Source organism: Muntiacus reevesi, chromosome 1, assembly GCF_963930625.1.
Source record: "Muntiacus reevesi chromosome 1, mMunRee1.1, whole genome shotgun sequence".
NCBI lineage: Eukaryota > Metazoa > Chordata > Mammalia > Artiodactyla > Cervidae > Muntiacus > Muntiacus reevesi.
The window spans coordinates 175061844-175206022 of NC_089249.1; the positions used below are offsets into that span (position 1 = coordinate 175061844).

Consider the following 144179-nt stretch of genomic DNA (forward strand, 5'->3'; position numbering starts at 1 on the left):
CCAACACTCACGCTCCTGTTTATTTCCCCACGTGTACTTCCTGCAGATCATTAACCTCAGAACCAAGGAGACTCAAAAGTGCTAAAGTCGCAGTTTCCTTCAGTGGGCCTGATGAATAAAAATCATGATATCCAAAATGTCTGGCATTAAAGATTTACAAATATATCCCTCAAAATTAGAAGAGAAAGGAACCCTAGCAATATCTTAAGCAGGTAGGTCACTAAGACTCTCCAGCTTTAGAGTCTCAAGATTTTTCCATCATTCAGGACTCACCCACATTTTCTTGATCTTCAATGTACCCAGGGAATGGATTAGACTGATGAAAAGGTACATACACCTGCACACATCAAGAAATCTGTTTTGTTCAGTCCACATCCATGGCAACATGCCAACAAAGAGACATGGGTCGAAACAACATGTGTTGAAACATCCAATTGACCAATGGATGATGCTTCCCAATGTCCATCTTATTCTGTCTCCTCCAGTTCACATCAGATGTGTACACATTTAGGATCCACATTGCAAGTTGTGAGGATAAATAGCTACACCACATCAAGACCATGCAAGGGAGAAATAGTTTTAACCAGCTTAAACCATACTCAGAGAGTAGTGGCAGCTCTGGATACAACACTGTGTGTGTGTGTGTGTGTGTGTGTGTGTGTACGTGTGTGCTCAGGCTCAGCCAAGCAGTGGACTCTAGACTGGAGAACTTGCTAAGCCCCACTTTTCTAGAAACTTCTTTCCTGTTATCCATATAGTCAACCTTATCAGGACTGGATAAGTAGGCCCCTGACCCAAACTGGACAGTTAGGCCAGCTCATCTTTCCCTAGAAGTTGAAGTGGGAGAGTTGGGTAGCAGAAGGGTGATGCTCTCCAATGCTAGGGAAGTGAGGGTTGTGTCAGGAGCTCCTGCGAGGTGATGAGGAAGAAATGGATTGGCTATAGGGTCTTATGATGGCTAAATGATGTCACCATAAAACAGTCTTTCATAACAATGATGATGACTTTTTAATGAAAACACACAATATGTCAAGTAGGGTACTGGTCACTTTACTTTCAAGAATTGTAGGAAGAAGATATTATAAATATCGTAGGTTATACATTTTAAAGCTGGCTCTGAGCTGTCAAACTAACCCAAGTGTTGTAGCGTTCTGCTTCTGTTGTAACAAATATACAACAGCAATAACTTAAATCAATACAAAAATTTTTATTGCACAGTTTTGTAAGCCAGAAGTCTGAAATGGATCTTACTGGGTGAAAATTGAGGTGTGAACAGGACTGGATTCCTTCCTGGGGGCTCAAGGAGAGAGTCCTTTTTCTTGCTTTCTCCTTCTTTAGAGGCTGCTAGCATTTCTTGGAGCTTCGCTGGTGGCTCAGATGGTAAAGAATCCATCTGCAATGTGGGAGACCTGGGTTCAATCCCCAGTTTGGGAAGATCCCCTGGAGAAGGGCATGGCAACCCACTCCAGTATTCTTGCCCGGAGAATCTCGTGGACAGAGGAGCCTGGCGGGCTACAGTCCTTGGGTTCAGAAAGAGTTGGACCCGACTGAGGTCTAAGCACAGCACAGCATTTCTTGGCTCAGGGCCGCTTCCTCCACCATCAAAGGCAGCCACCCGGGATCTCTCTGACCTTGTTTCCGTTTTCATGTCTCACTCTCTGATTCTGATCTCTGCCCTGCCTCTTCCACTTTTCAGTACTCTTGTGTATAAACTGGGCCCATCTGGAAAATCCTAAGAACTTCCCAGATGGCTCAGTCGTAAAGAATCTGCTTGCCAGTGCAAGAGATGCAGGAGACTCAGGTTTGACCTCTGGGTCTGTAATATTCCCTGGAGAAGGAAATGGCAACTCACTCCAGTATTTTTGCCTGGAAAATTCCATGGACAGAGGAGCCTGGTGGGCTACAGTCCATGGGGTCACATAGTGTCAGACATCACTGAGCAACTGAGCACGGATAATCCAAAATAATCCCCTGTCTGCTGTTTAGCAAACTTAGTCCCATCTGCAAACTCAACTCCCCTCTGCCATGTAATGCAACATAACCACAGGTTCCAGGCATGGGGACGTGGCCACATTTGGGGGTCCACCCTTCTATCTGAATCAAGGTGCAGAGCTAACAAGTAGCAGAGTTTGCATGCAGATAACATAACTCACAACCATAATTGTCACATTCTCCCGCCTCTCTTCTGATTACCCTGCTGCTTCTTTTGCCCCTGGAATGATTTCTTGGGACACTTCAAGCCTGCATCCCAAACCTCTTCATTCTTCAAAGCTCAGTGTGACTTTCATCTCCGCCGGGAAGCATTTCCTGAGTAAAGTTCTCCAAGGGAGCATCAAAGCCCTGGTCAAACTCCCGTCTGTAATCTTCCCTTCCAAGTGTTTGCAGAGTCTGGAAGAACTGGAACCCAGCCTTATGCAGCCCACTTCATCTTCCACCATCTACCCATCTGGTTTGAAATCTTAGGACTGAAAAGAACTCTTCTACAGAAAACCTTCTCACATGTGCAGGAAATAACCAATGACCTGTCACCCCGCATCTTCCATTTGCCTCCTGGAAGACCTCTGCTTCCATCAAGCATCCTCACAGTCAGGGACTGTTGCCACCTCCACACCTCTCCTGCACACACACGCTTCCCAACGGGCTTCTTATGGAACAGCAGTTCGTTTGGTGGGGTCTCACCAGACCTCTACCTAGACACCATATTTCTGTAAACTCATGTGAAATCAAACAAGCTTTTCAATGGATATTTAACAGTGTTTATTCATATTTGACTGTGCGCCTGTGAAGTCACTTCAGTCATGTTGGACTCTTCGTGACCCCATGGGTCATAGCCCACCCAGTTCCTCTGTCCATGGGATTTTCCAGGCAAGAATACTGGAGTGGGTTGCCATGCCCTCCTCCAGGGAATCTTCCTGAACCAGGGATCAAACCCACATATCTTAAATCTCCTGCATCAGCAGGCAGGTTCTTAACCACTAGCACTACCTGGGAAGCTTATGTTTAACTGATATTAACACTTACTAGAGTCATTCAGATACTTGCAACATGCTACTGTGCTTACTAAGTCGATTCAGTCATGTCCAACTGTTTGCAACTGCAACCTACCAGGCTCCCCTCTCCTTGGGATTCTCCAAGCAAGAATACTGGAGTGGGTTGCCATGCCCTCCTCCAGGGGAATCTTCCTGACCCAGAGATCTAACCAGTGTCTCTGACATCTCCTATATTGGCAGGCAGTTTCTTTACCACTAGCACCAGCTGGAAGTCCCTACTATTAAGCTATTATTTCTTTACCCTATATTGGAAGGTAGTTCATTTCCAGGGTTTGGGTGAGCCGATCCAAACAGAAGTATTCACATTTATGCCTATTTTGGGAGAAGGCAATGGCAACCTACTCCAGTACTCTTCCTGGAAAATCCTATGGACGGAAGAGTCTGGTAGGCTGCAGTCCCTGGGGTCGCTAGGAGCTGGACACTACTGAGCGACTTCACTTTCACATTTACTTTCATGCGTTGGAGAAGGAAATAGCAACCCACTCCAGTGTTCTTGTCTGGAGAATCCCAGGGATGGGGGAGCCTGGTGGGCTGCCGTCTATGGGGTTGCACGGAGTCGGACACGACTAAAGTAACTTAGCAGCAGCAGCAAGTGAATTTTTACACCTATGGCTGATTCATGTTGATATTTGACAGAAACCAACAAAATTATGTAAAGCAATTATCCTTCAATTAAAAAATAAATAAATTTTTTACAAAATGGATTTTTACAGACTCAGTTTAGTTCAGTTCAGTCGCTCAGTCATGTCTGACTCTGCGACTCCATGAACTGCAGCACGCCAGGCCTCCCTGTCCATCACCAACTCCCGGAGCTCACCCAAACTCATGTCCATTGTGTCAGTGATGCCATCCATCTCATCCTCTGTCATCCCCTTCTCCTCCTGCCTTCAATCTTTCCCACCATCAGGGTCTTTTCAAATGAGTCAGCTCTTCCCATCAGGTGGCCAAAATATTGGAGTTTCAGCTTCAACATCAGTCCTTCCAATGAACACCCAGGACTGATCTCCTTTAGGATGGACTGGTTGGATCTCCTTGCAGTCCAAGGGACTCTCAAGAGTCTTCTCCAGCACCACAGTTCAAAAGCATCAATGCTTCGGCACTCAGCTTTCTTCACAGTCCAACTCTCACATCCATACATGACTACTAGAAAAACCATAGCCTTGACTAGACGGACGTTTGTTGACAAAGTAATGTCTCTGCTTTTTAATTTACAGACTCAGCCCCCTTCAATCAACTTCTCATCAGTCCCCCTCCCAGTGCATTGCAGGCGGATTCTTTACCAACTGAGCTATCAAGGAAGCCCTTCATGCTATCTATAAATTCAAGAATAGTGAGCTCTGTGTTTCTGTTCATGGCCCTGATAAAAATGCTGAACAGTCTAGAATCAGAGAACTCTACAACACCAAGACCAAAAACCTTTAGGTGACTGAGTCAACAATCCCTTTGGAGACTGATAACCAGCTGGTAATTCGTCTCAGCATCCCAGGCTCGACCTCATATTTCTCCAGCATGTCCACGAGGAGATCTTAAAAAGATGGTCAAATGTCTTGATGAGGAAGAGATGATTCCCTGTGCTGACCGCATTTCCCAGCTACACTCTGGTGAAAGAGAGAATTGACAGCTGGGCAGTGGCAGCGGTACTGCTAGTCGTTACTTTCCCCAGATCTTCCGTGAACAAAATGCAGTGTAGGAATGTTTTCAAACCAGGCACCCTACATAAAATGACAAACATCTTCTTTAACACCATGTAAGCGATAGAATCAAAGAAGAGGGTCATGGAGACAGGTCTCCCTCTGATGCCTTTGGACACGTCAGTGTTCCAATGAGATGAACACAGGGTCTGCTCTGCCTGTCTCTCAGGGCTATGGCAAGTAACAGTTTAGCTGAAATGATGAACTTATGCTTTGAAAGCCACAGCAACATGCATTTAATGTGATCTTGGGGGGGGGGGGTTAGTCTCTAAGTTGTATCCGACTCTGTGACCCCATGGACTGTAGCCTGCCAGGCTTCTCTATCCAAGGATTTCCCAGGCAAGAATACTGGAGTGGATTGCCATTTCCTCCTCCAGGGGATCTTCCTGACCCAGGTATTGAATCTGCATCTCCTGCATTGCAGGCAGTCTCCTGAATGGCAGGCAGATTCATTACCTTCTGAGCCACCAGGGAATCCCAGGGTGATCTTGACATCATCCAAGAACACCTTTCATGGCCCTACCTAGATATCATCAAGCAGCTCAGGAATGCCTACATATGGGTACAAACCTCAGGCGAGTTGTAGCATCAAGAGGTTCCTTAAAAATGCACCTTCTATGTTAGGACAGTTTGGGATTGAAGAGCCACTCATATAATTAAAAATAAAATATATGAATTGTTCTTAAGTTCCAAACTACTCATACCTAGTAGGTGCATTTGGGGGCTTCCCTGGTGAAAGGGTATTATAGAATCCACCTGCCAGTCCAGCAGACACAAGAGATGTGAGTTCAATCCCTGGGTCAGGAAGATCCCCTGGAGCAGGGAATGGCAACCCACTCCAGTATTATTGCCTGGGAAATCCCATGGACAGAGGAACCTGGCGGACTACAGTCCACAGATAGTGGAACACGACTGAGCGACGGAGCATAGCAGAGCGCAGGTGCATTTTTAAGGAGCTTATTGAAACTGGAACTACTGCATACAAAATAGATAAACACGGACCTACTGCATTCTCTGTAAGCACAGAGAACTATACTCAGTACTCTGCAATAACCTAGATGGAAAAGAATCTGCAAAAAGAGGAAATATATAAAATATTATATGCATAACTGAATCACTTTGCTGTATACTTGAAACTAACCCAACGTTGTAGATTAACTATGTGTACTTAGACTCTCAGTTGTGTCCATCTCTTCGAAACTCCATAGTCTGCCAGGCTCCTCTGTCCATGGTTTTCTCCAGGCAAGAATACTGGAATGGGTTGCCATGTTCTCCTCCAGGAATCTGCCCAACCCAGGGATTGAACCCAGGTCTACCGCATTGCCGACAGATCCTTTATACTTCAATTCATTTAGTTGGAAACTTTAATAGTACCAATACCAAGAGAAAGGCAATCCTGCTTTGTTTTAATAGAACACGTTTCATATGAAAGTGCTTCATTTTTATCATGTGGCATCTTTGGGATGACTTGTCCAAAGAGAAGAGTTGACCAACCACATTGAAAGGATACCTTTCAGGCACATGTGGTCATACCTGCTGCTTGTGCGTGCAAAGTCACTTCAGTCATGTCTGATTCTTTGTGACCCCATGGACTGTAGCCCGCCAGGCTCCTCTGTCCATGGGATTCTCTAGGTAAGAATACTGCAGTGGGTTGCCATGCCCTCCTCCAGGGGATCTTCCTGACCCAGGAATCAAGCCCATGTCTTTTACATCTCCTGTATTGGCAGGCAGTTCTTCACCACGCACACCACTCGGGAAGCCCACACCTGCTAGCTGATGCCATGCAATAACCCGAGAGATGACCAACAGGAGGGATGAGGATGCATTTTCTCCAACTCTCATTCAAACACACAGAGCAGCAAGCGGGAAGTGTGCGAGGAAACAAATGCAACAGACAAAAGACCAGCCCACCTCGTTCACCAAGTGTGTGACCTTGACCCGGCCCCACTCCAAGTCTCAGAACTTAGTTTCCTCGTCTGTAAAGTGCGGTCCCCTTCTCCACCTTTGTGTCTCCTTTGCAGAACTGTTGGGAGGGTTAAGTGCAATAATGTATATGACACTGCCCGCTTCAAAGCCAGGCTGGACCACAGGACTGTCCGTGACTAACATAGCAACAGATGTTTGCCTTGAGATGAATCATGGCTAATTCACACAAGACTAGCTGCCATGGGTGACTGAACTTTGCCTTTGATCTCAAACTTAACATTCATTATGATGCCAGAGCTTTCAGTCAGTACACCGCAATCCTCAGCAAACCCACTTTGGGTGAAAATAAAAGCTTATATAATGTATGAGCACTTCCGAATAAACTGAACTTGTCTGCCTTTGCGATAACAAAAGCCCAAACTTAAGAATCTTTTAAAAGTAGGGGATGGTAAGACCATTCACTCTTAACTGAGATATAAAATAACAGAAACGCAAATGCGGTTTTAACAGTAATGATTACAATACCTTGTTTAGTTTTTAATTTTTTTTTAATTGGAGCATAGTTGATTTACAATATTGTGTTAGTTTTAGGTGTAAAGCAATTGAATCAGTTTTACAGGCTTCCCAAGGGGCACAGTGGTAAAGAATTTGCCTGCCAGTGCAGGGGACACACGGATGCAGGTTCGATCCCTAGGGCAAGAAGATCCCCTGGAGTAGGAAATGGAAACACACTCCAGTATTCTTGCCTAGAAAATTCCATGGACAGAAGAGTGTGTCAGGCTACAGTCGATGGGGTCGCACAGAGTTGGACATGACTGAGCACGCACATTCTTTATCCATATAGGCCATTACAGAATGTTAAGTAAAGTTCCCTGTGCTATACATGTGTGCATTCTAAGTCGCTTCAGTTGTTCAACTCTCTGCAGTCCTATGAACTGTATCTCTCTCCTCTGTCCATGGAATTTTCTAGGCAAGAATACTGCAGTGGGTTGCCATTCCCTTCTCCAGGGGATCCTTCCTGACCCAGGAGTCGAACCAATGTCTCTTGCATCTCCTGCATTAGCAGGCACATTCTTTACCATGGTGCTCCCTGGGAAACCCTGATTATGAGGGGCCACATGAATAGCATCACAGACTCAATGGACACGAGTTTGAGCAAACTCCAGGAGATAGGGAAGGACAGGGAAGCTTGGCATGCTGCAGTCTAGGGAGCTGCAAACAGTCAGACATGACTTAGAGACTGAACGACAACAGCATGTATAATACCTTTTGATAATAAAGAAAAGAGTGTTTGTAGCAGAAAGAAAGTGAAAGTCGCTCAGGCATGTCTGTCTTTGTGACTCCATGGACTATAGAGTCCTTGAAATTCTCCAGGTCAGAATACTGGAGTGGGTAGCCTTTCCCTTCTCCAGGGGATCTTCCCAACCCAGGGATCGAACCAGGGTCTCCTGCATTGCAGGCAGATTCTTTACCAATGGAGCTATCAGGGAAGCCCTGTAGTAGAATAGTTAAAACTAAAAATGTAAAACAAAAAATATATATTGAACTGTGCACATACATTAGGAATCTTCCACAGACATTAGCTCAGTGAACCACTTTGCAGACGAGAAAACTGAAGCTTAGAGTGATTAGGAAGCTTCCTCTGCCTACACAGATGTTCTGGGCCCAAGTGGAGATTCAAGTCCAATCTGTTCCACTCCACAGTGTGTGCCTTTTTTGCCTGACTACAGACTCTTTCCAGTAAAACAAGCTGCCTCCAAGTTCTTAGTTCACCTCCTGCCACTTTCTTCCCAATTATCTGAGAAAAGATACACAGGATGCTCAATATGTTTACATACTGAGGTCCAAGGAAGTCATTCTGGCTTATACATGAGATAACTTGAATTTTATGCTGACCAAAGGAGCCTATCAAACACACATTGTGCATCTTCTTTAATTATTTTTTTTAAAAGAGGCACATTGATCAGAAGTAAAAGAATAAATGCCTCCTATCATGGGACACTGATGCTGGTCCTCCTTCAATGCTAAGAGTTCCTTCCCAGGTGCCAAGGCTGTGTGCATGGAACATGTACGTGCTGAGTCACCGTGTACATGCTAATCTGGTCTTGTTTTGCAACCTTAAAGAAACACGTCCACAACTTGTTTAGCTTTTTTCCCTATATTTTCATGTTCTTTTCCCTTCTAGTTTATCACAGGACATTGAATATAGTCTCTGTGCTATATAGTAGGACCTTGTCGTTTATTCATTTTATATAAAATAGTTTGCATCTGCTAATCCCAAACTCCCAATCGATCCCTCCCCTGTACCTCCCCAGCTTGGCAACTGCCGGTCTGTTCCCTAAGTCTGTGAGCCTGTTTCTGTTTTGTGTATAAGTTCATTTGTGTCATATTTTGGGCCCCACATAAATAAGTGACATCATATGATATTTGTCTTTCTCTGTCTGACTTACCTCACTTAGTATGATCATCTCTAGGTCAGTCCATGTTGCTGCAAATGGCATTATTTTGTTCTTTTTATAGCTGAGTAATATTCCATTGTGTATGTACATATATATATATATCACATCTTCTTTACCCACCCTGCTGTTGATGGACATCTAGGTTGTTTCTAGATCTTGTTTGATGTTCTTTGTTCTGACAAGATATAAAGCTGTGCTGAAAGCCCTGCTTCCCCAGAGGATTTCCTCAGAAAAATCAGAGGGACTGGCTTCTGGACTATAGTCCTTGGCTTGTCTCAAATAACATGCTGTTCAATTCCCATTATAGATTATTTCTTGATGATTTTCACCAACATTCTGGAACTGCCTTCCTGAGCTCACCCCACTGGTACTTCCCTTTCTGGTTATGGTCAAGGGAAATCGGGCACAAAACATGCTGGAGATGAGGGTCTGAGTCAAACAGGCTTTGAATTAGGGAGGATGGGACATGGCTGGAGGAAGTCAGGACCCCCATGACTTGTGTCCAAGGGGGAACAACCATTCAGGCGAACCCAAGTGGATGAGGACACTGGGAAACAGCCATGAGGTTGGTCCACATGTGAATCAGGAGGATCTGGAGTTTCCGTATACCTGGCTCAGTTCATCTGCACACAGGGACTGGAGCGGAGGATCCAAGACCCAGCACTCCCAGAGGGAGCAGAAGTCAATCAGGAGTCAAGACCGCAGCCAAGACTGGGGTGGATCCCGAGCCTCAAAGATAAAACAGTGTTTGCTGCAAACTGAGTGAAGAGGAGTGTGGCTGAAGGCCACAGGAGGCTCTGCTGTGCAGAGGCGCATAGGCACCACATAGGCACTGTAACCCTTTTTTGTTTTTTGCTTTAACCCAGCAGCTTGAGGCACACGGAATGGCACAAGGAGCAGCATTATTTCCTTCTCTCAGGATGCATCGTTGTTATAAGACTGGAGATCTTAGTTCTTCCTAGGGTACTGACCTCTGTAACTGGGAATATTCCAGAGTCGTGGTAACACACACAAAAAATGCAGTCAGGCCAACAGGGACACTAGTGGGAAATTGCATATCCTTCTTCACATCACTGTTCTTAGAGTCATGTATATTAACTTCAGAAGAAAGAGCACCATCTCTTAGTCACTGGCTAAGAGAATTTGACATAGCCTATAGGCCAACCATTTAACAGCACAAGCCAACAGTTCTGATTTTCACTGCTGCTCATTTTGAGTCCCTGACTCTCAGACCATGGTCCGGGAGCCAGTGTAGAGCCTCATCTCTTGCCATTTCTCCCGTCTGGTCACCACAAAAGGAGTAAATGTGAGAAGGTGGCGCCTAACACCTTCTAACCACCAGCTGCTGGTGGTTACTTCCCTCCCTGTTAGGATGACTTCATGCAAGGTAGATAAGATAAAGGCTCAGAGCTCTCCCTTTAGGGAGTTTTCCCTTCTCTGCTGAAGACCCTGAGTAGGGTCTTAACTCAGCATCAGTCCACTGTCACGTGGCCCTGACTCTTCTTGCAGAAACATCTGCACATCTTGTTCCATTTTTCTTCTCCATGAACTGTTACTGACGCAGGCTGAAGAGGTGGTGGTGCTGTGACAGAAGTAGGAATGCGAGCTACTTGCTCAGGCCAGGTTCTGGGGTCTGTGGACCCTGCTCACACTGACCTGGATCTTCCACCAAATGATGGATTGATGCTTAGTACACCTGACTAGGTGGGCGGCTGGTGAGTCGGGTTCCATCTGGTTCATGATTGGGAACCTAGGTGGCACCATCACGCTGCACTTACCACTATGACAGGAGCTATTTCCAAAGGAGAGTCTTTACATTGTCGAGAGCGCATGGACGGCTCCAAACTCCATGAGAACTCTGCGGTGATTCCATCCACTGGGGGGCTCATCCTGGCTCCTCACAACTCCCTCATGTCCAAGGACAATTTGGGGAAGACCGACTGTTGAATCACAGCTGGTCCCTGTATGCTGGTTCCCTGTTGTCTGTCTTATGATAAACTGAAAAGCCTTCAAACAAAATAAGCGAATAGCAGTAAAAATAAATTTAGATGTTCCAAGGCCTGAAGTTCACAAAGTTTAATTTTGAAAGAAATGAGAAGCATAAGTAAACAACCTAAGAAGTTTTCACATTCGAAAAGGAAAAATGAAGCCGCATAAACTGAGGTCCTGAACACCCAAGAAGCTATTAAAGAGGATTAAAAGATGACATAAAGTTTTAAAATGATTCAAGAGGAAGAAAGTAAAAAACAATAGAAAGACAAATGACTAGGGAATAAAGTTCAAAAGGGCAGAAAGACAGTGCTGAAATAAGATGGCAGTTTGAATTCCAATGCTTCACTTGACAAAGGTGAAAGGACCCTTCAAGTGGTCTTCGTGGACCCCCTGCCTCTGTTTGGAGGGGAGACCAGGCAAGGCCATCAAATTGGCATCCAAACAAATATGTGGCTCCCTGCCTTATTCAAGCAAGGATTTCGGAGCTGGATGCCTTGGTGGCTGAGGCCACTTTGCCCTCAGTAGGACGTTGGCACATGGCCACGGGTGTCCCAAGAGATGTCCTAACAGCCTGCACTGCCAAGAGGCCAACATCCACACATTCACTCTCCATTCCAGGCAGATGCGTTGAGTAAGAGGTCCTGTGGGTCATGAGGGATGCGCACATAAACTAATCCAGACTCTGGCTGCTGAAGACTCATGGAATACTTAGGAACAAAAGCTATCCACAAAAATTACTGAGACCCAAATGTCTGTTTCCTTTGCCCTGTGACCTTCAGTTTTGATCTTTTCCCATCTGCATGGTATGACTTTGCCTTGGGTCCACAACCAAGGCAAAACCAAATTTGAATTAATGTCCCTTTTTGGTGGCTCAGACAGTAAAGAATCTGCCTGCAATGCAGGAGATCAGGGTTCGATCCTTGGGTCGGGAAGATCCCCTAGAGAAGGGAACGGCTACCCACTCTAGTGGTCTTGCCTGGGAAATCCCATGGTGGGATCCAGTAATCCTGGTGGGCTACAGGCCATGGGGTCGCAAAGAGTCAGACACGACTGAGCAACTAACACTAACCAACATTCAAACGTCTGGGACTCATAGGAGACAATATATTACAGATAGAGCGTTTCACTGAGAAATTCAGACACCGCTCACCAGGTCTCCAACAGGACCCAGCCACTGGGTACCTCCTACGGCCACAGGTCAGGGGCAGCAGACCAGCACCTGCGATGGAGATTCGGGTGCAGAAAGGTTATTTATTGGGACATGTCTTGGGGACCAACTCTGCCATCTCTGAGAATGGTCACACTTCTTGTGATGGAGGAGAAGGCAATGAAGACAGTGATAAGGAGGTGGGTCGATGACAGCAAACCAATGGGAGGCAGGAGTTTTCACGGGGCCGGGGTCGGGGTGTGGGGCAGTAACGGCTCCGGGAGGTGATGATGGAAGCAATATGGCACACCCACCCTCCGGCACCAGCACTGATGGGGTTCAAAGCAAAACCCTCGAAAGGGCGGAGGCAGACAGCATTCCCCGCGGTGGAAAGCTAGTTTTCAAGCAAGGCAAATAGGAGGGGAAAAGAATCACCCCGAAAAATTTCTTTATGATATAACGGGAGTTTCCTGATGGTAGCAGTGATTCAGAAGGTTCAGGGGCAAGGTTTGGGAAGCAGGGAAGAAGCAAAGGGTGAAGAATCTTAGTTAGATGATGCAAAGAGCGTGTGGGAGGTGATGGAGGGCTGTGCTGAATGATAAAGCACTCTCATGTACCAGCCAGTGAGGAGCTTCTGCAGAAGGGCTTCTGGGCGGCTTATGAAACTTACAAGCAGCCTAAGTCAATACTCCTCACCCTGCATGTTTCAACCAAATAAGGCACTCCTCCAGACCCTACCAGAAGGAAAAGAAACCAAAACTCTGGGGGTCAGAATCAAGGAACAGAAGATGAACGAGGCACCAGTGGCCACTTCTCCCGTGCCCTGCCTGAAGGAAAGAGGGAGGTGAGCAGCTGGCCTGGGCATCTGGCCAGGAGGGGGCAAGGCCGGGACCTGGTGCCACGTGATGCTATAGCAGTACTGCTGTTGTGCGCCCGTTTGCAGAGGCCTCTCTTTATTCCTGTGCAGGCCACTTAGAGCTGGGGTCGGCCACCTGCTTCTTGTGCCCAAGGCTGACCTGAGAAGCTGAGAAACCTGAGGCCTCCGTTCACGATCGCTGAGGTTTCCCTGGCTACAGAGCCTTGGTGAGCCGCCTCTCACCTTCAGCAAGGGATACCCATGATGTCTGTGCCACCGCCTGGCATCCCAGGGCCAGTCACTCTTAAGCCCCTGACTGCCTGAGTGAATGAGTGAGTGAAAGTCGCTCAGTCGTGTCCGACTCTTTGCAACCTCGTGGACTGTACAGTCCATGTAATTCTCTAGGCCAGAATACTGGAGTGGTCAGTCTTTCCCTTCTCCAGGGGATCTTCCCAACCCAGGGATCAAACCCAGGTCTCCCGCATTGCAGGTGGATTCTTACCAGCTGAGCCACAAGGGAAGCCCCAAAAAAGTGTAAGTCACGTAGGACTCTTTATGACCCCATGGGCTATACAGTCTGGAATTCTCCAGGCCAGAGTACTGGAGGCAGTAGCCATTCCCTTCTCCAGGGGAACTTCCCAACCCAAGGATCGAACCTAGGTCTCCTGACTGCCTAGGGGCTATCAAAGCTCACTTCTGTTGATTAACAGCTGACCTGGGGATTTCGCCCTTTGCTGGTTTCTTGAGTAAGACATGACTTCTGACACTGTCGGGGGGAGGTCAGGATTCAGGGCAGTTGTCAGAGAAGGGGCCCAGGGCCTGGGCAGATGGTCAAGCTGCATCTCCCATGCCATTTTTCAACCTGGAGATAGAGATCAAATTTGGAAGGCTGGTAGCAGAGAAAAAGTTTATGAGGGGGGAAAAAAAAATAGATATGAGTTCTCAGTCATGTCCCACTCTTTGCGACTGCATGGACTGTAGCCCACCAGGCTCCTCTGTCCATGGGATTCCGCAGGCAAGACCACTGGACTGGATTGCCATTTCCTTCTCCAAGGATCATCCCAACCAGCAGGTCACCTGCAGGTCACCTGCATTGCAGGTTGATTCTTTACCATCTGAGCCACCAGGGAAGCAGATATGAGTTCAGAAAAATGTAAGGTCGTGTAAACAAAAGGAAAATGGTAAGCACTTTAAAAATGTACAATATTTGTGAAAATTATTTACTAAGCAAACTTTCAAGCAGAACAATAAATAGGCCAAAAGGAAAACAGACAACGTCAAGACAGACGTTCAGGCCATGTTGAATTCAAAGGCCAATTTCTCCACCAGCAGCTATGTGGCTCAAAACTTCTCTGAGCCTCCACTGCCCTGCCTACAAAATAAGACTTGCTAATAGACACCTTTCCAACCTCACTGTTCCCCTTGACTTAAGCCCAACAGTTCATAACGACAGACAGTGGGAGGAGATTGTCCAGCTGTGCTGAGATACAATTGTGCCCTTCACCTGCTAATATCTTTTAGTCAATGTCCCTCTGACTTCAAGATATTAAACACAACCCTTTTGCATGACAAGCAAGGCCCTTGAAGACCTGTGGGCTGGCTTTCATTCCAGCCTCATCTCTACCATCTCAGGCAGGCCCAGCAGTAACAAAATTCACATCCCCTGAACACTTGCTTCTCTCAAAAACCACCAAGCCATCGTGCTCAGGGACACCCCTCATTCTCACTTCCACTGGAACAAATATCCTGTGTTTCGTTGTCTGTACATTGGCCTCTAAATGCTGTTTAAGAGGCGGGGCCAACACTTTTCACTTTTTTCATCCCTATGGGCTTTCACAGGCTCCTTTGGCAGAGGTGTCTCTGCCTTGGGCATCCCTCTGTCAAAGCTCTTGCTGTATCGCTCTGCAATTTTTAAAACCAGTTTTCTTGGGGTACAGTTGATTTGCAATGTTGTGTTAGTTTCAGGTGTACGGCAAAGTGGATCAGTTATACCTGTTGTTGTTTGGTTGCTAAGTTATATCTTTCTCTTTCATGACTTCATGGTCTGTAGCTCACCAGGCTCCTCTGTCTATGGGACTTTTCAGGCAAGAATGCTGGAGTGGATTGCCATTTCCTTCTCCAGAGGATTTTCCCAACCCAGAGATTGAACCCGTGTTTCCTGCATTGCAGAGAGGTTCTTTACCACTGAGTGACCAACCCCTCTATTTTAGATTCTTTTCCCATTTAGCCATTACAGAGTGTTGAGTGGAGCAGAACTATCTGTATTAGTTATCTAATTTATATGTAGTAGTGTGTATATATGTCTGTCCCAATCTCCCAATTTATACCTCCCCTTCACTTTCCTCGGAGAAGGCAATGGCACCCCACTCCAGTACTCTTGCCCGGAAAATCCCATGGACGGAGGAGCCTGGTAGGCTGCAGTCCATGGGGTCGCTAAGAGTCAGACACGACTGAGCGACTTCACTTTCATTTTTCTCTTTTATGCATTGGAGAGGGAAATGGCAACCCACTCCAGTGTTCTTGCCTGGAGAATCCCAGGGATGGGGTTGCACAGAGTTGGACACGACTGAAGTGACTTAGCAGCAGCAGTTCACTTCCCTGCCCCTGTAACCGTAGGTTTGATTTCTGCATCTGTGATTCTGTTTCTGTTTTGTAGACAAGTTCATTTGCCCTGCGATTATTGTGTGCATGTCTGTCTCCCCTACTCGAGCAGACAGAGGACAACTCCACCGTTTCCCCAGCTATTAACACAGAGTCCATCTGGGTGGGGCACACGCAGCCCCCGGCCCGCAGCATCTGGTACCGCACATCAAAAGAGTTATCAGGCTCACATACACCCCCAGGCAGGCCAGCATGACTGTCCTTAACGCGGCCTGGATTTTGTCATTACCAGATACGACAGTGCCCAGAAAGGGCCAAATCCCCGAGGCTGGACTGAGAAGAAGGAGTTGGTCTGAGCTTCTCTTCCAGAAGCTTCTTCCTCCAGGCACTTCATTTATGATAACATCTTGAGTGTTTGGCTCACATGACAGGTCAGCCTCCTCTTTCCTCGTGACCCTGAGTGCCCAGCACATTCAGGACACCCCCTGCACTGTGTCACAGATTCTGTTTACTCTTCCTGGAAACAACCTTGCTGGACATAATGGATCTTCAGACAACCCTGGCAACTCTCCCAGTCAGGCACGTATCTACCATCAGACCTGCAGACCTTGTCATTTGCCCCAGTCTTCTGTTGGGGGTCATATCCAGTGATTCTAAGGTCAGGCTGGGTTTTCCTTCCAGACCACAGCTCAGAGTCCTGCATCGTCGCAGACCAGACACAGCAACAGTGAATTTCCATGCAGTACCTCTAAACCCGAGACTGCAAACTGGTGGACCGGGGGCCAGGTGTGCCTGGGGGACGTTGACTAAGCCTGAATGCCCACATGATGGACCTCTCCCCACGCGGTGCCACAAGCCCTTAGCAGTCCCTTCCCCAGCCTTGCTCATCTAGGAAACCTGCCAGGCCCTTGAAAGTTTTGGGTCCGAGAGGCCAGCCACCCCACATACTGTATGAACTCCAAACAGACTCAGGATCTGAGACAGGGGGCGGGTCGCTGATGCATCAGGGATGCTGCTCTGGGTGCTAACACCGTTCCTCTGCACTCTCCCATTCTGTCCACTCTGAAGGGTGGGCACCCCCAGGCCCAAAAGCCTAGGAAAGCGTGAGCCTGGATGTCAGGGTGATCACAAGAGGGCCTGGCCTGAAAGCCCTGGGGTGGTGGGGCTCCTCTCTGAAAGCAAAAGTTAATTTGGGGTGGAGCTGGAGTCGCAACTTCTGCCAAACAAGGGAAGCACAGAGTCCCAGCGAGACACAGCAGACGGTGCCTAAATTTTCACAGCAGATGAGAGCGGCCGTGGTGGGGAAGACTGCTGCACCCTGCCTGCTATTTTTAGCCTCCTCTCTGCCACGCTGGCGAGGCTCTGCTGTGAAAACGGCAGGCAATGGGATCCGGGTGTGCAGACTGGCCCGCTCCCAGCAGCTGCGCGTTTCCTTAAAAGGCAGGAGAATGTCCAATTCGACGGCTCCGGGGACCAGAGCGTGGACCCCAAGCGGCCGGCGAATTTCTCTAGTGGGCTCTTGAGGGACAAGGAAACTGACAAGAGCCTGCGTGTGAGCATCATTTCAGTGAAAATCAGCTTTTATTTTGAAACTCAAATAAAGGCAAGGATTTGAGCTGATATACGTTACATTCTGGTCATCGGAGGAAAGACTATCCCAGTGTGATTCATTTGTGGCAAGACTAGAGAGCCACTCATATAAATTCCCTTCAGACATTTACTTTACAAACCAAAGCTGTTTGGCCATTTGGTTCAAGTTTGATGCTAAACAGACCCAGACTCACTCCAATCTTTCCCAGGGTGATCCCACAGAAGGAAATGGTTTTCTGAATATATCTTAGCATAGAATAAAATGAACAAAGTAAAAAAAAAAAAAAATGAACAGAGTAGAATAGAATGGAACAGAATTAGATTGTATTCTAATTTGACACCTTTACTCTAAATAGTAGAAAGCATGCACAGGTTTTTGCTTGTGGAAATGGTTAACCCTTATTTTTTTTATTCCGAAGTTGTGTCTTCTCACAAGTAGCCTAAATTCCCTTGACAGAGTGGGAAATTCGACAAGCTATTATATGTAAACAAGGGTCAAGCATGCGAACATTTATTGCAACTCTTTTGCTCATGAAAGTACAAAATAAAAAGGTGGACAAATTTTCAAAGTCTTTTTTTCACCTGCTGTTTTCTAAGCACTACGATGGATTACAAGCATCATGGCTGGCCCTGGGATGAGTAAAGGAAACCAGAAAAATCAAGAAGGTGGGGACTTAGGCAAGGGCGGGAGTGTCAGGCAAGGGCCTCCATCATCCAGATTGAGATGTAACAGAGCAGGTGCCTTGCTGATGCAGTTGAATTGGCATCTTGGCTTTTCCTGGCCCACAGCGAGGGGCCACTGCGAGGGGCCACAATAGACAGGAAATGTCAGTAAGACCCGTGGGTTTTAACAAAAACTATAAAGTTTTGCTTCTGCTGTTGGTTTTTTTCCTTTGAAGAAATATCAAGAGTTGATATTTCAGAATAAATATCAAGAGTTGATATTTCAGAATAAAGCTTACACCCCTGGGGGAAGGACACACCATTTATTAAATGGCATGTGTCACCATGTCAAGGACACACACATACACAAACCTATGCACATACGCAATGGATACAGTCAGCTCCCAGCTCCCTGACCAGAATCCCACTGACCTTCTCGCCCCGGGTCCAAATGGAGGTGGGCTCGTTTGTCTAAGAGTTATCACGCCAGTGTTCAGATTAGGAAAGGCCGTGCACGCTCAGTCGCTATGTCATGTCCGACTCGAGACCCCCCTGCCCTCATCTCAGCAGCACTCAACATAGCCGAACACGCTCTTTTCTTGAAAGAGTTTCCTTCCACTCTCTCCAAGATACCCTTGTGTGCTGGTTGTCTTCTAACTGCTCCAGCTGCTCCTTCTCAGCCTCTTTGGCTGGCTCCATCTCCTTTGCTCAACCCCTAACCTCGAAGCGTGCTGAGAAGTCTGTTCTAACCTGCTTTTCCTTCCCTGTCCACACTCACAAACTGGCGCATCTCGTCTGGACCGTGGCTTAACGTGTCATGTGCTCAGTCGCTCAGTCGTGTCCGGCTCTGCGACCCCACGGACTGTAGCTCCCCAGGCTCCCCTGTCCACGGGATTTTGCAGGAAAGAATACTGGAGTTGGCTGCTGTATTCTCCTCCAGGGGAGTTTCCCGACTCAGGGATCAAACCTACGTCTCCTGTGTCTCCTGCACTGTTGGCAGATTACTGCTGATCCCTCCGGGAAGCCTGCACCATTTTACATGGCTACTTTTAAAAGTTATGTCTTATACTTTGACTTTTGGTAGTTTTACTCTGATGTGTCTAGAGTGTCTAGAAAATCTGTGGCTTTCTTTGTATCATATATTCCCCCAAAGTGCCCAATCCATGTCTCTGGTCCCAGACACTGCCCTGAACTTCAGTTACCCTCCTGATATTGTTGACTTGAAGATTCAACAGGCATCCCACATGAGAAAGCACATGAGGGAATCCTTGATTTCACCGCTCATTTGTAAAAAGAAGCAAATGGCACAGCAAGAGCACCATTTACCCCTCATTTGCTTCTCATCTCACTAAAAGGCGTCAACCATTTAACCCCCTTTCCTTAGCCCTGTGTCTGATTCCTAAGCAAGTCTTTTTGACTCTGCTTATTGACTTATTGATTCAAAGAAGTCCAAGCGTACCCTCTTTTCTCCACGTCCTCGCTCTTCTCCAGAGCTGCTTTCCTAACCACCCCCTCCCCCATGTGCTCCAGCCCCACTAGCCATCTTTCTCTTTCTCCAACATGCCAGACTCAGCATGTCAGGCTCAGCACAGCCCTTGACCCAGCTCTCCTCCCAACCCGGAGTCCTCCTCCTTCAGGTCTCTCTGTGCCTGGCTCCCTCTTGCCTTTGGGATTTAACTTATAAATCAACTCCTCAGAAAGACTTGCCTTAACCACCCAAAAGCTCATCAGGTGCCCTCCGCCTGTGGGGGCATCCTCATTCATTGTGAGATCTGCCAATCTCCCCTGCCACATAAGATCCATGCAAGTGGGGTATGTGTTTTTTTCACCCCGTATCCCAATGCCTCGTACAAAACCTGGCCTGCTAGGTGCTCAACAAACATTTGTGAAACATGTGATTGAATGATGGGATGTGTACCAGTCTAGGTTCTAGGTGGTGATAGAAATTTCTCTGGTTAACACCTGCAGAAAATTATTTTCTTGGGAGGATGCTGAGTAGCTGATAGACACAAAGGGAAGAATGGAAAACCAGGTCTGGTTCCCAAAATGGACAGGACCCAGGGAGCTAAGAAACTAGAGGCACAGCCAAAATTCACACCAGAGCAGGTTGCGGGCGCCACGCCTCTCTCTGGAGCTGCAGACCGCTGGACACAGGCCGGTCCTTTACCAAAGCGGGTTGCCAGTCCCTGTCTGCTGGGCATACAGTGGGCTTATGGTAGGAGCTTAGACTATCTGCTGAGTCAGTGAATCTCCTCCGCTCTCCCCATTGGAGTAACCAGATGTGCAGTGTCTGTCTTTGTCCTCTCCAGACAGCGCTCTCTCAGCAGCTGGGTTTTATGTCCGCACCTCTGTTCCTTGGATTCACGTCCAAATGGGCAGGTAGCTGTGTTATTTACGCCACCCTCCGCAGCCCATCTCTGAGCGCACAGGCAGCGACACGGTGTTTGCAGGCACACTGACCGCTCTCTGCTTCCACGACTCCCGGGATCTCGGGCTGAGAACTGTTTCTAACAGTGTGGGCAGGCAGCCTGGAACAGCTGGGCCTTAACAACCCCCCTCCCCACCCCACAGGAGCCCCGCAAAAAGGGAGGGGTGCCAGGAGATAAGCACCAGCTCCCCTTCTCCATCATCTTCTCCCCACCTCCTGCCCGGACCCCAGTGGGCTGCAGCCCTACCATCCACCCCCACTGCAACCACAGCAGTGACCTGCTCAGATTGACACACTTTTGTTCAACTTTTCTGTCTTGCTTCTCAAGGCCCCCATCCGTGTTTATCACCTACCTTCCCATATAAGCGACTTGCAGCCAAAACTTAGGGTCTGCTTTTAGACAAACCCACACCAGGACTGTTCCACAAATGACCTGACAAGTCCGTAAGCCAGAGTTGCGATCCAGCTCAGCTTCTCTAATTTGAATCTTTAAACAGAGGTGGTTTTTTTTTTTTTTTCCTCACGGATATAGAGGTTCCCCAACTTTTCGGCCTTGTTTCTAACATCTAATTTCTGTTTCTAACATCTCCTGGAAAATCCATGTGGACGCTGGAACTTTAGAATTCCTCTGGAATTCAAACATACTTGGCTGGTTCTCCCTGCAGCTACCCAAATCCTTTCCACTAGATGACTTTTTGTACCAGTGGCCTGAAGGTTTTCACAGACACCTCTGACTTCAGGCAGGAAAATCCTATCTATTTTCCAGGTTGAGTCTTACTTGGCCAGGGTCCCCCTTATGCACAGAGGCACTTTCTTCTTTGTTTGTTTCCCATCACCAGCTACCAAGTGTCTCTGGGCTGTCATGACTGGGTTTTAAAATATTCTTTCTCCAGTGTTTCACTCTTGGGCAATTGCATGCCCACTCTACGGGTTTCAGAGTCAGGAATAGCATGGAAAAGGATCTCTGAACTGGTTTCAGGCTGGGCTGCAGGATCTCTGAAGGATGGTCCAAATCTGAAGCTGGGATTGCTAACAAACAGGAAGACCCCCCCCCCCCCCACCTCCTCGGAAATCTGATGACGTGAAGGACAGTGCTTCAGTTTCAGGGGGAGGCAGAAGGCACGGGCAGCATCAAAGACCAGAGGCCTGAACTTAAACTGGAGCAGGCGTGGACCCCTGGACACCCTGGACCCGGGCCCCATGGCTCGGCACCATCAGCAGCACCCATCTCCTCCGGAAGCCACGCCCGGATGGCTGGACTCAGAGAATCTGACACCTGACTGACAGCCAGGTCCAGCTAGGAATCTGACAACAAGGGAAATTTGGCAGCAAAATCTGAACCATTCCCTGAAACTGAATCACTGGAGGGGAGAATTTCACATTGATCTTGAGGGTTTGGGGTCTTGGCTTCCTACAGAAAGACTGGCACCCATTCATACTCTTTGTAATTTTTTTTAAACTACATAGACAGTTCTAAAGGTGGTGGGGGAGGCACGTATATTCACAAATGCAGTCAAGTTGATGAAATGATTGAAATGTGCTAATAGTACCATCCAAACAGATGTCCCCATGACCTGGCCCCAGAGAACCAAGAACAAGCCCAGAATGTCCAGCTTCTCTGAGTCCTTCTTGAGCCAGAGCAGCTCTGGATAATGGAAAAAAATGATGGGAAAACTGTCATTAAAAGAAAAGGAAAGGATAGAGAGAATTTCTTTCCAATGAGAGTTACAGAAGGTCTTGAAAAGTGTGCTGAGAAGGGCAAGCTTTGTGCTGGAAGAAGATATGGAGTCAGAACTTGGACCAACTTCCTGCCAAAGAGCCCCTGGAGAATGAGAGTGAAGATACTCTGGGAACCAGCACATCTTTGGAACTCAGGGAGAGCTTCTGGGTCACAAAGACTTTCTCAGATGCAGCCTCTGTTAGGTCATAGCTGGGTGACCTGGACCACTCTGACCTTCTGTTTCATCATCTGGACAGCTAGCATGATGACCGCTACCAGACAACATGGCCTGAGATAATGTGTGTGAAGCCTGACACATAACTGCTACTGGACAGAAGTGAATTGTGTTCATTAAGACTATACTATCTTCTAGAACAGCCTAAACCTCAGCACACTACCCCAGTGGAAGTTTACTTCTTGCTCACAAAATTCTAAGTAGGTGCTCTTTCCTGGCAAGCCACCTCCATCCAGACAGCCAGGCTGGAGGCTGTCTGCAGCTGCCCCAGAAAGCTTTAGGTGATGCTCAAATCAGGGGCATGCCACAGCTCAGGGGTGAGGATGTGGAGTCCATGGTATAGTCTGGCAAAGAACGGTTTTCAGAAAGAGGTCCGCAGCTGTCTCCGGGCAGAAGTCCTGCAGCTGGGACCACACTTTGCTGAACCAAAGTTAGGACGGATGATCTAACAGGGGGGCTGGTTGTAGTTCCATGTTACTATCAATTCTTGCGTATTTTAGATCACAGTGTCCCTGGAGTCTCACCTTCATCGTCTCTGCGGTTGCTCTCGTCCTTGTCACCACCGCCTCTCATGTGAATTTCTGCCGCAGCCTCACCACGATGTTACTACCCCATCGCTGGTGTCAGCCCCTCATTGCTCTCGTGTCTCGTCCACACACGGCAACTGGTGGATCCTGCAGAGGTCAAGAACCGTGCTGTCAGTCCCTGGATGGAGCTGCTGAACAATGGCTCCATGTCACTAGTTGGGTGATCTGGGCTCCCCAGGGTCCCCCAGGCCCCCTCCTCTCATGCAACACAGCCCAGCTCACGGCTTTTCTCCTCCATCTGATGAACACCCTTTGCTCTCGGGGCCCTGCCTGCCCCAAACTCTCTCCTCAGTTACCCCCTTGGCTGCCTCCCTCACCATCTTCAGGTGTTTTTCTGTCTCCTTCTCAATGAAACCCATGGTGTTCCCACTCCTGGAACATGCATGGCAGCCACCCCAGCACAACACCGCCTGCCTGCTGCCCCCGAGCTTGCTCACATCCTGCAAAAACAAGTGCATCTTTGGCTTCTTTTTAAAAAAAATCTTCATTGGAATACAAAGTAAAAGTGAAGTTGCTCAGTCATGTCCGACTCTTTGTGAGTCCATGGACTATAGCCTACCAGGCTCCTCCGTCTATGGGATTTTCCAGGCAAGGATATTGGAGTGGGTTGCCATTTCCTTCTCCAGGAGATCTTCCCGACCCAGGGATTGAACCCGGGTCTCCCGCATTTGCGTTGTTTTCTGCTGTACAGTAAAGTGAATCAGTTACACATACATTCACTTTTTTAGATTCTTTTCCCATTGAGTAGAGTCTGGTGTGCTATAGAGTACATCTTTATTAGTTACCTATTTTATATACATTCATGTGTATATGTCAATACCAATCTCCCAGCCCATCCCCCATTCACTCTCTGGTAACCAGATGGTTTTTACATATGTGACTCTATGTCTGTTTTGTAGATAAGTTCACTTGTATCATTTTTTTAGATGAGGAAAGCTGAGCACCGGAAGAACTGATACCTGTGAACTGTGGCATTGGAGAAAACTCTTGCGAGTCTTTTGGACTGCAAGGAGATCTAACCAGTCCATCTGAGACAGTCAGTTCCTAGGCAGGTTGATAAGAAGTACAGGGGTCCCCAAGGAGAGAGGGGTCTGTAATTCTCAAGGAGGAGGAAAAGACACACTTTTTTTTCCCTCTACATTCCTTAGTCTTAGTCACATAAAAGGTTTTTATCTTTAAGCCTGGAACTGACGATTACACAACAAACAGCTCAGTTTAAACTCTGTACTAAGGATTATGTAACAGCAATGTGTGCTGCCTGACGACAGTTTCTTCTTCCTGAAAACCTTCTGGCTCATCCTGTTATCTTAAAATGCAAATTATGGGAGTGGGTCTAGTAAGGTCTTTACAACCTCCAGACAGTCTTTTGATTCACTGTAATAACTAATTAAAAGGTGCATAACTCCATTGCTAACACTAGCGAGGGGGTAGTCTTTCTGCCCCCTTCTGACGTCTCTGTCAGAAGCTTTCTCTATCCCCTTTATACTTTAATAAAACTTCACTACACAAAAGCTCTGAGCGATCAAGCCTCACCTCAGGCCCCAGATTGAATACTTCTCTTCTAAAGGCCAAGAATCCCAGCGTCTTTCCTGGTTCGGCAACAACCTTTCACATCCTAAAGGAGATCAGTCCTGAATATTCATTGGAAGGACTGATGCTGAAGCTGAAACTCCAATACTTTGGCCACCTGATGTGAAGAACTGACTCATTTGAAAAGACCCTGATGCTGGGAAAGACTGCAGGCAGGAGGAGAAGGGGACAACAGAGGATGAGATGGCTGGATGGCATCACCAACTCAATGGACATGAGTTTGAGTAAACTCCAGGAGTTGGTGATGGACAGGGAGGCCTGGTGTGCTGCAGTCCATGGGGTCACAAAGACTGGGACACGACTGAGCGACTGAACTGAAACTTCTTCATCTTGGTCCTTGCATTCTGTGTATCTCCCACCAGGAGCACATAAGCCCCGCGTGGTCAGGGATCCTGTCCAGTTTGTAGTGGTGAGAGAACAATGGAGACCAACAGGGAGTCAGCTCCAAGTTCACCTCCGGAGCCCAGGATGGAGCTCTAGCCAAGAAAACCCCTCCGGTGTGGAGAGTAAAGAGGGAGTGGGGTGGGGATGAACCAAGGGCTTCTCCCCTCCGGTCACTGGGGGCCAGACGTCCAGCTGGCGCTGGACCACAGGGGAAAGGCTCTGAGCTGCATCCGGGATGCGAGTGTGAAATGAACAAGGACCAGCCTGAGAATCCCACAGCTGCTGTTTCAGTAGCCAGGGCTGATAAGAAACAGACAGAACTCACTCTTCACAGCTGCTGCTGCCCTCTACATAGCAGAGGTAGCTGCTGAAATTGGAGCCCCTAAAACTGTGAATGGTTTAAATTGTGTCTACTCCCACCCTGCCCACCCACCAGACAGTAAAGCGTCTGCCCGCAATGCCAGAGACCCAGGTTCGATCCCTGGGTCGGGAAGATTCCCCTGGAGAAGGAAATGGCAACCCATTCCAGTCCACGGATGGAGGAGCCTGGTGGGTTGCATTCCATGAGGTCGAAAAGAGTCGGACACGACTGAGCAACTTCACTTTCTTTCTTTCCACTCACCAAAAAAAAGATATGCTGAGGTCCTAACCCCCAGGAACTTATCTGGAAATAGGGTCATTGCAGATATAGTTAGGTGAGATAAGACTATTCACCCTGGTCTCATGTGGACTTCCCAGGTGGCGCTAGTGGTAAAAACCCACCTGTCAATGAAGGAGACATAAGAGACCCAGGTTCAGTACCTGGGTCAGGAAGATATCAGAAGGAAAAGGCAACCAACTCTAGTATTCTTGCCTGGAAAATCCCACGGACAGAGGATCCTGGCAGGCTACAGTCCATAGGGTGGCAAAGAGTCAGACACAACTGAAGCAACTTAGCACACACATGTGCCAGTCCCATGTAACTGGCGTCTTTATAAGAAGATGGCCACATGAGGACAGAGGCAGAGATGGGACTCACACGCCTACAAGCCAAGGAGTCACCAGAAAGTGGGAAAAAACAAGGAAGGGTTGCACTGTGGGTTGACACCTTGATTTTGGACTTCCAGCCTCCACAACTGTGAGAGGATGAATTTCTGCTGTTTGAAGCCCCTGGTTTGTGGTACTCGGTTATGGCAGCCCCAGGAAACGCACACAGACTGTGCAGTCCACTACACCAGTGAGGCCCCCTTTCCTGACCCCCCTCTACAAATGTTTCTTGGCTCCATTGGGATGTAATGAACTTGGCTTGACCACGCACCTGAGGGGAGGCAGGCAGGCCAGTTTCTATGGAGCGGGGTGATCTTCTGGGGCTGGAGGGCTCTGGGCTGGCTGGCTGAGAAAGGCACAGAACCCACACTTTCCATCCTGGGTGAACATCCCTCTGGATATCATGGCCATCACAGGGCTCTCGGTCCTTCCATTGGTTTGGCCTTGGGCTAAAAGGAGGGCCCTTCAAAGATGGGGAGGCAGGCAGTGTGTCCTAGAGGGCAGGGGTGGTACAGGGCCCCCGCAACCATGAGAGCTTCTTGAGAGTCTTCAAAGCTTTGCAGTCACTCCCCAAAGCTGCCTTGAGGATCAGCTGGGCTCTCTCCATCCCAGTAAGTTCCAGTTAAGCTCAAATCCCCAGCATCATGGATTGTCAAGTGCCAAGTCCTCCCCCCAACTCCTGCAGATTCCAGCAGGGCTATCCTCTGTCCACACGGTCCTTGCCCTCCATCCCTCACTCTGTCTACCTGCTCTGTCAAATGTACTCAGGGACAAAGCTCAGTTCTTCCTCCAGGTGCTATACAAATACGCTCACTTCTTTGAGTGTATTGGTGAATTTAGAAATTGCACCTACAAGACCTGTGTGGAAATCACAAGGAGTGAGTGGTCTTTGTGACCACCCAGTCTCTCTCCATCCATCCCCATGGCTCTTCACAAGCTATGACTCCTCCCCTCTCCCCTCCATCAACAGACTAACTGATAAACCGTCCCCCATCTTACATAAAGCAGTTCTGTCCCCACCCAAGGAGCTCCTCCAAAAGCCCTTGTCGGTGTCCTTGTGCTTTATCACAGAAATTCACTTTCCTTCCTAAGTGGAATTGAGGCAACACCTAAATATGTATTTCTTGGTTTCTTCTGTTTTTCTGAAGAAAAGAGAAAGGGGCTCTTTAAAGAAAAAAGATATTTTATGGTTTGTCTGAGACTCCAGAAAGGGGACGGGGAGTCCTGGGCCAGCGACCTCCACTTCTCAGCCACTGTGGATGGAAGCAGAGGCCCCAGGAAACAGCTATCTTAAAGAGGCAGTGGAGGAGACCACGCCTCTGGGATGCAACTACAAGTCAGAGGGGAGCATGAAGGCCAGTCTGGTTCCTAAGACCAGGGACACTCCAGGCACCCCAAGCAAAGACCGTGATCCACCCGGTCATGGAGCGCTCGCTGGAGGGCCAGTGGGCTGGACCCACCGGGGTCCCCCACACACTGTCTTATAGAGCATCTTTGCCCCTTCACTGGACATCGCAGGGTGGTATGCAAGACTACACACCTGGATACGGCCCAACTCCCCCGGCCTACGGGTGATTCTGACGACAGATGCTATAGAATCAACACAACCACGAACGCCAAACCCACACTTTCAATATACTTTATTAAAAAGTTTCTTTGTATAAATTTCCTAAAAATTTTAAAATTAAAATTAAAACCCCCCCTGCACAAAAAAAAAAAAAAAAAAATTAACACACACACAACATTAGAGGAATGCCAACAAATCTTCTCTATCATGACTTTCTTTTCATTCTTTAATTAAGGCATTGGTCCCACAACAGTGCACCAAGATTAAGGGATTTTGCTTCCTTCTAACTAGTTTGTTAGAAGCTTCAGAAAAAGAAAATCAGTTCAAAATCTATTTCAGGAGATTGGCGGGGTGAGGGGGGGTGATGAGAAAGATGGATTCTTGCTTCTTCTCCATACACAGGCTTTCCGTCTAAAGTCATGCTTAGTAAAGAGGCGAGGAAACGAACCAAGCGAAGCATACAGGGTAGCTGTGAAGTCGGGGAGTTATTTTCTGGATCTTACACTTGCCTGAAAGAGGCATGACGTGAAACTCCAGGGGGAAGCTGAGTCTATAGGAAGGTTCACATAAACGCCAGCAGTGGGTGTCGGTTACACGCGTTCAGCGTGTGCAATGGAATTGCCCGGAGACAAGAGGGTCAGGTCCACAGACACATGTAGCACCATATTGACAGGTTACGCGGCAGAGGCTTCCTCCCAGGTCCGGGTGTAAATCAAAGCATGAAACGGTACAGTGCGAGGGAATCTACACCCGGAGCTCCTACAAAGACGGCCGGCGATGGCTGACTCCTTCTTCTTCAAGAGGTATGTGTCGCTGGCCGGCCACGCCTAGGTCCCCATCGCGGCGATAACTCCGGGCTGCTTGACGGGCACTGGGCAGGGATGGAGGGGCGGGGAGGGGGTGAGGATGGAAGGGCAGAAGAGGGGGGACGTCACATCATTGACCCGAAAAAACACCACGTTTCTCATGAAAACGGCCCATGGCCTCTGGCTTTCCCCATCAGTCTCACTCCTCAGCGGCTCCCCTGGAGCGTCCTGGCCTGGACTTTGGGGTTCTCTGTGTCCCCTGAGCCCTTTCTCTCTATCTCCTGACATCACCTGCCTGGCCGTTAACCAAATCCAACACTCCCATCCGGCACTGGCCCGAGACTCTCTGCGTAGCTGTTGTGACTTTATTATCAATCATGTTGCCTAACACAATAGAGCTATCAGATGGCCTTGCTGTCAACTTTATTATTTAGAGGAAGCAAGACTATTTAAAGATGAATAGACTCTACAGAGGCTTCCCAGGTGGCGCTAGTGGTAAAGAACCCGCCTGCCAGTGCAGGAGACATGAGACGTGGGTTCAATCCCTGGATCGGGAAGATCCCCTGGCAGAGGGCATGGCAACCCACTCCAGTACTCTTGCCTGGAGAATCCCATGGACAGAGGAGCCTGGCAGGCTGCATTCCATAGTGTCATACAGAGTCAGACACGACTGAAGCGACTTAGCACACAGACTATACAGAGGTTATAATTAATTTTTCATTACATTATTTTCCCAATAAACATTTCTGTTACAATATTTATGAATAACAGAAACCTAGTACTGTTTCTTTTTTTTTAGCCACCAGGGTGGCATGTGAAATCTTAGTTCCCCAACCTGGGGTTGAACCCACAGCCTCTGCAGTGGAAGCATGGAGTCTTAACCACGGGACTGCCAGGGAAGTTCCAGCAGCTTAGGAATATTTATAAAGGGTGAGGAGTGGTTAGCCATATGTTTCCTCATTGGCAAAATTACAAGTATGTTTTTAGGAAATAATAATAACTCAGAAAATGAATACCATGTATTTTATTTGTACAACTTCCTCATCTGAAAATCCAATTTACCTTCTTTTTCAAATCTGTCAGCATCATTATCATTAAATATCTTTAAAAGATGAATGCTTGGCCTGGATCCTTTATCTACAAAAACCACGAACACAAGATCAGAATCACTTACCAGGAGGGCAAACCTTTTCACATTCATCCTGCGAATTAAATCTGTTTTCATTTCCACCGCAGCCTCCATACCAGAATCTGGCGCAGTTTTCAGTTACAGAATCATAGTACCACTTTAATACAAACTCTCTGCAAGTTCCGCCGTCCTTTGGCAACTTACATATATCTTGAGGAACAAGATGAGGAAAGAAGATTAATGCGGATGTGTAAGTGACTCTGCTCCTCGCACAAGGAGCTAGAGGTCTAATCCCAGTACTGTCGGAGAAAGAAAGCAGAAGCGTTTCCAGCAGGAAAAATTCCTTTACTTCCCAGAGCCTCCATCTCCTTCCTGCCAGGGGGACATAATAATTACCTACAGCTTTGAGAGCAATAAATACAATCCCATCAATAATAGGGCTTCATAGACTGCACTTGGAATCTCAAATGTTGGCAACTATTATTGGATGATTTCAGATGAAATGAACTTGTTTTCCCCTTTCCAATCACTGAGTCAGTTAGTCTACAGTTCTTTCGATGCTCAACCCCCAGAGAAGCAACCAAAATTGTAAAACCTTGGAGTTTTCTACTCCTTGGCAAAATAGCAATTAAATTCTGTCAGAACGTTGTTCAAAAACAAGACTCTCCATTTCAGTACAAGCCAAGTTGATGAAAAACAAAAGTTAAAGTGGGAAAAGAAAATCCTTTATGAGTATGTGCGTATATGCATACAAGTGTGTGTATAGCTACTAACTTTGTGACCAGCCAAAGTTAGCAAGCCAAAAGAAGTGCTAACACTGATGTAAAACTCACCACAGCGAAAATGTCACCTAGTAAAGCGATTCTGAAGACAGAGAAGCGTTCTTTTGCCAGTTAAGGGAGTCTTTTATGTTGCGAATGCATTTTAAATGCATGCTTCTGATACAGCCCAGCTGCAGAGCGAAAGCTACAGTTTCCACCATGCCTGGAGAGACAAGTCTACTGTTCACACACAGTAAAACTTCTGTTTACAGAGTTTTTTGGCAAACTCTAGGTCGGGCTGGGAGAGAGACGCATTAATATTAATATCAACTGCTATCTGAAAAGCGTAAAACAAAGCCCCTGGAGTGGACAACACTACTTGTTTATGTAACTAGCATGGGTGAATCACTGCTCCCCGCTCCACGCACACACCAGGCTGACATCTCCGGGGGCCTTCTCCCCAGCTGCAGGGGTGGCAGGGGTGGTAAGCTTCTGCAAATGCTTGTTGATACCAAGAAGTTTGAAACCTGGGTCTTCAGCTAGAAAACCAAAGCTTGGGTCGGCTATAATGAACCAGACTTCCAGGCACAGGACTGAAGCTCAGAATTGGTCTAAGGTACTGCCTGGTGACTTGGGGCGGGGGGGAGGGGGGTGGATTGTCACCCCTGCAGGAGGAAGGTGGCCCCACAATTACAGCATCTCTCAGTTGCAGACCTTTCAGAGGCCCAGAAGGCCAGCAGTGCTACCCAGAGCTTCTTGAAGACCTGAGGAGGCCAAGATAAAGTGATGATAACTCACAAGACCAATGTTCCTCCTTTCATAACGCCAGCACTGGGGGAGAAGGCCTGGTTTTAAGGAAAGAGGGGATTCAGCAAAGCAAGACCATTCAGCCACCAACACACATCCCTTGATTAGCAGTGGGTCCCCGTCAGTGTGGGAAGCTGGCCAAACGGTCCCCTCATCCCCTCCTCTCTCTTCCCTACAGCACCCCCCAGGGGCCCAGGTCGGTTCCTTGTTGTTTATTCCAGGTGCATCCCGTCCTGGCTAACTGTGTTTGGCTCTTTAGGTCCTACTTCACTGTGCTCTTCTAAAGCAGACAAGTCCTCCCAGACCCGAGGAGCCCAGCCTGCAGGCAGCCCTGAAGTAGCGCCCTGTTCCCTGACCCACTGGCTTTCCCAGCTTCCTTTGATCTTCACATTCACTCTCCAGCACTAAACCACAGCTCTTGCATTCTACATCCTTTATTCCAGCAGAAGTCGCTGCCAAGACCTGTAAGGTTTACTAATGGGATATCAGGACAGATACTTGAAGAACCAAGAGAAATAAATTAACACGGGCCTCATGGTATTCAAAGACAAAATCCTGGGGTTCTCTATTTTTTAAATTAAATTTTATTGGAGTATAGTTGCTTTGCAATGCTGTGGTAGTTTCTACCGTGGAGCAAAGTTGATCAGCTGTAGTCTACATATTTGCTGTGTCTGACTCTTTCGCAACCCCATGGACTGTAGCCTGCCACAGTCCTCTGTCCATGGGATTTCTGGGCAAGTATACCGGAGTGGGTAGCCCTTTCCTTCTCTAGGGAATCTCCCCCACCCAGAGATCAAACCCTGAAAAGTATGAGAGTGAAAGTCACTCAGTTGTGTCCAACTCTTTGTGACCCCATAGACTATACAGTCCATGGAGTTCTCCAGCCAGAATACTGGAGTGGGTAGCCTTTCCCTTCTCCAGGGAATCTTTCCAACCCAGGGATCGAACCTGGGTCTCCCGCATTGCAGGTGGATTCTTTACCATCTGAGCCAGCAGGAAAGCCATAGGTTTACATATATCTCCTCTCTTTTGAATTTCCTTCCCATTTAGGCCACCACAGAGCATTGAGTGGAATCCCATAGTAGGTTCTGAGCTATACAGTAAGTTCTCAAGCATCAAAATGGGAGGTTTTATGTCCTAACATTTTTCTGTATGTTCCGAATTCTTCACAATGAGTATCTATTGTTTTATGACTAGAAAAAGGTATCTGAAACTGAAAACATGTTAAGTTGGAAAATCTTGTCTTTTAATCAGTTGAGATTTCTACAGTGTCTAAAGGTAGCATTTTTAAAGGCACCATCTTTGACATTTTCCAAGCCAGCAAGTTATCAGTATTTAAGTACTTTCTTAAGCCAAATTGTGGGGGCTAAGAGGAGTAGAAAGTGTTTATGGCGCAGATATAAATATGTGCAATTATGTTCCTTATTAGTTTAATGGCTTCAAAACAAGAAGGTTTAACTGCCTTTGGACCAGACATTGTCGACATGATGTAAACTGCTTCCAAACCTCTGAAGCAGATACAACCGGCTGGAATGAATAAAACTTTCCCACTTCTATATTTCGAGTATTGACTCAGAATTACCGAAGAAATATTTTCTGCATTGTTGACTTTATTTTAAATGTAGTTGTAGCTGTATGTTAAATGGAGTTTCAGGTCTTGACCAATAGCGTTTCATTTCATAAGACTAACCTGCTTCACATAAAAAAATGCCAAATGCCCTTGGGGACCCCTCATGATTCAAACATGGTAGCTGACTTAGCTACCTTCTCATGCAGCAATAAACACACTGCCTTGAAGATGGCTATGTCTCTTCAACCAAGGAGAGAAAGGGTTTGTAGCTATTTAATGTACCTCAACTTGTGGGATTAAATTAGTTCTTTAAATTATTATCAACATAAAGTCATATATTTTCCACATCACATCATTTTATGGCAGCCAATGCTATATATTCACAGTGGAACACACAAATACTGGATTTCATCAAATCTAAGATACCTTAATTTTATGATGTATTATTGTTTTATATTCCACGAAGTAAGAGAAAATGATGCCAGTAAGACACAACATGTCATCAACTTCAAGTCACATTTCAATTTTGGAAGTACTACAGTGGGAAAATTTGTGCATCTTAGAATCAGTAAGTAAGCAAAACATTGGTGAATTTATTTCCTTCCGAGCTGTGTAACTGACCCAGAAATGCCTGCTCAGACAAAATTTGGTCACTTCTACAGACTGCTAATTCCTAGAGTAACTAAAATGAATGCTACGCATTTTGGTAGCTATTTGACTCCCTTCTGCACTGAAACATCTCTTCATACACAGGTAGGTCAATAATTTAGGATTCATTCTATAATGATATAAAAAAGCAAATTTTCTGAGGTCTTTTTCTTTTGCTGTTTAAAACCTTCAGAGTCTTTGCTTTACTAATCATATACATATAAAATATCTCTCCAAGACCTCTTCAGCCAAAAATAAGAGGAGGAGGAGAAAGATGGTGACAGAAACCTAAAACAAATGACAGCGTCCTCAAAACCACAGGAACAAAACATGCTACCAAAAATGCCTCGCATGGTTCATGCTTTTTCTAAGACTGTGACAATCACTGAAAGATTCATTTAATTGCTACTAAATGCCATTTTCAGGCAGCAAATGCATCCCAGAAAAGTGGGTGTGTTTCTTTTAGATTCTGAGAAAAGCAAAAATCGGGCAGGAATTTTTTCTTTTCACAGGGCTTGTCCTACTTTGTTGAGGAAAAAAAAAAGTATTAACCATTTAAAATGGAATCATGGGGCTTCCCCGGTGGTCCAGGGGTTAAGAATCTGCCTGCCAATCAAGAGGACCAGGGTTCAACCCCCAGTGGGTGAAAGTTGCACATAGCACGGAGCAACTAAACCCGTGCACAATAACTCCTAAAGGCCACACACCTAGAGTCTGGGCTCCGCAACAAGAGAAGCCACCACAATGAGCAGCCCACACATCGCAAGGATGGATAGACCCCCAGTGCCCCAACTACAGAAAGCCCACGCATAGCAATGAAGACCCAGCGCAGCCAAAAATAAATAAATGTGTCTTAAATAAAATGCAATAGAATGGAATCGCGTAGTACTGCAAAGCCTGGAATCCTCAATGTTAGTAATGATGCTATTGGTCTGCTGCGGTAGGCAGCCTCCATCTCAAACTGATGCCTTACTCACACTCCATCTCACACTGATGCCACACCTCACATTCCATGCAAAACAGGGCCAGGCCTCATCAGGAGGGACAAAGAATCCCTTCGCTAGGGTGTCCTCACATTCTGGGCCTGTGTCATACTTCTGGTAAAGAAGGATCTATTAACTGTGAATTCCCAAACGCCAATGAAAACTCAGGTATTAGTACTGCCCAGCCTTTCTTCCCCTCACTGGATGTCATGGATCAGAGACTTGTTCATTTCATAGGATTTTGGCCCACAGACTCCTGCACAGATTCTAACACTGGTCACCATGTTCCCCGAACCCAGAGGGGTCACCTCTGACAAGATTCAGTTCCCAAAGACAGACTCAAAACCTAGTAAATTTTTTATTCATGAGGTAGAAAAGGCACACACACACACACAAGTGTCTAGCATTTACTGTACAAGAAAGGGCCACATCTCTGCAAGCACAAGTCATGTTTCTAGTGAACTGGTGCTGCAAAAGGACAAAAAGAATCAAACTGTTCATGCTCACATATAAAGGCTAGCTTTAAAACTGATATTTGCCTGAATTGTCTAGAAAATACAGGTTTGCAGAAAGAATGCATATTGTGGCAATTGATATTTAGATGTGAGATATACATACAACTACAGAGGAAGAATACACTTACTGTACTTGTAAAGTTACTTGTAAACAATGATTTGTTGTTACTCCTTTTTCGTTTCTCCCAAAACATGAATATTGTTAAAATTCATGTCAAAATTCATTCAATATTGTTAAAATATTATTAAAATTCACTATTTAGAAATATTCCCTGGGGAAATTTCTAAAGTGTCTTTATATATGGGAGAGGGGGGAGGGAGGCATTGGGAGGAAGGAAAGCAAGCTTCCATCTCCTGATCTGTTTACCCATTTTGAGTTTATACATTCTAAAGTAAATATCCAATTAATTCAAGTCAAGAAGAGCTTTCAAGATGGGCTGCATGTGTGTGTGTGTGCATGTAACTCCATATGTTCATGAGCAAATGTTTACTAAGTGACTTCTCCAGGCACAGCACTGTTTTGTTACTTGTGGGCTAGAGATCAGTTATACAGAAGCTTGTTAAGAACAGCAACTAATTTATACTGTCAGACTGACTTGAATCACTGGGGGGAAAATACACATACATGTACACACACACACACACACACACACACACACACACACACACACACGTGAAACAGCATTCAGGTCCTGGGGCTGAGGGTTCTGTACAGGTCAGAAGGAAGGAGAAAGGTTTTGGATTCATACAAATCTAACTACCAATCGTCACCTTGAAAGACACACAAGCCCTGGTTTAAACATCTCTTTTCTCTCTGCCACATGAAGAGAGGAGACCTAAGTGTTGGAGGTGTGGATTGAGAACACTTTTCTACTTCTGAATCTGTGACTCAGTCTTAAAAAACAAGACAGCCCAGCAAGACGCCTTTTTAAAGACTGTGTTGTTTATATTAACTCAACACTGTTTATATATGCTTATCCCTTCTGGACCACACATAAGAAGACCAAACACATCCCCAAATCTCACTGCGCAATTTATTCCTAATTGTTTTCTCTCAATGAAGCATCGAATTTGCTAGAAGTTTCTCATTCCCCACACTCTATGAGGGGTGAAGTTACCAACAAGTGGCAACAATATGCACAGATCTCAGGGACTCTGAAGTCAGAATGTCACCAGTCCTGACCCCTATCTTTGGTGAGATCCTAGTGGGTCCGTTATGGCTTCTCTGAACTCAAGCACCATGTTGGGTGGGCTACGGGCTGCAGAGAACCCCCGGAGCAAAACAAAAGCTGATCCATGGTCCCTTGATTATGAGCAGAAACCAAAGGGGTTGAAAAAACTTTAATTTGAAAAGATACATGCACCTCAATGTTCACTGCAGCACTATTTACAATAGCCAGGACATGGAAGCAACCTGAGTGTCCATCAGCAGAGAAACGGATAAAGAAGATGTGGTGTGTGCGTACAATGTAATACAACTCAGCCACAGGAAAACAAAAGAATGAAGGAATGCCATTTGCAGCCGCATGGATGGACCTAGAGATGACCTTACTGAGTGAATTAAGTCAGAGAGATAGAAACACCGTATGATATCATTTATATGTGGAACCTAAAGTATGACAGAAATGAACTTATGAAACAGAAACAGACTTACAGACAGGCAGAAAAGAAGCCTACAAACCCCATGGGTATCAAAGGGGAAAGGAGGCAGGCGGGGAGAGAGGGATTAGGAGCTCGAGATTAGCAGACACAAACTGCTATACATAAAATAGATAAGTAAGATCCTTCTGTTTAGCACAGGGAACTATATTCAATATCATATAATAGCCCATATGAAAAAGAATATATATGTATATCAGAGTCACTTAGCTGTATATCAGAAACTAACACACTGTAAATTGTAATTCAACTATACTTCAATAACTTCAAATATATATACTTCAATAATATACTTCAAAAAAAAAAGAAAAAAAATCAGAGGCATTGAGACTTAAGTTTTCTTCTACATCTCAAACCATCGTGCCACATCCTTACTGTCATTTTTTTAGTCTAAGTTAAAAGTCATAATGTTGAAAGTTTTTATAAAGTTTTTTAACACAACTCTTAAGAAGTTAAAACTTAATTACCCAATATAACATGAATTTCTGAATTATTCCCATAAATTTACATCAGGAAAGAACCTGGAAAGGCCAGAGGAGCCTGAAAAACACCAGCTATCTGATGCGGGGAAAGACTGAGGGCAAGAGGAGAAGGGGGCAACAGAGGATGAGATGGTTGGATGGCATCACTGACTCAGTGGACATGTTTGAGCAAACTCTGGGAGATGGTGGAGACAGAGGAACCTGGCGTGCTTCTGTTCATGGGGTTTTGCAAAGAGTCAGACATGACTTAGCAGCTGAACAACAACCTCTATCACAGACCAATTCCTAAACTTGTTTCCAAATATAAACTATTTTGAAACATTTTGCAGCTTTATAAGTAGTTGGTCTGTTGACCCTTATTAAACATCTATGTATGTAATAGTTTCATAATTCCTGTATTGACTTCACTATCTTCTCTCTAATAACTCTTTATGTCAAAGCTCATCATGGGTTATGGCTGAATTAAGAGATGATAGATAAATGTGAAAATACAGATGTAGATATACACATGTATACATGGACAGGGGGAAAGTCCATCAGTGGAATAAAACACTATTCTAGTAACAGACAAGACTCCTCTAGAAACAACTAAAAGAACCAAGTCCTATATTTCCAAGCAGGCCCAAAGAGATGGAGGCGTGGAGGAGGAAACCACCCAGTTTCATTTAAACGCAGATGAGCTAGGATGCAGACTCTATAAAAAGGGTGAGGTGGAGAAACAAGAATCATTTTAAAACTTGCAATGGAAAGAGTAAAATGGGGAATCCTCACTGACAGCTCAAAAAAAGAGCATGCCGCTGCTTCTGATGATACAGGACAGGCTGAGGAAGCACAGCTGCTTTTACATCTAGGATCTACGAAAGCAGCTCAGCACCCAAGATTTCTTTCACCCTAACCCATAACAGAAACAAACCTTCCTCCTCCTGACTGGGGCCAATAGGCTGTTCTTGTTCAGTGGCTAAATCCTGTCCAACTCTTTGCGACCCCATGGACTGCAGCATGCCAGGCTTCTCTGTCTTTCACCATCTCCCAGAATTTGCTCAGATTCATGTGCACTGAATCAGTGATGCTATCTAACTATCTCAACCTCTGGAGCCAACATATTAATTTCAAAACTAACAAACTGTCCCCATAATTAGTGGAAACCCTTTGCTTTGGGGTCTATAAACCAGTAAGATATCTAAATCCCATGGAATTCTGACTGTGGAATTAATACCAATATCTTTGGCAGAATACTCTTAAGCAAAGCGTACTGGCCATTTCAATAACCGTTTCCCACAGATGAACAATCACAGCTCACGTTCCCCTGGATGAGAGGTTATGGGTCACCCAGAGTTCCACTGCCCGGGAACAAAAACAAGAAACAGCTGTCACTTCCAGAAACACGTCTAACTTGTCACGGATTTCACATAAAACGTTGCACACGCTCGGCTCAGGCCCAAGAGAAGGGCAGGCTAGATTAAGCCAGGGTATGTGCTGAGGGAACTGGGACCACAGCCTCGATCCCGTGGGTCACTTCCAAACCCCCAAATTTCATGGATTCCAAACTGAGCTGTCTCGTGTTCTTCTGAGTAGTTTCTTATTAAATTAAATCACTGAGTGGATGAAACCCTATGCCTTGCTGCATCACAGACCACAAATAAACTCAAGTCCCAAGATGAGGCACTGGGGAAATGACTAAGGGACTCATGAGCTCCTGGCTACAGTCCCCCAAAGCCGCCCTCAGTCAGCTTTTTCTAAGAACCTCGGGACAGGCAAGGTAAGTCAGCGTTTGGAACTTGGAATATGGAAGTTAAGACCAGGATGGACCACACAGAGCCACTTTGGAACCTTCTCCATACAAGTCACTCCTGGTCTGAGAATTAGAACCCCCGCAGATTAAACTGGAAGAATTCTCTTTTTTCTTTTTTTTTTTTCTCTTTTTTCTTAATAGTATAATTTATTGGACTTTCTCCTTTTAAGTATGAATGGGCCGTGGAGTTCTGGTTTTAGCTCTGCTTTTGTTTTTAATATTTGGCCTCGCCACACAGCACGTGGGATCTCAGTTTCCCAACCAGGGATCAAACTCATGCCCCCTGCAGTGGAAGGATGGAGTCTTAACCACTGCACCTGCCAGTATAGTCCCGAGAATGCTTTCTCAGTTCTGCGATGCACCCAGTATTTTCAAAGGCTTACCTGCTTTACTCCCAGCCAACCGGTCTGCGCTCACCACTAGATTGATGGTTGCACTAGAAGCTAATCTCTCTGTTTGCGGAGGTGGAGGCTGAATTTTCTCTGAAAAACAAAAAGATTCACCCCTAGTAAGTAACTCGGAAAATGAAAGGGTGAGGAACCCTTAGAGACTGAGGCAGGCTTGCTTTTCTGGATTGCGTCTTAGGCAAGGGTGGGCCACTGAAACACAGAGCCCCAAAAAGTCTCTATACACACGACTTCTGTCTGTTATCTGCACGCCCGATTCATCTCAACAAGTAAACAGAGAAAACCTCTGATCTTGGAACAGATCCTCACAGTTTCCACATAACCTCTGCTGTTTCCATCCTAGGAAATAGAGCCCTGGGGCTGAATGGTCTTTGGACCCACATCTTTCTGCGTGCACGGTAACGGATGAGAATTTCCCACCCCCACTCATAGCTCCTTGATGTGAATGACACTGGCCCAGGAGAAGGGTGTGGGAGCCTCCCCGGCCACGTCCCAGGAGCAGCAGGGGTGGAGGAGAGTCGGGGTGAGGGTGGGGTCCAGGACAACTTGGGGGGTGGGGCAGGGGTACTGAACGGAGACTGGGAAAGCATGCACGGGCAAACCCCGGGCAGCACAGGGGTGACGGGCACAGCAGAGGGCAGCGCAGGGCGCCGCGGGCCCCCGGGATGGTGCGACTCCGAGGGCTCCCTGGGCGCTCCCTGTGGAGTGCCCCTCGGGGTGTCTTCTATTCACTGAACATGGGAATGTGTTTCTGACGCTCAGGCCCGGTGGTGACCAAGACCCAGCCAGGTTCTGCGGGCATTTTCTTCCTCCCTGGGAAAGGGTGCCCTTCGGCCACGTGGACCAGGTTTCCTCCACCAAGTAGCCCAGGACTCCAAAAGCAGGGCAATAGTTCACAAGGAACCGCGGGATTCTGCTGTGTTAATTTATCAAGTTGGGCGCAAGCAGGATCTCACTGTAACCTTGTTGCTGTTTTTCAGGACAAGGTCCATGAGTGAGAATGGCTCCCTTGACCGCCCGTTTTGATATCCTGTGCAGAGGGGTACCGACTCTCCTTAAAGGCGACCGTGCACTTACTCGTGCTGAAGCTGCCTTGGTAGATGGCTCTGACCTGAGACCTCAGGGAGCAGATCACCGTGACGTGGTAAGTCTGCCCGGGGAGCAGGCCCCCGATGACGCGGTCCGTGACAGTGAGGTTCTGCCTCAGAACCACGGCCTGATCGTGGGCCGAGGTGACGGTGAGGTTGTATGAGTAAGGGCTGGGGGGCTCGGGCCTCTCCCAGTGCAGCCTGGCGCTGTTCTCTGTGACCTCGGACACGTGGACCTCGCGGGGTGCCTTCACTGCGGAACAGAGCAAGGTGTAGAGAGCATGAGATACAATACAACCCTAGGGCCTTCCCTGGGAGCGCAGTGGCTAAGAATCCGCCTGTCGGTGCAAGAGACACAGGTTCGATCCCTGGTCCAGGAAGATCCCACATGCCGAGGGGTTACTAAACCGTGCGTCACAACTACTGAAGGCTGTGCACCTAGAGCCCACGCTCTGCACAAGAGAAGCCACCGCAATAAGGACCGTGCACCATAACTCAAGGGGAGCCCCTGCTCACCGCAACCTGAGAAGAGCCCTGGCATCAGCGAAGACCCAGCACAGACAAAATCAAATAAATACACAATTTTTAAAATGATCTTAATAAAAAAAAAATCTTTTAAATTGATAAAAAGTAAAACCCTAAATGACTGTAACACATAGGCCAGAGATGAAATCTAAAAGAGATGTACCAGTAGACAGTTGATCTGAAGCTTAGGGGAGGCAGAGGAATAATTTCTCATTTAAGCTCCTGAGAAATACTGATGTTGTAACTACCAGCATATGTGAAATGTGAAATTCACAGTAATCAAAAATCTCATCATTCATCCACCAGGTATAAAACTACCTTTTTTTTTTTTCCTGTTGAAAATCAATTAAGAAGATACTTTGAACATACACGGTCCAGCGTGCTTAATCTGAAATCTTCAAGATAGAATAATCTCCCTAATTTACAGTCTATTAAATATACATCATGGAACTTTAATGCACGACCTGAAATTCTTTGAAGGAATCCCTGCTCTCTTCTCTGTTCACAAAATGCAAACAATGTCCACTTTTTCAGGAGCACAAACATCCTGCCTTCACTTATCAACTCAGTTTGTGACTCCAAAGGAATTTCTAAGTGTCTTCTTTGAGGGAAAAATAAAACACCACAGTCTGAGTCCCGTGAAGCCCACCAGCCCCTGATAATCTAACCCAGCCTGGAACGCACTCTTCCCTGGGGCAGCACCAGCACGCAGTCCAGCCTGCGGGGACAGACTGATCATCTGGCTCTACGTTTCCTCTTTGCTAACCGAAACGCCCCAAGGTGGCCGCAGCACAAAGCTTGGGCTTCTCTTCTGTGGGTATGAGCTTCACAGCAGGGACAAGACCTGTTAACTGCAAAGATCCAGTCAGATCTTTGGGGGTCATATTCTAAGGGAGGGAGGTCTAGCTCCAGAACAAAAGCCTAGAAACATCTTTTTCACTGCCTAAGAGCTGACTACAGGCTTTAGCCTTCTCTCACTCCCCCAGTGGGGTCTAAAACTCTACATCGGCTTAGAACTTATCCCTTTAGCCTAAGACAACTGCATCTCCAGCTGGGGTGGGGGATGGCCACATGCTAAATCCCGGAGAGAACGGGTCACTCCCGAGCTCACCTGATGCAGGCTTGGGGTTAGGGTGGGGAGTGGGAAAACAGGCAGCAGAGGTGCAGGGATTTATTTCACTTGCTCTTTGCATGGAACTTATCAGCCTCACTGGGTGTAGGGCAGGGGAGAGAAAGATTGCTTTTGAATATAGAAAATAAGTGATGTTCTGGTAATTCCATGCTCAGATCAGCACCTTTCAAGATACTTCATCTAGATGTCAGATCCCAGATCAAGGACTGTGTCTGCTTTGCTTTGTAACAGGCGCTGGGGACCAACCCTGGACACAATAAATGAGAATAGCACAAGCTGGCGGCTTTCTTACCCACGGGCCTAGCTGTGGCGGGCCTGCTGGCAGCCAGTTTGGCCGCCTGGGGCCTGGGGGCCTCAGACCTCGTGGCCACGGATCTGGCAGCAGCTGGGGGTCTGGCAGGGGCAGGTTTGGATGCTGCAGGCTTCGCGGCCACTGCAGGTCTGGCCGTGTCTGTCTTTGCAGCCTCGGGCCTGGCAGCCACAGGTTTGGTGGCCTCAGTCTTGGTGGCCACGGGTTTGGCAGCTTCAGTCTTGGTGGCCACAGGTTTGGCAGCTTCCGTCTTGGTGGCCGTGGGCTTGGCACTGTCAGCCACGGCCACAGGTTTGGCAGCTTCCGTCTTGGTGGCCTCGGTCTTGGTGGCCATGGGACTGGCACTGTCGGTCTTGGTAGCCATGGGTTTTGCAGCCTCAGCCTTGGCGGCCACAGATTTAGCAGCTTCCATCTTGGTGGCCTCGGTCTTGGTGGCCAGGGGCTTGGCACTGTCGTTCTTGGTGGCCACAGATCTCCCAGCTGCGGGTCTCTCAGCCACAGGTCTCGTGGCAGCTGGCTTTGAGGCTGGCAGGTTCACCACTGTTACTGGTTTGGTGGTGGTGATCACTGGCTTTGTTGTGGTCACCAGTTTGGATGTAGGACTTGAAGTAACATTATTCGGAACATTTCTGTTAAAATATATTAAATGTTATTTTGACTCGTACCTATTTTCTCCTGCCATTTAAAACAGACAAAGACATAATTCCATGTGCTATGTAAAATACGCTATCTCAGCAAAACACATGCAGTAGTTTACATATATTACATATAACATTACATATACTAAATTTGTCCTTTTAGGATCCGTGCCACAAAAAAGACATTGAACAGCATATAAAAAGACAGAATTATTAAAAGTGAAACCTCAATTGTGCTATAACTATACTTGTCATCTTATTTTCAATGTATAAAATAAATAAAATCAGAGAGAGAGTAAAGAAACAAAAATAAATATTGTCATTATAATAGCACTTGTCAATAATGAATAATAAAAATAAAATAATATGTAAATAATACTCTAAATTCCAGGAGATAGTGGAGCACAGAGAAGCCTGGCATGTTATAATCCATAGGGGCAGAAAGAGTTAGGCATGACCTAGCAACTGAACAACAACAAACTAATTATAAAAACTGATCAACTGAAAAAGACACTCCCAAAACTAAGATCATTTAACAGTTACTCTCATTATAAGAAGGTATCCATGCAACAAGATGCTGTGTTGAGCTGGAAAACTACAAAGTTGACATATAAGTTCAGTCCCAGTATTCACTGTGTATTTTTGTTTGTACTAATTGTGTGTGTGGTTGTTTCTCTCACAATTTCTTAATTTATTCTGAATCTTTAAAAAGAATAACAACATAACCAGCAGACATGACATCAGAGACCCAATTTTGTTCATTTCCTGTGCTGAAATGATCATTATTGTGTTATAGAGTGTCACATTATATGGCAATATACAGTATATTTTGTTCAAGTTGATATCATAAAACTTCAAACACTAGGTTGCTTTGTTCATTCTGTTTTCCTAAAGATAAAGTTGAGCCAACATGATGGAATATTTGAGGGAAATTAGACAGATCATATTAAAAGACTAGAAAAATAGAACCTGTGGACCTGGATCGAGCAGGATGAGCATCACAGCACCAGAGGAAGGTCACTGTTGGATTAGCAATGACTTTCAACTTCCCAGGCTTACCACGCTTTTACCCTTACGGCAGAAAATGAAGAGGAACTAAAGAGCCTCTCGATGAAAGTGAAAGAGGAGAGGGAAAAAGTTGGCTTAAAACTCAGCATTCATAAAACCAAGATCGTGGCATCTAGTCCCATCACTTCATGGCAAATAGATGGGGAAACAATGGAAACAGTGACAGACTTTATTTTGGGGGGCTCCAAAATCACTGCAGACACTTTCCCCTTGGAAGAAAAGCTAAGACAAATCTAGTCAGTGTGTTAAAAAGCAGAGACATTACTTTGCTGAGAAGGGTCCATCTAGTCAAAGCTATGGTTTTTCCAGTACTCATCTATGGGTGTGAGTGTTGGACCATAAAGAATACAGAGCGACGTAAAATTGATGCTTTTGAACTATGGTGTTGGAGAAGACTCTTGAGAGTCCCTTGGACTGCAAGGAGATCCAACCAGTCCATCCTAAAGGAGATAAGTCCTGAATATTCACTGGAAGGACTGATGCTGAAGCTGAAACTCCAAAACTTTGGCCACCTGATGCAAAGAGTTGACTCATTAGAAAAGACCCTGATTCTGGGAAAGACTGAAGGCAGGAGGAGAAGGGGACGACAGAGGATGAGATGGTTGGATGGCATCACTGACTCGAGGGACATGAGTTTGAGCAAGATTTGGGAGTTAGTGATGGACAGGGAAGCCCGGCATACTGCAGTCCATGGGGTCACAAAGAGTCAGACACGACTGAGCAACTGAATTGAACTGAGGCTGACATAAAGTGCTCCTTCTGAGGACAGAGGCAAGAGCTGAAGGAGTTAAGGGGTGCAGAGAGAAGTACATAAAGGTGGTAGGAAGAGGTCACCTGGGGGTCAGACAGGAGAAGCCAGGAAGTCACTTTGCAAGGCTAATTGGAATCTGCATCTCATTTGGACTCAACAGTCAAAACCTCCCTTTTCCCCAAAGTGTGACACTCCATCCTCTCTTGGGGAGCATGAATTGCTGGCACAGTGCCTCGCCCCAATTCCTGTCACATGTCCTGCTTTTCAGCCCCCCCGTCACACGGCCACACTGCCCTCCTCTCTGTTCCTGGATTTGGCATCAGTGATAGCTCTGGACATAAGCTCACAGAGCAGGTGCCAAGCAGCCAGCATCACCGTGAGCACTGCAGCCCCACCCACCTCCCAACCCCGTGATGGCTCTTTCCAGGAGGTCATACATGTCGCCTCCTTTCGTCATCACCATCACCTATACCAGGACAGCATTAATCATTTTAAGAAGATTGGAGTCCATTTTTTGCTTCATGTGTCTAACCCTTCTATAGGAAATCACTACACACCAGTTAGACTGTTGGGACATATGGCCCAGCGGCCCACCTTTCTCTATACCCATGTTCTTAACAGTGTGATGTGGCAGGTCTCCCCAGCAGGTCCAGGTCCCACTCCCTACTCTTGAATCTCGCAAGGCTGGCTTTGGACAGGCTTTGGCCAGTAGAGCGGAGTCCAGCTAACAGTGTGCCAGCTCCAGCCTGGACCTCTGCGGGCTTGCCCACTTCCGTCTTCTCTCTTGGAACCCTGCCCAGTCTCCTTGGGCTCAAACCCAGGCTTGCCACATAGAGTAGAGATGAGTCACCCACGTTAGACCACCCTAGACCATCAGTCCACAGCCAACCAGCAGCTGATCACAAGCATGTAAATGAGCCCCTCAGAGGCCAGAAGAACTGCCCAGCTGAGCCCGGACAAAACTCACCAGCCTACAGAATTGCAAATTAAACAGTTGTCATTGTCAGCCACTAAGTTTCAGGTAGTTTGTTACACAGCAAAAAATAAAGGAGACAACAGATTCTTCTCCTGAAATGCTCCACATGACCTTTGGGAAGTCACATTTTCTGGATTTCAGCATCCTCACCCCATAAAGTTATCTTTTGGCTAAAGGACCTGTGCATGCCCTTTAGCACTCTAGCTTCTGAGACACTTATTATAATCACTTACATCTGTTTGTAACCAAACTGCAGGAGATTCTTTGCCGGTTGGTCTGCTTGGAACCAATCACACTGTTTCTTGATATCTGGGGACAGGTAGAAAGCATCTTTACCTAGAGAAAAACAGAAAAAAAAATTAAAGTGCATGTGAACCACGTGCAAATTAAAATTACTCTGCTAAGGAGTTAAATGGATCATGTATATGATAGTCCATAAATATTTGTTGAATTAACTCATTCTTCCAGATGATCTAAATTCAGTGATTTGAAATATTAAGCATAACGGTCCTCAGTCCATGAAGCATCTTAAATCAGGATCTTCTATTTGGCAATATTTGGGTGATTAAGCTAAAGATAACATTTACTCAATGTGCAGGGAGACAGAATAGAAGAGAAATCAAGTGCAGAGCTAAGCAAGCTCCAAGCTCTTGAACATCAAATTAGAATCAACATTTACAATGTGGACATTACTGTCAACATTTTCTCAATGCTATTTAACGAAGCTTCTGTTTTTAAACTTCTGAAGACAGGAATGGTGGCCCCTGCGTGAACTTGCCAGCCTAGCTTTGCTTTACATTTTTTTTCCCTAAACTTTTATGGGGGGGCGGGGGAGTGTATACTTTATAAAGCTCCCTTGTTTGTAAGACTTCCCTGTGCTGACTCTGGACAAGGCAGTGGTGAATGATACACCTCCTCCAGGACGTGTGGTCTACAGAGACCACAGATCCAGAAATGAATGACAAGAGGCCATGTAACAGATGTGCCAAGTACAGCATCAAGATGAATGATGCTCAAGCCTTGGGAGTGGGGAGCATCCCAGTGAGAAGGGGCACATGGAGGGAATTTCTGAAGATGAACATGGATTCACTGCTGAAGCAGGGTGGAGAGCATTTCAAGCAGGGAGAGCCACAACAGCAAAGGCTCGGAAGCAGCCAAGTGTGCAGTTGGGGGGGTAAGATCAGATCAATTCTGCTCCTTCTAGAAGCTTCCCTGGTCCCCCTCGGGACACACTTCAGTGTGACATACCAGCATACTACTGTCATGCTTAATAAGTGTGCACTTGACCCCTGTGCCCGCCTCGGCCAGTAAGCCCCAGGAGCACAGTCTATGGCTGGGAGAAGCCTGGTCAAGTCTGGTTGAACAAGCAAGTGAAAGAAGGCAGGATTCCACAGCTCCTACCAGTGTGTCTGGGATGTGGGAGATGCCAATAGACACTGGTTGAGTGAATGGACAGGTCGACGGGGGCACACTAGCTATCATTCCCAAACCCACGGGCCCATCCCCAGAGCCGAGGGCACACAGGACTCACTGCTGACGAAGGATGGCAGCAGCCTCCCGAAGCGCATTAGGGGCTCCTCGTTGAGCTCGGTCGACTTGTCCACCAGCTTGAAGAAGACGTCGTTGGGCTCGCTGGCAGAGCTGTACAGCTCCTTGACGTTCACCTTCCTGCCAATGCCCAGGATCACGAAGAAGTAGCCCTTGCATTTGGCCTGCAGGATGGCTCTCTGGGCCTCCTCCAGCTGCTGCTTCTGCACCTCGCCCGTCAGCATCAGCACCACGATCTTCAGGTCCCGGGGGTTGGGCGCGCTTTCGAAGATGTGCTCGATAGTGTAGTCGATGGCGCGGCCCAAGGCCCTGGTCCCCTGCAGCTGGGTGATTCTGCTGCCGAGGAAGGCCAGCAGCTTCTCCTTGGAGCCATAGTCGGTCAGGGAGAACTCCACCTTCACAGGCGGCACGCTGGCATTGTCCACCGCCTCGTAGGGTGCGTGCTGTACCACCGCCACGCGGGCGAAGTGCTGGGAGGCCTTGGGGTCCGGGCTCACGTCCAGCTGTCGGACCAGGTATTCGATGTACTTCCTCATCTCGTTGAACTGGAACGGGGTGGTGGACTCAGAGCTGTCTAAGATGAAAGCCATGTCGATGTCCACATCGCTGCCTGCTGCCCTCCGGTCCCTGAAGGAAGGCCTCCAGCTGCCGAATCCACAGGATGGGTCGATGTCGCAGATGTCTACAAAGAAGCGCGGCAGCCTGTTTATTCTGTCACTCTCAGAGTGAGAAACTGCCCGTCAGTCTGCAGGGGGTCTGGGGGTCATTAAAATTGTCACATAATGTAGAAACCTATGTATACCTTGCTGATATTATTGTGGCCAGATTTCAGTTTTTCATCACCTAACACTTACCAGGGGAGACCAACCAGTAAGCTAAAATCCTTTTCAATATGGCTTTGGGTTCGATCCCCAGGTCAGGAAGATCCCCTGGAGGAGGGCATAGCAACCCAGTTCAGTATTCTTGCCTGGAGAATCCCATGGACAGAGGAGCTTGGCAAGCTACAGTCCATGGGGTCACAAAGAGTCAGACACGACTGAGCAACTAACACTTTTGGCATAACGAAAGAGTGAAAAAAGGGGGGAAGGAAAGAAAAATACCTTACTTCTTTGCCACTCCCTGAAGAGTGTTTTCCAGAAAGTCACAAAGCCAGATTATTAAATTCTGGACTCCAAGGTCAAAACATAAGCAGAGCCCACTTGCTCCTTTACTGCCTATGGAACCCAACGCTCTCTTAACAGAGAGAGGCTCTGTCTGGGGGGAGTCAGCTCCACGCATGGAAACTACATACACAGCATTTACACTGGTAAATACAGGGCCATCTGAATCTTGGTTTAACTCAGGCTTTTTGTACAGATGGTGATTATTCACTCAGTGTCCCCTGTGGATGGTGTGTTTCGCAACTGCAGCTGGACAGGCTTTCCTCTTGGAGAAGCACCTTACCCAAGCAGACGTGACAAGTCAGGACATTCTTCAAGAAGTCCGTGAGGTCTCCGCCAGCAGGAAGGACAAGGGCATGGCCCACCGCTGTGTTATTGATCTGTTTTAAACAAAAATAAATGTTCAGGAGGAATATACTAGACGTTACCATTTGAGAATACATCTGAAGAAAACATTAGAGTCACATCAATTAAATAACCCCCCAATAGCTTCTCTTTCTTAGGAAGTGGGGTTAGGAAGGAAGGCACTGATTATAATAGAAAAGCATAGGTTTTCTTCCAATGAGATGAGCTGGAGTTCAAACCTCTCTCCTCCACTCTCTGCTGGACCTGAAGAAAAGTTACTTAACTTCTCTAGAATTCAGTTTCCTCTGCTGCAATCTGGGATTAATGGTAGGTTCCCATGAAGTTACTTGGAGGATTAAATTAGACAATGAAGCTAAAGTGCCTGGTATAGCCTCCAGCAAACAGCAGGGACCTCAATGTTAATCGTTATTTCTAGCGACAGTAACAGCAGCTGGCCAGTGTTGGCTCCATCCCTCTCTCATGTGCCCAGGTCCAGAAAGGGATTTAACAACCAAACAAGCAATCACTTCCAGAAGATGCAAAAAGTCCTTCCCATCACAGCCTCTGACACACCATCAGTAATGATTTATTTTATGAATAATTGAATGAATGAATAATTGACTTTTTGAGCTGCCTGAAACTATGCTTTTGACAAACATGCATGGTGGAACTTCCCTGGTGGTCCAATGGTTAAGAATCTGCCTGCCAATGCAGGGGGACTCAGGTTCAATCCCTGGTCTGGGAAGATCCCACATGCCTCAGGGCAACTAAACCTGTGTGCCCCAAGTACTGAGCCTGTGCACCTAGAGCCCATGCTTTGGAACAAAAGAAGCCAGTGCAATGAGAAACCCAAGCACTGCAACTAGAGAGAGCCCATGCACAGCAGCAAAGACCCAGTGAGGCCAGTAAATAAACAGATAAAAAGGAACATGCATGGTTCTGGATCACCTGGCCCTCGTAAGGGGAGATGTACATACACGAGACCCTAATAGGAACATACAGCTGGTAAACCCAAGGCAGAGACCCAATCCCAATACTTGGTGCGCAACCTGGCCTGAAGTCTGGCAGAACAAACCCTGAGGGATGGCACCAGGGACCCAACTCTCCCTGGCTGACGTGGCCATGATAAAACCATAGAATACTTGGTTTGGAAGGGAAGTTTTCAGAGACCAGCTCGCCCCTCTGCATCTGCTGCAGCTGAGAAACCTGAGCCACAGAGAAGTCAGGGCGAGGGCCATGTTACTTTCAGTGACTTGAAGCCAGAAGGTGACTGAGCTAACACTAGAGCCAAGATCCTGGTTCCACTGTTTCCCTTCTTGACCATCACCCACCCATCCTGGACAGCACAACCAGAATCGGCACTGAGCAAAGGCTGATTGACTGATTAATCAATTATTTTATATGTATACATCATTATAATAATTATACAAGTTATTTAAGCAAACAACCAGGGCATACTTAGCTGCTTCTCAGGTGGAAGCTAAAGCTTCCTTGTTCTTTGTTTAAATGATTTAATTATTAGATGGCAGCCTGGCTGAGAAACGCTTGAACAGGGATGCAGTCTGGGGGCTGGCTAGCTGATGTCCCTAGGGGAGGGAGGGCTCCCAGGGTCAGCCTGGGAGTGTCTCTTCCAAGATTCAAGGAGGGACCCAGTGGGAGTAAGTCACAGGCACGTGGATGTCCCGCTAGCGCCAGAGACATCAGGCTGTTCTAGAAATCCCAGCTTGGATACCAGCCTCATCTAGATGCTTTGAGAAGCTATAGGGTACAAAACAGTCTTGGATTGGGCACGGATGTGCCCAAGTGCCTTCTCAGAGCCCAAGATGCCTGGAACACAGACCTGCAGGGCGTTGATCAGCTGCCGGTCCTCCTGACTCGTGAGGAACAAGGGTGTGATCCCGGCATCTGAGAGCTTGAGCACAGCCTCCCGGAGCTGTGGGGACGCCCTCGTGGGCTTATTGCTGAAGAACACCGCCACCTTCCTCATCAGGAACCCGCTCCGCACCCGCTTAAATGTGTTTCTGGCCACGAAGGACATGGCAGTTTCCAGGCTCTGCTGCTTGGAGGTCAGCGACACCTGCAGGTTCCTGATCTTGTCCAGGAGGATGGACTTCTTCCTGGAGTCGGCAAAGCGGATCTCCGTGGTGACCTCGTTGTTGTAGGTGACCACAGCCACGCGGGCCCCCCGAGGGCAGTTACTCTCGGCGATGGTCAGGTCGTCCAGAATCTCGAGGACCACCTCCCTCATCCTGCTGAACCTGTCCTGGGTGACGCCCTCGGAGGTGTCCAAGGCGAAGGCCAGCTCCGTCGGGAAGACAGGGCACTCCAGGGGCCCTGTGGGGAGTGGGGTGGGGGGGTTCACAGACACACTACTTACGAGAAAAGGGGTCTTCTGCTTCCCTCAGAAGGAAGTCCAGTCATCGAGATAACTTACCGTAACAGCAAGCTGGAAAAGAACAGAGGAGCGTGAAAGTCACGTCCACCAGGTGCAGATTCCACACGCAAGAGTAAAAGTGCGGTGCAGATGGCAGAAAAGAGCGTACTTACGGCATTTATCTTTGATGCTCTGGACCAGCGCACATTGCTGAGAAAGGGAAGGGCAGAAGACGTAAGAGGGCGGCAGGGGACTCACGGGCAAGGGCTCGGGCAGCGCGCATGCAACTTACGTCCATCGAGTCGCCTCTGCTGCCTTTATAACCCTGCAAAGCAAGGACGGGCGGCTGAGGCCCTGCACGTGTGCAGGCGTGGAGCGTCCGCAGAGGAAGAGCCCGGGCCGTGGACGCACGACAGAGGACACGACGGGGTCCCCGGCTGGTCTCCATCGTCCACAGGCTCTCCCTCTAACTTTGACTTAACTGCCCCAAGAACAAAAGAGAGGCAGAAGGATCTCTGGTTGAGGTTAACAGCCCCGCACCCTGGAAACCAGGATGCTCACCACAAATCAGGGTAAATCACACACTTGAGCTTGGGTCTAAACGCCCCTTCTCCCAGGAGAAAAGATCTGCCTTCCCCCCAGCTCTGCCCCTAGGCTTCCCACGTCCTGTCGCAGGAGGGACACCCGGGAGTCAACAGAGCTACCTTGAGGCTCCAGGTCCGAGCATGCTGGCTGGATTCCACCCCCAGGATACACCCACGGCTGCCCTCGACATCTCATCCCAGCATGTGGCTGCCGAGGGTCAGGCCGTCCTCTCGCGGGCTAGCCAGCATCTTCCCGTCCAGCTGCGTCTGCTTGCCTCCCACTGTCACTGGACTAACCCTCGCCCGTTAAAGGCCCCCCTCCATTAAACCCCTGACTCTGCCTCCTTCTCCTGGGTTCAACCAGCCCAACCCTTTAACATGTCCTTCCAGGGATTATCTTCCTTCCCTGCGTTATCTTCCCACTCTTCTTTGAACCTCATCAATTTCAATGTCAGGAGACAGTACCGGGAGAAATTCAAGCAAGGAAACAAAGACATTTGTAATGAAGGATGTCTAAGTGCTGGAGAAGGGTGCCCTCACGGTTCCAGGTGGCAGGTCACTAGTAGGGTTTCAACTATGAATCCCCTGGGGATTTTATAGCCCAAAGGGAGTCTCCCCCAAACCGAGATCTGTACTAAACTCCCTCCTCAAGATGCAGTCAAGGAGTATTCAGATGTGTTTACTTTTCTTTGCCCTCTACACAAACCTCAAAACCTACACTAGGAAATTTTAAAGGCAACTTACAATGCACCCTGGATTACAGAATTTCATGTGAAACTCGCTTTACCATTGTCTTTGTACTCTAAAATTCAAAAAGTCTTTTCTTCATTGTGATATCAAAAGGGAACTGCTTAAAAAGTAAATAAGTAACAAAAATGCAGACAACTCTTTCGTAAGGAAAGGAGATAGTGGAAAGTCTTCAAGGACCACGTGTAAGGCTCCCAGCCCTCAGGGAGCTTGACTGGAAATGGACAGGTACTTACAGATGGTCCTGGGTAACCGGGGTCTCCCTTCTGCCCAGCTATCCCTGGAGGTCCTGAGTTTCCCTAGAAGCAGAATAAACATGACTCGGTTGTGACAGAAAATGGAGAATTCTCAGTTCCTGCAGTTGGATGGGATGGTAGATGTGATCTTGTCCAACGTCCCCCATCTCCAAGGGAATCTCTCATTTTAAGAGACCTTCAGTGTAGGGACAAGTGGCCCTAACAAAACAGAGTGCATCTCCCCAAACTCTGTTCTCTGGCAGGTCAAGGGGAGAAGATGTGGACCTGAGAACCTTTAATAAGACCACTATGGACGTGTAAGAAATTAGTAAGTGACAAACCATTAGCTCACTCTTCGATGTAGAGAACCAATCCAATGTTTTCAAACGCCATCGTGAGTAGTAAATGATCTAGTTTGAATGTCCTCACTGAGCAAATTAACAGGATAATTATGATGGATTTAACTGTATTTTAAGCTAAAAATACCTGTTAGAAGCCTTTACCTGTTTCTAGGTCACAAATTGCTAACTCAAGACGCAGTGCAATCTTAAGAGGATGAGTAAATATCCTCTAGGGAGAAAAATACACAACAAAAAGTAGCTTAAGAAAGAGGAGCCTTAGCACAAAGGGGAGACAGGGGAATAACGGTCTCAGCCTTGCTCGATCCTAGCCTGGAACCCTGGTGAGCACTTCGTGCATCTCATGGAATCCTGTCTGCAACATCCAGTGCACATGACCGACTGTGCCGACACAGACCTTCAACGTCACTCATTCTGAGACTTCAGTACCCTGGTGCCATGCATGGAGTGGACCGTGGACTAGTGCCCCTCGAGGTGTATCAGAGGAGGGGGCCCTGCAGACCTCCCTGCGAGGGGAGCATATCCAAAAGGAGACAGCACTGACACAACAGCAGGGGGTCAGGGATTCCTCCACTCCCACCCGTACGATCTCCAGTCGGGTTACAAGCGAAGAAGGGTAACTCTGAAAGAAGCAATGGAGCCTGCAGTGTTCAGGCCTGCCGCCATGAAGGATCGGGTTCTCCACCTTCAGCCGAGGGGCAGGTAAACTTACCCTTCGGCCTCTGATGCCTTTGGGTCCCGGCGGTCCATCTGTCCCTGGCTCACCAGGACTACCCTGGGAAGACAGCCAGGAAGCAGCACGTTAAGCTCCGGAGTGGCAAGTCCAGCTGAGAGTCCCTGGGGACCTCTGAACCACACTTCCCAGGGCAGCCAAATGGATTTGGCTGAACTCTGATGGACTTTTCCACTGAGTTACCAGTGCAGGCTTAGTCTAAGCTTATTGAACTTAGAATTCACATTAATGACAGCATTATATAGATTATTGGAAAAGGAAATGGCAACCCACTCCGGTGTTCTCGTCTAGAGAATCCTGTGGATGGAGGAGCCTGGTGGGCTGCTGTCCATGGGGTCCGACAGAGTCAGACATGACCGACGCGACTTAGCATGCATGCATACATGCATATAGATTATAGCATCTTAAAGTTTATATTTGATTGCAGTGTCATTTCATTTAATCGTCACAAGTGCCATACAAAGTACATATTGTCATCTTCATCTGACTGATGAGGGAGGGTCTTAGAGAAGGTGGGTCTTTCCCAGGGTCACTCAGTTAGTGTCTGACCCATGACTAGACCCAAGATATGGCGACCTTCAGCCATGGTCCCATCAGACTCATTCAAAACAATGAAAATGTTTACCCACTAGGGGAATGCTTACCTTTGGACCTGGGTATCCAGGGAATCCTCTTTCTCCCTATAAAAGACAAATAAATGACTCAACATTTGGGTCCCAACTTAAAATCATCTAACATAAATTATTCTCAAGCAGAAAAGAAACAGATCCAATGTCACCAGAGAAAAAGTTCACCATATTACAATTAAATTTTACAAGATAAATCTTTAAAACTACAACATGTTAGAAGCTCAAGAATCCTCAGCAGACACATACTTTCTTGCCTCTGCGTCCTTCACTGCCAACTCCATCTCGCCCATCATCTCCCTGAAAGAGTGGAAAGACAGCATTACTCCAGGAGACCATGTCAGGCACTCCACGACCTTCTTTTGTTTAAAGCCCTGAGCGGTGCATCAGATAAGGTACAGTTGAGGGAAAAGTTCCTACACCCACTCATCCTTCAGTGCAAACTAGACAGTGTCTATAGGTGGGTGAGCTTCATGGACTACAATGTATAAAACTGCTACGAGCTATTGGTAGCGATGCTGTTTGGATGTAGAATCAGAGTCATGGAGCCAGGGAATCTTAGAGTTGACAGGACTCTTGAAGGTCACCTTGACCTATGGATCTATGAGTCTTTGTTGTTGTTGGTTTAGTTGCTAAGTCATGTTCGACTCTTTTTCAACCCCGTGGATTGTAGCCCACCGAGCTTCTCTGTCCATGGGATTTCCCAGGGAAGAATACCATTTCCTTCTCAGGGGATCTTCCCAACCCAGGGGTTGAACTCCCATCTCCTGTGTTGGCAAGCAAATTCTTTACCACTGAGCCACCAGGGAAGCCCCATGAGTTTTGATTCTATTTAAAAGAAGGAACATGGGACACAATCTACTCCTTCCTGAGTCTTCTTTGCTCATCCCCTGCTCCCCTCTCCTGGGTGCCCCTTCACCTCCTTCCAGGTCTCGCCTCTAGATTTCCTTTCTTCCCAAAACCCATTTCCCTGTATTCAGAGATTTGTCCCTATCACTCTCTCCTGGGGGGCTCTCCGAACTGGACACTGTTCATTATTCCAAAAGAATTAGAAGAATGTACATGAAATATACAATAATATCTCTAAAAAATGCAGAACATGCTCCTTAGTTAATTTACAGTTTTAAATAACTAAAGAGTTGTTGCCCAAAATTGATAGAAACAGAATCAGGAAGAGTTTTTTGTCAATGATTTGAGTAGTTTTTAAAGTTTTATTTTATTTTTCCCCTCTGCTTCTGGGACTAAGTAATAGCAATGGATTTCTAAACTGCCATTCACTATAGAGAAATTACAAACACAAGAAAAATATTTTCAAGCTTTGGGATCATGGGTCAGATCAACCTGGCCCGTGTATGTAGTATTTAGGCGTCATAACTCATCTTAGGAAACTCCCCAGTGTGCTGGAGATTTTTTTTTTTTTTTTCTAGATAGAAACATATGTTACAACATTATTGTAAGTGACCAGTTAGAGGATTTTTAAATATTTTTAAAATGAATTCTTAAAGTAAGAATTTCCATTCTGGGATATCTCATTCCTTCCCTGGTGGTTCAGACGGTAATGAACCTGGCTGCCAATGCAGAAGACCCGAGTTCGATCCCTGGGTTGGGAAGATCCCCCAGAGAAGGAAATGGCAACCCACTCCAGTCTTCTTGCCTGGATAATTCTATGGCAAGAGGAGCCTAGCGTGCTACAGTCCATTGGGCCACAAAGAATCGGACAGGAGTGAGCAACTAACACTTCCACTTTTATATCTCATTCAAAACAAACTGTTTCAGTCTGAACTTCGATCTTATCAAAGCTCACTCCATTTTAAACCAAGGACACTTTTTTCTTTACAGAAAAGCTCCATCTAGTCGGACTTGAAAAGCATTTGCAAGACCTGAAATGAAGGTGGTTCGAGGGTCAAGACACCACCACATTTATTCCTCAGGAAAAAAACCTAGAAAAACTGCCTTTATTCACTACCCCTCCAATGAAATAAGAAGCATTTCGAAACTCATAAGCACCAAGCTTCACTATTTTCAATCACATCTGCACTAACGTAAGAAGCAGCTATCAAGCTGTCTCTGCGTGGAACCAACCCAAGCAGCAATGACAGAGCCCAGCCCAGCCCAAGGCCCAACTCCCTGCTCCCCGAGCATCTCAGCAGAGTCGACAGAAGCCCGGGCCCCGTGCACGTGGCGACCTTACCGTCTCCCCGCGAGGACCCCGGTTCCCAATGCTCCCTTTAGGTCCTGGATTTCCGGGCTCACCCTAGACATGAGAAAGAGGGCTGAGACGCCAGGGTCTGGGACGACTCAAACTCTGGTTTCAGGCCCTGTGCTTGCTCTGGGTGATGTCACTGGTAGGTTGCCGCAGCTGCTAGCTTCACCTTTTAGATTTTGAGGTTAGTGAGTTTTTTACATTGCAGGGCTCATGCATAAACTCCTGGAAGAGAATCCAGGCAGGCTTATATGCTTGCTCTTTCCGTCATCACAGCAAGGGGACAGGCTGCCGGGGAGGAGGGGAGGAGAGAGAGGCAAGCGCAGGAAAGAGGGCGGCGTGGAGTCAGCAGTGAAACCTCGAGGCCCCACCCAGGGCAGAGAGGCAAGGCTGAGTCGCCCGAACTCACTGCTCTCCCTGAGAAATGCTGCCTCTCGGATAAAGGACAGCAGGTCTTCCCGGGGCTTGCGGACCGTCAGCCTGCATCCAGCAAGGTGCTATTACCCAAGGCCGCCAGGCTCTGGGGCCCTTGGATCAGCTGCATATGGCCAGCGGGGTTGCTGGCCCATCTGGAGAACACTTGGAGCGTCCAGAGGCAGTCCTTGGGGCTGCCAATGTGTCCTGGGCTCCCTGAACTGTCCTCACAAGTCCGGACTCGGAAAGATGCGGCAGGCCAGTAGTGGCTGGTGTCCTAGCTACGTGAATATACACCAATCCACTGCGCACAGCCCATGCGCACCCTCGAGGTGGGGACGGTGATCCCGCCGGCCCAGCCGCTGTCAGCAGGGGAGGCCGGGGAGGAGAAGGATGTGAACACCAAGCAGCTCGACAGACTGACAGACGAGGGAGCCGGGACGGGGTGTCTGGGGTCGGGGTCGGGGGAGGCCCTGGCCTCCAGAAACATGCGTTGCCCTTGTCCAAACAAACCTTTCTTCCCAGGGGCCCGGTTCTGCCGCGTTCTCCAGGAGCACCTGCAGTTCCCCCACTTCCCTGGAGCAGGAGGAGGGGAGAGAGGCAGTGAGACACCCACCCCTCCAAAGCCAAAGGGTCCGAATCCCTCCTCCTGCAGCCCCCACCCTGCCCCTGCGTGGAGGTCAGAACCTGCAGCCCTCTTCCACTTCCAGCCCTGGAGGCCCCCGTGCAAATGCACATGGAGATGGCTTGTGCCAAACTAAACTATGAGCGTGACCTCTTCACACATATGTACACAGCCCAGGAATTAACGTTCACCTGCTGAGTTACCGACTAGGGACAAACAGGCAGATGTATATGGCACTCCCGCCTCTCACTTTCCACACCTCCCCATAAGCACCTGGTTTTCCAGGTGTGGAAACCTGTACACACTCAAACATCGAGTGAGAGAAGAGATCAACAAAGGGACACAGCTCTTCAAATGCAGGGCAGCCCACAGAGCCCAGAAATGACCCCACCGGGCCCAGCAAATCCAGATGGTGATGGCTGTTTGTATTGCTTGCTATTTGAAGAGTTTCACCTCACTTCTGCACCATCAAAAAAGTCTTGACTAATCAGAGCTTAAATGTTAGGAAAAAAACACATAAGCTTTAAAAATAGGTATCTATCGGATTTCAAACTGAGGAAAGACTTCCCAAAAAAACAGCGGGTCTCACGAAGTTCTGGCTGCCCCCTGTAAAACACTTCTGGGCGTTTACCTAGCCTCAGGTCAGTGCTTCGCCAGTTTATTAGTCATGACTATTTTCTGTAACAAAGAGTAGGATGGCTCCCTCAGGATCACAGCAGACCCCAGGGGCACCAAAGTGTGGAGTGCGAGGCACCCGGGCCCTTCTCGGATACACCAACCTGCTTCTGCTCATCATCGCTAACAGCTGAGACAGATGCTGACGTCTGCAGTGGTGGTGAGTTTAAGGACCACCTTCCACGTCACACTTAAGGGTGGGGGAATTTCCTTACACAGAATATCGAACCACAGAAACAATTTTCAGCAGTACGGTGTAATCTGAGCATCTTAGTAGATTCATCTGACTTCCTGCAGATCCGCCCTAACACTTCTGCAGTGAGGTCCATCCTTCCATTGCTCACCACCCACCTGGCCTATGTCCACTGGGACTTAACCCAAGGAGCACCAAGAGAAACCGTCTCTAACTTCCTCAGGGAGGACGAGCCAGTTACTGTGAGAACTGATGTCTGTGTTGTGAAAGTGTCAGGCTGAGGGGTCTGTCTACTGTCCCACCATCCACGAAACACGGGCTATCTGTGCTAGCTGTTTAGTGAAAGAGGGATCAAAACGGACTTACCCGAGGTCCAGGAATGCCCTGTTCACCAATCAGGCCTGGAGGACCGGTGGGACCAGGCGGACCCTGAAAAAGTAAGATCCCCAGGTAAGTGCCGCATGGAGGTGACCCCCCACAACCACCATAGGATCCACACAACGGGAGGTTACTCTGCACGGGAAGGAACGGCACCCTGGCACTGCCCACAGCGTGGATAAACCTCAAAAACATGACGTTAAGTGAAGGAAGCCAGATACAAAAGGCCACCTGGTAAATGCTTCCATGTGAATAAAAGGTTCAGAAGACGCCAGTCCACCAAGACAGAAAGGGAACTGGTGGTTGCCAGGAGCTGGGGGGCGGCATGACTGCTTAATGGGCACAGCGTCTCCTTGAGGGACAATAATCATGTTTTGAAACCTGATAAAGATGCTGCTTGGGCAACGCTGGGAATGCTCTCAAAATGGTCCTTCAAAAGATTAAATTTTGTGTTCAATTTTGTAGAACTGTCACCTCAATTTAAAAAAAAATATACGGTAAGACGTGGCTCAGTAGTAAAGAATCCGCCTGCCAATGCAGGAGATGCAAGAGACGCAGGTTTGATCCCTAGGTGGGGAAGATCCCCCGGAGGAGGAAATGGCAATCCACTCCAGTGTTCTGGCCTGGAGAATCCCACGGACAGAGGAGCCTGGTGGGCCACAGTCCATGGGGTCGCTAAGAGTCGGACAGGACTTAACTACTAAGCAGCAACAACGACAAGCCACCTGGGGACGAGTCACAGGACACGCGGGCATGCGGGGGACTGACCTGCGCGCCTCTGGCCCCCTGCTCTCCCACAGGGCCCTGCTGCCCGGGGCCGCCCTGGTTGCCCTGTGAGAGGAGAGAAGAGAAAGGGCGGGGTCAGCCACCTGTGCCCCGGTCCCATCTGGAGGAGGGCGCAGGGAACCGTCCCAGCTGTTCCGGGGGGTCAGAAATGACACCGCAGCTCCAGGGAGAGGCACTGGACACCCGGAGCCAGTTGCCACGTGGCACCCTTAGAATCGACAGTCCCTCTCATTCACCTTTTCCTCAGCAGAGACAGCTGAGAGGCAGAGCCACCGAGGCCAGTAAGCGGGCTTCCCCCGCAGGAGACGCCGAGGACGCGGCCTCCTGCCTCTTTCCCGTTCCCTTCTCCCCCACCCCCCGTTCCCACGGCCACTTCCATTTTGATAATCATTCTCACTGGGTCATCATGATTTTCCCAAGCCTTTGCAGAAAAGGCTAAATTCAAGGAGGTGGTAGGAAAGCTGCTGCTGGAGCCACAAGCCTTGATGGCGAAAGAGAGAGTCCCTCTTAATTTTGGGGTGGGACGGGGGGGCCAGCCCCTGGGAGCCCGCGGTGAGGTATGCGGTGATGACATCAAGGAGGCAGTGACGGAGAGGCTTTACCTTAGCTCCTGCTGGTCCCCTTCGGCCAAAGCCGCCCTGGGGAGAAACCACACAAACTGTGAAGGGAGGCGGGGAGGCTGCAGGAGGCTGGGCGCCTTCACCACACCCGCTGGGAGCCAGACGCTGCACCTACCGGCCCGCAGGAAACTCTCACGAAGTAACACCTTCCCCCCGCCGCCCCACCCTCCCCGAGGGAGAGCTGTGCTCCCACGCTGCCCTTGTCAATCATCTAAATGGAAGATTTGAGAAGGACTTCAGACCTGCCAAGCAAAACAAGGAGTCCTCGGGCTACGTGGCCCCAGCCAGTTTCAAGAAAACAGGAATGCCGACCTGACTATTTTTCTTGCATTTTCCTAACTGGAGGGAGAGGTAAGACGGCAATTATAATGGAAGGAAGCCCCAGACTCTCCACCCTGTCCCGGCCAACTATAACACACACTCGGTTAAGTAAAGTGTCCGGAGTGCATGTGCATCGACTTAAAAGCCCGGCTGTCTCGGTTTGGGCTCAAGACTTGGCAGCATCTTCCCTGATGCTCCAGAAGTGAACCTTAGTTCAAATAATGTGGGCACACTTGCGAGTACTCCAGTAAGTCCCACCTCGTGATTCCTTCCTCTTTGGTGTAAAGGATTGGGGTGGGCACCCTTCCTGGATACCTCTTGAGAGGTTAGGAGGTGGAATTCCGGAGCCTGTCATCAGCCAGCCTGTGACGGGCACGGCCCGTCTGCTTCCTCAACCCAAGAACCACGTCCACTGCCCGCCGTGGACCAGCCCAGTGATCTGGGGCCACCGCTCTGCCGTGACTCACTGCAGTGGAAGATTCTCTAGTGAAGACCTGGGCCTCCTTCTAGGGATGAAGAGTGAACGGGTGGGACAGGTGCAGCCAGGCCACGCCTCCACAGGGTAGCAATCTGCTCGCTCCTCACAGCCATCCCTGTGTATGACCAGAGGTCACCTGTGCTCGGGCCACATGGGACAGGAGGCAGCCCAGGGGAGGACATCTTTCATCTCAGCATGAGCCTCACTTGGGAGCTTCTAACAGAAGTCCCAACTTGACCGCACTGAACTCAAACCCCGAGTTTCTACCCATGCTTAGAATTACACCTGAATTCTGCACTCATCATGGAAACAAGTCTGGGCTCTGTTCAGAAAACCTGGACAGCACAACAGTGGCGTGTTTCCTCACTGCTTTCCATTGTGCAGATCAACAGTATGACTCAAAACTATACTTGAGACTTTTAAGAGAGCAGTTTTCAAAATTTAAGTTTTCTTCTGAATGTTAAAAGTAAGGTGATGCCCATAGCATATGATCTGCTTACAGGTAAGAGTCGTTTCTTTTAAAAGCCCCCGTCAGCGCGAATCCTGTTGTTTCTTTTTAAAGTCCCCGTCAGCACACATCCTCCGGTGATCCAGCTGCGGATCCCGCAGCGTGGCTGCCCCAGGGACACGGCTGAGGGGGTTCCGGTCTCAACCCTCCCCACCACCGAGCCCAGTGAGATGCTGAGCAAACACCTGTCTCCGGCACCCACCAGCATCCTAAACTGACCAAGGATTCACAAGCTTCTGGACCATCTTCTCCCAGCTAGGGAGGCTGAGCTCCATGGACCCCCCTGGGCCCTGGAAGCATTCAAATGGCTTCCCAATGATCATCCATCCCCCTTTGACCTCAGCAATTCTTCAACAAGACAAAGACAAGGCAGTGAGCAGTCTGCAACAGACATTTCTGAAATGTCTTGGAAAAGCAACTGCGAGAAGCATTTCACTGGAAAACTGCCTCTGGTTTCACTGCTTGACACAGCAGCGGAAGAACAACAAACAATTATCAAACAAAATAAACATACTCCCCATCTGCCTCCCTGCCCCTAATCCCCTCACTCTTTCTGTATTTCTGTTTGGATTTTTTAATTATTCAGTGGGATAAAGCCTGGCTGAATATTCGAAAGCAGCAAAGATATTACTTTTTAAAGTGTCTGTTTGGTCTGTTTTGGAGAATGGCATGGCAACCCACTCCAGTGGGAGACTCTCTCTTGCCTGGAGAATGCCATGGACAGGAGGGCCTGGCAGGCTACAGTCCACGGGGTCCCAAAAAGACGGACAGGACTGAGTGACTTTACACTTTAATCTGTTTTGGGAGCAGGAGGGAAGCGGACTGGGAGTGGGTCAAGAGAAAATTATAACGACAAAGGGTATGTAGAAGCAGCAACAGAGGGTTTCCAAAATCCCTTAATTCCCCCAATAAAAAGTTGCTCAGTAGCTCTGAGTAGGAAGTCTGGCAGAGTTAGGTAAATACTGCAAAGCCCCCCTCTAAGCCCCAAGAGACACTCACGCTTTTCCCGGGTTCTCCAGGCCCTCCAGACACCCCATCTCTCCCAGGGAGACCCTGGCATGGGAAAGAAAACTGATGTAAGATTCTCTGCAAAGAAGAAAGTGTAACTCAAATTCTGCCCAAGTCGCCAGGGGCCGTGGGTGCATACAGAGGGGGCTGGTCGCCCACACCGGGGTGCCTCAGACACAGGTGCCCTCTGCCCCACACGAGGCTTTGGCTTGAGAGTTTCTGGAAACATCTAGGGGGCACCAACTCTGCCAAGAAGAAGCCCCTCTTGGGAGAGGCCGTTTGGGTTCCCCTCAGAAACCCCCTCTCAAGCTGGCTTCTGGCTTCTGCTCCCGACCTCGACCCTGTGCACCCACAGCCTCAAGGCCCCTGTCCGCGGCCCCCAGGGCTGGTGATGACCCAGCGCGAGGCCAGCCCCCCAGGCCCGCAGCGCAGGGAGGGTCCAGGTGTGCAGAGCACTGTACCATGGGGCCGATGTCTCCGGTTTCTCCTTTGGCTCCTCTCTGCTGGCTGTCCTGCCCTGAATTGCCCTGAAAGGAGCACAGGAGGGCAATAAGTCACACGTGCACTCTATCTGCACATATAGAAAGCCACTGCCGCAGGGGGCCAGGGGCCAGAAAAATAGCAGCAACATCTGCAACCCAGGCACTTCAGCCACATCCTGTTTCAGTAATGCCCACCCCACCGAACAGAGCTTGTCGTGGGGTCAGCAATCGCTCTGAGCCCCAGACCGGGTGGGGGGTGATGGCTCCCCCTTCCTGTTCTTTCTCCAGGGGAGGACGGTGGCCAGGCTCACGCATGCCTCGTCCTGCCAGGACCCCAAGAGCCTGGCCCAGTAGTGGTCACTTGCTGACTGGTTTTATAGCCCCATAAAACAGGAAAGCTATAAACTCTCCTCTTTCTCTAACCCAAATTTGAAGAGTCCAGAGACCACACTTTAGAGAAGCTTCTTTGGTCTTAATAGGAGAGGCTTTGCAAAGAATTATCTTGCAGTCAGAGAGCAGAGACATCTCCAGCCACCCCAAAATTCTAAGAAAAGGACAAACCACGTATTTCGCCAGCATACTTTAAAGCAATTTCAACAGTGAAATCCTTACTTTCAACCCACTTCTCCCCACACCCCCTTCCCCCAGACTCAAATCTCGTATCAGTGATGAAGAGTTAGTTCCCCTTACCGGGTCGCCTCTGATCCCGACATCACCTCTCTCGCCTTTATCTCCTTTGGGTCCTTTGTCACCCTAAATAAAAACCACAAGCAGAGCCTGAGAATTAGTCTCACATTTTCATCTCACCCTCAAAATGGCATTCTTCCCATCACAAATCTTAAACTGAACAGTGTTCCAGCATTTACCATTTACTCATCTGCCACGAAGGGAAAACTACCTCCAAGCCTTTCAGGTAACCCACAGGTACTTATGGGGACCCACACTGTACCAGGCGCTGGGGATTTAGTTCAACAAAACACACTCAGGTTTTGCCCCATGGGATATACTTTCCAAACAAGAAAAGACAACATAAGCATGTCATGACTGACAGGGGACGTAGGAGATGCCAAGAACACACCCCAAGAGGAGGTCAAGGAAGGCTGCCCAGAGGAAGCGGTCTTATGCACAAGTAAAAGAAATCATCGCTGAGTGAAATGTTTGTCGCTTTTCCACGACAGCCACACTACAGACATATGCTTACCCTCCTTCCTGGACTCCCTTTCTCTCCAGAAGTACCGGGCAGTCCTTTGTCACCCTGCCAAAGACAACAATAAAATGTCACTCCTGGCGCAATGTCTACCGTAGACTGATGGATTAGTCACCCGCATCTTCCGGCCCAAGCGCAGTTTGGACTTAAGAGTGGAAACTCACTTACATCTTCACCATCAAGACCGTCCAGTCCAATCTCTCCTAATTCACCCTGTCAAGAGACAAGATGCATGAGTGAGTGCAAAATCTGGCAGAATACTGGGAAAGTTTTAAATATACAAAGAAAACCAGGCTGAAGTACCTTCTCTCCCGGGAATCCACGAGAGCCCTGGAAAGGAAGGGAAGAAGGAATATGAGCTCCTTCCTGGAGGCTGGAGAGGGTAGGCCAGAGTAGGCTAAGGGCTGCCCCATCCCCGTCCCCAGCATGAAGGGCGGGGTCTAAAATTTCAGTGTTAGAGATTCATCTGTTTGGATAACTTTCTCTCCATCACAAGGGGACCATAACGCTAACCTGCCTGGACCTGAGCACGTGGGTGCTGTTGGCCCCCTTGGGAGCGGGGGCTGCAGGCCAGGGGCAGGGGCTCCGAGGAGGCCCCTTCGTAGCACTAAGTCTGGGGGCTGGTCCCTTGACATTGGCTCCCAAACTCCAGCAAATGGAAGAGGAGATTCATCCGCCCTTGATTCAAGCATTTCACAGGCAGGACCTTCCAGCGAGGGAGTCCTCTCCCAATCTCCACCCCCCATTTCCCTCACCCCCGCCCCCCAGGTCCAGGGCTCTGAAGACGGCACCGGTCCTCTCTCTGCCCAGCCCAGCCTCTCTCTGTGCTGGTCAGTGCGTGCTGGTCGCTTCACACTGCCACAGGCAACTTGTCTCTCCAACCTCAGGCTCCCTTCCCAACACGGCCTGTGCTCCTGAGCCCACCAGGCCCGGGGCCCCCTCCGTGAGAGGCCACCGGCTGCCCAGTGCTAAGCGGAGAAGCCAGGCGGGCATCCTCCTCCCCCAGGAGGCGCTGGGAGGCGCTGTCTCCTTCTGCACACGTGCGGGGCTGCAGGGGTCCCCTCCCCACACTGAGGGGCGCCCACACTCTACCTTGACTCCTCTCTGCCCGGGGCAGCCCTGGAAACCTTGAGTGCCGTTCACGCCAGGAGGACCGCGCTCACCCTGCGGGGAGACAGACAGGGGTTCTGCAGGTTGGAACTTCTCGGTGTGTGCGTCCACCGAGGAGGGCCTGCACTAGCGGGGCTGATGGGTGATGTGCAGGCGGGCTCCAGCCTCCCTGCACTGGGCCTGGAACCGGCAGGTCCCTGCCCCGGAGGGAGACAGACGGGGCAGTCAGCAGCACAGGGCAGCTCCTGGTGGGTAGGGGACGAGCAGGCCTGGGTCCTGGGTCTGGTGAGCACTGGGCCCCGTGGAGGACCCTCAGGCTGGCTGCTTCTCAGTGTAGTCCCTGGTTTCAGCTCTCCAGTGAGGTCCAGGCCCAGCGCTGACACCCGGCTCTTCCAATGGGACCTTTGCGGCTTCCAGTCCTTCCAGACCTTTGTCTGTCCTGGAAGGACCTTCCAGTCATCCCACTGGGGCCCTCTATCCCCACCAGGATCTCTCTATCCCCACCTCAGGACCTCTCTTTCCCCACCAGGAGCTCTCTATCTCCATCCGAAGGCTGAGCCTTGTCGGTTCTCAAAACCTCTCAAGTCACTTCTGGGTCAGGTTCTCTGCTTCCCAAAGGCCCTGCTCAAGATTCCACCCACTCCCACTGGAAGCCTTGGCTCCTGAAAACCCAATCGCCCTCGGGGAGACTCCTCTCAAAAGGTGTCACCCTTAAAATCCTGCCTAGGTTTCCCCTGCACCCCACTCCAGCCCCCTCTCCTCTCGGCTGGGTATCTGAATTTGGTAGATGCTGGGTTTGGCATTCCCGGTGGCCCTCTGACTCCAAAGCCACTCCATCCCTCTTCTGAGATGGAACAAGTGAAGACCTGCACTTCATACCCACATGCATCAGACAGTTCCCATAGCACAGAACTCTGAGTCGAGTTGTTAAGACAGATAGGAATTCATGATTTTCCCAGTGGAAAAGATTGGAAATGAAACAGATGAGGAACTCCACAATTCAGTTCCAACATGTAAGGAACAAGGAGGGCGTAAAGACTTAAGGAATAAAGCAACGTTGACTTACAGGTCCACCTTCGTCACCGGGATAACCTCGATAGCCATCTTCTCCAGGAATACCCTAGAACAAAGCCATCAGTTCCTGGGTTAAGAGCTGTGGTTTTCTTTGCTTCCTACTTAAGCATCTCCCTGATCCTCCTTCACGCAGTAGAACCGTGTGTTAGGTGTCCCTTGAACGTGATAGCTTTCCACACGTTATTTCACTGCAATTATTCTATCAGGATCTTTAAGGCTCTTGATCTACCAAGAAATACTGTGTGTTTCCTATAACTTAGAAGCAAATGCAAAGAAATGTTGCTGACCATCGTAGTGAGGCTGCCAGTCAATGATGCCACTGGTCTCAACATGGTTTTATAAATTTAAGAAACAGTGCAGAACTGAACCTGATGGAAAGGGAGGCAGGAGCAGGCACGGGGAAGGGTCTGCCCCTCAGGCTCCCTGTCCTACCACACATCTATCCCTACTCCTTCCTCTCCATCTCCCCACCATGACAGCGAAGAAATCTCTCAGCCAGAGTGGCACCAGCTCCGAAGCTAGTCTCAGGTGTAAAAGAGGGTAAAGCCACCTACCTTTGGCCCGATGCTGCCTATGGGCCCTCGGTCCCCTCTTTGTCCAGAGCATTTGCAGGGGATCCCACAGCAAGCTTTCTCAGCGATGTTGTCCTACCGAGACAAAAGGCAAAGTTCACCCCTCAGTAAACGCCTAGGAAGAAAGCAGAAGTCTGAGGAATGTGGCATTCACAGCAGATGACATCACTCCCCGTGGCATTTCCTCGGAGACTCAGCCATCAGCAGGCTGCGGGATGTCACACACAGTCTGAAGAGCCACCAATGATAATACATCCTATTCATAAAGTCACCTAAGGTGGGCCTTACTTCTAAAGTTTCCAGCATAGATATTCAAGCTTCAGTTGCTAAGTATAACATAGATATTTTTAAGCTGCAAAAAGCAAAGCCTAACAAACCCTTGTACACAGCCGGGATGGAAGGGCGTTTTAGAGCAGACCATGTGTCTTTCCCCAAGCCTTGGGCAGTCACAGAACACGGTACTTGCCTAGAGAGAAGGCCTGGGAGTGGCCATGTGGTGGGATTCCTGCCTGAGCCACAAGCACCCCACCTCTGGTCACCAAGGCCTCCAACATCCATCAGACACCCTGGACATCATGTGGGAAAGCCCATCCCAGGCCCTGGCCTCATGTGGGAAAGCAGACACCCGACAAACATTTCCACCTGCTAAACTCATGAGGGTCAATGCATTTGCTTGCAGTGAATTTCCTAGAATTTTCCCGTGCTCCCAAGTACCAAATTTGTCTACTAACCTCCTTCCACTCAAAAAAAAAAAAAAAAAAATCCTAATCCCAGTCCTAAGAAGAAGGCAGGAGGGAAAGTGGGCAGAGTCAGTGAATTCTGCAGTTCACTGCTGCCTCCGCCAAGAGTTGAACACTCAGGCCCACACCCCAAAGTCCCCAGCTTCACCCCTAACCCAGGAGTTAAACCTACTAGCTGAGAGGCTGAACTCAGGGGAATTAGGAAGCCTCGTGGTCTGTCTTCATTTGCAGCAAAGGAAACTAGAAAAGAAGGCAATAGGAGCCCCTCTCCACCCAGAGACGATCTTTCTTTTCCTGCCTACTCTTGTTTTCCCTGTTTTCTACTTGGAGAGGGTCGACTTCAATGTTATGTCTTCTCAGCCATCTTATAAAGAGGAAAACGTCTCGTTAAAGGAGTAGAGGACACGCTGCCTGGACACCCGCTTCCCAGGAGGCCACCTTTCCAGTCCTCAGAGAGCTCCCTTGCAGGACTCGTGTGATGGCAACAAAGCAGGTCCCTAGTGAATCAGATGACTCCAGCTGCCCACCCAGGGGTCTCTCCTCCATTTGCCTGGTGATAACGGACTGTATTATCCTGAGATGCCACAATTTGCAGCATCGAAACCAGCGTGTACACAGATACACAAAACACTCACCAGCTGCTCGGCTAGCTCGTAGTCTAGGTCCAGCAGGTTCAGCCTCAGGGGCCGGTTGTACGTGAATCCTCGCCCGAACTCAAGGTGCATCAGCTGCTCCAGGTTGGCGACGCGTTCAAGGCCCACCAGGATCAGAGCTCGGACACCTGCGGGCACAGAGCCACTTAAGACTGCTCACCTGGGCGCTCAAGGAACATGACGCTCTCCTCCCGCCTCTACTTGTTAAAGAAAACTTCAGTACAAAAATCTGGCTTTGTAGTGAGGTGGATGAACCTAGAGCCTGTTACACAGAGGGAAGTCAGTCACAAAGAGTAAGACAGATATCATATATTAACACACATGTACGGGATCTAGAAAAATGGCCCTGATGAACCTATTTGCAGAGAAGGAATGGAGACACACAGACATCGAGAATGGACTTATAAACACAGCGAGGGATGGAGAGGGTGTGACGCAGGAGAAGGCGTGAGAGAGTAGCACGGATACACACACACTATCACGTGTAAAATGGATATTATTAACTAGTGGGAAGCCGCTGCATAACGCAGGGAGTCCCGCCTGGCGCTCTGCGATGACCTGGGGGGGTGGATCGGGACGGAAAGGGAGGTCCAAGAGGGAGGGAATATATATATAACTATGACTGATCTCATGCTATTGTACAGCAGAATCCTATTCAACACTGTAAAACAATTATCCTCCAATTAAAAATAATAAAACAAATAAATAAAAGTTGACCCTTAACTGAAACGCATGTAATCACACTATTAGCTGTTCCTGCAGAGTTGAAATACTAGAACTCTGGACTCTTCTGGGCAATTGTTTCCAAGGTGTCAAAAAGTACGCTGATGGATGTAACTATAGGAAACGACACTGTCATTTAAGACATACATAAATTCTCAGGTTCCGGTCCTATCTAACACAGATGTGTTGTGGGAAGAACTGAAATCCTACCCCTCCAAAATCAGATGACAAGAGCTTCTTCTCCATTACTCTGGAGAAGCAAGCTACTAAACCAAACATTCCTGAGCCAAGTCATGCTTCCATAAATTCTTCTTAGACCTCTGATGTTGGCACTTACTTTTTCGATCATCAGTGCTATCAAATTCCAAAGCAAATGATCAAACGGTACATCTGGTAACAGGTACCACTACAAACCAGTCACATTAAATTTGGGAAGTATGCTTCCATCATTTCACATTAACTTTGCTTAACAGGGCTTCCCTGGTGGCTCAGATGGGAAAGTGTCTGTCTGCAGTGCAGGAGACCCGGGTTCGATCCCTGGGTTGGAAAGATTCCCTAGAGAAGGAAATGGCAGCCCACCCCAGTACCCTTGCCTGGAAAATCCCACAGACAGAGGAGCCTGGTAGGCTACCGTCCATGGGGTCACAGAGTCAGACACGACTGAGTGACTTCACTTTTCACTTTTGCTTAACATTATAGTATGTTTGAGCTGTGATAACTGCAAACCAAAAACACAGTAGATACTTTGGCTAGAAAAGTAATGCCTAATTTATATGATACAGCCAAATGAATCAAAACTTCATGTTCTTTTGCAAAAGCACCAAGCTTTCTAGATGTTGTACCACATGAATGAGCTGAGGACACCATGGGGTCTGTGTCAGGACTTGGTCTATGTAAGTGAGGGGTACTTGCTGGCTCATCCCATGAGTCCAGGCAGGTTAAAGAGGACCCAGATGGTGGACAGAGGAGTCCCCCAGGACAAGCCACTGCCCCAGAGGATCTGTTAGCGAACTCATTTCTCTCCAACCTGGCAGTGCATCTGCCTCCCATTTAGAAAGCCCCAGAACCCACCTTCTTGTCGGAGTTCCTCTGATGCTCTTTGTAAATCAGCCAGATCCCCATCCACTCCATCAGTAAGATGAATGACCACCTGAAGATAAAAAGGTGTGTGAAAACCCAGCTGAAATTAAAAAGAAACATCACAGACCCTTACAAGGAAGATTAGCCAGTTCAAATCCTTCACCTCATGGTGGAGGAAATTGGGGGCCAAGGTTGAAAAACAATTATCCCCTATTCATAGATCCTTGATACTGTGCAATAAAAGGGGTATAAAATAAATGGTTATGTTGCAGGGCTTGATTTATTAAAAAGCACACACAACGATGGAAATAAACATTTTATCTCCTCTTATTTAGAGGATGTAGCTTCTCACATGCATGTGGGGGGAGGGGTGTGCATGCGTGTCATGGGCTGGACCGTGTCCCTCTGAAATTCACAGTTTGAAGTCCTAACCCTCAGTGCTTAGGAGTGTGACTCTATCTGGCAACAGGGCTTTTAAAGAGGCAACGAACGAGGTCATCAGAGTGGGCTCTCATCCAACGTGACCGGTGTCCTTCTAAGAAGAGGCGATGGGACACAGACACGGAGAGGGGAAACCACACAGAGACAGAAGAGACAACACCATCCCCGAGCCCAGTTGAGAGACTGCCCCAAAAACAACCCTGCCTCCCCTCTGATCCCAGACCTCCAGCCTCCAGGACCGCGACAGAGCACACTTCTGTTGTTTAAGCCACCCCGCCTGCAGAACTCTGCTACGGCGACCCTGGAGAACGGGTGTGTGTGTGTGTGTGTGTGTGTGTGTGCAAACATAGAAGGAGAGATAAAATTATATACAACTGGAGAACATAGCGTATTTAAAGGGCAGGACTATGATTAAACATGCATTAGTCACAAATTCAACTCATTCAAGCTTAATTACTAATTTCAAAGCTTTTTTTTTTAGAGCTTTAGTAAAACAAAGATATTTCCTTTCAGCTCAGTTGATGATAAAGGACTCTTATACACAGGCACCACCAACCCCACCAAACATGAAGAACATCCACAGAACAGCTTGGCGGGGCGGGGAGGGGGGTGGTTTCGGGGCGTCAGGGTTTGACTCTTGCCCAGGAAAACTCAGAGATGACACAGGAAGTAAAAGCGAGGCGGCCGCCCTGACCTTCACGTTGTCCAGCGAGGCCTGCCGGAACTTATTCTGGTAGAGCTTCAGCGTGTCCGCGGTGAGGACATAGGGGTGCTGGGCACGCATGTTCTGGAACTTCTCAAACAGCTCCGGCTGGTACTCAGCAAAGTCAAAGGCCTCGACGGGGCCCGAGGGCGTGAGGGCCACCACGGACACCCGCACCGTGGGCAGCTGGCTGCCGCTGCAGCTGATTTTTTGCATCTGACTGATTCTCCTCAGGATGGCGTCCACCTTGGACTCAAGGCCCTTCTGAGCCACAAAGACATTCTGATCTCCTGAACCATCGAAGCCCAGAATCACATCCAAGTTACAGGCTATAAAAGGGAGAAGCAGGCCATGAGCTCAAAGTCGAGATGCTGAGACACTTTCAACATATAGGCACAGCCTGGGACGTGGACCAGAAACATGCTCACTCAAGGGCAAGATGAGATCTTCTGTGTATGAGCTCTGAGAAGCAATTGGATCTGCCTCTCTCACCGGGAAAATGCATGCTGACTCTTAGGAACCAAAACTGTTGGCATTTTAGTATGTTGGCTTTGGGGAATTAATCAGCTCTAGCACAGAATACAGCCAGTGTCAAGATGCATCCCAAGTATCTGCTTTAGATTAAACACACTTGGGAATTCAAACACTCTGATCTCTAATAATCTAAGGAACCTACAAATTGAAATATATTATCAGTCAGTCTGAATTATTTAGGGGATTAGAGAGGAGGGGTAAATCTGGTAAGAGCAAGAAAAGAGACGTCCACTCCTATCCGGGAAACACAACCTATCACAGAGGCGGGGGCAACCAGAACCCAGCCACGTGGATGTAAGTCGGTCCCAGAAGCAGCACGTGCTGCAGGAGACCCAAGGCCAGCGCTGGGCATCTGGGCAGCCAGACAGCTTGCCAGCATTGAGAAGACAGGGTTGAATACATGCACCTAAAGGACGTTACCTTTGGAAACGTCAGTCACGCCTGGACACAAGGTCTCGTGCATCGCGTCGTGCAGAGTTTCCAAAACCTGCTCGCTCAGTTCCGACAGCTCCTGGACGCTCCCCACCCGGAAGGCCGTGGCGCTGTTGGACGCTATCTTCCCAACCTCCTCCGAGTCGATGTTCCTTACGCCCACCGCGAACACCTTGACGCCTCTCTGCGTGAGTGCCATGCTAGCCTCCTGAGCGTCCTCCGCGGACTTGCCCCCCGTGATCACGAAGGCGATCTGCGGGACCCTCTGGTCCAGGCGGCTGCCCGCCTCAGGCACGAAGTGGTTCAGCCGCAAGTGCTCCAGGCCCACCTTGGTGTTCGCGTGCCTCCCCCCTTTGTAGACCACCTTGTTTATGGCGTCGATAATCTGCTGCTTGGTGGGGAAGTCCTTCAGGAAGAACTCGTCAGTGGGGTCAGAGTTGTATTGGACCAGCCCCACCTGGATGGAGTCGCCCCCTTCATAAACCGTGTCCACAATTTCTGACACAAAACGGAGCACTTCTTGGAAACTGTCTCTCCGGAAATTGATGGAACCGTCCAGCAGGAACACGATATCGGCTTTCTTCTTCTCTAAAGATGATGACAGTGAGAAAAGGGGAAATTCAATTTCCATACCCAGAACAAAATCACCAAGCAGAAAATGATTAAAATAAGGCCTTCCTGTCATTCATTCACAGTAAACAGCTTGGCTCTAGTCCATGACTCTGTAGTTACCAGATTTACAGCCCTCAAACCATCATGCCCAAAACCAAAAGATAAATGATAAATCACCTAAATAAAAGGAAAGGAGAAGTGAGAACTCAGCAGATCCCCAGTTACCCCATGCAAAATGGGGTTATGCCATGGATTCATCAGTCCATGTTATCAGGGGTTTTAGGAAATGCCACTGAACTCTTTCTTCCTGGTCAAAAGCAAATGATAGTGTCTGGCAGGAGGGGGGACGTGTCCTAGAGGCAAGGTGAGGGAAGGCTGGAGAAAGACTGGAAAACAGGAAGCAGACTGCTCACACCTTTGGAGGACTGCTGGACAGTATGCCAAATGCTTTGTTGGAGAGACCTTCCCAATTGTAACCAAATCGTTGAGAATAGAGTTGAGAGAAGGGAGATCCAGGGCAGTGTGGGATATTCCACCACCAGTACAGAAGGAGGATATGAAAGAGCTAAGTGGAATGTGATGCCTCGTGGAAAAGCAACCCTAATCGTTGGCTCCAGATGTCTGCATGGCCATCACCTGCAGAGGAGCTGAGAAAGACATGGGTTGGTGGAGGAACTCAACTTGTTCTTGGCAGCACCCAAGGTCAGATCCAGGAGCATGAGGTCAGAGCTATAGGTGGACAGCTCTCAATTCCCCCAGGGAAGTGCTTTCAGTCCAAGGAAGGACAGTTGCCTCTGTCCCACCTAGGACAGAGGTTGCCTTTCAATCATGTTTGGAGGGGCATGGACTGAACAACTTCAGTGGTGTCATTTTATTCTGAGAGCCAATGAGTCTGTGGCTAACCCTCGATGCACTATTACAGAACATCTCAATAAGGCTACAGTTAGTCTCATGGAAACTCATGGAAGAAGCAGTGACCTTTTGCTTTCTGAAATGGTTCCTTCTATTTCTCCTACAATTTCAACTGAATTTCTTTTTTTTTTTGGAATTATTCTTCTTGTATTTAATTTCTAGGGACTTCCCAAGTGGCTCAGGGGTAAAGAATAAACTTTCCAATGCAGGAAACTTGGGTTCGATCCCTGGGTGGGGATCCCCAGGAGAAGAAAATGGCAACAAACCCCAGTATTCCTGGGAAATCCCATGGACAGAGGATCCTGGAGGGCTACAGTCCATGGAGTCACAAAGACTCAAGCATGACTTAGCAACTTAAAAATCATTTACTTTCTAGCAGTATCACAGCCACAAATCTGAGAGAAGAAAATCATTAAAATGAATGCTGATTGCCTTTTTTCAATTAAAAAATAGTTGGTGTTCCCTCAGAATGGCCATCATCAAAAAATCTACAAGCAATAAATGCTAGAGAAGGTGTGGAGAAAAAGAAACCCTCTTGCATGGCTGGTGGGAATGTAAGTTAATGCACCCACTAAGGAGAAGAGTATGGAGATTCCTTACAAAACTAGGAATAAAGCTACCATACGGCCCAGTAACCCCACTATTGGGCATATACCCTGAGAAAACCATAATTGAAAAGGACACATGTAACCCCAATGTTCATCACAGCGCTATTTACAATAGCTAGGACATGGAAGCAACCTAGATGTTCACTGACAGATGAATGGATAAAGAAGCTGTGGTATGCATATACAATGGAGTATTACACAACCATGAAAAGGAACACACTTGAGCCAGTTCTAATGAGATGGATGAACTTACAGCCTATTACACAGAGTGAAATAAGCCAGAAAGTGAAAAATAAATATTGTATACTAATGCATATATGTGGAATCTAGAAAGATGATACCGATGAACCTGTCGGCAGGGCAGCAATGGAGACAGACACAGAGAACTGACCTGTGGACATGGGGCAGAGAGGGGAAGAGGAGGATGGGACCAATGGATAGAGCAGCATGGAAACATATACATTACCATATGTGAAATGCATAGCCAGTGGGAATTTGCCATATGACTCAGGGAGCTCAAGTCGGTGCTCTGTGACACCCCAGAGGGGTGTGAAGGAGTGGGATGTGGGAGGTGGGAGGGAGGTTCAAGAAGGAGGGGCCGTATGTATACCTACGGCTGATTCATGTTGATGTATGGCAAAAACCAACACAGTATTATAAAATAATTATCCTTCAATTAAAACTAAATAAAAATAAAATAATAACCACTCTATAGTCCCAGGGCCCACAGCACATACCTGGTCTTGAGGGAGAGGGTGTGTCCACTCCCGGAGGTGCAGGGGTGACCCCAGAGGACCCAAAGGAATTCATGATCCTTTCTTCTATGTTGGGGAGGTCTCTGAACTCCCGCACTGTGAAGACAAGCCTGGGGTCGCTGGTGATGGTCTGCAGTTCTGTTCTGTCAATGTTTCGGTCTCCAACCCCTAAGCTCGCAATTCCCGCAGATTTTATCACCTGGGAATACCTGGAAATATCATCCTGGGATTTTCCACCCAGAAACAGAACCAGGTGTTGGGGCACCCCATCTTCTATCCGGCTCCCAGCAGATTTGACAAAGTAATTCCTTGCCACGAATTCCAGAGCCTTGCCAGTGTTGAGAGGAGACCCCCCTTTGAACCTCAGGCGACGTATGGCGTCCAGCACGCTGGCCTGGGATTTATAGGTCTTTAGTTGAAATTCTGGGAAGACGTCGTTGCTGAACTGTAGGACCCCAATTCTCACTTTGTTGGGACCGACGTTGAGTCTTCGCACAATCCTGATAACAAAGTCCCGGATGTGCGCGATGCCATCTGGCTTCACGCCATCAGAACTGTCGATGAGGAAGACAATGTCTGCAGCATCGCTCTCCACGGCTGCGGGTGAGGAGAAAAAGGAAAACTCAGGAAAAGGAAAACTCAGGAAAAGGAAAACAGGACTGGCGCATATCTGGTTTCATTTCTGCACTTCGCATTCCATCGCACCATCATGCTAATTAACGTGAAAACTACCAGCCAATGTGCATGTGTTTATCTCTCGGGATTTCTAATCAGTCATTACAAATTGGGCCTTTTGCACCAAAACAATGTCTGCTTCTCGAAATATTGTCAGTTCTCCAAAACTTCCCCTTTCTGAGTTTAATGGTGGCTTTGCAGTCTGGGTTACAACTTCTTTCAAAATCAACAGCGCTTAGAAACAAATCCTGGGTGACCACAATCTATGAATCATGACCTGTTACTACCAGCAGGGACTGAGATCGCCCAGACCAACATCTCTTCTTATTACTCAAGAAAAGAGAGACAGCTAAGGACAAAGGCCACCACTTAGCTAGTAACAGCCAGGAGAATCCCAACTCTCCCTCAGGGTGTTTGATTCACAGTATTTCTTTTTCCTCACATATCTCTAGCATTTGTACAAAGTTTTCATTTTCACTATTATTCCCCTATCTCCTTTGCATGAATCAGTTTCTTCACTATACAATTAGTCAAAAGTCCTAGGGAAGATAAGAGACCCTGGTGGCTCAGATAGTAAAGAAGACCCAAGGAGACCTAGGTTTGATCCCTGGGTTGGGAAGAACCCCTAAAGAAGGAAAAGGCAACCCACTGTAGTATTCTTGCCTGGAGAATCCCATGGACAGAGGAGCTTGGCGGGCTACAGTCCATGCAGTCACATGACTGAGCCACTAACACTTTCACTTTTCAGGAAAGATAAACCATACCTTCCTATTAACTAGATTTCTAGGTACTTCCTGGATGCCATTTATTAAAGAGCTCACAAATCCAACCTTTTGCCTCATAAAACACTGGCCACTTCCAGTGGAAAAACAGCACAGCAAAAGCTGAGCAAGTGGTGGAACAGAACCATTTTTTGTTGAAAACAGAAAAGCTGGCGCAGCACACACAGCCAGGCCTTGGATTCTCCAGTGGAACACAAAAGATTTCACAGAACATCAACATCAGGGAAAGCCATGCTCTTTTGGTGTCTGAACCCTGACAGAAAGAAGACAGAAGTAACCAAATACCCCCTCATCTTGGATGACAGGTGTGACCACTGTTTCTTTACCAATTACAGCTTTAGCCATGAGAGTTAGTGAGATGCCCAAAGAATTACTCCCCCTTCTCAACAACATCCAATCCAGGGCAAAGTCCCATTTCCTCAAGCCTTCCACAAAACCATCTATGGCAAATTCAAATCCTGCCGTCCGCCCTTCCTGATGCCCTGTGGATCACCTTCTTCCCTGCAACAAGCCACAGTCCCAACTGGTTCCATCACAGGTGTCTGCTATCTTAGCTTTACTTGTGAGCACCATGGCCTTTGAGCCCATTTGTATATATATATATATATATATATTTTTTTTTTTTTTGGAGAAGATACAACAAAAGAACAATCGCAAACACCCAGTCTCACCTGGAGGCGGGTAGCGCGTGCTGGCCAGGAGCTGCTGTATCTGCTCGGCAGTCAGGGTGGTGATGGGCGTCAGCAGTTTCTGCTCCAGGCTGGGGAGCTCTCGGAAGGTGCTGACTGAGAACACGTACTCGGGGCTCAGCGAGATCTTCACCAGCTCTTCCTGGTCTACATTCCTGGCGATCGTGAGCGGCGCCACGCCAAACTGCTTGAGCTCTACAGCCGAGTCGTCCACCTCATCGTCGGACTTCCCGGAGGAAATGAGGACCAGGAACTGAGGGACACCCTCCTCAATCCGGCTCCCCAGGGGCCTCTTGAAGATGTTCCTTGCCACGTACTCCAGGGCACCCCCGACGTTGATCTGCCTCCCGCCTTTGGGCCGCAGCCGCCGCACCGCATTCTGCACCTCGTCCTTGCTGGAGTGGACGTTCAGCAGGAACTCCACCCTGGGGTCATCGCTGAACTGGATGACCGCCACCCGGGTCGTGTCGAAGCCCACATCCAGGTAGTCGACCAGCCTCTCGATGAGCGTTCGGATGTACTGGAACTCGGGGCCAGCACTCTGGGACCCATCGATGAGAAAGACCACATCCCTCTTGCCGCTGACCACTGTGAATCAAACGTTATCTTAGGGCTTCAGCTCCACTGGCACCAGACCCTTCGTGTTGATGAGCCGCCTCCCAGTTTGTCACAGAATTGCCACCTGGCAGGCGAGGCATCCTAATTCAGACTCTTTAAGTTAAAATAACCAGTCCCAGGAGAGGATCCTGGGGAATTCAGTGATGACAGGTCAGAAAGAAGAGAAAGCCCAGCAGAGGATAAGGAAGAGTGACTCTGCAGGAGGAAGAACCTAGACTCGCAGGAGCCGAATCTAGATGGAGGGAGCATGGCATTTCAGGAGGGAGGGGGTCACAACTGTGACAGACGACACTCACGGGTCAAGTGGGACAGCACCCAACACTGACCGCTAGGATCTGCCGGATGGAGGGACTTTGCCCAGCGCACTTGCTGTGGAGCGAGGAGAGCGAACAACAGGTTAGGGTGAATTCAGAGAGAACTATAGGCAGTGAAGATGATGCTTATACAGGAGACCGGGATGGGATGATTTGAGAGAATAGCATTGAAACATGTATATTACCATATGTGAAACAGATGACCAGTCCAAGTTCAATGCATGAAACAGGGCCCTCAAAGCCCGTGCACTGGGACAACCCAGAGGGATGGGATGGCGAGGGGGGTGGGAGGGGGTTCAGGAGGGGGACACATGTACACCCATGGCTGATTCATGTCGATGTATGGCAAAAACCAGCACAATACTGTATAGTAATTAGCCCCCAATTAAAAGAAGTAAATTATTTTTTTAATTAGAAAAAAAAGGAGGCCAGGACCCTCCTGGAGGGGAGAGCAGGGCGTCCGGGGAGTTTTTGCGAGAGAAGGAAAGGCACTGCGTAATGATGCAGGAGATGGGAGAGTTGCAGGAGGCATTCTAGAATAGGAAGGAGGCAGACTGTCAGGGGAAGCAGAGACATTCTTCTTTGATTTTACTTATACTTTCTCAGTGAAATGGAAATCAAGGTCATCAGCTCAGAGTAAACTGCAGAGGGAGAGAGGCAGATGAAGCAGGATGAGGAAAAGGCAGAAAACAGTCATCCTGAAGAGGGGGAAAGCAAATGGACCAGGAGGCACGCTGCTCTAGAGACATGGGCTTGTGTGTAAAGAAGCGGCCACGCACGGCACCAGCATTCCCAAAGTGCCTTCCTGGGAGCGCCAGTGCCTCAGATGAACCAGAAAAAAGGTGGTGGGTGGAGTGCGGAATAAAGTTCAAGGTTTGGATTGACATATATGCAACACTATATTTAAAAAGATAACCAACAAGGACCTACTGTATAGTACACGAGACTCTACTCAATAGGCTGTGATAACCTAAATGGGAAAAGGATTTTAAGAAAGAATAGATATATGTATACGTATAACTGAGTCACTCTTCAGTACATCTGAATGAACACAACATTGTAAATCAATGATATTCCAATATAAAATAAAAACTAAAAAAAGAGAGAAAGAGAGAGATTCCTGCAGCCAAACAAGTTTTGGAAATGTGCTCCCCTATTGTACGGGGGACACACAAAACGCATCAACTAGGGAACGGCCAACAAAACCCTCACTGCATTTACCCCCCAGTATCCCCAAATTTATTGGATGGTGAGCCCTGTAGAACATTCCAAGGAAGGCTCACAGGGGACTGCTCTGTTCTGCGTGGACACCAGCGAGGGGACATTGCCCCCCTCTCTCACCCGCCCTAATGGTTTCCTGTATCGACTTTTCTCTCACTTGCTTTCACTCTCCCCTTCCCGCCGCCGACCCCAGCCTGCCCACCCCTGGATGCAGACGCTGTTCTGTAGGATGTGAACCACTCAGGGGCAACACTGAGTGTGCCTGTTCTCCACTGTGCCCTCCTCACCCGAGGGCCCAGGGAGGGTGGGCCCATCTGAGCCCCCTTTCTTCTGCATCAAGCCTGGGGAAGCAGAACAGGAAGTAGAATAAGCCAAGGTCACGAGAGCCAGGCACCTTCCTGCCAGTTCAGACACTCGTTTCTCTGCGCTGAGCAAATTCAAATGCCATCTTCACACTTGGGCTCTGAGAATATTAACATTTCAGAGATGGTGCCCAAGCTTGACAGAGGCACCTGGGACGAACACCCTCCCTGACCACCGGAGGCTGCCAGCTGAACCCACAAGGGTAACGTGGACCCAGAATCCAGAGGGAGTTTATCAACTAGAGGGCCCCTCTCTTCAGTTATCAACACAGAAGGTTTCATGCAGTGTTAGGGATCTGAACTATAAACCAAGCCCACTTCTCTTTTGAGACTTAAATTTGGCTAAAAACACGACTCTCAGCCTCTCCCTAAGTCGTTTCTGGCCACCGAGGCCACGCGGCTCCTAGTTCTTCATGTAACCCTAGTTTTCACTCCCCATGGCCGAGAAAACAAAACTGAGAAGCCTTCATAACCCACAGTCCCAACAGCCCCAAATATTTTAACGAAGGAAGTGACAGAGAATTGGCTCCTTACCCGGGGTCGTCATGGGGACGACAGACGCCTGCAGCTTGCTCAGCTCCTCGCGGCTGAGCTGGGTCACCCTCTCTGAGATGACCTGTTGGATGGTCCCCAGCTGCCGGAAGGTGGGGATGGCCACGGCGAAGTCAGGAATGAAGGAGATGGTCTGCATCTCGGTGATGTCGGCGTTCCCAATGCCGATGCCGATGGGCACGGCCCCTCCCCTCCTCAGGACCACGGAGGGGCCCCTCACGTCATCCCCAGACCTGTCGGCCGTGAGGACAATCAGGAGCTGGGGGACGCCTTCCTCTATGCGGCTCCCGGCAGAGCCCACCAGGATGTTCCTCAGGACAAACTCCAGGGCGGCCCCTGTGTTGGGGGTCGGCCCGCCCAGCAGGGTCAGCCCACGGATGGCTCCGACCACGCTCTGCTGGTCCATGTAGGAATTCAGGTAGAACTCGGGCCTGGTCCGGTCGCTGTACTGCACCACGGCCACGCGGACCCGGTCTGGTCCCACGTCCAGGCTCTCCACCACTCTCTGGACGAACTCCTTCAGCAGTGGGAAGCCGCTCCTGACACCCTCGGAGCCGTCAATCAGGAACACCACATCCTTTTCAACTGAAACTACAAGGAAGACCGCCTCTGTGACTTAAGGCAGGAAAGGGACAATTTCATACCAACCGTAGTGCGCTGAGTAATGGCCCCCAGAGATATCCAACTCTGAATCCCTGGCATTGTATAGAAGAAAATGTTCAGGGGTGGTTAAATTAAGGATCAGGGGCATGGAGATGTGTACTGGATTATACAGGTAGATCTACTGTAATCAATCACGTGTCCTCTAAAAGGCAGAGAAGAGGATTAGAGTCAGAGAGAGATGTAAGGAAGGAAGCAGAGGTCAGAGACAAGAGAGGATGCTACCCTGTTGGCTCTGCAGATGGAGGGGAAGAGGCCGTGGGTCATAGAAGGCAGGTGGCCTCTAGGCCCCAGAAAAAGGGCTATCAGCCAGGACCTCCAGGAGGAAGGCTGACCTCTTGATTTTAGCCCAGTAAAACAGGTTTTGGATTTCTGAACTCTACAACTTAAGATAGTAAAATCATTCTGTTTAAAGCCATTGAATCAGTCATTTAAGTCAAATTTGGTGGTTTAAATTCTAAAGGAAATCAACTCAATAAACATTGGAAAGACTGATGCTAAAGCTGAAGCCCCAATACTTTGGCCACCTGATGCAAAGAGCCAACTCATTAGAAAAGACCCTGATGCTGGGGAAGATTGGGGGCAGGAGGAGAAGGGGACGACAGAGGATGAGATGGTTGGATGGCATCACCTACTCAATGAACATGAGTTTGAGTAAGCTCCAGGAGATGGTGACGGACAGGGAAGCCTGGCGTGCTGCCGTTCATGGAGTCACAAAGAGTCAGACACGACTGAGCAACTGAACAACAACAACAAAAATCGCCATAATTTTTTAAAGCAGCAATAGGAAATTATTAATAATAAAAATAACAAAAATTATTTTAGAATTTTTGAATGTTTGAACAATATCGTTAACATTCAAACCTGTACTCAAGAAGAAATGTTGAGGGCGGGAGAGAGACATGGGTTAGTGGAGTCTGCATAACCATCACACTTTATAGATGAGAGGTTTCAAACGAGTTGCTGCAAGTCACAGCAGGTCAAAGGGGGGAAATGTAACCCAGATGTCCAGTTAACAACCCAAAACCAACAGTAAATGTGTCCAGTCGTCAATGAAGAGAAGCTCTAGGTTCTTCATTTTCAATCAAAGGGATTATATGTGAAATTAATTACTCTTTTTACTGCATATTTATCACCCAGTGGAAAGCGGTTAAACATGAAGTCATGGTTACGAAGATTAGTACTCAGAAACTTTAATATAGCATTTATAATGGGACTGCGCCTGCCTCAATTCATGCTTTGTATATTTAATGAAAATAGAGAATGAATTATAACCCAGTGACAGCCACTTAAAATAAGATATCTGGGAAATATGTGAAGATGAAGACTCTTTTAGTTCTAATGGAACCATGTTATATGTCTTTTACTATGCATACAATAAAAGTATTGGTTTTAGAAAAATAATTATTTTTCATCATTGATATGTCTAAATCTTTATAATACATCTTATGATGAAACAGTCTAATGTCCTTAAAAGTCATCACCCTGAGTCTTCTGTTTTGCCCTAGAGAGAAGTTAGAGAGCCATCTTGGGAACAAAAAGTCATATTCCATTGCAAGGAGATCAAACCAGTCAATGCTAAAGGAAATCAACCCTGAATATTCATTGGAAGGACTGATGCTGAAGCTGACGCTCCAATACTTTGGCCACCTGATGTGAAAAGATGACTCATTGGTAAAGACCCTGGTTCTGGGGAAAATTGAAGGCAGAAGGAGAAGGGGGTGACAGAGGATGAGATCGTTGGATAGCATCACTGACCCAACAGACATGAATCTGAGCAGATACCAGGAAATAGTGAAGGACAGAGAAGCCTGGCATGCTGCAGTCCCATGTGGTCACAAAGAGTTGGACTCGACTTAGGGACTGAACAAAGAACAACTGCAGAAATCCCCTATCTTTCTTGGAAACTAAGGAGGGCTTCTACCTGAGGACCTGCAGCCAGCAGCCTAGCGTCAGCTCATGCTGGGGAGAGCTGGACTGCAGAAGCAACCAGGTGTTCTGTGCCTTACCTGGCGCCGGTGCCCCATTTTGCACCGATTTTAAGAGGTTCACGATCTGCGGTTGCAGGTCTCCAATCTTAGGAAGGGACTCCGCAGCCAGAATAAAGGCTGGGGATGGTACGATCAGCTCCAACTCAGCAGGGTCTGCGTTCTTCGCCTGGAGGATGAAGGGCACCACCCCGCTCTGCTTCAGGTTGAGTGCGGGCCTGTCCACACGGTCCGATGACTTTCCTGCCACCAGCAGCACCAAGAACTGAAGCACTCCGTCCTCGATCCGGCTTCCAGCAGCCTTCACAAAGATGTACCTCTGCGCGTAGTCCAGGGCGTAGCCCAGGTTGAGGGCTTTGCCCGTCTTGAGCTTCATCCTCTTCACGAGATTCAGGATCTCGGGCTTATTCTGGTGCTGGTCAAAACGGGACTCCACCTTGACGTCGTCACTGTACTGAGCCACCGCAATCCGGGTTCCGGCGGGTTTCACGTCCAGCTCATCGATGACCTTGTAGAGAAAGTCGCGGGCGGCGGTAAACTGGCCCATGAGGTTGGCTGAGCCGTCGAAAAGGAACAGGACGTCTCGCTTGCTCTCTGCAACGAAAGTGGGTCGTGGGGCACAGTGAGGGACAAGAACACAATAGGCGCCAAACCAACCTCAACCCGGCACCGCCAGCTTTCAGTCATGGGAATTCAGGCAATTCACCTGATGATCACTGTACCAGCAAGGCAAGAGAAAACCCACAGCAGCTGTCATTCAAATGCCCCTTTCAAAGCAGGGCTTTGCGCACAGGGCTAGCACAACTGGACCCATCTGCCCAATCTAGCACCCTGCTTCCTCAACGCTGCAAGCCAAGGAAAAGCCGAGGGGGTCTGTTCTAGCATCAGGTGCCAATCATTCTAGGAGAACAGACAGTGTTTTCAAATTGTTATCAACTTCTGAAAACGTGGTCCTTATCATCTTTTTGCTTAAAAACTGATCTGTCTCTAGTGACAAAGGCTGCTATGGGTTATCCACCCAGTATACGTGACATTGATGTCATTGATGCTCTATTTGGATTCTCTTTCCATTAAATTTGGGGTTATGGGTTAGAACCCAAGGTAGTGTCTATTACCACTCTGTGGGTAAGTTGTCAGTGACTTCCAGTCTGCTGTGGTCAGACTACAGAAAACACAGCGGCAGCCAATTGGGGGCTACAATGTGTCACGTGAACATTACTTTCTGTTCAAACCACTCTTAGAACTATTTTGATTAGGTTTCAGAGGGCTCCATCTAGCTACCCATCTGCGTGATATCAGAAACTGAAGGAAGTAAGGGTCCATAACTCATCATCTGATTAATTTGCCACCATAATCACCAACACCTAGACTGCCTTTGAAACCACTTTACCATCACAAAAAGACACAGGCTTTGTTGGGTTTACGACAAATACTCTTCTAGATACAGCAGATTTGGAACATAAAAACATCCTCTCAATAAAATCAATTTCACTTTTAAATGCTCCCAGTGTATACTCATGTATGAAAGGGGATCCAGCTTTTCTCTCTGTTTTTCTCCCATTTCCATCCGGATTTGCACGCCAGAATCTTCAGAGGCATTGGGGCAAAAATAAAGAAATAAATAAGTAAAAGCTTCTGATTCCAGGGTGGGACAACCTGGGTAGAACATAAGCTGGAATTTCTAGACTTTCAAGGACAAACACTCCTTAGACAGAGGACCTAAGCTTGCTGGTACAGTGTCTCGAGCCTCTCTTCAAAAACCCATGAACCAAAGGGACCCCATCATCTCTGCACAGCTCGTCTCCAGCCTCTGGAGTTCAGCCCGGGCCACCTGCCCACCAAAGAGGTGTCTGGGGGGAGGGGAAGGGAACCCCGAGCAATCGCAGAGCTTTACCTGGCTGGGCAAGAGGCACCTCCTCCACACCTCCACTAACATAAGTGGTTAGGGGCTGAATCAGCTGTTGAGGCAAAGCTGGCAGGGAGCTGAAATCATCCATGAGATACACCAGGCCCGGGTTAAAAGCAATCTGCTCAAGCTCCGCCCTATCGGCCTGGCTAGTGCCCACACAAAAGGTCAGTATGCCCGCACGCGCCAGGGCGTTGGCGGCTTGCAAATAGGAGTCCTCAGACTGCCCGGCCGTGAGCAGGAGTAGCAGCTGCGGCACGTGGTCCCGGATCCTGCTGCCGCCAGCTTCGGTGAAGTGGTTGGCATGCACATAGCTCAGGGCCGCGCCTGTGTTCAGGACCGACCCCCCCTGGAGCTGCATCTGCCTCAGGTGAGCTAGCAACTCTGACTTGGTCGGGTAGGTGTTTAGGGAGAACTCCGTCACCGGAGTGTCACTAAATTGCACCAGACCGACCCGAATGTGGTCGCTTCCAACATCAAGGCTGTTAACTAGGTTCATGACAAAGTCCCGCACATAAGGGAAATTGGTCTTCCCGACGTTGGACGATCCATCCAAAAGAAAGATGATATCCCTTTTGTTTACGTGAACTGCAGTGGAGCACAGAAAACAAGAGTGAGACACACACAACCACGGAGGCTTCCTCATGTGTGCCCGCACATGGGCACACATGCCAACACGCAGAATACAGAGAGCCAGTCAGGACAAGCACGTCCATCTCGTAAAATATGGCAGAAGGCTGCATATTTTCCTCCAGTGGGGGCTGGCGATTGTGAGGTGTATTGATTGCTGAGATTACGAAACCCAGCTGGGTCACAGAGTGATACAGTGCCAAAGCTAGAATGTTTGCAACCAACCATAGTGACCAGAACCCTTGAAACAGAGCATTCCTTCTGTGGAAATGAAAGCTACAAAGGTGCTGTGGCTTTCAGCATCAATCGGTTTATAGCCACGGACAGAGACAGGTTTACCTGGGCGAGACTGGGTCCCCCCAGGATTCCCTCTGCACATCTACACAGAGATTTTCACTTACAGACAGATTAGAAATGTTAGCCCACATTAGCCTGAGAACACAAGTTGCCTAAGACTAAAAAAAAAAAAAAAAAAAAAATCAATAAAATTAGGTTGCTCTCATCTTGAAACATTCCTAGGAAGGTCCATTTTTCATTCTCTACTGAGACTCCTCTACAGGGAGTCATGGCCTTGCCAGGCAAAAATCCAGCAAGTGCCCGTGAGAATTCCTCCTAAGTGAGATCACGGGATGACTAAAACACATTAAAATGCAAAGAAGCTCTTTGCTATGCTTGGCCGCAGTTGCCCTCATGAAGAATAAAAGTAAAAGTCACTCAGTCGTGTCCGACTCTTTGCAACCCCATGGATTATACAGTCCATGGAATTCTCCTGACCAGGACACTGGAGTGGGTAGCCTTTCCCTTCTCCAGGGGATCTTCCCAACCCAGGGATCGAACCCAGGTCTCCCACATTGCAGGTGAATTCTTTACCAGCTGAGCTATAAGGGAAGCCCAAGAATACTGGAGTGGGTAGCCTATCCCTTCTCTAGCAGATCTTCCTGACCCAGGAATCAAACCGAGGTCTCCTGCATTGCAGGTGGATTCTTTACCAACTGAGCTACCAGGGAAACCTGAAGAATCAAAAGTATTTCTCAAATCTCAAAGTGTTTCCCCAACACAAGCCACTGGGGGGGAGGGAATTCTTTCCCCTCTCTTCCCTGATGTTTCACTAAAATTGGAACCTAACAACTACTTTTAGCCTATTTATTGCAACAAATTGAACTTCAGCTATGAAAGTGTGGATTAGAAGTTTTAAGGAAATAGAGAGGGGGAGAGAGGCTTTTGGAAGACCAGAGTGCTTGATGAGTGAGCATGCATTCATGCACCGTGGGTCATGCATCAAACATTCTTCCAGTGGTAAAGGTGAGGCGGGGAAGCTTGTTTCCGTGATATCCATCTTCATTAAGGACGGTGAATTGAACTGATTCAATTTGTAAGCTCATAGATCGCTATCATGTCTTTAAAAATAACTGCTCACTGAAAGCCATAATAACCAAGGGGTTTGGAGAACCACTTGCTTTTTATCTGCACACTCATCCCCTTACTGTGCTTCCCCACTGAAGGAATTCCTTAACGAGAGGAAAGGGTGAAGGCTCTACGCTGGTCAGCTTCAGATCATTTAGAAGTGGACCATCCGCTTGGGAAGGGAGGAGCCAGGCTACAGCTTGGTGGTTGGGAGGAGGGGGCTGGACTGGAGTCACCAGTGCGGACAGAACACTGGGACCTCATGAGAGGTCAGGACTGAGAAGTGAGCACCTTGGCCAAAAGCTCTGGCCAAAGACAGGTGGCCCCTGGTCCTGCAGTTTAAGTGACATATTCTTACTTTATGACAGTTTATGACACACAGTTGTATCACATGGCATTTTAAGTCATATCTTTGTTAAGTCAGGGTACGATGAAACTCAAAGTAAATTTAGTTGGTTGCTACAATTTCCATCATTTAAGAGTCTCATCTTAGTCTAACACAAAATAAATTTGCTTATTCTCCAAAGGCTCTGCCTGGAGACAGCACTATCACGTGTCTAACTCCCCACCCTCACCCTGCAGACCGCCCCATCACGTGTCTGTCTCTGCCCTATCACGTGTCTCCACCCTATCACGTGTCTGCCTCCCCACCCCCACCCTGCAGACCGCCCTATCACGTGTCTCCACCCTATCACGTGTCTGACTCCCCACCCCCACCCTGCAGACCGTCCTATCACGTGTGTGTCTCCCCCAGGTCGCGTGTCTGGCTCCCCCGCCTCGTACCTTCAGTGGTTCCAGTGAGGGTCCTGAGAGGCCCGAGCAAGCCGGGCAGCACGCCCTGCAAAGGGGCGGGTCGGAACTCGGTGGCAATGAACGCCAGGGAGGAATCGAAAGCGATCTCTTCCAGTTCAGCCTGGTCAGCCACCTTGTTCCCGACGGCGAAGGCCAGGATGCCGCTCCTCTTCAGCTCCTGCGCGGGCTGGCTGACCGCATCTAGGGACTTACCGCCTGTAACCAGCACCAGAAGCTTAGGGACCCCCTCGGCAGCCCGGTAGCCGGCCGCCTCCGTGAACAGGTTGTTCCGAACAAAATCCAGAGCGGAGCCCGTGTACAAGGCCGAGCCATCCAAGGGCTTCATTTTCCGCACGGCGTTTATGACCTCCCTCTTGCTGGGGTAGGTATTGAAATAAAACTCGGGCCTCACTGTGTCTGCATACTGAGCCAGTGCCACCTGGATGAGATCCTGTCTGATCTCCAGCCTCTGGATGACCTTGGCAATGAAGTCGCGGATTGCATTGAAGTTGGCCAGTCCCAGTTTGGAAGAGCCATCCACGAGGAAAACTATGTCCCTCTTGTTGACTTCAATGACTGTAGGTAGCAACGTGACAAGGTAAGTAGAATGGCCTGACCCATCACGGTCAACATGACTCTCTACATAGCCAGTTCCACCCACGGGAGCTCCTCGCCTCTTGCCAATGTCAAGTCTGTGGGAGCCCCTGAGGGGTTTATCCTGACTCACGGCCTTAGTAACAGCCGTGGCCTCCCCAACCCCCCTACCTTCTCTTAGTACGCTTTACAAAACTTAGTTGTTAAAAAATCAGTGTAGTTTTATTCACCACTTGTTTACTGTGTTGTCACTAAAAAAGTCAGAAAGCTCTCCTGCCATAAATCCATAGCTGGGGTTTTAGAGGCGAGAATGAAGCCATGGCTCAAGGAATTAAAGAAGTGATCGGTGTCTGCTCAGAGGGTCTTGTGTTTCACTACCTTGATTTCATAAACACCTATCACCAAGGGCAAAACTCGAAAGAGCACCAACACCCTATTTCCTTCATTTCTCTGGTCCATGCCTTGATGTTTTCAGACAAGGAGAAAAATACTAATTATTCAGCATCATAAACATATAAAAAGGAAATCAATGTCAAAACTAACAAGTGGCCCAGAAGTATTTTTAATTAAGACACCTGTATTGTGAAGTTCCCACGTTATGTGTTAAGGTTATGATAACTCAAAGACAAACCACAAAGCAAAAATGCCTCAACAAGATCACTGCCTCGAAGTGACTATGAACTTGTGGCCACCTGTTGTATCAACTCTCAGGCAGCTCGCCTGAATCTCGGAACCGAGGCTCGTATCAGACCTCAGCACCGGATCCAGACACTGGAGAAGGCCTCTGAGACTTGTAAGATGGCAAATGGTGCAAGCAGAGGCAGGTGTGTCTGCAACTTATTGAATGGTTATCTGAATGTGAGGCGGCCTCATTGTTCCATGCTGTCAGATGGATGGTGTGTAACATCTTAGTTTACTTAATGTTCGACTACGTTGACATTATTGGTCCAGAGTCTGTTCTTTAAGAGAAACATGTAAGGCGCCATATACACAAGGCATCCAGGGACAGGCACGTGAGGATCACCGCTTTGGCATTAGGTTGTGGTGTGAACAGTGTATCCCGAGTCCTCCAGCTCTCCGTGGAGGCTGCAGACATGTGAAGCCACATCCCCTGCCTCCTTCCTCTCCCTCTCTCCATAGGTGCCTAAAAGCCGTATTATAGCTGTGCGGGTAACCACGTGTGTGCCTTCTAGACACACGCGGACGTTGAGCACACCTGAACACACACACCGTCACACACGCCCCGTCTACACTGCAGGTGCGGGTGCTGAAGCATAAATGCAGAGCTTCCTGTCCTCACTAAGACGTATGAACATGGGAACAGATGCAGAGAAAGGCGGATTCCTTCACCTGCCGGTCACCAAGGTGACGCATCCCCTCTCCTCCCCTCCCCCCTGCTCCAGGAGGGGACTTCCTCTTCCTGTTGTGAGAGTTGGGGCCCCAACAGCTCTGTCTCCCCTCTTTCACATGGTTCTGGTGGGGCTGGTGAGCAAACCCCTTGCCGAGGTGACCCTGAAGGTCCTGTAACCAGTTGGCTGTAGCCCTCCCCTCCCTGTTGACTGACATCCGGCAGGACATCAAGTCCGCTTCCGCCCTCACAAGCCAGGACCGGAAGTGGTCATCTCTCTCTTGTTCCTAAGCAAAGTCTCCTCAAAGGTCCAGTCCCCGCAGCCCTTCCTTGGTGCTGTCTTCCTCTGCAACCACCTAGGGTGACTCAAGGCTACTCTTGGGCAGCTCTTTTCAGTGACTCAGGGGCCCCAACCTCCAATAAAGCAGATGCTCCACTGAGCAGAGCTTCACTGAGAAGACAGAAGCCCCTGGAGGACTCAGCCAAGCTGATGATGCTCACCCCCTAAACCAAAGGTTTTTCCAGGCTGCCAGGCATCAGGGAACTCCAGCCCACCTCCTCTCCACAGTTCTGGGCTGGGCCGGGCTCCCCCAGGTCGCAGGACGGACCACTTCCCTTGGCACCTTATTCCCGCTGCTTCTCTTCTGCTTCTGTCCTACAGTTTATCTGATGAGTCTTCCCTGGCCACTCTCCTACAGCTCTTCCCGTCCTTCTTTCCAAGTCAACCGCCTTTAATGTCTTCCTCTGCCATACTCTGGGAGTAGCTTTTTGATCTTTTGTGACCTGTCTCCCTGTTTCACTGTAACGAACCAGTGGCCACATCAGTCTGGTCCACCAGCACTGGGGTCTCCAGTGCTTGGCATGGTGTCCAGCACATACCTGATAGCCAAGAATATTTGTAGAACATTTACAAATGAATCACAGAGATTAAAGATGATTTTGTAAGTGAGGAGAAAGCTAGGGAAAGCTGACATGAGGGCCTGGATTGCCATGGATTAAGAATGAACCTGAAACTTCACCTGGAATGGAAATATCCTTTCATCCTTTGTCATCAGTTCAAAAAACTGGAACCCAGACAGGCTGTGTGACCTGCCCAGGATCACACAGCTGGGTAACGTAAGACCCAGTACCAAAGGTCCAGTCTGCTGCAATGGCGCTTCCTGAGTATTTACAAAACCTATGCAAGTTGTTCATTTGTTTCCAAAAGCATGCCAGTTCAGGGAAAAAACCTTAAGATATTATATTTCAATCAGACAGGTGTCTCGAAATATCAAGAGAATTTTCAGGATGTAATTTGCACCAAATCTTAATTTACCTTACCCACCAATATGCCTAATACCACTAGCAATACAGTCTCTGACAGACAGATGAGGTTACCAGTGGTGGGAGTTGGTGCACCTGAGTCCGTCAGACTTTTGCCTGCCATTGCATCAAGAGCCACTGGGTTCTTACTTAAATTTTGAAACATACCTCCCACCTCCCACATTTGTGAAATGTATTTTGTTATATGGCTTGACTAGTTTTATGTTTCTTTACATGATCCCAATCGGACCCTTTTGCCAAAGGCCTGCCATCCGAGTGTAGAATCTCTCCATCAATAGAATTCCTCTTCAGTTGAACAAGAGGAGGGGAAAAAAATGTTTTCATACATACCCCCAAGTGAGAGGTTTCTTATTTCTTACTTCCAGAAGTGCCACTCCTGCTACCCATTACAAAAGTGACTTTGGGGAGACAGTTCTCAGAAGCCAGCACAGTCTAACAGGCTGATTTTCAGAGCTCAACCCTGTTATTCTGCAGTAATTTTCTCATAATTGCAGTGATCCGCTGAGACCCACTTTTCAGGCGACTGCAATAGAGTAGATCACACCTGCATGTGTGTGCTCACTCAGTCATATCTGACACTTTGCAACCTCATGGACTGTAGCCCGCCAGGCTCCTCTGTCCATGGAATTCTCCATGGAATTCTTATTCCATTTAAATAAACAAGACTACTGGTGAGGGTTGTCATTTTCTCCTCCCGGGGATCTTTCCCACCCTGGGATTGAACCTGTCTTTCTTCTGTCTCCTGCACTGGTAGGTGGATTCTTTACCACTGAGCCACCTGGGAAGCCCATGATAAGTAGATGGTATGATGATGTTGCCATAGGATCGCAAAGAGTCGGACATGACTGAGTGACTGAAATGAATGAATGAATGAATGAATGATGATGTTGAATAACCTCAAAGTTAACAGGTTTGTTGAATTAGCCAGGAAAGCACACTTTCTTGATAACTTGTGCTCCAATAAGAGCTGTCCATGCACTCACAGATCTTCGGGGTTTTTGTGGAACACCGCAACCATCCCAGACACCACATCCAAGAACTAGCTCATCTAGGAAGGACTGAACCATGGGTACTTACAGGTTCTCCCGAGGCGAATCATTCTGCAAGGCCCCCGCCTGACTCCTACAGAACCACACACAGAACACCCACTACCACACAGATAGTGAGAAAAGCATACGTACCTTGGGTGACAATGGTTGGCGGTTGCAAGACAATGTGCCTTTGGGCCACGCCAACAATGTACGGCAGTAATTGTTCCTGGACGTCCCCAAGGCTACGGAATTCCGGGACAATAAACACCAGGTTGTCATTGGTAGCTATGTGCTGAAGCTCTGCCTTGGAGGCGGCCTGGGCTCCGAGGCCGAACGAGAAAACGCTAGCCTGCTTCAGTGCTATGACCCCGTCTCGGATCTCATCACTAGAAGGCCCAGCACTTATGAGGACCAGCACCTGGGGAACCCCTTCCTCCACTCGGCTGCCCCCTGCCCGGGTGAAGTGATTCTCCACCACGAAATCCAGGGCAAGGCCAACATTGGCCAGTTCTCCACCAATGAACCCCAGGGCCTTCACTGCATCCAGGACCTGAGCCTTGGTGGAGTAGCTGTTCAAGGAGAACATGGTTCTGGGCTCATCGCTATACTGTACCACCCCCACTCGGATCTGCTGAGTTCCAATTGACAGTCTCTCAAGGAGATTTACAAGGAAGTCGAGAATGACTGCGAAATTGACACTTCCGGTGTTGTTTGATCCATCAATAAGGAAAATAATGTCAGCAGAGTCTTGTGCTTTAAAAGAGAGAAATGCAAAAAATGTGAAAGCATTAGAACAAGTGATCACATGCATCGTTCGGTGTTCTGACATGTTTCTTGAGAAACCAATAAGAAACACGAAATATGGACAAACAAAACACATGTTGATTAAGGAACGTGAAATTCTGTTTTAGTTCTGCATTCTGAATGGATAAGAGGCAACTTCTTAACAGAAATGATGGTGTTCAGTAGGGGCATTTATTTAATAGCAAATTTTCCTCTGCACCATCTTTGTAGTTAAATTTCAAAAAATCATGTTTACTTTTCTGGGAGAAGTCTTGGGTATATTCTGAAATTTTCTACTGAATTTGGAGGGAACAGAACTGTGTCTTACCTGACCTACAGGAGAAAATAAAGGACTACATGAACAAAGGTCTAAAGATGATTTCGAATTTGGGGACATTTCTGTTATAATCCTCAAGTGATCACAAGGATTTTCTTTGTCCAAATCCACAGCACAAAACAAAATCTCAGATTTAGGCTTTGGTGACTCATTGTCCCAGTATGTTAAATACTTCATTCCTCGAGCAACCATTGTTTATGCTTTGCTTTTCTTTAGAAACCAAAATGGCTATGAACCTTCCACTTCAGAAATATGAAAGAAAGAACTCAAACCACATCCCCAGTTTTTATTCAAAAATACTCGATATATTTTGGGTTAATTTTCTTTTCTCAAATGATGTTTTCATTGTGTAAAACTCAAATGCAGGCCTGGGGTTGGGATGAGTGTTCTCTTCATTTATTTTTGCCTTTGCCTCTATATTCAATCACAAAATGCAGAACAATGTTAAGCAGAGTGATATGAAACCAGTCATGACATAATTATCCAACCTTATTTTTATGACGTCCTAGACCAACTGCCTGACAGGACCATGGGTATCTAGGCGACCTAGAATCAGAATTAGCTCTGGGCTTTGACAAATGGACATAAAAAAGGCTGACCGAGACCTCTCTTCTCCTCCCAATGGCAAACAAGAAACGTCCATTCTGTGACTGAGAATGGGAGTTTCATAAGAGCACTGAGCAAGGAATTGCAATCAATAAACTACCAACCTGGGTGGAATATTTCAAAGTCTCAGCTAGAACGTTTAAATCAGTTTAAATCAGCCTGATTTAAACCATAGGAAAAGCAAAATTATTGTAGCAAGTGTTTTTTTAAAAACTTAAGTGTGTGTTAGGAATAGGCAGAGATTTTATGTAAGCATAGACAGTATTTATAGTCTGGATTGTAGGAAGCTATATTTGGAGTATAATTGTACTATATGTAAACTCATTCATTCTGAAATTTGTAATGACAGTGAACATTTTACATGTAAAATTAATTCTTCCTGGTACTAACAAAATTCCTTTTATTTCCAAGTGGAAACAGAATGCAAATCTTGTCTCATGAAATTAAAGAGTTTACTGCAGTGAGATGTTCTTGTCCAAGCTTTCTGCTTGGGTAAAATGAACCAGGAATGGCTGGAATTAGGATTACTGGAATCAGAACTGGTCTTTTTCTCTGCTTATAGGCATGAAACTCCTAATAGCAATTTTGCAGAGGAATTCCTTGCATAGGGAAAGATACTAGTGTGGAAATATCTAGTAAGATCATGTAAGATATTAACTTAGCCTTTGCTAAGAACTCCAGAGCATTTTACTCATCGGTGGAACCACAAGGTTCCCGAGGGATCTTGGGGAGGATGTGGCCCCAGCAGTGTGAATTACACTGCAGGCTATAACGATGGCTCCCTTTGTCCCAGGAGTTCCAGGCTCTGCAAACCATACCACAAAATTCCTCAACACTGCCCAGACCTAAGCCAGTGACCTTGAGGGACAAAGGAAGATTCACCCCTTACTCACCAAACCAAGACCTTTTCAGAAAGGACTAACTCTGAGCCTAAGATCAATAAAAGAAAAATGACCCCTAAATTACAGGATGACTCACTCCTTGTTAATTTATTACTTCCTTTTTGATTGCAGTTCACAATAGAATAAATAAGATAAACAAACACTGAGGGAAAACCCTTGAGTGTTGTCTTCTAAAAAGCTGAACAGCAGCAGGTCATAGAAAAATGTTGGATAATTTGTCATCACTGAAAAAACAACGTTGTTCTCTTATGCACATGATGGGACACACACAAGGGCATGCTGTTATCCAGGAGAGCTGAAGCCTCAAACAGACACGCGTTCACGGGTTCTTGTATACAGCAAGGCACCCCAGGGGCCAGTATTAACTCTCAGAGAAATCAGATCTTCCTAAAATTTAACATATGACACTGTCTGGTTTTCTGCTTTTATGGCTCATGTATTAGTATCACACTCTCAGTGGCATTTTCTATGGAAAAGTTTCAAAACATCCATGGAAAAATTGAAGGCGCTTTCAACATTGTTGGAAACACTTTTCCTGAGCACACTGGTGTGGGCACGATGCCCCCTTTAGCTAGTGGGATGCTCCTTTTTTCAAGAAAAATATAAAAGATCATATTTGTATTTCCTGTGCAAACACAAAATCTCGGGTAGGTTTTGCTAGTTTTCTAAATCTTTGTTTTGTAAAGAAAAGAAAACTTGTCCTCACTGAAGGTAGGTCACCTTTTTGGCTTTTGTTATAGTAAAGCTTTTATATCTTACGTCCGTCTATAAAAAGGATTTTTAAAAGTACAACTTTCAGGGATTGCTTGAGTAGAGTTCATTAAGAACAGTGGTGATCATATGTACATTGGTGGGGGAAAGTTACGTAGTGGATAGAAAGTGGAACGAAATGGCCCTAACTTATTAGCTTATCTTCATAACGGCTTCCTGACTACCTTTTCCAAAAACTTTAAGAAAGGAATTTTTTTTTCTGCTGTGGATTACGCAGTGGAACATGATACAAGAGAAATTGCAGAGTAAAGTTAATTAGAAAAGACAATATAAATGGATTAATATTCCACCCTGGAGCTGCTAGTGGCTTGGGCACTAGAAGACAGAGATGCTTTCTTGGCATAAAAACAAAGGTTTTGTCATCTGTGTGGAAAGAGACTATGTTGATAGGCTTATTTTGCATTAATGTGGTAATCTAATTGTTTTTATCCATTTATATAATGGTTAAACATAAAGGCAAACTCATCCACCCATTTTCCTGAATTGGCCAAAACATCAATAAAGAGAAGATGTTCCATTTCTCTCCTAATCCTCTTCATTGATTTTGACATGGATGAGTTATATTCAGAAATGCAATGGTTAGTGAATTATTGATGCTGAAAACATTGTAGCGAATGCAGAAGATCATTAGATTTGCTATCTTGTAATCTCCTTGTAACCTGCAATGTTTGGTTTGGGGTGCTCTCAGAGTCCCACCTTCTTTCCTGTAATCTGGCAGAATTGACTCTAATGTCACAACGCAGAGGTGAGACACATCATTTGAAGTAGGGAATGATCTTCAGGTTTAATGCAAATTATCCAGGCTGTCCCTCACTACTCTCTTAGAAGTAGACCCACTGGTAGTGCCGTGAGTCCTTCCACCCCTATCAAAGCTGACATCACAGGTAACTACTGGGGAAACCATCTTATGCACAACTTCTGGAACAAAATTAACTCAGCTTACTCTACACTCCTACACACCACTGCGTCTCCCGCTTTGTCATCTCTTATTGAAATGACTGATGCCAGCTCAAGCTGAACTCTCCCAGCTTCTTCCCTTTCCACTTCAATGTCTTAGCTACATGACCCCTTTCTTCTCCTTTCCCTTCATCCTGGGGGACACACATCTCTTCTTCTGGAGCTCATCTCAGTAAGAGGCCCTTGGTTCCACCCTAACTTTCTGCCCATTCTCCTAGAATTCCCTCCACCCTGCCTGTTGCTGATGAGGAAACTTAGCCCTGGGTACTGGTCAAAATCACAGTGGTGCAACACGTGAAATTTACCTGTGGATTCCTTCCCTGTGAGTCACTTAGCACTGGCAAGAAAGCTAATGGGGGTGACTGGTTAAGTAACTTGCCAGACAATTCGTTTTCTGCATGTCACTGGACATGAACACACATCCAGGACTCACAGAGTGACACTGACGAGGACCGCTGGAATCAGAGGCATCTCTGTGGGTACAACGATGGTGACAGTGTGGAGGAGAAGTGAGAAAACCCCATCCAGACCCAACACATAAGGGACTTCAGCTCCTGTACTCAATTCCTACAAAATAGATTGGGGCTGGATCATCTCTAAGGCTTCCAAGAGCCAACTCACTGGAAAAGACCCTGATGCTGGGAAAGATTGAGGGCAGGAGGCGAAGGGGACAACAGAGGATGAGATGGTTGGATGGCATCACCGACTCAATGGACATGAGTTTGAGCAAACTCTGGGAGATGATGAAAGACAGGAAAGCCTGGCATGCCACAGTCTATGGGGTCGCAAAGAGTCAGACACAACTGAGCAACTGAACAACAAATCTCTAAGGCTTCTCACAGTTCTGAGGCCATCAAGTCTTTGAAATAAATTTCATAGTGTCAAAGAGAGGAGCTCTATGTGGATTTACTGGACCCAAAAATGGATGCCCTTTTCCTCCCTCACTTGAGCTCTTTCAGACCCTGAGCTTTCTTTAAAGGAAGCAGACTCTTTCCCAGGAGCAAATGGAGGGACTTTTGTCAAAGTCCTGCCCAGCCACACTGAGGCTTTTTGTCCAAGAAGCACTGCTTGTGGGGTCATAATATCAGGATGTGTTCTTTTTGGGAGTTGGAATATTGTTTCAAAGGCAGAACTCCTCTTGGAGGGAGTGAATACTCTATATTGGAAGGGGACTACCGAGAATATTCAAACCTTTGTTTTTAGGCCTGTGAACAGGCATCTCTTCCCTAATCCACCCCACCGCCTTTTAGCGAGAGGATTGCCTTAATGCCAGCGGTTGCCAAGCTTATCTCCAGAAGAAGAGCGAGGCAGGCAGCAGGTTGGTGGCGTTGCCGTTACCTGTGATGTCTTTGGGGGTCTCTGTGCCTCCAGCCCTTCCTGGAGTCATGGATGAACGCACACAGGCCACTACGTTTCCTACTATGCCATGAAGGGAGGTAAAATTCTCTAGGTTGAAAACATGCATATTGAGCGGTTCACTTGCTATTTCTTTTAAGGCTCCTTCATCTGCATCCTCAACTCCAATTGCAAACACGTTAACATCAGCAGACTTAAGTTCCGCTGAGGGCAGAGCAAGGCCGTCCTCCGAGTGTCCATGGGTTAACACTACGATAACCTGAGGGACTCCGTCACTGGCCCGGCTTCCGGCAGCCTCAGTGAGGTGGTTCTGCATTACGTATGCTAATCCTTTTCCAGTCTGATTGCTGCCCCCAATATAAGACATGTTGGAAACATGGGAGAGGACTTCTTGTTTAGAACGATACGTATTGAACAGGAACTCGGTATGTGGGTTGCCGTTGAACTGGACCAGAGCAAAACGGAAATCATTGTCTCCCACCGCTAAAGATTCTATAACATCATATAGAAACTCTCGAACAAGTTGGAAATGTTCCTTGCCAATGCTCCAAGAGGAATCCACTAGAAATATTATATCGGCAGCGGCACCATTTTTGACATCTTTAAAAGAAGACATTGGTTTAGATGTTTCTCCTGTTCAAGAAATGACCTCCCATCAATGCAAAGCCTTCCACAACTCACTCAGTTTCTAGGGTGCTGTGACTAAATAATTTTCGCCTCATGTGCGAGGCAGGTGGGGACACTGACTTACCTGAGACACAGGGACCTGGACACACAGACTCAGCAGCTGCTGGGGCCCAGTCATTGGCCCAAGTTCCATACATGATGACTGCCACACATGAACCAGTAGCAGGTTCCAGAATGGGGACAAACATACCCTGGGGTGTCCTTTACCTCTAGGTGATTCTTTGTGGCAATTGGAACCCCAAGACCCACCTGATCAGACAGGAAGGATATCCTACTGCAGATAACCAAACATCACCTTAGAAGTTCATTCTTCAGTCTGGGGCCTTGGCAGAATGGAATACTGAAACATACTACTGTTTTTACCTGATCTAGTCTCCCATGCTTTGGGTAATTTGCAAGAAAAATAAATGTCATGAATACATCTTAAGTGAAGAAGACTTGTATAATTGTAGCGAAGGGAAAAGGCTTGATTTTTGTTTGTTTCTCTGTTTGCTGAGACTCCCTAGCAGGAAGAAAGGTACCCTAACTCAATACAACATTTTCAGAGCCATCTGAGCCCTCTGATATGTTTAGCAGTATTCACCCCTTTCAAAGATGAAGCCAGGTCTCTCAAAAGTAGGAGCAGGAGGCTCCAGGTTCCAGGCTGAGTGGCTGGGGAGTGCCCTCCTGTCCTGGGCCAGACTGGCTGGGCACAGCAGACTCCTGGACTCTACTTACCTGGGGCTGACCTGATGCCCCAACCCATGCTCCCCTGGCATTGGGGTGGTCCTCAGCACCCTGCTAAGAACTACCAGATCTGGAGGAAGTACCCCATCAACTCAAGGAGAGGGACCCAAGTCAAACCTTCCAAGCTCATAAACCATAAACCATTTCTCATTTTTCCAAAACTCTGCAAGTTCTTAATAAGATTAGGTAGGATCTACTTTTAACATAGTTTCAGGAAACTGATTTTTTAAAGATTTGATGATTCTAAATAAAAAATGTCTTTCTGTGTCCAGAGTGAGAGAGAAAGACTGGTATTTATTTTTGTATTTATTTTTTTTTCAGGGAATATAATTTTTACTCTTAATCATTGTCTTCTCCGGGATGTATGTGCTGAGACACAACCAGTGCCAGAAATGTGGAAAAGCTCTTCCGATGGTAAAATATTTTCAACCCACAAACTTTCTGCTCACACCCAATGTAAAAACAAACCACTTGCAACCCACCACCAAGATATCAAACCCAAGTTTCAGTTTAAAAAATGTCTCTCTCTCTCACTTGGATAAAGAGGAGCTGAGAAAGTCTGTAAAATAAACAAACACCCTGTAATCAATAGCTTGGCTTTCTCTTCAAAGCCTATCTAAGCTCTCTCTCCAGCTCATGATGTCTGAGATCTAAAACAGAGAACACTGTCCCTCTTAATACAATGAAGAGGTGATTCTGGATCTTACCTGGCTGTTGTTGACCACGAGTAAAAGAGAAGCCTGAGAAAAAGAGGCAAAAAATGGCCGCTAAGGGCAAATGCCGATGTTTCCTCATTTTGATTGTGTCTAAGCACCAAGTGAGAACCTACGAGAGAAAATAGGGTAGATGAGAACCGTCAGGTTTTGACTCTCCAGTTACTAATGAGTGAATCAAGGACTTATCCTTTGGGTGAAAAATAGTTTCAGCTAAACATAGACATGGAGTCTCTGAATCTGGTGACTGTAGGCCATAGCTAAAAATCTGTTCAGTTCAACCATTTTTTCCTCTCAAGGCAGGCAACAATAGCATATCACAAAACATGTGGCAGAATGACAAAGGGTGGGGAGGAAGGGCACCCAGAGGCACAAAGGGCAGGTTGGCGATGCCCAGCCTATCAGTCACGTCTACAGGAATCCCACTGGGAAGCTCCAATTCATGGAGAGAATGGGCTTTGTTAGAATCCCAGTGTGCGCAGAAATACACCCACAGCAGCTGGGCCCATTTCGAATCATGCCTTTTTTCTCCGTTACTATTTACCACTTTTCCTTCAACAAAAACCTGCTGTGTGCCCAACACCAGTCGCAGAGTGGAGCATGTCCAGAGATACTGGATAGAGATACTGAATTAGCAAGACTGAAGCCAGTCCTGAGGGCTGACAGCCTCACAGCGTGGTGTCCCTGCAAACTTGACATCCATCCAGCCAGGTTCATGTCTGGACGGGCACAGTAGCCTGTGGCACCCTCCCTTGAAGCAAATACCACCCTCTTCCCACCCCACACCTGATGGCAACCCCCCCCCCCACCTGTCAACTTCATCACCCTCCAGTCTCCAGTGAGCTCAGCTCGAGGGTCTAAGCTTTTCCTTACGACCCTCCAAAGAACAGGCCTAGGTCTTCTCTGTTTAGGTCCCCTTGCAGGACATCACCTCTTTTCTCTTCCCCTTGACCCAAGGCTCTGGTTTCCCCTGATTCTTTCTCAGGTCATGGCTATCTGACCGGTGCAGTTTCACAGGACCCCATGCTTGGTGTGGTGGTTTGGTGTTGCTTAAAAGTCTTAACAACTTCAGGGCAAAGACCCTTCATGTTCACTTTGCACCGAGCCCACAGATTCTGGAGCTGGTCCTTGCTGTATCTATGCATGTGAGTCAATGACTCTTCTTACCCCTACCCAGACTTGTCAGGGGTTCCCTGGTCAGAGGCTTGGGTAGAGGCATTAAAGTGGAGGGGTGTGCCAATCAAAATTATTGATTTTTTTTTTCATTCTTTCAAGTAGATATATTGAAATTGCAGACAAAAACCAACCAAACCAAAAATTCTTATAAAGGAGTTTGGGAAGACAGGTACACATGGCTATACTCAAAATGAACAACCAACAAGGACCCACTGCGCAGCACGGGGGACCCTGCCCAAAGCCACGCAGCAGCCTGGAGGGGAGGGGGGCGGAGCCTAGGGCAGCGTCTTCAGCAGATGATGCTGGGAAAACTCTATGTCCACATGCAACAACAAAAAAAAGGAAGCTGGATCCTTACCTCACACCACTTACAAAGAACTAACTCAAAATGGATTAAAAATCTAAACATGCATGTCCCCCTGCTGTTCACTCAAAACCATCACAACACTGTCAATTGGCCACACTCCAACACAAAATAAAAAGTTAAACAAAAATGACAAAAAGAAACACATGGAATACTAATCCTCATATTCTCAATAATTTTCTTTAAAAATGTGCTGTTTATAAAAGGGGAGGAAATTCTCACCATGGGAGTCAGGGTCAGCCTCCTACAATAGGATCTCTATTATTTTTTTATTGTACTTCGTTTCAAGAAATACTATTTGATATTGAAAATTATGTAGTATAGACTATAGTCAAGTGCAGAATCCAATTTGGTTTAAGAAATATGAATATATTTAATCTGGACAGATTTATAGTTCATATTTAGAATTTGAAGATTTAGAAGTTGGCTTTGTTAATTACAATATAAAAAGGTAATCATCATCAGTATGAATCAAAATCAAAAACTTCTCTCTCTGTGGCATTTTTTGGAGAAATAGAAAAGATATCCTAAAACTTATATGGAATTTGAAAGAACCCAGAAAAGTCATAGCAATCTTGAGAAAGGGAAAAAATAGAGCTGGAGACCTCACAGTTCCTGATTTCAAGTCATATTACAAACTACAGTAATCAAAGCAGTATGGGATTGGAATCAGACAGACATATCAACCAGTGGAATAAAATAAAGATCCCATAAATAAACCCTCAAGTATATGGTCAAGTCAGTTTCTGTAGAGGTGCCAATACTACATAATGGGGACAGGATAGTCTCTTCAACAAATGATGCTGGGAAAACTGTATATCCATATGCAAAAAAAAAAAAGAACTAAAAATGGATTAAAAATCTAAATGTAAGACCTGAGACCATTAAACTTTCAGAAGATATAGGAGGAAAATCTTCATACCATCAGATTTGGTAATGACTTTTTCCATTTGATACCACAAGCACAGACAACAAGAGCAAGAACAGACAAACGGTACTATATTGTTGTTTAGTCACCAAATCATGTCTGGCTCTTTGCAACCCCTGGAGTGTAGCCCACCAGGCTCCTCTGTCCATGGGATTTCCCAGGCAAGAGTACTTGAGTGGGTTGCCATTTCCTTCTCCAGGGGATCTTCCTTACCTAGGGATCAAACCCACATCTCCTGCATTGCAGGTGATTCTTAGCCACTGAGCCACCAGGAAAGCCCAAATGAGAGACCAAATGGTACTATATCAAACTTTAAAACTTCTACACAGCAAAGGAAACAATCAACAGAGTGAATAGGCAACCTACAGAATAGGAGAAAACGTTTGCAAACCATATAACTGATAAGGGGTTCATATCAGGAATATATAAAGAGCACCCACAACTTTATAATGATAAAAACAAACTCTGATTTAAAAATAAAGGACTGGAAAAGACATTTCTCCAAAGAAGACATACAAATGGCCAGTAAGAATATGGAAAAATACTCAGCATCAGAGAAATGAAAATCAAAACCACAGTGAGATGATATCTCACACCCATTGAGATGGCCACTGTCAAAAAGATAGTAAGCAAGTGTTGATGAGAATGCAGAAATACTGGAACTCTTAGGCAATGTGAATGTAAAATGTTGCAGCCACTATAGAAAATTATATGGAGTTTCCTCAAAAAGTTAAAAGTACAGTTAGCATATAACCGATCAGTTCTACTTCTGGGGATGTATCCAAAATAACTGAAAATAAGATCTTGAAGAGAGATGTGCACACCCAAGTTTAATGCAGCATTATTTACAATAGCCAGCAGATGGGAACAACCATGTGTGCATACTCAGTCATGTATGACTCTTTGAGATCCCCTGATCTGTAGCCCGCCAGGCTCCTTTGTCCAGGCAAATTCCAGCAAATGGAATTTCCCAGGCAAGAACACTGGAGATGGCTTGCCATTTCCTCCTCCAGGGGATCTTCCCAGCCCAGGAATCAAACCTACATCTCCTGAACTAGCAGGTGAATTCTTTACCACTGTGCCACCTAGTCGCGGGGTGGAAATAACATAAAATAAATGCCCATCAGTAGATGAATGAATAGAGAAAATGTGGCATGTACATATAAAGAAATATCATTCAGCCTTAAATAAAAGAAAGTTTTGTCACAGGCTACAACATAAGTGAACTTTGAAGACATTATGCCGACTGAAACAAGTCAATCACCAAGAGATTCCACTGACATGGGGTATCTGAAATAGTCAAGCTATTAGAAACAGAGAATGGAATGGTGATTCCTAGAGGGTGGGAAAGGGGAATGGGGAATTATTGTCCATTGAGTAAAGAGTTTCAGTTTGGCAAGATGAAAAAGTTCTAGAGATCAGGTGTAAACAAGATACATATAGATAATACTACTATACTATTCACTTGAAAAGAACTAAGATGGCAAAATTCACATCATTTTACTACAATTCCTAAAAAAACAGGAGAAGTTACCTGTGGTTGTTAAAAAATATGGGTAACTCTGTATACCTAACAAAGTTTTGCCAAGAGAACGCACTGGTCATAGTAAACACCCTCTTCCAACAACACAAGAGAAGACTCTACACATGGGCATCACCAGATGACCAATACCTAAATCAGACTAATTATATTCTTTGCAGGCGAAGATGGAAAGCTCTACACAGTCAGCAAAAACAAGACCAGGAGCTGCCTGGGGCTCAGATCATGAACCCCTTAATGCCAAAATCAGACTTAAATTGAAGAAAGTAGGGGAAACCACTAGACCATTCAGGTATGACCTAAATCAAACCCCTTATGATTATACAGTGGAAGGGACAAACAGATTCAAGGGATTAGATCTGATAGAGTGCCTGATGAACTATGGACAGAGGTTCAGAGGTTTATGACATTGTACAGGAGGCAGTGATCAAGATCATCCCCAAGAAAAGAAATGCAAAAAGGCAAAATGGTTGTCTGAGGAGGCCTTACAAATAACTTGAGAAAAGAACAGAAGCTAAAGGCAAAGGAGAAAAGGAAAGATACACCCATTTGAAGGCAGAGTTCCAAAGAATAGCAAGGAGAGATAAGAAAGCCTTTCTCAGTAATCAATGCAAAGAAATACAGGAAAATGATAGAATGGAAAAGACTGAAGATCTCTTCAAGAAAATGAGAGATACCAAGGGAACATTTCATGCAAAGATGGGCACAATAAAGAGCAGAAATGGTATGGACCTAACAGAAGCAGAAGATATAAAGAAGAGGTGGCAAGAATACACAGAAGAACTATACAAAAAAGAACTTCATGATCCAGATAATCATGATGGTGTGATCACTCACCTAGAGCCAGACATCCTGGCATGCGAAGTCAAGTGGGCCTTAGGAAGCATGTCTGCAAACAAAGCTAGTGGAGGTGATGGAATCCCAGGTGAACTATTTCAAATCCTAAAAGAGGATGCTGTGAAAATGCTGCACTCAATATGCCAGCAAATTTGGAAAACTCAGCAGTGGCCACAGGACTGGCATAGGTCAGTTTTCATTCCAATCCCAAAGAGGCAATGCCAAAGAATGCTCAAACTGCCACACAATTGCACTCATCCCACATGCTAGCAAAGTAATGCTCAAAATTCTCTAGACAGGCTTCAACAATAAGTGAACCGTGAACTTCCAGATGTTCAAACTGAATTTAGAAAAAGCTGAGGAAACAGAGATCAAATTGCCAACATCTGTTGGATCATCGAAAAAGCAAGGAAGTTCCAGAAAAACATCTACTTCTGCTTTATTGACTACGCCAAAGCCTTTAACTGTGTGGATCACAACAAACTTTGGAAAATTCTTAAAGAGATGGGAATGCCAGACTACCTTACCTGTTTCCTGAGAAATCTGTATGCAGGTCAAGAAGCAACAGAACCAGACATGGAACAACAGACTGGTTCCAAGTCGGGAAAGGAGTACGTCAAGACTGAATACTGCCACCCTGCTTATTTAACTTATATGCAAAATACATCATGCAAAATGCCAGGTTGGATGAAACACAAGCTGGAATCAAGATTGCAGGAGAAATACGCTCAGATATGCAGATGACACCACCCTCATGGCAGAAAGTGAAGAACTAAAGAGCCTCTTGATAAAAGTGAAAGAGGAGAGTGAAAAAGCTGGCTTAAAACTCAACATTCAGAAAACTAAGATCATGGCATCCAGTCCCATCATTTCATGGCAAACAGATGGGAACATAATGGAAGCAGTGAGAGATTTTATTTTGGGGGCCCCAAAATCACTGCAGATGGTGACTGCAACCATGAAATTAAAAGACATTTGCTCCTTGGAAGAAAAGCTATGACCAACTTAGACAACATATTAAAATGCAAAGACATTACTTTGCCAACAAAGGTCTGTCTAGTTAAAGCTATGGTTTTTCCAGTAGTCTTGTATGGATGTGAGAGTTGGGCTATAAAGAAAGCTGAGCTCCGAAGAATTGATTGCTTTTGAACTGTGGTGTTGGAGAAGACTCTTGAGAGTCCCTTGGACAGCAAGGAGATCCAACCAGTAAACCCTAAAGGAAATCAGTCCTGAATATTCATTGGAAGGACTGATGCTGAAACTGAAACTCCAATACTTTGGCCACCTGATGCGAAGAACCAACTCATTTGAAAAGACCCTGATGCTGGAAAAGATTGAAGGTGGGAGGAGAAGGGGACGACAAAGGATGAGATGGTTGGATGGCGTCACTGACTTGATGGACATGAGTTTGAGTATGCTCCAGGAGCTGGTGATGGACAGGGAAGCCTGGCATGCTGCAGTCCATGGTGTCGCAAAGAGTCAGACAAGACTGAGCGACTGAATGGAACTGTACACCTATAATGTAGCCACCAATTTAACAGGAATGGTAAAAATGTGGCACCTCCTTTTTGAGATGTGATAGTCTTTAAGATGGACTTCCCTGGTGGTTCAGTGATAAAGAGTGCACCTGCCAATGCAGGAGATGTGAGTTCGATCCCTGGATTGGGAGGATCCCCTAGAGAAGGAAATGGCAACTCACTCCAGTATTCTTACCTGGGAAATCTCATGGACAAAGGAGTCTGGTGGGCTACAGTCCATGGGATCACAAGAGTCAAGCAGGACTTAGAGACCAAACCACCACCATCAATCTTTAAGAAATAAGTTTTCTCTAAAATAAGAGAACAATACAACTACACATCTTTTTAAAGCATATGTGTGTACCCCTATAATTAAATAACATAACATTTCCTTGGCACTAGAAAACAATTGAAAAGGAAGAGAAAAATGAAGTGTTTGCCAGCAAAATGTTAAGGTTTGGGGAAAAGGACTTGAATCGCAGGAAAGTGAAAAAGAATCTGATATAAACACTGAGACCTGGAACAAAAGTTATTTCTGTCCCAACTGTTAATAGTGTCATCAGAGCTATGAGATCCACTCCACGTAAGGCCTAGGCTTTTCACCTGCTTGATCTTCCTAGCCTGACTTTCCTCTTGCCATGGACACGCCATGGACTGGGTGATTCCATTCGTGGCTGTCCACCTCATACGTAATTCAGGAATCCCAGGGTCCCTTACTGCTGATGAAGACAATGTGAAGGATGTTCTCAGGTTCTCACCTTTGCCATCTAGAGCAACAGAACTAATGACAGCACAGGAAAGTCTGTCTGGCTGGAGACGCGGCCTTGGCAGGGGTCTGGCATCTAGATGGGCCTCGTAGCAAGATAGTACAGAGGGCCAAGGAGAGCAAGAGCCCCTTGCTGAGGCTGTCACCCGAGGTTGTGGATGAAGTGGGCTCAGCCTCGTGGTTTTTCTATCTGAGGTCAGGCCCAGAGGGAGGAGCTGGGGGCCAGCTGTGAGGAACAGCAAGAGCCGAGTGTGGGCCCCAGGCCAGTCCAGCCTGCCAAACTGGTGGGATGGAAAAAGACAAAACCGTAAACAAGAGAGTGGATTCCAAGTCCCGCAGTAGCTTTGGATGTCCCAGGGAAGTCGGCCAAAAGTATCACCTGTGATGAGACCCATTTACCCTGTGATTCAAATTCTAGGAGCTTGAAGACACAGCCCCAGCAGCTGATACAAAACCTCCTGTCAGTACGACTGCTTTTTTGGAAATGTATCAACAGCGAGAAGAAAAGGTTGTTCTGAAGATGATCAAAAGGTCAGTCATCAAGAGAACATATTTCTTTCCACAGTGAAGTGACAGCCACTGGGGATGATGGTAACATTCCAGAAACACGGCCCAGTCTTCTTGGCTTGAAATAGCTGACACGTGTTAGACAGGGATCTGTGTGATATAGGAAGGGACTTCCCCAGCATCCGGAGCGTTTGTTCCACAGGGTCCCCAAGTCATAATCATGTCCTGCTCGGGGCTCAGGGCAATCCCCACAGGCAGTGTAGACATCCATGCATGGCTGGTTGGTCCGCTTTCTTCACTACGGGTGACCCACCAAGTCACCGTCCCAGCACTGCCCGAGCACTGCCCCAGTGTTCTCTAGAAACCCCGCAAGCCCGTGCTCTACCCTGGGGCTCTTCCAGACCTTTCCATCCGGCCATCGCTTTCTTTCCCAAGCTCCGCTCGACCTATTCCTGAGTTTGTCTTTAGGAAAAAAAAAAAAAAAACACATGCAATATTTGTTGTCTTTGTGACTTTTCTCAGTTGAGGATATACGCTTTAGATCAATGTAAAAATACACCATACATATGCTATTCCTGATTCTTTCCATTAAAATTGAACGTCAGATTTCTTTATCAGCAATAACATCCTACTAGAAAACTATTTTATGGGAAAATTGTCCACCTACCTTATTTACATTTTACTGGATTCTTTCTAGAAATATAGCCTGTGCTTTCAAAGACAACTTGTAATATTCTAATAGGTCAAGAATCTTTTTTTTAAATATGGAACCCATGTATTCTGTCATATCTTAAACACTAGGTGGGGTCTCTGTGGACAAATTCTAAAATAATTGTGCAGTCTGATTTGTTGTTGTTGTTTAGTTGCTAAGTCATGTGCAACTCTCTGAGACCCCTTGGACTATATGTAGCCTGCCAGGCTCCTCTGTCCATGGGATTAACCCAGCAGGAAAACGAGTGGGTTGCCATTTTCTTCCCCAGGGAATCTTCCCAGGGATTGAACCCACATCTCCTGCACTGGCAGGCAGATTCTTTTTACTGCTGAGCCACCGGGGGGTTTTCTGAGGCATTAATTACTACTTACTTTATTGTCTAAGGAAAATGAATTTTAAATTGATTGAAAATGTAAAGATTTTTATTTCAGAGATCTTAATCTTTAGTAGAGTAGATTTCTAAATGAAATGCTTCTCAATGGGACACAAAGAAATGAAAAATATATACAGTGCAGTGCAATGCCTTCCCTAAAATCTACCCAGATGTTGAAGAAAGGGAAGGAGAGGGGAATAAAAGGAGAGGAGAGGGCAGAGGAGGGCAGAGGGGAGATGCTCTTCCAACCCTGACAGCGAAAGACAGAAGAGATGTCTGCTGGATGATAAGGATTCCAGGCTCCACGGATGATTAATGAACTCACATGTTGGGCTGAGCTGAATTCCCAGGTGGGAAGAATGCCTTCAGCTCCCCCACATTTGTCCTGCTGCAGTGCTTAGGCGCCAGTCATGTGGCTCAAGCATGCCTAGCCCAGCTGTTGAATATTTGTTCATGTTTTTGTTTGCAATTAAACCTCTCCTATTGTTTATCGTGTCTTGGCATTCCACTTCTTTAAAACTGAAGTTCTTGGCAACCAATCTTGGAGATTTTTTTTTTTCATTTAGATTATTAAAAGATGTCAAACATCATCTCCCCAAATGATCACCCAGCTTGTCCATTTTAATAAGGAGGAAGAAGGCAGCCATTCCCTGCCCTTCATTGTCCTTCTTTAACTCTCCCTCCCAGCCCCAAGAAACAGAGACAAGAGGGCACAAGTCATCCTTGCTAAGCCTGTCTCAGTGGTGGGGTCCCCTGCCTTCCTCCCACAGCCTGATGGCCGTGTTTCCCTTCTTTTACAGCTAGGAAACTGAACCCAGGTGAGACTGAGTGTTTTGTCCACTGCCACTTAAACAAAAAGAAGATTGAGCCAGAATCCTAAGGAAGGTTTGCGTTTCCAAAGCCCAAAGGCAGAAACCCAGGAAACGCTAAGAGTCTGTGCCAGACTTGGCCCCAATCTCGAGGAAACTCCCCCATGTCTTTTCTGGTGGGGGGCAGGGGTGGGAACAGACCTAATTTCTTTGGTGGTGACAAACCACAGATTCTGTATCAACAGAATTCATTTGTCTGCTGCTGTTCTTTCAAATATGATAAAAGTCAGAATTGGCTGCCTGAGACCCGTGGGTTGGATGGGATGTTATGCAGCTTTGTGTCACAGATTCTGTGTCCTAAAGGCAATAGATCCAATCCTAGGACTTCATTCAATTCTTATCTTTCCATTGAGCATTAGTAAGTCTTTTTTTTTTTTTTACTGGTCTCATTGTAAAAAGAACTTGAGACGCCATTTTCCTTTTCATAGCTGTCCACTTGAAACTTAAAAAGACACCTCTCATTATGAAGATTACTCTCCATGGCCCTTCAACTCAAAATTGCATTCAGAGTCCAATGACATTCCCAAGCTATTTTGCAATTTCATGAAATTAATTTTCATTAAGTCTACTCAAAAGCTTTTTCATTTTCCATGTCTGGAAATCTTTTTTAAGAAAGAGACACACACATGCACACAAGGAAATCATTTTCCAACAAAGACTTAAATGTATCCAGAGCTCCCATTTTGAAGTAATTTATTTAGTCTTCTCCAAGCACTGCTTTTTAAAACCAGGCTGGTCCTCCTATCAAGTTCTAGCATTCTGTTAACTCTTGACTGTCCTATTTTATGGGGGAGCTGCAGAAACAGTGGAAGACCACAGTCAGAGAGCCCTGCCATCTGCTGTGAGATGAAAAGTCACATTTCTGCAAACCCCAGGGCTCTCCAGCTTGCAGCACCCTAGTTCTCTCTCTCTCTTTTTCTTGTCCTTCTTCTCTTTCTTCTTCTCTTTATTCTCTGAATCTTGGGGAAAATTCTTGTCCCAGAGAGGAAGCTGAAAGAGAATTTATTAGATCCTCCAGTTAGGGAGGGAGGACAGTGGAATTTAACATAGTATTGCTACCTGAAAGAGTTTTGGGGGAATTTTCAAAAGCAAACAATTTGGAACAACTGTAAGAAGACCCCTGCAAAGAAATGCATCAGAAGCTTCTTTTTTACCATTTATTTTACAGTTTGAATCTTGCATTTCCATTCCATGAAATTGTGCTACAGAAGAAAATATTAGCCATACATACACATCTGTAAGCAATCATCTACTTGACCCAGGCTCTGAAGGTGTGTCCTGTGATAGCAAAACTTAACTCTTCTGATCTTGAGTGCCAGCCTGGGCTCACTGCCACTTCCTGGTGTCCTTGTCAGACACTGAGTATCAGACTCAAGACCTCTGGATCTTCCAGGTAATGTCATGTAAAACAATGTCTGTTCATGTCTTAGCCACTGTGAGTGGTGCTGCTATGAGCACTGGGGTACAAGTATCTGCTCACTTTAGAGTTTTTGTCTTTTCCAGATATGCACCAGGAATGGAACTGCTGGATCATATAGTAGACCTATTTTTAGTTTTTTAAGGAAACTCCATGCTGTTCTCCATAGTGGCTGCACCAATTTATATTCCCAACAGTGTAAGAGGGTTCCCCTTTCTCCACACCCTCTCCAGAATTTGTTATCTGTAGACTTTTAGTGTCCATCAACAGATAAATGGATAAAGATGTGGTATATATGTTCAATGGAATATTACTTGGTCATAAAAAAGAATGAAATCGTGTCATCTGCAACAACATGAATGGACCTGAAGAGTCCATTCATACGGAGTTCACTTCATATTAAGTGAACTAAGTCAGGCAGAGAAAGATGAATAACATATGATACCACTTATATGTAGAGTCTTAAAAAATGATACAAATGAACTTATTTACAAAACAGAAACGGACTCAGAGACATAGAGAACAAACTTACGGTTAGCAAGGGAGAAAAGCATGAATCAGGAGTTTGAGGATGAACAGACACACACCACGACAGATAAAACAGATAAACAAAAAGGATTTACTGCACAGCACAGCGAACTATTTTAGTAGGAAATGGCAACCCACTGCAGCATTCTTGCCTGGAAAATCCCATGGACAGTGGAGTCAGGTGGACTACAGTCTGCCGGGTTGCTCTAAGAGTCAGACACAACTGAGTGAGCATGCACGCACAGGGAACTATATTCAATATTTTGTAATAACATAATGGAAAAGAACACGCATGTATAACTGAATCACTTTGCTGTACCCCTGAAACTAACACAACATTGTAAATCAACAGTATACTTCAATTTTTAAGTGCCTATCTGTTAAAAAAAAAAAAAAATGTCTGTTCAGCAGCTCATACATTGGAATAGAGCAATCCAGAAAGGAAAGATTTGACTGTGCCCTCACAGGCAACCTCCTCCCAGAACAAGTTCCCATGAGGCTCTGCCAAGCACCATCTGGGGCTACCTTCCTTTTCCCCATAAAGGCACCTTGAAGAACCTCCAGATTAACCACCCAGATATTCAGAAGTTTATTTAAAGACATATTGCTAGGGTCCAAGACAATAAACATGAAGCAGAAAGTTCCACATTTGCTGTGGTTGGAAAAGCTAGATATCACAATGCACACGTAAATAACTTTCTACCCTTTTAAATGTGAGGCAGCCAGACACTGTGTTTCCTTGGTTTTTCTTGCTAGTGATAAGCATTAGGCAGAGACTAGTTCAGATTTTACATGAGGGAAGAGAATGCCTTGGAAGATGCTTCAAAAGGAATTGCACGAACGTCCCGTTCCATTCCTGCCACATGACACACGGTGCTGTCGGCTCCAGGGCAAACGCCGGCATGTCCTCCCTGCCTGCCCTGGCCAGGGACTAGGGGCCACTGGCCTCTGCAAACCACGGGGTTCCGCTGTAGAACTGTTCAAACAAAACGGCTAAAATGTCCTCAGATGGTAAGGGAATTGTAACCATTTTTGTTTGTTTTCTAATTCGATTCATGTGCAAGTCTAGATAATTATTTAAAATAGCATTTTTTTAATTAAATTTAAGCAGCTGATAAAATATCACCGTGGATTTAATATAATAGCCTGGGAAAAACCTACTGCATTCCCGTCTCAGTCAGTAAGGGTCAGTTCATCTCTCCCAGCCTCCCCAGCTTTACGTGCAGACCGAGGCTGACTGCCCGATGCTCTAACCGGCAGCGGTCCGGCGGCTGCGTTTCCATCTGCCGCCCCAGGCTCTGACTGCTGGTGGGTCTCCTTCTGCCCCCATGAGAGACAGGCAGCCCAACAAGTGCTGGCTGGGGGTGTCTGTGGGCTTAGCTGCGCTGGCTCTGCGCTGCTGAATCAACTGATGAGGATTGCAGAAGAGAAAACCCGTTTCCTGGAATGGCTTCTCTTGAGACCTGAGTCATCTCCAGCTGCTCTTCAGTTCAGCATTTGAAATTAAGTCAGTTCACAAGCTCGCCCTTCCAGTAGCCAATTCTCGATGCCCTAGGTCCGTGAAAACCGAAGGTATGGGCCGAACCAGGTGGACTGGAAAGAAGGCCTTCCTTTTGTACCTTTCCCTAGCCACACCTATCTTGCAGGTGTTTCTCTGTACTTCATGAAACATCTTAAAAATTGAGGAGAACAGCAGAATCACACTATGTGAAACGCAGCCAGGCCCCAACGAAAGACTAACAGCCTTCGGGAGAGGGCTTGGCAGAACTTTTCATATTTGTCCTATTTTTCTGCTTTTTTTACTTCTTTCCAGATTTTTTTTTGAAACAATTACCTCTCTGCTAAATAAAATATGATACTCTATAAAAGATTGGTCGGTGGCCAAAAAAGCACCTTTCTTCTCATGATACTCCAAAATGTACTCCTGAAGATATGTTCTCTCTTTTATTCCTGGTCCTCAACACCCACCTGTAAGAACACACTGGCATGCCCAGGAAATGCTGATTCTGCTTTGGGACCCAGATCGGGAAGATGCCCTAGAGAAGTGAATGGCAACCCACTCCAGTATTCCGGCCTGGAGAATCCCATAGACAGAGGAGCCTGGCAGGCTGCAATCCACGGGGTCGCAAAGAGTTGGACAGGACCGAGTAACTAATACTCTTGGGACCTCACACAAGCAATTCACCCCTCTGCGTTCCATTTCTTCATCTGAGGTGTCAAGGGTGTGGGTAGAACATCCACCAAGGTAGTAATTTGGGGATATTTCAAGTAGCCAAACGGAAGTCAATAGCCTGCCAAGTCAATAATTTGCCCTAAGGCGAGGGCAGGGCCGGAGTCTTAGTCATTTTTGTCCCCTCCTCCCAACCCAAAGTTCCACGCCCTGGAGCACAACGGGGTTTATTAAGCTTAAAGGAATATGAGACACATGGGCCAAAGTCTGGGAGTTACAGGGTTAGTTCCGCTTTAACTTCCCTTCTATTTCTAAAATTCAAAAATCCTACCCGGCTCCAGCAGACTGGGTTCAGAAACAGCGCCGTGTTAACTTAGACTTTCCTTCTAAGTAGATACCAGTAACATGTTTCCTCTAAAACTTCTTACTTGGTCAACGCCCTGGCGTGAAGGTAGAATGCAGCCTGCTTTACCGCAAGCAGCCGTTCACCTCTAAAGAGAACACTCTAACTGTACACTTACTTCAGATATTAGTCACATTTTCTAAAAACCAGGTATTGAAACAGTCTCCAGATGGGTCCTAAAGAGACCCAAGGAGCTCTGCTGAGACGTAACTCAACAGATTCCCTGCGACCCCCAGGCTCCCTGCACGGCGCAGGGCTCAGCGGGACGCGTCGCCCTCTAGGGGACAGAAAGCAGAATGCCCGTTCAGGAAAAGCTATCCCACGAGGAAGACACTAATTCACCTTTTCATGTCCTTCCAGAAACAGATGAGGCCAGAAGGTACTAAAATTACGTTTTCAGAAATTAATGAATTCCCCAAAGGAACTCCTCTTTGTAAATCGAGGTCCTGCGGGTGCTCCCTGAATTTGAGATGTTCATCACCCATGGTTCAGAGGGGACAAACAGTGGTTTTTTTTCTTGAAAGGGTAGGATTATCTCCCAGATGCTTGGAAAGAGAGACTCCGTATCTAGAAAAGGGGATGAAGACAGCCCAAGACTGTCTGAAGAAGCAGGAACTTTTTACAGCTTCCCTGCTTAAAAACCTGCATCATTTTTGGGCGTTCCTTTCCTTAGTGAGAGCTGCTAATGGGATTTTTTTTAAATGCCAGGCCGCTCCTCAGGTCTTCAGCTATTTACAGAGCAGCGGTGTGGGTTTTACAGCCTGCTGTCCACAGCAAAGACACCGTGGAAAGTTCGCTTCTGTAGGTTTTGGTGGAAAGGCTGCCGGGACAGAGAGTCCCCTTCAGATGGGAGCCCGCCCAAAATTCTTCTGTAAGAGATAACAAATCCCCGGGTTCTCCCAAAAAGGAAACTGACAAGGACTACTTTTCAAGTGAACCCTTTGCCTAAAGGGATTAGCATGTGGGCAGGAGAGCCTCCTGCGAATTCGGGACCTCCTAGTGGACTCTAAATCCTAAACGTGGAATTTCACATAAAACTGGATAATAACAAAGACGCTTTAACCAGTTGAGCGAGAGCATGGATGAAGCCTCCAGGGCGAAACTCTACTAACTTTCAGAAGGCAGGAGGTCTGATTTCAAGCTGACTTTAAAATCAAAGTCAGATGGGGAGCCTTCTTGGAGCCACAAACCCATCATCCATTGTCCATTGAATAGAGGGGTTTCTTTCTACTTTATCATCAGTGATGTATTAGGTTCTAAGGTACAAAATCACAAAAGGCACTTATGATGAAAGAATGAGAAGCAGTGAATCCTTAACACTTTGAAAATGAAGGGAGGTGCAGAAATAAGAACAATTCCTATTCAGAAAGATGCTTATCTGACATCAAAAGCATCCTGAAGACCCCCAGTTTGGAAACTCACCATATATCCGACCCTCTAAGGGCCACAAGCATGGTGGGTGGGGCACACACCCTCCCAAGTGCTGGAAAAGCCAGGGGCCAAGGGCTAACATTCTAGAGGCTTCCCCGGCCACCTCCCAGGAAGGTGGGGGTGGCCACACCCTCCATATCCCCCACTGGAAAAAGAAAGGCCACCCTCACCACCCTGCTATGGGACTCTTCCCCAAGCCTCCTCTCCACCCAGGATCTTCTTAATGATTTTCTCACTGCCGTGAGTGGAGAAAGAAAAAAAAAAAAATACACATTATAATAACGGAAAACCCTTGCCTCAACAAAGAGCTTGAGACCACGTGATCATTCCCAGATTTGAATTCCTACAAACACCCATCACCTTCCCACCCTTCTGCCTTCACTCTCAGCAAAGCCTATGCAGGAACGGAGCAGAATGCAGGTCCCATCCCTCTGTGCCCCGTCCCCAGAGGTGGCCTGAATGTAGGAAGCCTGCTCAGCTGCTCTGGTTGCAAAGCCCAGGTCTGTTCTAGGGACCAGCTCTCTCGCCTGGCTCTTCTTTCCCTGTTAGCTGGGAGAACCCTGGGGAGCGTACACCAATTCCCCCATCACTTCTCGTAGAATATGACAGGAGGGCATTATCTTCCGGGAGAACAGAATCAAATGGCACGTTTCAAATCACGATGCAATTTAGTTTGGGGACCTCCACGGTTGGGCCATCTGCCTTCCTGAAATGGTAAAGACTGGACTGCCCTGTAAGCCACCTACTGATGCCACAGCCTCTACAAGTAACTGAGCATCTCAGAGCCCGGGAACATCTTTAAAGCCAGGGAACCACACCTAAGCACCCCCGACCAGGAAGATCTTCCTTTCTCTTTAGCCCAGCTAAAGAACTCAGGAGTTCCAGTACCATCCAAGAACCAGCTGGTTTTCAATAACATTTTGTTTGGGAAGCAAAAAAAAAACCTGATTTTAAAGTCATTTCTGTTCAGTTTTTTGAAGGCACAGGAATGGGCCCCCTAAGAAGAGGGGGATCCCCGAGTGAGAACTGTCTCTCCATTTGGGGTCCGAGCACCCTTGCAGCTGTGGGACCCACTGGTTCTTGTGCAGAGTTCGCTGTGCTCAGCAAGAGAAGTGGCTGGCAAGGGCCGGCTCCTCCAAGTCCCCACTGGCTGGAGGACACTCCCCTGCGTCTAGAGCAGTTTGTTCTTGGGGTCCAGACCAGCCTTTCAACTCACTCCTCGAGCTGGCTGTGAAATGCCAGTTTCTGTTGACAGCCCCCAGGACTCTGCTGGGCCCTCCCAGGGAGCCCACCGCACACAGTAGCCCCTGACACAGGTCCCCAGGGTAGACGTGACTGTCAGGGACACTCTCCTTCCTGGGCGAGAGGACCAGGGCCCCACCCTCCCCGCCGGGGAGCAGGCCCCGCGCCTCTGGGCTTGGCACGCGCCATGCATATGGGCAGCACAGGCCGGCTCGTGGCCCCAGGGGCCCTGACTTATCCACCGGGCCTGCCGCCCAAACGCCAAATTCCTTCTCCTCCTCTGACCCTGGCAGCTCCTTTAGGCAACCCCAGAGGGGACCAAGGCACCAGCAGTGACTTCAGATTCCTGAAAAGATGGAGTCCTGATGGTGAGAGCAGAGGAAGCCTCCACCTGCCCCTTGCCGGGACAGCAAAGTCATCCCCATCCCCCGGTGGGCGACAGAGGCGCTCAACCAGCCCACCCCACCGGCCAGCTCGGAGAGTCTCCCCAAAGTGACTCTGGGATCCCTGCATAGGCACTTCTGCAAACAAAGCCGATTCTCAGATTCCAGCTGAGCTTTCGAAGGAGGAGGCAACGTCAAATAAAATAAACTCTGAGCCCGAAAGCAGAGAAGGATGGACAGGACAGACCGCACTGCAGGACTCAGGGCAGCCCCAGCCCTCAGCCCCACCACGGGAGACCCAGGTGGCGCACACGGAGAAAGAAAAAATCGGCCGGAGCTTCCAGAGACCACAGCTCCAACAGCAAAGAGACTCCCAGGGCGCCAACTGGAGAGCCATCGAGACGCGGTCAGCGGGGTTTGAAGCCCTTCCCCCTGGCCACAAACCCGCAACCGGGGAACAGGGGCGAAGGGGCACTCACCCTGAGCAAACCTGGAGAAGCCTGCGTCCCTGGGCTTCGATATTCAATTATGTGCGATTCTGACGCATGGTTTCCCCCACGGGCTGCGTCTCCTTTCCCTTCTGCAGGAGAGGGGGGACCCCAGGCGAGGAGAGGGGACCCCGGGCGGGCAGAAAGCTGCTCTCGTGGGCTTCACAGGAGGCTGGCGCGCGGGAGAACTGAGCGGCCTCTGGTGCAGGACTGAGCTTCAAACTGGACGGGGTCCAGGGATACAGTCAAGGCTCCCTCCAGCTCCTCCTCCTGCCTTCTCCGCCCCCTCCGCTCCCCCTCCCCAGCGGGCCTGCCCCAACACTGTAAATGAAAACCAGACTCCTACTCTGTTGCTTCTGGCCTGGACCACAAGCTGATGTCACCTCGGAAGGCTGTCTTCACCCCACGAGCCCGGAGCTGGATGCCTGCAAACCCCAACTCTTTAAAAAAAAAAAAAAAAATCCACCCCTTCTACTCATCACCTTCGGGGCTGGGCCCCCGGCGGCCGCAAGGAGAATGAGTTCTGGAATTTTTTTCAAGGGTCTCCATGGTTTTCCAGCAGTGTTTCCCAACACCATCTGAAAGGAAAACAGGAAATGCAGTCTCCCCCGTCCACCCTCACCACACCCTCCCACTTCTTCTTGAAGTTTCTGAATTGAGACTTCTCCTAATAACCTCCCCTTTCAGATATTAAAAAACCAGCCATTAAAATCGCCTTGGCCTTTGGCTAGCCAAAGCTCTGTTTGCCAGTGAAAAGGCAAGAAAAAAAGGCTACATCTTTTTTTTTTTTTTTTTTTTGGTCATTCTGTATATAATTATTCCGACTGTAAAGCTAATGGCCCCAACTCCAGGACACACACAGGGGGAACAAGAATGGTTATCATGCTCAGATGTACAAGAAGACCCTTGAGAAAGACCTTGTGTTTCTGCAAAGCTGGTACAGTTCACAGCACACTGATACGCGTTCTCTCTTGCATCAAGACCAACCCCACCTTTTACACAGATATAGATCATGCTTGCTTAAGTGAGATTATGGTCCCATTTGACAGATGAGAACTTGGCTTTGTAGCAGAGCTCAGATCAGAATTCTGGCTGTGGATGCCCTAAACTTCTTACTGCCCACCCATCACGTGACCCTGCTGAGAAGCCATGTGAAATATCAAGAGACATCTGCAGAAACAAACTTATTGTTACCAGGGAGTGGGGATGGAGGCGATAAATTGGGAGATTGGGACGGACATATGCACATGATTATATACAAAATAGAGAACTAATAAGGACCTACTGTATAGCAGAGGGAACTCTTCCCAATACTCTGTAATGATCTATATGGGAAAAGAATTAAAAAAAAAAAAAGAGTGAAGGGAACCCTCCTGCACTGTTGGTGGGAATGCAAATTGATACAGCAACTCTGGAGAACAATATGGAGATTCCTTTAAAAAAACTAAGAATAAAACTACCATACGACCCGGCAATCCCATTGCTGGGCATAAAGCTTGAGAAAAGCATAACTGAAAAGGACGCATGTACCCCAGTGTTTGTCGCAGCACTATTTGCAATAGCTAGGACATGGAAGCAACCTAGATGTGCATCCACAGATGAACGGATAAAGAAGCTGTGGTAATCTACACAACGGAATATTACTTGACTATAAAAAGGAACGCGTTTGAGTCAGTTCTAATGAGACAGATGAACCAACAGCCTTTTACACAGAGTGAAGGAAATCAGGAAGAGAAAAGCAAATACTGTATATTAATTCATGTATGTGGAATCTAGAAAGATGGCACTAATGATCGCACTTGCAGGGCAGCAAAGGAGACGCAGGCATGAAGAACAGACTTTTGGACACGGTGCGGGAGGGAGAGGGTGGGATATGTGAGAGAGCAGCATGGAAGCAGACACATTACCCTGTGTGAAACAGACAGCCAAAGGGAATTTGCTGGATGACTCAGGGAGCTCAAACCCAGTGCTCTGTGAGGACCCGGAGGGGCGGGATGGGGAGGCAGCTTCAAGAGGGACGGAATATATGTACACCTAAGGCTGATTCATGTTGATGCGTGGCAGAAACCAACACAATGTTGTAAAGCAATTATCCTCCAATTAAAAATAAAATAATTTTTTTAAAAAGAACTGTTTTCCTTTAAAAACAAGAGTGGCTATGTGTGTGTGTGTGTGTGTGTATATATATCTCAGATTCATTTTACTGTACATCTGAAACTAACACAACATTTTAAATCGTACCTCAACTTTTAAAAGCTTTTAAAAAAAAGAGCAAGCGAGACATCTGAAGGAGACTTTTCACTTGGAGATCCTTCCAGAGCAAGGCTGGGGAGTCAAGGTATCATTAACTCCTTTCTAGAGGATTTCCTGCGTTTAGGGAGGAAGGGAAGATGGTACAGGAGAGACGGTGCCCGCTGTCCTCCTGCAGCTCAGGGGCCCCCTTACTCACCCACCAGAAGGCCCACCCCTTCTCTACACTCAGGGGCTCGGCTGGAAGAATGTCAGGATAGGGATGTAGACCTGGACTGAGGTGCTTCCCTGCCCATCTCCTGCAGGGAAGAAGAAATGAATGGGGGCTCCAGGTAGGAGCGACACGGCCCACATGACGTGTGGGCAGACAGGGTTCCCACTCAGGAGAGCACATGTCCCACCAGCGTCCCCGCTCCGAGGGGCTGGCATGGACTCGGACCCGTGGACCAGGACACGTGCTGCCACTTCATTGGCCGGGTGTGCAGGAACCATTTCTGCAAGGCACATCACGGGCTGCAAATAAGGGGACATTAGCTCACAACTTTCTGTCCCAAGCAGCGCCCCTTAGAGAGGTTTGCAGAACAAGTGTGGCCTCTGTGTCTCTATTCAGTCGTTCCTTTTTTCAAATACCAATACAGCTATTTCTTTTCAAAATCACAGAGAATATACATTCCTTGGTATTAGGAATGACTATCAACATTATTTAAACGGCAGTGGCAATGCATCATTTAGAACAAGCATTAAAGAAACTAAAACCCCTGCTTAATCAGAACCAGGTCTCCGTAATATTTAACTGTAACTAATCATTGACAATCTAGACCCTTGCCAACAGAGCCTGTGGTCACAGAAACTTCTGGAAGCTGGCAGCCTTTGGTGGAAAACCTCCCACATCCTCCCAGGCACTCACCAGAGAGAGCACTGTGGCTCCTATGGTTTTCTCACTGAATCACTGGGATCTGGGATTCTCAGTGAAATGACCAGTTCCTCCTGCCACCTGGTTCCAAGACAAAACCATCCCAAGAAGTCAGCACTGACCACAACATTGACGGTCCTGGGTCTAGGCCTGGTAGCCCCCCAAGGGAACTCAGAAGTCACCAAATCTCACGGTCCGGTTTCCCCGTAAATGCTGTGTTGAACCAGCACTGGTACCTCCTCCCTTCTTTTAAACAAGTTAGAAACTTGCAATCCCTGTTTCCCAGGCTCCACTGTAGTTAGAGCCCTGGGTGAGGATGCACTGAAGTGATACTGCGGACAGGGGTGTGGGGGGGGGGTGATTTCTCTGCTACTTAGGCTGGTTTTTTCCCTGGTGGCCAGTATAGAATGGGGCGCCAGCCCCTCCCAGACCCCTAGCTACCCTAGCCGTGGCACCCTCCTTGAAGGATTATCCCCAGCTGCTGGAAGCTGCCTCTTCCAGAGGCATTGGGATGGGTGTGGTGGGTCTAAGGGAGACCTCAGCTTCATGGGTGCGGAGGGTGAGTTACAGGGAGGTTGTGAAGGCAATAGGCTTCCCTGGTGGTTCAGTGGTAAAGATTCTGCCTGCAATGCAGGAGACCCAGGTTCGATCCCTGGGTCAGGAAGATCCCCTGGAGAAGGGAATGGCAGCCCACTCCAGTATTCTTGCAGGAAAATCCCATGGACAGAGGAGCCTGGAGGGCTGTATGCAGTCCCTGTGGTCAGAGTCAGACACAGCTGAGGGACACACACCCACATTCTGTGAATGCAGTAGCGGCAGCCAGACCCCAAAGTCCAGCATGGCGTGGAGCAGGCTGGGACTGCCCTGCCCGTCTTCCTTCCCTTACCCCTGGATTGAGGCTGTGACCCTAAACTCGGGCTCCGCGGTGCAGCACCCTGCTTCCACCTTCCAGAATGGACCAGAAGGCGCTGCCGGGCGGCCCTGAGAACTACTCCCAGAGGCCCTGCCCCCAGCGCACACCGCTGACCCCTCCTGATTATCCCGGGTGATGGATCCCTCTCTGCTCACAGTAAGGAGAGCGGTTTCTGTTTCCTGCCTGAAACCCCGACTGGTATAGACGTATTGCATCAGCTCTGAAGCTTCTTGCAGCTCCAGCAGCCTGTGCTTATATTTTATATGACCGAAGGAAAAGGAAATGGCGCTGTGCCCAGAGGGATTGTAGGTGTGATACGTACGCAGTCCGTCTCTGGCTCAGCGACGCACAGGTTTTTCTCTCTAGTGGCCTCTCAGCCTGTGAGTCTCTTCCCTCGAATGCAGGCTCTGTTGTTTGTCTTGCACTTCTCTCTTGGCGCTTCTTCCTGATAAAGTTTCTCTGCCCTTTGCAGACCTCATTGCACTAACGAACACACAGAATCAGCCCATAGGGATACAGGCTCTTCCAATGAATTGCTCTGTCTCAGCCATACATGTGGAAGTCTACACTTAAATGGATTTCGATTTCATTTTTAAAAGAAATGTGAAATGCACTCTCCTCCGATGCCGTCTCTTCCTTTTCATTTAAGTCCATGCTGAGGGGGAGGAGAATGTACATAACACAACTCGCATGACCCTGAAACTGTAACTGGCATGGAGCCCCAGGGAGCTCATGAGAATCTTAAGAAATAACCCTGACAGACGCCTTGGGAGCAAGGGGTCAAATGATTCACAACCAGCTCACAGGAATGAGCTTCTGTAAGTGCATGTGAGTTAAGCCCTTTTCCATTTGATGTCCTCAGTAATCCCCTCGGATCAGTTCTCTACTACCGTGCCGACCCCCTGTTACCATAACAACCAGCATCCCATAACAGGCCCTGGTAGCACTAACAGAGTGGAAGGGAGCCAGAAGCCCCCACCATAGGGACCATAGCCTCCAGTTCAGAGATGTGTGCTCCAGAGCCTCACCCTCTGAGCTCAGGGTCTCTTGACGAGTCAAGGGGTACCTCTCTGGCTACACTGGGAAGACCTGCTCTGGACCACAGCCAGCACCCCGACTCTTCAGCCCCAGGACACTGCTCAAGACCAAAGACCTCGTCTCAATAGGAATCCATAGATTTGTGAAATGATCGCCAGACATGGAGACGACAGCATTGTGGGAAAGGAAGAATCTCAATCCTGCATAGTTATATCCTGACCTTAAAAGATTGTAATAATCCTAAAATAAAAGGAAAAGCACATTGTCACCAGCTGGGACATTCACCAAAGGGGCAAATGCCCCCGCCTTCCTGGGCTCAGAGTGGAGAGGGGTAGGGTCTCAGTCAAGGAGGCTGCCCCATCACAGTAGCCTGGAGGGGACCTTCGTTCGTCTGGGTGTGTGCAGACAAATATGTGCGTTAAATCCTGCACTTGCTGATGCATAGGAAAACTGAGCAGGGAGGAAAAGGTAACCGGCATTTCTGCCTTTAAGATAAAAATCAAATTCCTAGAAGAGCCGAGTCCAGGGTAGGGAGCTATGGAGGAGAAACTCTGGAGGGTTCTCTGCTCGCCTGCAGAGTCACCGCATTCAGAGCCCACAGCAAGCATCTGCCTGTGTGACTGGGTTCATAGATTTGCTTGTTGTGAGGTTGGAGTTTCATCCCATGGGAGAGGGGAGATGCTAGATTCCAAAGTCGGATTAAAGTAAGAACCCAAGAGGCAACTCAACTATTTCAAGAGAGGAAGGATTGTGAGTCCAACCAAGGGGGAGGACTTGAGGTTTCCTCCGACCCCGCGGCTGGACGGTGGATGGGAGTCCTCGCTCCAACCCTGTGCCGATTTTCAGCCTCCGTGACCAGCCTAGTGGAAAGTGGGCTGCCCGGCTAGGAATGAGGCCCTAGTCCTCTCCTGCCACTAGCGAACCGCAGGTTTTGGGTGGTGAGGCTCCACTTTCTCCTCTGCAGACCACGTGCAGCTGTGCCTGGGGTGTCCAGCACGGTCCAGCGTCAATGCCGGGCACTTGGGGCTGGAGCAGCCACACTTGTCTCAGCCTGGTTCCCAGCCTTGACTTCCTCCTCCCCTGCCCCAGGCTGCAAACGCAGACGTCCACCACGTCAACCCCACCCAAGCCCAGGCTCTGGAACAAGGTTAGAAAATACGCAGTGGGCCCACTGCCCCTTCGCCCAGCTTCCCCTGGGTGCGCTTGGCATGTGCGTATTGGTATAATCCTCCACGCTGATTCAGTCTGCTGTTCAAATAATGCAGTTGTAGCAATTTGGGGGTCTAAAGCTAAATGACATCTCACCTTCCATTACTAAAGCACAGCAGGCTACCTAAAGAAGATGTGGGCTATAGATCCAATGGAATATTATCCATCTATTAAAAAAGAAGAAAACAATGCCATCGCGGCCACGTGGATGGACCCAGGGATGGTCACACTGAGTCAAGTAAGTCAAACACAGACAGACAAATAGCATATGATAGCGCTATGTGTGGAATCTTAAAAAAAAAGTACAAGTGAACTTATTTATAAAACAGTAGAGTCACAAGTGTGAAAAACTTGTGGTTACCAGGGGAGAAGGGGGAAGGGATGAACTGGAAGGTTGGGATTGAGATATACACACAGCTGGACCCTGATGGCTTAGTGGTGAAGAATCTGCCTGCAAAGCAGGAGACCCAGGTTCAACCCCAGGGTCTGGAAGATGCCCTGGAGAAGGGCATGGCAACCCGCTGCACTATTCTTGCCTGGAGAATCCCACGGACAGAGGAGCCTGGCGGGCCACAGTCCATGGGGTCACAGAGAGTCAGGCACAACTGAAGCGACTGAGCGCTCACACACACACGCACACATAAAATAGATAACCAACAAGGCCCTGCGTGTAGCACAGGGAACTCTACTCATTACTCTCTAATGACCTCTCTGGGAAAAGAATGGAAGAAAGAGTATATGTATGCGTATAACTGATTCACTTTGCTATACACCTGAAACTAACACACTATTGTAAATCAACTGTGCTCTCATTAGAATTTTACAAAAATAAAATCAAAAAAATAAAGCATAGCGAGCTACGAAGGAAAACACACACAGACAATGGAAAGACATCTGCTTTGGCGTCTGTCTAGAGGGGCACTGGCCTTGTTCTGGGAAAGGCCCATTCCTACTTTCATCACGTGCTTCAAAGGGGGCCGCCGTCTTCCTGCAGAACCGTCCGGCCCGCCTCCGCTGGTCAATCCAGGGATGGTGCAGGACATGGGTCCGCACTGACGTTCCCCGGGTCTCCAGGTCGGGCCTGGAGCCGGCCGTCTCCGGACCCCAGGAGTGACCATGTTTGCCGCCGTGGGGAGGAAGGCTGCGAGGGAGGAGGAAGCCGCTAGGAGAGGAGGAGACAGAATACCGTCAGCTTCCTGGTTCCCCACGTCCAGAGCCCGAGCCTGTCCCAGGGCCGGTCTCATCCTACCCATCTCCACTCTCGCTTTGATCTCTGAGCCAAAACTTACTCATTTTTAACGCTAATTTGAATTAGGATCTCAAGATCCACGACCAAAGTAGTCTTGCCTGACCCATTAATTAAAACTCTTCACATAGCAACCTGCTAATATAAGTTCAAGACTAGATCAGTCAGACCATTGTAATAATGACCACGGCAATTCCATGATCATTTCTGCCATAGTACAGATGGACCCCATCTTGATTTTCCTTGATTTTTCTTTGAAATTATCCTTGATTTAAATGTTGTGTGAGTTTCAGGCTTATTGCAAAGCAGTTCAGATATATATTGAATAAATTTATATATATTTTTCCAGATCCTTTTCCATTAATTCTTTGACTTTTCTTAGAGCCATTTTTTCTAATCAAACAGACAGGAAGGCGTTGTCACAGAGTGTCACATGGACTCAAAAGCCTGCCATGGAAATTAGACATTCAGTGATCTCTCCAAAGCATCCACCCAGCGAGACATGGGGGAGGGTTTTGCTTCCTAAGGCAAGTCTTCAACTGCAAGGGTTCAGGAAACACCTCGTGACAATACACGCTCTTGCAAAGAATTGCCTAACGAGAGGAATTTCCTATTTATCTTGCTTAAATAACTTTGGGGGAACATGTGAGCCCCCTCCGTTTGGGGGAATCAGAAGATGCATGGAGCAGAGGTGACTTGCCAGCACTGAGCTGGCTCTAGGAAAATCTGTGTAAATAGCCCAGTTAAAATTATAACATTCTTCCTAGAATTTTGTGAGCTATAAACCATGCTCTGCCGATTCATTTTAAGGATGGCAAACTCAACTGTGAGAGTGGCCAAGAAACTTTTTGCAGTTGATTGGAATTCAAAAATTCCAGCAAGGAGATGGATGTTTGGTTTTATAATTATCAGACTACCCAGAGTCCCAATTTGACTTTTTTTTTTTTTTTCAAGCTTTGAGATATAAATTTCCATCCATAAAGAATGGGTGGATTGGTTTTTTAACAATCTTAGCCTTAGGCATAAAGTCAAATGTCTTCTCATTTTAGCTTCAATGTTGTCTCGATCCCTTCATTTATCCAGCAAACATGCACTGAGGACTATTGTGCGGAAAAGTGCTGGGCCGGGAGCATGCTTCAGACAGAAAGGCGTCCCTCCAGGCCAGGCGGGACCTACAGGGAGCCTGGTGCAAATTCTTGGGGAGGCCAGGAGAGGGCGCCCTCGCCTCCTTCCGGGAGGGCTCAGAGATTCCTGGAAGCCGTGGCCCCTGGCTGCTGGCCTTGAGAACTGAACGCGGTGTGCAGAGGCAGGTCTTTCAGGACCGGGAGGTTCCAGTTGCCTTTCAAGAGTGAGCTGAGGCTGAAAGCAGGAGGATTCATTGGGAGTCTGAGTGACGAGGACACGGGCTCCACAGCCCTGCCCCATGAGGGTCACGCCTTCCTCACCCCCAGAGGAACCAGGAGGTTCACTCCCAGAGCAGACACAGCCCAGGGCCAGGGCCGGACCCTCAGCTGGGCTTCCCAGGTGGTGCAATAGTAAAGAATCCACCTGCCCGTGCAGGAGAGCCGGGTCCGTTTCCCGGGTCAGGAAGATCCCCTGGAGAAGGGAATGACTACCCCACTTCAGTAGGCTTGTCTGGAGAATCCCTTGGACAGAGGAGCCTGGTGGGCTACAGTCCATGGGGCCGCGAAGATCAGGCGAGACTGAGCACCTGAGCGTGCATGCACGCCTGAGACCCTCAGCTAGCCTGAAAGGACGCGAAGTTAAGGAAAGCCTACCCCCTGAAGCCACTTCGTAGAGGATGGATCCTCTTCTGGCCGCCTGCCCCCTCCCGCCTCCTCCCCTCTCCCAGTCCCTGCCCCCTCCAGCCCCCTCTTGCCGCCCACCCCCCGACTCACTGTCCCATCCTGTCCTTCTCTTGGCCCCTCGGCCCCCACGGCAAGCAGCAGTTGGCACATGCCCTCTGGAATATTTTCCTGGAACTGCTGTGACAGACTGCCACAAACAGGAGGCTTAAAGCAATAGAGATGTGTCGTCTCTCAGTTCCAGAAGCAGAAGGTGCAAAACCCAGGTATCAGCAGGACCACGCACCGTTGGAAACCCCTAGGAGAGGGACCCCCTTTCTTCCCTCAGCTGATGGTGCCCCAGGCACTCCTCACCCAACCTCTGTCTCTGCGTCACAAGGCTTCTCCCTGTATGCTTCTGTCTTCTTACAACGACACTCGTCAGACCGGATCGGTGTCCCCCTACTCTGCTGTGACCTCATCTTCACCAGTCACGTCCGCAACAGCCCTGTTTCCTAATGAGGTCAAAGCTGAGCACCGAAGAATTGATGCTTTTGGGCTGTGGTGTTGGAGAAGACTCTTGAGAGTCGCTTGGACTGAAGGACATCAAACCACTCAGTCCTAAAGGTAATCAGTCCTGAATATTCTTTAGAAGGACTGATGCTGAAACTGAAGAGCTGACTCATTAGAAAAGACCCTGATGCTAGGAAAAATTGAAGGCAGGAGAAGGAGATGACAGATGGTTGAATGGCATCTCTGACTCAATGGACATGAGTTTGAGCAAGCTCTGAGAGTTGGTGATGGACAGGAAAGCAGTCCGTGGGGTCGCAAAGAGTCGGACACGACTGAGCGACTGAACTGAACTGAGCCCTGTTTCCTAATAAGGTCACCTCTGAAGCCCAGGGGGTTAGGACTTGGACGAACCATTTTTGGGAAAGACAGTTCAACCCATTACAGTCTCCCCACAGAAAACCAGAGATTTCCTCCACAAAGAAACTCACTGGACAAAGAGAAAAAGCTGAGAAGATGCTGACACATAGGAGGTCCTGCAGAAAAATAGGCAGATCTTCACCCCACTGTGGAAACCATCATTCAGCAAGCCCCATCCAGAAAACAGATGAACTGATTTAAACTTACAGGAAAGAGAAACAATGTAGGAAGCAGAGAAAACTCTTCTACAGAGGAAGGATGAATATTCATAGCAGTTCATGGAGAGAGTGCAACCATGAAACAAGAAAAGGATGCTACTTCTTAAATGAGAATATTTAGTGGATAAGAAAGCGTTTATCAGTAGTGGTTAAAAATAACATAGCAAATTTAACTCATATGTGGATTCTAAGAAAGCCCAGAGACTGAGTGTTGAGAGAAATGGGGAGATGTTGGCATAAAATCAGTTATAAGTTAAATATGTTCTGGGGGCTCTAATGTACAACCTGGTGATAATAGTTAATAAAACTGTATTGGACACTTGAAATTTGCTGAGAGAACAGATCTTAAGTGTCCTCACCACACACACACACACAGTCACAAAGGAACTGTCTGAGGTCATGGATGTGTTAATTAGCTTGATCTTGGTAATATGCAAAAAAAAAATACTTTAGGAAAACTAAAAAATTTGATAGAAATTTTTGGACAACTAGCTAGAGGAAATCCCTCAGCCAGTATGACAAAAATCAAAGAGAGAGAAAAAGTAAAACAGGAAAGACAAGAAAATTACAAGTTCACCCAGGAGGTCCAAAATCTGAGAAATAGAAGTACAGAATGAAAGAACAGAAAACAATAGGGATGAAAATAGCAAATAAATAATACAAAAATAAATAAATCCCAGAATTGGAGGGTCTGAATTTCTGAACAATAAATAAAACAAAGAATGAGAAGGGATCCCTGCCAAGGCACATCTCTGCCACATTTCACAAAGCACTGCAAATAAAGAGAAGATCCTATCAACTTACAGAACATCAAAAAGGGAGAAAAGGGATTGAGGGTTTACACAAAGAATTAGGAACCAGAAGACCTATGAGACAGACGTTCGCAAAAGTAGTACTGGAAACAGAGACCATGGAGCCATGCCTTCAAGAGTCTGTTAAAAGTAAATATTTCCATCCTAAAATGCCACATCCAACCACCTATTAATCAAAGGGGCCACAGAGGATGAGGTGGTCAGATGGCATCATCGACTCAATGGACAAGAGTTTGAACAAACTCCGGGAGACAGTGAAGGATGGGGGAGCCTGGCGTGCTGCAGTCCATGAGGTCTCAGAGTCAGACAACAGAGGGCAGAGTAAGGACACCGTTGGGCGAGATTTCAGAAAATTATTTTCTAATACCTTTTCTCAGGAGACTACTAAAGGATGTGCTCCACCAAAACGAGAAGGAAAACCAGAAAGTGGAAAACAAGGGCTCTGAGAGACAAGAACCTAACAGAAGCAGCAGGAAAAGGGCACTTCTAGGTCTGCGTGCTTAGTCGTTCAGTCGTGTCGGATTCTCTGTGACCCCGTGGACCGTAGCCCGCCAGGCTCCTCTGTCCATGGGATTTCCCAGGCAAGAATACTGGAGTGGGTTGCCATGCCCTCCTCCAGGGGATCTTCCTGACCCAGGCATCAATCCCGTGTCTCCTATGTCTCCTGCGCTGCAGGCAGGTTCTTTACCACTAATGCCACGTGGGAAGCAGGTGGATGATACTTGTGCAGCCAGCCTGGCAATCAACGAGCCAGGACCAGGACAAGAGAGGTGGGAGTCCAAAAGGGAGGTTCTCGGGAACTTAGGAAACTGATATAGATTCACGCTGTGTTTGATGACTAGCAAAAGGAGCTTAGGGAAGAAATATGCATGGCTACAGAGACAAGCGCAGCAAAGAAGAGGCCACTAGTAATGCTCCTAAAAATGCAAACACGGAAGAACTGTTTAAGCAAAACACACGATAGAGTTATCAATAGGGAGAGGGAAATGGTGGCTATAAGAAAGCAGAGTACTCATTTTCATAGAAGGAACTCAGAAGATATTTGTGGCTGAAGAAGCTGAGAATAACAGTACAAGTGTTTCACGTAGATGGAGACAAATATCCAAAGAAAGGAAAAAAGGGTTCAGATGATTTCAAGAAGGGTAGGACAGAGAGTTTCTGGGTTTAGTTTCTTTTTTCATTGTCCCTTTTTAAAAAAGAAAGAAAAACAAAATCAGGAAGAAAATCAAATAACTTAGCTGTGGGCTTAATACTTGGTTTCCAAAATTTCTGAAGATGATTAAAGGATATAAAACTCTGAGAGGGGTTCCTAACAGCAGCATCAAGTTTATGTGTCCCAAAGTACTACTTTTTGATTTGGAGAAGTGGATTTTTTTGGCTCAAAGTTTAAAACTTCGAGGCATAAATTTATATACACACTTGCATCATTGAAAGAAAGAAGTGTTGACATGCTTTCTTAAAATCCAAATCTCAACACTCTTCAACACAGCCTTAGCAGGTTGTTGTGAGTATTAACCTGAACTTAACCAAAGGACATTTCACTGTGTCTTGATGTCTCAGCATTAAGGATTTGCACTATAGGAGGCAGAAGCAAGAGGAACTTTCATCTAAAGCTTTTCTCTCACCTATTTTTCTATAACTGAGTCTCTCTCTGTCATGATTAAAACAGATTCTGTTTTCTCAAACAGAGTTCAGTCTCTTCACAAACCAATAGCAAACCTCCTCCTTGGTGATCCAAAGGGGATGTTTGTGTCGTGGCCTGGAACACTGCATATGGAGCATGGTTGCATGCCAAAAAGAACAGTGCTGTTTACAAGTCGTGTCTGATATTTACATGGACTGAGACGTTTTAGCTGTGCCATACCATTTTGCCTTCAAAAAGTGCTTTTAATCTTTTTTCTAAGACAAAAGGCTTATTTAGGGAAGAGTTCCGAATCCTTCTAAACATTGCTATAAATATCTGGTTTCCATTAATTCTAAATGAACTGCCATTTCTGTGTTCCAAGGAATTTTTCCTGCTTAGAAAAGAAGGTTAAAAGATAATTTTTAAAGCTGTTCCCCAAATGCACCTTGTTTTGTCAGTGAAATTCACTGTAGCTTCTGTTTCAAAATATTTGAAACAACACATGCAAAACGGTTGTTAAAGAACGTGATGCGCAGTCTTGTCAGGTACATCTGTACTGTGTCATTCTTTAATTCAACAAACACTTAGCAAGCAGTAAGCATTGCATTAATGTAAGGATTCCATCTAATGAATAACCCGCTCCACCATGCAGAATCTATCTGAAAGTCCCAGTACTCTCTGCTTTTCCTTTGTTTACAGGAAAAAGAGGAAAGTATGCTGGGTGTGGTGGAGTATATTATTGTTCCCCTAGTATCCATCCTCTTCCCCAGGAGATTATGCATTCCCTCCAATGGTTACTGATTTACAGCATCCAACTTTGTGCATGGGCTTCCCTGGTGGCTCAGCTGGTAAAGAATCCGCCTGCAACATGGGAGACCTGGGTTCAGTCCCTGGGTTGGGATGATCCCCTGGATAAGGGAGAGGTTGTGCAGACTCTAATTCTCATGCTACTGTCAAGCTAAACCGAGTGACTAGCTCAGGGCAGTGGAGTGTGTGAGAACATGATATGGAAGACATGCCTCCCAATTCCTGCAGTTCTGTAACTTTATCTCCATCTGCTATAAAACCAGCATGTCGAAGACAGGGGCTGCTTCTCCAAGCTAGAGGACGCAGGGGCTAAAACTGCTAGAGCCAACCCATAGCCACCTTATGCAACGTGATGAAAAGATAAACATTCAGTGTTGGAAGTCGTGAGATTTAGGGACTATTTGTTATCACAGCAGAGCTGACTAATAGACTAGCATAGCAGTCTGATTGCAACCATTGTGTACTGCAAAGATGGTGGAAGACTGTCTGTGCCTTCTCTTTGCCTTAAATATATCCAATTTTATGTCCTTGGCCTGGATCATCACCATATGCTTAGCCCTTGGGTTTCTGTTGGGAGGCCCAGGCTCTGAACAGTGGAACCCAAGGTCAGGAAACCTCATCTGCCATAGTGTCTGAGTGACTTGCAGGGAGGTCTTGCACCCTGCAGACCAGCATCAAGCAGACCCAAGGCCAAGGGCATCACATACTCTGCCTCCCTAACCTCACCAAGACCCCATAAGATGTTACTGTCATAATTGTCATCTACAGATGAGAAAACTGAAGCTTGGAACCATTAAGACATTTGTCCAAGTTCACCCTTCTTAATCAATGGCAGGGCAGAAATTTGAACCCAAGCAGTTGGTCCCTGCACATTCTTCCAAGAAGGGAGATGAAAAAAGACATCACCTGGACTCAGAGTTTAGTCCTAAATGTGCATGGGGGTCAGACAGGCTCAAACAGAGTCCCACAACCCCAGCCCCTCATTTTGCTTCTTCCTCTGTTCTTGGCATTTTTTCAAGACTTCTTACTTCTCCCTCCTCTTAAAACATCTTGATGTCTTCCGAGATTAGTTCTGCAATGCAGCTGGCAGAAAATCAAGCTTCCTCAATTCCTAGCGTGCAAACAAATGCACTGCCAAGCAAAACCACTTCTCACAATTTAATTGGATGTTGTCGGTCAGCAAAGGAGACAAATGCTTCCTTTCAACTTGCTCTTCGGTCTAATCCCAAGAGTCTGTTGAACAGAAAAGGAAAACCTCACCTCATGTCAAAATGGCTCAGTCCAAAGGCTTCCCTGGTGGCTCAGCGGCAAAGAGTCTGCCTGCCAATGCAGGAGACACCGGTTTGGTCTCTGGTCTGGGAAGGCCCCACAAGCTACGGAGCAACTAGAGCCCGGGCCCCGTAACTACTGACCCCCCGTGCCGCAACTACTGAACCCCCATGCTCTGCAAAAAGAGGAGCCACCGCAGTGAGACGCCTGAGCAGCACAGCCAAGAGCAGCCCCCTCTCCCCCCAACTAGAGAAAAGCCCCCACAGCAACGAAGATCCAGCACAGCCAAGCCTAAGGAAATACTAAATTCTTTTGTAAAATGTGTCAGTCCATAGAACTAGGGGAGTTGACAATGGAAGATCTCCTGAAAGAGCATCTAATACAAGTTCTTTATTTTACTGATGAGGAAACCGAGGCAGGAAAAGGCTTGTCAGGCCACAGGAAGACTCAACTGCAGAGCTGGATCCGGGACTCAGCCTCCCAGTTCCCCAGCCCTGCAAGTCACAGGGTCCCTCTTGATGACCTTCTCGTTTTTCTGCAATTCTCCCTGTGGCTGGGACATTCTCTCACCTTTCACCACAAGCTTCCTGAAAAGAACACTGAGTTTTTCTCTCTTCTGCCTATCTTTAGCCTCCAAATGGAGACAGCTTTTCCCTGTTTAAATCTTTGTCAGAAGATACACTGTGATGAGATTTTTCTTTCACGAAACAACTCAACCCTGGTTTTTCCCTCGAGTCATCCACAACACCTAAGTGACTCTGAGTCACAACCCTCATAGGGAAAGAAGAATTTCCTTTGCCCTTCCTTCCTGGCTTTCTAGCCTTGGGTCCCTACCCAAAATTAAGGCATTTGAAGTTTTGATACACCTTTTAAGAAACATTACTTGGGGTCACAGTTATTCAAGATAATGAACGTGTAGGTAGCCCAAGTTTAATGTACAAAAATTTAAAGTGGAATAAGTACAGGGTTGGGGGCGAAATTCTTTCCTTCTATTAGCCCCAAAATAAGTGTGAGTTTGTCCCAAACTTGGCAAGAACTTTTAGCGTAGACAGCTGAATAGCTCCTTTGGACTCTGGGAGTTGTCAGGACCCTTAATTCACCCACATCCCAGGACAGAAGAACCCAACAAGGCAAGCTTGGCCCCAAGGCCCCAGTGAAGCTCATAAGCTCTGCTCCATCAGCTCCGGCTCCTCTCCCCATCCCTCGGTCTCCATGGTACCTGGCATTTTTTTTTAATTGGAGGATAATCATTACAGTGTCATGTTGGCTTCTGCTGTACAACATGAATCAGCCATAAGCATACATATGGCCCCTCCCTCTTGAACCTCACTTCCACACCGCCCCCACCCTCCGCCTCCAAGTCATCCCAGGGCACCAGCTGAGTTCCCTGTGTTACACGGCAACTTCCCATCAACTGTCTGTTTACATGGTCATGCGCCCTGGCTTTCTGAACTGCTCTTCCAATACCAGCCAGTGATTATCCCTTGGGTTTAAGAAGGCAGGGATATCAAAAACATATATATTCATAAAGAAAGGAAGATCATCAGAGAAAGAATAAATGTATAAGCAAAACAAAACAATTTTTCTCATTCTTAATTGATATAATAGCTAACTGCTCAAAGTAATAATAAAAGCCATATATTAGGTGATTATAGCTTATGAATATAAATTAAATAACAGCAATGTCATAAGGGATGGAGGAGAGAAATTGGGAATACTCTGTTGTAAGATATCTTCACTATCTGTGAAACGATAGAGTATTGCCTGAAAGTGGACTCAGATTATTTGCAAATGTGTATAGTGAACTCTAGAAAAGCCATTAAGCATTTTTTTAATGTATAATGATATCCCAAGGGAGGAAAGTAAATTAAATCATATAAAATTCTCAGTGAAAACCAGAGAAAGCATAAAAAGGGTGGGGTGGGGGAGAAGAGAAATAAAGACCAAGTGCAATAAATAGGAAACAGTTACAAACACGGGAGATATGAATCCAGCTACATTAGTAGTCACTTAGAATGGTAATAGTCTTAATGTGCCAAGTAGAGACAGAGATTGTCAGAAGTTGTCTTTTAAAAAGATCCAACTGCATATTTTCTCTCAGAACCCCCGTTTAAATTTAAAGACTGAGATAAGTAGACTGTAATAGGAGAAAGATACACCATGCTAACATTTATCAGAAGAAAGTTGGAGTAGCTATATTAATTTCAGGCAAAGCAGACTTTAGAGCAGGTAAAATGATCAGGAATAAAGAGGGGCATTACATAATGATAAAGGAGTCATTTCTCCAGGAAGAGTTAACAATCCTTAACATGTGTGCGCCTAACAACAGTGCATCAAAACAAACTAGGCAAAACCTGACAGAACTGCAGGAAGGAATAGACAAATCTCCTACTAGGAGACATCAATTGCCCTCTATCAGTAATTAATAAATCAAGCAAAATAGGTAAAGATATAGGTAACCTGAATGTCACCATCAATAATTGTGATCTAATGGACATTTATAATATACTCTATCAAAAAACAGCAGACTAGACATTTTTCTCAATATCTGTATTCACTTGGAATATTCACAAAGATAGACCGCACTGTGGGCCATAAAACACACCTTAGCAAATTTAAGGGAATAGAAATCATACCAAGTAGAGTATAAAATTAAACCATAAGTCAGTAACAGAAAAATAGCTGGAAAGTCCCCAAATATTTAGAGATAACACACATTTCTGTTGTAAATAACACGTGGGCCAAAGAAGTATCAAATATCAAAGGAAATTTAAAATATTTTAAACTAAATGAAAATGAAAGTATAATTCTTAAAAAGTTGTGCAGTGAAGTAAAAAGCAATGCTTAGAGGAAGATTTGTATCATTAAATGCATATATTAGAAAAGAAAAAAGCTCTAAAATCAGTAATCTAAATTTCCACCTTGAAAAACTACAGAAAGAAAAGCAATTTAATTTTCTAAGTTGAAAAAAAAAGAATAAAAATTAGAGCAGGATGTGAGGAAATTGAAAATAGGAAAATAATAGAGCAAGTCAAAACAAAAACCTGTTTCTTTAAAAGGATAAATTAATAAACTTCTAGCCAATTGGAAGCTGGAAATCAGGAAAAAGGGGAGAATACAGAAATTGACATTCTCAGAAGTGAAAGAGATGTCATCAGTACTGATCCCGTTAACATTAAAGAATAATGAAAGAATACTTTGAACAACTTCTTTCCCACTACCCACAAATTTGATCATTTAGATGAAATGGACTAACCTTGAAAAACAAAGAACAAAAATTTATACAAGGAGAAACAGATCATCCAAATAAGCCTATATCTAGTAAGGAAATAGAATCAATAGCTGACAACTTCACAAAAAAAGGAAAGGACAACAACAGTTCCAGGTGGTTTACTGATCAATTCTGCCAAATATTTAAGGAGAAGTGATACTGATTCTCCACAGCCTCTTCCAGAAAATAGAGGCAGAGAGAACCCCTCGGAACTAATTCCATTAAGCCGGTTTAACCCTGTTACCAAAACTAGATAAAGACATTACAAGAAAGGGAAACTGGAGACCAACATCTCTCATGAATATACATGCAAAACTCACCAATAGAATACTAGCATATTGAACCCAGCCATTTATAGAAAGAATTATACACTATAATCAAGTGAGGTTTATTTCAGGAATGCAAGTCTGTTCAACATTTGAAAATCCATAGGCTGAAGAAGAAAAATCATATGATCTTATCAACTGATGCAGAAAAAGTATTCCATAAAATCCAGCACCCATTCATGCAGAAAAAACTCCTGGCAAATTTGGAATAGAAGGAAGCTAAAGAAATTTTATTGCTATCATAATTATTGATGAAAAACTGGACAATTTGCCCCTAAAATCAAGATGTCTTCTCTCACCATTCCTAATAACATCACACTGGAAGTCATAATTAGTCTAATAAGACAAGAAAAGGAAATAAATACACAGATTGAGATGGAAGAAACAAAACTGTCTTTGTTCACAGATGACATGATCATCTAAGTAGAAAATACCAAACAACCTGACAGCAGCATCAGAAAGAATAAATTACCCAGAAAAAAATGAACAAAAGGAGTACAACAGTTATACTCTGAAAACTCAATACATTATTGAAAGAACTTAAGGGAGAATTAAATAAATGGAAAGACATCTTGCATTCGTGGATTGGAAGAGTCAATATACTGAGGTGGTACTGCTCTCCAAACCAATCTAGTGCAATCCTTATAAGAATTCCAGCTGACTTCTCTGTAGAAATTGACAAGCTGCTTCTAAAATTCATATAAATTTTCAAGGGACCCAGAGTAGCCAAAATCAGCTTGAAAGGGAGGATAAAGCTGGAGGATTCACTCTTTCCGATTTTAAAGCTTATTATTGGTACAAATCAACAATCATCAAGATGTCATGAGACTTGCATAAGGATAGACATATAGGTAAATGGAATAGAATGGGGTCCAAAAATAAACCCTTACATTCATGTTCAATTGATTTTCAACAAAGGTGCCAAAATAACTCCAAAGAGAAGGAATAGTCTTTTCAATCATTGGCATTAGGACAACTGAATATCCACATTCAAAAGAATTAAATTTGATCCCTATCTTACATCATATACGTCATATATAAATATTAACTCAAAATGAATCTAAAAGCTAAAATGATTTAAAAAAAAAAACTAGGGCTAAATCTTCATGACTTTGGATTGGGTAGTGGTTCTTTGCTGCTGCTGCTGCTGCAAAGTCACTTCAGTCGTGTCCGACTCTGTGCGACCCCATAGACGGCAGCCCACCAGGCTCCCCCGCCCCTGGGATTCTCCAGGCAAGAACGCTGGAGTGGGTTGCCATTTCCTTCTCCAATGCATGAAAGTGAAAAGGGAAAGTGAAGTCGCTCAGTCATGTCCAACTCTTAGCAACCCCATGGACTGCAGCCCACCAGGCTCCTCTGTCCATGGGATTTTCCAGGCAAGAGTACTGGAGTGGGTTGCCATTGCCTTCTCTGAGTGGTTCCTTAGATATAACCAAAAGAACGGGATTCAAAGGAAAAAAATAGATAAGCTGAATTCATCAAATTTTTAAATTATTGTGCTTCGAAAGCTATCTTCAATAAAGTCAAAAGACAGAATGGGAGAAAATATTTGCAAATCATTTGTCTGGTAAGGAATTTGTACCTAGAATATATAATGAGCTCTTACAATTCAGTAACAAAAAGACAATCCAGTGTTTTCAAATGGGTAAAGTATCTTCACAGGCATTTCTCCAAAGAAGATATACAAAGGGCCAATAAGTATATAAAAAGACACCCAACATCGCAGCCTTCAGGGAAATGCGAATCAAAACCACAACGAGATACCACTTCACATCCGTTGAGGCAGCTTAGATGATAAGTACTGGTGAGAATATGAGGAAAGTAGAACCCTCATACACTACTGGTGGGAGTGTCAAAGTCCACCAATTTGATGAACACTTGGGCAAACAGCCTGGCAGTTCCTCAAAAGGGTAAACATAGTTGCCATAGAAGCCAGCAATTCCACTCCTAAGTATATACCAGAGAAGGAAAACATACATACACACACCCACAACTTGCACAAAACGTCACGGGTAGCATTATTCAGAATATCCAAAGAGTGAAAGAAACACAACTGTCCACCTACTGATGAGTGGATGGATAAAATGTGTCATGTTGATACACTGGAATACTATTCAGCATTAAAAAAGAATGGAGTACTGAGACATGCTACAGTCTGTAATAACCCTGAAGCTATTACACTAAGGGAAAGAAGCCAATCACAAAAGACCCCATACTGTATAACTCCATTTATACACGTTGTCCAAATAGGAAAATCAACAGAAACAGGAATATTAGTGATTGTTTAGAGCTGGGGGCTGGGGGGAGGCCGGGGAGAATAGAACAGAGCAGACTAACCCATCCCGTCCATGGACAGCAGGGGCAGAGTGCAGGGTGGTGGCACCGCCTCTGGCTTGACCAGGGGGCTTGCAGTGTAGACACAGCTCTTCACTGACTGGCTGCGGGACCTTGAACCAGTTACTCCATCCAAGCTCCAATTTTCTCTCTGGTAAAATGAGAATAACTCTCCCATCTTTCTGGTCCGACAGGGTTGTCATGGAGCGTGGTTGAGAGGAGTTAAGTGAAAGCGTTTCAAAGGCTGCAGGATATTCTAGCAGATCTAACCAGTAAGAGGCTTTGCCATTTCACTCCCAGGGCTGCCGAGGGGGTCACTTCTGTGCCCTGGACCCAGGCAGTCCACCCTCCACACCCGGCACCTTGCTGACCACGCTGAGAGGGGAAAAGCCAGGCACCCTTTGAGAGGAGGGTGGGTGGAGATGGGAGGACCGCACGGAGGTGGGTGGTCTCCCTGCCCCGGCCCAGGACCAGGGGGTGATCAGCAGGTGGGTGCGGACAGCGGAAGATGACCGGGCAGTGAGTAAGGGTGGAGGCCACCAAAGGAGGGCCAGCTCCCCTCCGGCCCGCCCGCCGCAGCCACGGACCGGGAGGGGCCCGGCGGGCTGGGGTCGATGAGGCATCTCGGGCGGAGCAGACAGACTGCCCGGCAGCCGCCGTAGGAACAGGCAGGGGCACACCCTTCTCGGTGCCCCTCAGCCCTCCCTGCAGGGGCAGAATGAATGGGATACTCACCGAGGAAGCCACTAGCAAGGGCGGCCCCTGATTCACGGTTTACAGGCAGCGGTGAAGTCCTTTTTCCACTGGCTGCTGCAGCCTGGCCGCTGTAAACGGTAACCAAGGCCGTGCCCGCGGGTCTCCGCCTCGCCTCGCCTCACCCCTCCAGCCCTGAGCCCCGGGCACCCAAGGCTCCCCATCACTCCTCACCCCAGCAGCCGAGCATCCTGAGGAAGCACAGGGAACACTTGAAAAGACACAGACACACGTGAAATCTGCCGGCCAAGTTCTCAGAGTGGCAGCGGGGGCGGGGGGAGGGGGGTACAGGGGGGAGGGGGAGGGGGGAGGGGAGCAGTGGGCTGCAGTCCTGCCCAGAGGGACTGAGAAGGGGCGGAAAGCAAGACCTTGTCTCCCCCGCAGCCTCCTGGCTGGAACTTGAGAGCAATGAGGTTAGAGGCATCATTGCTTCATTCACTCATCCACTCACTCACTCATTCATTCACTCACTCATCATTCACTCTAGTCATTCATTCACTATTCACTAATTCACTCACCTAGTCATTCATTCACTCATTCATTCACTTGTCATTCACTCACTCCTTCATTTGCTGTTTATCATTTATGCACTTATTCATTCACTCACTCACTTATTCATTCACTCATTTATTCACTTATCATTCATTCACTCATTCATTCACTCATTACTGACTCATTCACTCATTCACTCACTCATCTAGTCATTCATTCATTCACTCATATAAGCAAGCTGTTCCCAAGGGCTTGCTCATGCCAGGACCTGCCAAGGGCTACAGACACAAAACACAGACCAAATGGTCCTCAGCACAGCGGAAGGGCTTGAAGAAGCTCAGGACATCCCTCTGTCACCTCCCTATTCCCTCCAGGGAAGGATGCCCCTGGCAGCAGTAAAGAGATGCCTGGGGATCAGACCTATTGCTGGCTGCCACACTCAAGATGCATGAACCGGGAAAACCCCAGAAGCACGCTGCTCTCAAGAACTGCACTGACCAGGCTTGGAGCTGGTGGGGCAGGTGGCACTTCTGCACCCTATTTAGGGCTGGGGCCCTTACAGCCACACCTGGGGCTCCCTGTCCAGCCCCTGGGACCCCTTGTCATGTCAGGGGAGCCCAGCCCCGAACAGCTGTCGGTGTGGCTGAGAAAGGCTCTCGTCACCCTGCAGACTTCTCTGCAGGGCTGTCCTTGATTAATGGGGGCCACCTCTCCAGAAGCGCCAGGAAGTTGTGCCCCCACCATCTCCGCTCCTGAGCGAGGCCCCAAGCGAAAGACTGACCGGGGCGGGGGTGCAAGTGGTGCAGGACAGGTTCCAGAGCCGCGGGGAGAGCCCACATGGCTGCGCATCGCTGACCCACCGGGGCTCCCTTCCTCCCCACCCCCTGCTTCCAGCCTGCTGACCCACACGTGTACCCAGGGGCAGCCGTCGGTCAGTCACTTGCAGGAGAATCCATCTCAGCCTCTGCTTCCAGGAGTCAGACCCGAGGCAGCTGTGTTCTAGAATGTCTGCACCAAATCCCGGCTGGACCAAGTCACCTAGAGCCAGACCCGGCTCTTCTCAAGTCTCAGGTCCTCTTCCGTAAGGTAGGGCTGGGGAACACTTGCCCACAAGGGTGTTGGGCCGACTGTGTGTGTACATTAACACGCCCTAGGGTGGGATGCTTCATGCCTGTAGAGAACCCTTGTGGTGTCCATTGTTCACTCTGCATCGTAGCAGCCTGCTCTGAGCCACGAGGCAGGCACCCGACACCCATCCATTCGCCTCTCTGAGAGCATCACAGTCAAACCAGCCAGGTACCGATTTTTCACGCCTGGCATTTTCATTTGTCGGTGTCTTATCCAGCATCTGAGGTCGAAAGTTCATCTCTAGGAAGAAAGTTTGAAGAACTGATGAAGCTTATCCCCAAAAATAAGTATATAGATAGCCTGGCCTTTGCAGGCAACTGGGCTTTCCAGGTGGCTCAGGCGGTAAAGAACCTGTCTGCAATGCACAAGATCCAGGTTCAATCCCTGAGTCGGGAAGATCCCCTGGAGAAGGGCATGGCAACCCACTCCAGTATTCTTGCCTGGAGAATTCCGGAGGCAGAGCAACCTGGTGGGTTGTAGTCCACGGGATAGTAAAGAGTCGTATACAACAGCGGGAGTTTCACTTTCAACACTTGGAGCAGAGCAGTGATTATAAGCCTGGCTGCGTCTCAGAATCATCTGGGAACGTATTTACGAAGCCTAGCTCCCGGCCAATGCCACTCACCGCCCCTACGTCAGTCACTTCTGGGACCTGCATCCTTGAGCAACCCCAGGTGGCAGGATCATGAAAGCGTTCCTGGAGAGGATGCCAAACCTCGTCTGGAAGGATGTATAGGAGTTTGCTGAGTGTGGAGGCAGCCCTGACCTCATCTGGAAGGATGTATAGGAGTTTGCTGAGTGTGGAGGCAGCCCTGACCTCGTCTGGAAGGATGTATAGGAGTTTGCTGAGTGTGGAGGCAGCCCTGACCTCGTCTGGAAGGATGTATAGGAGTTTGCTGAGTGTGGAGGCAGCCCTGACCTCGTCTGGAAGGATGTATAGGAGTTTGCTGAGTGTGGAGGCAGCGGGGAGAAGGCCTCCCAGGGAAAAGGGACAGCAACAGTGGAGTGGGAGCCCTGGAGCTGCATGCTGGGTGCCCAGAACTACGAGCGTTCCTGCGAGGCAGGAACGTGAGGGAGGGGCAGGTCTTGGGATGAGCTGGACCTGGGGTGAGTGACTCACGGCGCCCAGGAAAGCCGTGCTGCTGTCCTGGCTGTGAAAAGGAAAAGTTAAAATTTTACGTAACCTCCTGTTCCTTCTGCCTCTGTAACTCAGCTTGTTCCTTGCAAAGTCTGGATCACGTCGGTCACAGTAAGTGGGGGCTCACAGTACTAGGAACTGGGGCTTATCTCACTCACCCTTGTCCTGCTGTTTGCAATTGCCCAGCCCCTGCAAACCCGCAAACCCGTTTAATCATGCCTGTCCGTGTATAACAACTCTGTAACCCCTTTGTTCAAGGCTCAGAGCTTGGAGTGGTAACTCCTCCGGGCCCACCAGTGTAATAAACCTGAGTTCTCCAACTCTCCGAGTGTGGTGCTTGCTTTCTCGAGTACTGGTCTCTGCAACAGCTGCACTTGAAGACTTTCATGGCCCCTGTGGATGCTCCCAGCCTCCTGTCTGTCTGTCCTCACGCCTTCTGTCCCCACATCACAGTAATGAATGAAGCCCTGCAGGGGGACCAAGCTTGAACAGTCATCTCCATCAGGCCACTAGAACCTAACAGTGACTCCAAAGACCTCGATTGCTATTGGTGTTCAGTCTGACTCTTTGCGACCCCATGGACTGCAGCATGCCAGGCCACCCTGTCCTCCACCATCTCCTGAAGTTTGCTCAAACTCATGTCCATTATGTCGGTGATGCCATCCAGCCCTCTCATCCTCTGTTGCCCTCTTCCCCTCCTGCCCTCATCAGGGCCTTCCCCAGCATCAGGGTCTTTTCCAATGACCTCAAAGTGTCTTCTGGAAGCCTCCCTCACCACCCTGCCTCATCCTGTTAGGACCCAGATAGGCTGTATCTGCTGGACCAAGGTGGGTGCTGCTTCCCTCCCAAGAAGACTGGACTCGCATCCCAAAGTAGGCGCGTTCTGCCCTCCGCAGACCCTCAGAAGGAGTGGGGAGAGCTGGAACCTCCTCCAGACACCAGAGCCACTGAGATCATCCACAGAAGGAATCCCAGAAAGCAGGAATCTCAGGCGGGTGCGTCTGAATGCTGTATTGTTAATCCTTAAGGATTTACCAGGCATTTCCTATCTGACAGCAGAGGCTAGGAGCCGATGACACGGCTCCAGCCCTGGCAGAACTTAATATATAGTAAAACACAGGAAAAGACCCCCAAAAATGAATCTATAAATTGGGTTATTTTTGCCACACACTGCTGCTTTAGGTTAGAGATGTCTAAAGTGGTTAGAATTGATCTGCATGATGAAATGCTTTGGGCCTGTAATTGTGATATTTAAATAAAAATACCACAGCAGCCTTAGAGAAGGGAGGGAAGAAAAGAGGAAGGAAGAAAGGGGGTGAGAAGCCCCCATCCAGGCAGAGCCCTTCTGCGCCCCCCACCTGGCACTGCCCTCGTCCTTGGTCCTTGGTCAGAGAGGAGCCAGACGTGCCAGCAGAAGCAGGAACTTTCAAACTTCGAGAGTCATTTTCGGCGTCAGCTATTCTACTGATTGAGGATCTCCTCCTCATTACAGTCCCCATGGTACAGAAAGCTCTCCTCCTGAAAAACTCACAGCTCTTCTTTTATGAAATGATCCATCCTCCTATCAATTTTATTAGGAAGAGAAAATTTTTTTCTATAAGTTGTTTCACCAAAATGCATCAGAAAGAGGTATGTTGTTTTTGTTGAGTTGCTAAGTCATGTCTGACTCTGTGGCCCCAGAGACTGCAGCACACCAGTCTTCCCTGTCCTTCACCATTTCCCAGAGTTTGCTCAAACTCATGTCCACTGAGGTGAAAAGTTATGGGATCCATACCGAACAAGGTCAACGGTGAAACCTTAACCTATGTTATTCCATTAACTCTGCTGTGAGTTATGGCAAAATGGGATGAAATGCACAAGTCTTTAAAAATCACTTTCAGTATCCCAATTGATAAGAAGAATTTAGTGTCATGATAAGCTATTCGCTCTCTGATTTTGCAAGCCACCTGAGATCAGATGATTTCAGAAGTCCCCTCTGAGAGGTGGGCTTCAGACTTGGTGACTCAGACGATAAAGAGCCCACCTGCAATGCAGGAGACCCACGTTCAACCCCTGGAGAAGGGCATGGCTACCCACACCAGTACTCTTGCCTGGAGCATCCCATGGACAGAGGGGCCTGGTGGGCTACAGTCCAGGGGGTCGCAGAGAGTCGGACATGACTGAACAACTAACACTTTCAGTTTCACTTCCTCTGAGGGTTGGCAGAACCTGGGGTTCCCTCTCCAGTC

At 47.3% G+C, this 144179-nt stretch overlaps 1 protein-coding gene across 6 annotated transcripts; it reads right to left on the reverse strand.

Annotated features, from left to right (window-relative positions):
• Positions 1-27568: 27568 nt before the first annotated feature.
• COL6A3 (collagen type VI alpha 3 chain) lies at positions 27569-117711 on the reverse strand. Of its 6 annotated transcripts, XM_065917027.1 has the most exons (44): positions 117488-117711; positions 99840-99957; positions 97702-98319; positions 92158-92760; positions 87703-88287; positions 84874-85473; positions 83001-83573; positions 80314-80922; positions 77247-77852; positions 75101-75715; positions 72220-72819; positions 71257-71594; positions 70113-70191; positions 68301-68446; positions 66908-67000; positions 66346-66399; positions 65262-65333; positions 64473-64499; positions 64338-64382; positions 64164-64217; positions 63653-63715; positions 62942-63007; positions 62472-62525; positions 60148-60183; positions 59528-59590; positions 58748-58810; positions 57402-57464; positions 56463-56525; positions 54521-54571; positions 54290-54325; positions 53625-53687; positions 52554-52616; positions 51279-51311; positions 51160-51196; positions 51047-51058; positions 50453-50946; positions 48551-48647; positions 47091-47789; positions 45793-45895; positions 42109-42755; positions 40149-40412; positions 39048-39146; positions 29493-29657; positions 27569-28383 (listed from the first exon to the last, which is right to left on the reverse strand). In XM_065917027.1, the coding sequence occupies exons 2-44, from the start codon at positions 99925-99927 to the stop codon at positions 28340-28342; spliced, it is 9783 nt and encodes a 3260-aa protein (XP_065773099.1). In that variant the 5' UTR covers positions 99928-99957; positions 117488-117711; the 3' UTR covers positions 27569-28339. The 6 variants fall into 6 exon arrangements, with proteins under 6 accessions (XP_065773099.1, XP_065773101.1, XP_065773102.1 ...); XM_065917029.1 differs by lacking the exon at positions 97702-98319 and having other exon boundaries at positions 117488-117710; XM_065917030.1 differs by lacking the exons at positions 92158-92760; positions 97702-98319 and having other exon boundaries at positions 117488-117710.
• Positions 117712-144179: the final 26468 nt, after the last annotated feature.

Coding starts and splice junctions, on each gene's coding strand:
- COL6A3 (XM_065917027.1), bottom strand. CDS start 99,927: ATGAGGAAACATCGGCATTTGCCCTTAGCGGCCATTTTTTGCCTCTTT. Junction 66,400..66,907: donor TAGGCAGCATCGGGCCAAAG/GTAGGTGGCTTT, acceptor GCTTTGTTCTAG/GGTATTCCTGGAGAAGATGG. Junction 45,896..47,090: donor GCTGCCATCCTTCGTCAGCA/GTGAGTCCTGTG, acceptor GTTTTTCTCTAG/GTAAAGATGCTTTCTACCTG.